The 122,586-nt window shown below is 48.7% G+C and overlaps 4 protein-coding genes and 1 pseudogene across 24 annotated transcripts; 2 read left to right on the top strand and 3 right to left on the bottom strand.

Moving 5' to 3' along the window:
• Positions 1-2,123: 2,123 nt before the first annotated feature.
• VSIG10L (V-set and immunoglobulin domain containing 10 like) lies at positions 2,124-13,360 on the top strand. Its single transcript, XM_031659233.1, has 10 exons — positions 2,124-2,876; positions 2,954-3,808; positions 4,231-4,524; positions 4,659-4,943; positions 5,945-6,199; positions 6,890-7,168; positions 7,735-8,031; positions 10,625-10,738; positions 10,964-11,118; positions 12,252-13,360. Exons 1-10 carry the CDS (start codon positions 2,645-2,647, stop codon positions 12,321-12,323), a joined length of 2,838 nt encoding a protein of 945 aa, XP_031515093.1. The 5' UTR covers positions 2,124-2,644; the 3' UTR covers positions 12,324-13,360.
• Positions 13,361-13,994: 634 nt separating this feature from the next.
• Positions 13,995-73,318, bottom strand: IGLON5 (IgLON family member 5). 9 transcript variants are annotated; one of them, XM_017952630.3, is made up of 15 exons: positions 72,842-73,318; positions 65,618-65,735; positions 65,166-65,268; positions 63,231-63,644; positions 62,327-62,590; positions 61,719-62,000; positions 61,466-61,568; positions 51,032-51,171; positions 22,398-22,476; positions 21,045-21,277; positions 19,389-19,508; positions 17,963-18,097; positions 17,662-17,782; positions 16,977-17,131; positions 13,995-16,179 (listed from the first exon to the last, which is right to left on the bottom strand). In XM_017952630.3, exons 3-15 carry the CDS (start codon positions 65,188-65,190, stop codon positions 16,091-16,093), a joined length of 2,160 nt encoding a protein of 719 aa, XP_017808119.2. In that variant the 5' UTR covers positions 65,191-65,268; positions 65,618-65,735; positions 72,842-73,318; the 3' UTR covers positions 13,995-16,090. The 9 variants fall into 9 exon arrangements, 8 of the variants coding, with proteins under 8 accessions (XP_017808119.2, XP_017808124.2, XP_017808120.2 ...); XM_017952635.3 differs by having other exon boundaries at positions 63,291-63,644; positions 72,842-73,310; XM_017952631.3 differs by lacking the exon at positions 65,618-65,735.
• Positions 73,319-75,028: 1,710 nt separating this feature from the next.
• SIGLECL1 (SIGLEC family like 1) lies at positions 75,029-89,824 on the bottom strand. Of its 6 annotated transcripts, XM_017952638.3 has the most exons (7): positions 89,324-89,824; positions 84,409-84,575; positions 80,259-80,381; positions 78,706-78,987; positions 78,473-78,578; positions 76,826-76,982; positions 75,029-75,778 (listed from the first exon to the last, which is right to left on the bottom strand). In XM_017952638.3, exons 3-7 carry the CDS (start codon positions 80,278-80,280, stop codon positions 75,761-75,763), a joined length of 585 nt encoding a protein of 194 aa, XP_017808127.1. In that variant the 5' UTR covers positions 80,281-80,381; positions 84,409-84,575; positions 89,324-89,824; the 3' UTR covers positions 75,029-75,760. The 6 variants fall into 6 exon arrangements, with proteins under 6 accessions (XP_017808127.1, XP_017808126.1, XP_017808125.1 ...); XM_017952637.3 differs by lacking the exon at positions 84,409-84,575 and having other exon boundaries at positions 80,259-80,471; XM_017952636.3 differs by lacking the exon at positions 84,409-84,575.
• Positions 89,825-102,525: 12,701 nt separating this feature from the next.
• On the bottom strand, positions 102,526-115,634 carry CD33 (CD33 molecule). Of its 8 annotated transcripts, none has more exons than XM_031659223.1 (11): positions 115,356-115,634; positions 114,983-115,186; positions 114,655-114,817; positions 112,683-113,787; positions 112,363-112,432; positions 111,920-112,300; positions 111,435-111,713; positions 111,161-111,208; positions 107,605-107,689; positions 107,182-107,263; positions 102,526-103,024 (listed from the first exon to the last, which is right to left on the bottom strand). In XM_031659223.1, the coding sequence occupies exons 4-11, from the start codon at positions 112,815-112,817 to the stop codon at positions 102,854-102,856; spliced, it is 1,251 nt and encodes a 416-aa protein (XP_031515083.1). In that variant the 5' UTR covers positions 112,818-113,787; positions 114,655-114,817; positions 114,983-115,186; positions 115,356-115,634; the 3' UTR covers positions 102,526-102,853. The 8 variants fall into 8 exon arrangements, with proteins under 8 accessions (XP_031515083.1, XP_031515084.1, XP_031515086.1 ...); XM_031659224.1 differs by lacking the exon at positions 115,356-115,634 and having other exon boundaries at positions 112,683-112,868; positions 113,558-113,787; positions 114,983-115,328; XM_031659226.1 differs by lacking the exon at positions 115,356-115,634 and having other exon boundaries at positions 107,182-107,327; positions 114,983-115,335.
• Positions 115,635-117,541: 1,907 nt separating this feature from the next.
• Positions 117,542-120,173, top strand: LOC116271624 (annotated as a pseudogene).
• The last annotated feature ends 2,413 nt before the right edge of the window (positions 120,174-122,586 follow it).

Raw genomic sequence — 122,586 nt, 5'->3', positions numbered from 1 at the left:
CGCCTGGCCTAATTTTTTGTTAAAAAAATTGTGTTCCATTCCTCTGGCTTTCTGACAGCATGTGATTTCATATGCTCACTCTCACCTTTGCCAGCTAGATCTTGGGTGAGTTCCTTCCTGTTTTTGAGTTTCAGTTGCCTCTTCTGCAGATCAAAATAGTAACGGCATCATGTAGGGGTTAAGGGCATGGATTCTGGGTCCCAGGGCCCTGGGTCAAATCCCACTGGACCCATTCCTGGCTCTAGGAGGACATCAGATAGGCAACTACTCCCTGAGCCTCAGTTTCTTTCTCTATCAGGTGGAATTAGTGATACTTATATTCTGGTTGTCTGTTCTGGCATAACAAACCACCCCAAAACTTGGTGGCTTAAAACACCACTTGTTTATTATGCTCTTTTTTTTTTTTTTTTTTTTTTTTGAGACGGAGTCTTGCTCTGTCACCCAGGCTGGAGTGCAGTGGCCAGATCTCGGCCCACTGCAAGCTCCGCCTCCCGGGTTCACGCCATTCTCCGGCCTCAGCCTCCCGAGTAGCTGGGACTACAGGCACCCGCCACCTCGCCCGGCTAGTTTTTTGTATTTTTTAGTAGAGACGGGGTTTCACCGTGTTAGCCAGGATGGTCTCGATCTCCTGACCTCGTGATCCACCCATCTCAGCCTCCCAAAGTGCTGGGATTACAGGCTTGAGCCACCGCGCCCGGCCTATTATGCTTTTAAGTCTGGAATCTGGGCAGGGCTCAGCAGGGACAGCTTGTCTCTCCTTGGTGCAGGATCAGTTCAGGTGCCTCAAATGGGGCCGGGGGTTGACTTCCAAGAAGGCTCACCCACATGGCCAGCAAGCTGGCTGGGGCTGCTGACCAGGGGCCATGATTCCCCTCCATGGGACTGCTGAGTTTCCTCCCAGTGTGGCGGCTGGGTTCTATGATACAGAAAGTGGCATATGCCGGCCTAGATGCAGACCCTGGCACAGGGTCACTTCCACGTCTTGGTCCAGCAGTCACAAAGCCTACTGAGATCCAAGGAGTGGGGAGATAGACCCCACATCTTAACAGGAGGATCCTCAAATGTGCAGCCCTCTTTAAGCTACATAATCTACTCCATGGAGCTTTGAAAGGTTAATTTATGTAGCACCCCCATAACCACACCTGCTATGCAAAAAATGCTAGATATATATTATTACCAGTGTTAGTCCGGGCACGGTGGCTCACGCCTGTAATCTCAGTACTTTGGGAAGCCAAGGTGGGTGGATCACTTGAGGTCAGGAACTCATGATAAGCCTGGCCAACATGGTGAAACCCCATCTCTACTAAAAAATAACAAAAATTAGCCGGGTGTGGTGGTGCGTGCCTGTACTCCCAGCTGCTCCAGAGGCTGAGATGGGAGAATCACTCGAACTCGGGAGATGGAGCCTGCAGTGAGCTGGGTGACAGAACGAGACTCCGTCTCAAAAAATACATATGTTACCAGTATTATTACTGGTGAGAACTGGGCCAAGGTAAGCTTAGAGGACTGGGAGCTGGGCAGAGGCCCTAAGCTCAGCATGGGATGGTGGGAAAAGCTATCAGAAGGAGTCAACGGTCTGACCATCCTGGTCCCAAGTCCAGCTTCTCCCTCTGGCTGTGCAACCTCCTGCAGGTCCCTTGACCTCTCTGAGCCTAAGTCCCCTGACCTGCAAAGTGAGTATAATGACACTCAGCTCATAGCGTGTTTAGAAGGGTTCAGCCTGATAACGCATAGGAAACATTTAGCATAGTTCCTGGCTCAAACTAAGTGGTAATTACTATGGTTCTTAATAAGGTGAGACCTGAAGGGCAAGTTGTGGTTTAGCCAGGCTGGAGGGAGGTGGAGAGTGTGAGAGCATTCCAGGTAGAGGACTGGGAGGTGAGATGGGCGGGCAGGATGTTCAAGTGCTGGAGTGGGGAGGTGTGCATGGGTTTGCTGTGAAGCTTGGATGTCTCCAGAGGGCGCTGGGGAGCCAGGGGAGGGCTGTGAGCAGGGGAAGGCAGGTTGGGCTCTGGGTGTAGAAGGACCCTGGCAGGGAGTGGAGGAGACTGGGCAGAGGAGGGAGACGGGGCAGGAAGAGAAGACAGCGCCTGGCCAGTGAGAACTAGGGTGAGGAGGGTTGGACTCAGATTGACAGTGGTGACGGGGAGGGAGGAGGTTGGGAATGTTTCCCAGCATTTGCGAAGATGGTGAAGCCATCCCGGAGGTGTGAGGAAGTTTGGGTTAGAGGAAAGATTCTGAGTTTAGCGGGACACAGGCCATGTGAGGGCCTCGGGGATGCGGAAATGCAGCTCTGGTCTCAGGATAGAGGCCCTGGCAGGAGATAGCACCTGGAGACTTGGTTCTGAGAGAGCCGTGGGAGGGTTTGGAGCAGAGGAGGAGCAGGGTGAGGTGTATCTGAGGCTGCAGGCAAGACAGAGTGGAAGGGGCCAGGAGGCTGGGGAGGAGGAAGCCTGTTCTGAAGCTGTGGCCATCAGAGGTGGGGCTCTCAGAAAGGTCACCTCACCTTCCTCCAGGAAGTCTTCCTGGCTTTGTCCCACAAACTTGCTACCACATTTTTAGCTGGGAATGTTTTCTCCATCTGCCCCCTGGGGATGGGGAGTGCAGGGATCAGGCTGGGCCTCCCTGCAGATGGGACCAGCTGATGAAGAGAGTGGGGTGGGGTGGGCAGCTCAGCCACCACATCGGGGTTGGGGATCCTGGCCCCTCCCGCTGGGTCTGGCTCCCTTCCCCTCCCAGGAAGCTAAGCTACCAGTCCTGTTGGACTCGTCTGACCCAGGAGGGATGGGTGCAGTCCTGGGTCTCTCTCCAGTGTCCTTTCAGTGAGGCCAGCACCATGGACACCCCACAGGCTCTGCCACTCTTCCTACTCCTGGGTAAGTTCCCTGCTCAGTCCCCTCCCCTCCAGTCCCCCTGAGCAGCCTCCCCCAACGCTTTCCCCTCTTCTCTGCAGCCTCCTTGGTAGGGGTCCTCACCCTCAGAGCCTCTTCTGGACTTCAGCAAACCAACTTCTCCTCTGCCTTCTCTTCGGACTCAAAGAGCTCTTCCCAGGGGCTGGGTGCAGAAGTTCCCGCCATCAAACCTCCCAGCTGGAAATTTCCAGATCAGTCCCTGGATTCAAAAGGCTCTGCTGGAATCTCTGATTCCAGCCGGTTTCCTGAGGCCCTGAGTTCCAACAACATGTCTGGGTCCTTCTGGTCAAATGTTTCTGCTGAGGGCCAACATTTGAGCCCGGTTTCCTCCTCTGAAACCCCTGGTTCTGAAGTATTTCCTGATATTTCAGAACCTCAAGTTCCTGCCAAAGACCCCAAGCCTTCCTTCTCTGTTAAGACCCCAGCTTCAAACATTTCTACTCAAGTCTCCAACACCAAACTCTCTGTTGAGGCCCCAGATTCGAAATTCTCCCCTGATGACATGGATCTTCAACTCTCTGCCCAGAGCCCTGAATCCGAATTTTCTGCAGAGACCCACTCAGCTGCAAGCTTCCCCCAGCAACTGGGGGGCCCACTGGCTGTGCTGGTGGGAACTACCATCCGGCTCCCCCTGGTCCCAGTCCCCAGCCCTGGGCCCCCCACCCCTCTGGTGGTCTGGCGCCGGGGCTCTAAGGTGCTGGCAACTGGAGGCCTGGGGCCAGGGGCACCTCTGATCAGCCTGGACCCTGCTCACCGAGACCGCCTGCGATTTGACCAGGCCCGGGGGGTTCTGGAGCTCGCCTCTGCCCAGCTGGACGATGCAGGGGTCTACACAGCTGAGGTCATCCGGGCAGGGGTCTCCCGGCAGACTCGCGAGTTCACGGTGGGTGTGTATGGTAAGTGCGCCCTGGCGGCCGGAGTGCAGGCGGCAGGGGCTGGTCTGCTCTGCCAGGCTTTGGGCAAGTCACGGTGCTGTGGGGTCCCTGGATGGCAGAAGAGGGCTTCTGGGTTAAGGAAGGGAGGAAAAGAGCTAGAGGTCAAGGCAGGGGTGTTTGAGCAACGTTGGACTTGGGATGGAGACTCCGGGGGGCCTGGACTCCCAGGTCTGAGGGAGGAGGAGGAGGCTGGGAGCCTCTTCTGTCGAACTCCTGGGTCCCGGAGAGGAGGGGTCTGGGGGCTCAAACTCATGGGTTTATGAGAGGAGAGGGGTGCGGGCCGGGACTTCAGGGGCTTAGAGGGAGCAGCGGCTGGGGCTCCCTCTAAGGGGACCAAAGATGGGTTCCAGGACTGTGTCCTGAGCCCGTTCTCCCTCTCCCAGAGCCCCTACCCCAGCTGTCGGTTCAGCCCAAGGCTCCAGAGACAGAGGAGGGGGCGGCCGAGCTCCGGCTGCGCTGCCTGGGGTGGGGACCCGGTCGCGGGGAGCTGAGCTGGAGCAGGGACGGACGCGCCCTGGAGGCGTCGGAATCCGAGGGAGCCGAGCCGCCCCGGATCCGCTCAGAGGGCGACCAGCTGCTCATCGTGCGCCCTGTGCGCAGCGACCACGCCCGATACACTTGCCGCGTCCGCAGCCCCTTCGGCCGCAGGGAGGCTGCCGCCGACGTCACCGTCTTCTGTGAGTGTGGGGGTACCTCGGGACGGGGACAGGGGGTCCTTGGGGAGAAGGGGGCTGGGGAACCAGTCTCCGGGAGTCCTAGCGGAGTCCCAGGTGACCCTGACACTCGCAGTCCCGACCCCTCCTCCCTCCAGACGGCCCGGACCCGCCGATCATCACGGTCTCCTCGGACCGCGACGCCACGCCTGCCCGCTTTGTCACCGCGGGCAGCAATGTGACCTTGCGCTGCGCTGCCGCCTCGCGGCCGCCCGCCGACATCGCGTGGAGCCTGGCGGACCCGGCCGAGGCCGCGGTGCCCGCGGGGCCGCGCCTCCTGCTGCCCGCGGTCGGGCCGGGCCACGCAGGCACCTACGCCTGCCTGGCAGCGAACCCGCGCACCAGCCGCCGCCGCCGCTCGCTGCTCAACCTCACTGTGGCGGGTGAGAGGCCGGGGCGGGAGTGGGGAAATGCCTGGGAGAGGGGCGGGGCCAGAACAGGGGCGGGACTAGATGAAAGGGCCGGGGCCAGCAAGGAGGCGCAGCATACCGGTGGGTGGGGCAGGGCCAGCGGGAGGGCGGGGTCACCAAGAAGGAGCCAGGATACCTGTGGTGGGCGGGGCCAGCGAGGTGGGGCGGAGATACCTAGGATAAGGGGCGGGGCCAGGGAGGAGGAGCACGATACCGGAGGCGGGCGGGGCCAGCGGGAAAGCTGGATCACCAAGAAGGAGCTGGTATACCCGTGGTGGGGCGGGGCCAGCGCGGAGGGGCTGGGATACCTAGGATAAGAGGAGGAGCCAGAAAGAGGACAAGGGAAGGAGCCAAATGGAGTGGCAGGGCTGACCAGGACTGACGAGCCGGCCCAGCACTGAGAAGGCGGACATTCCGGGGCATGGAACACCCTCAACAAAGTCGACAGCGGAGTTAAATGGCAAAGAGTGGGAGTTAGAAAGGGAAAGAACTAAGTTGCTTGGGCGGGTAAGTGGGATCAGCAAACGGAGAAGGTACCTGGGAAGGGGGTGGAGTCACCAGGGAAAGGGGCGAGGTCATTTGGAAAGCGGGCAGAATTATCTTAGAAAGGGGATGGGGTCCGCAAGGAAGAGCGGAGATATCTGGGAAAAGGGGAGGCTGCTCGGAGGGCAATCCAGGAGGGGGCGAAGTAACCTGGCAGAAGTGGTGGAGCTGGAAAGGAAGGGGATGAGTTACGTTTGGGAAGAGAAATATCATTGTGTGAAGATGCAGTTTTCTTAAGAAAGCTGGGCAGTCATCAGGGCTGCCGGCTACCCACTTAGCGGGGAAGTTGGGAACGGGATCTCAGGAAAAGTGGGGAGTGTGAGCGCCTATGGGGTGGGGCTAGGGAAGAAGAGAGTTACTGCGCAGAGAGGCGGGGCTGGAGAAGAAATGAGAGAGGGACTACGTCTTCATTCTCTGCCTTCTCTCCGCAGACCTGCCCCCCGGGGCCCCACAGTGCTCAGTTGAAGGGGGTCCCGGGGACCGCAGCCTCCGCTTCCACTGCTCGTGGCCCGGCGGGGTCCCTGCCGCCTCCCTGCAGTTCCAGGGTCTCCCCGAAGGCATCCGCGCGGGGCCAGTGTCCTCTGTGCTGCTGGCTGCCGTCCCCGCCCACCCCCGGCTCAGCGGCGTCCCCATCACCTGCCTTGCTCGCCACCTGGTGGCCACGCGTACCTGCATAGTCACGCCGGGTGAGACGGCGCGGGGCTTTTTTGCTGTTTCTCAGGAGGAGGGAGACTTTTTCTTTGGTCCTTCGAAAATTCTGAAGGGGTTTAGGGTACGTCCTTAGTCCAAGAAAGAGGCAGGACTTCACTGTCTTCAAACGAGAAAAGGGACAAAGATTTCCCTATACCTCATGGTGAGGGCGTGCAGGGATGGGGGTATTTTTTGGACACAGGAAGAAGGCCATCACTTTCCCACGTGTTCAGTGAGATAAAGCAGTGATGTTTTAAAGAGTAACGAGGTCGGGTGCAGTAATCGCAGCACTTTGGTAGTTGGGGACGGAAGGATTGCTTGGGCCTAGAAGTTCAAGACCAGCCTGGGCAGTGTGGCAAGACCCAGTCTTACAATTATTATTGCTACATAATAATAATAATTATTATTCTAATAAAGAAGAATGAATAGCTGAGAATAATATGAGTTTCCCAGTACAGGGCCTGCTCCTATGGTATGTGTTCAATAAGTGTTTGATGAGGAAATCAGATAATAAATGAATGAATGAATGAATGAATGAGCGAATGAGTGAGTAAACTGGCAGTTCTTTCCCAGGTGGCCAAAGCGCTGGGGCTTACCACCATCTGATTTAAAGTAGGGCATAGGACCTGTTCTTTGAATCCAAGGTAAGGTCTCGACTTTCTTAACTGGGCTTCTCCCACCTGCAGAGGCCCCCCGAGAGGTGCTGCTGCATCCGCTGGTGGCAGAGACACGGTTGGGGGAGGCAGAGGTGGCACTGGAGGCCTCTGGTTGTCCCCCACCCTCACGGGCATCCTGGGCCCGGGAAGGGCGGCCCCTGGCTCCAGGAGGCGGGAGTCGCCTGCGGCTCAGTCAAGATGGGCGGAAGCTCCACATCGGCAACTTCAGCCTGGATTGGGACCTGGGAAATTACTCCGTGCTGTGCAGTGGGGCGTTGGGAGCTGGCGGTGACCAGATCACTCTCATTGGTGAGCCACATTATTTCAGAAAGCCCGGAAGTCCAGGCCCCCAGCCCCTCCAGCCCTCAGATCCGGAAGTTCAGGCCCCAGACCTCTCCTTCCTCAGACCTAGGATCCAGGCCCCCAGCCCCTCCTCCCTGGAGTCCAGACCCCAGCCCCTCCTCCCTCAGACCCAGGAGTCCAGACCCAGCCCCTTCTGCTTCAGACCCTGGAGTCCAGGCCCCAGCCCCTCCTCCCTCAGACCCAGGAGTCCAGACCCAGCCCCTTCTGCTTCAGACCCTGGAGTCCAGGCCCCAGCCCCTCCTCCCTCAGACCCAGGAGTCCAGGTCACCAGTCCCTCCTCCCTCAGACCCAGGAGTCCAGGCCCCAGCCCCTCCTCCCTCAGACCCAAGGGTCCAGCCCCAGCCCCTCTTCCCTCAGACCCATGAGTCCAGGTCACCAGCCACTTCCACCCTCAGATCCAGGAGTCCAGGCCCCCAGCCCCCTCCTCCCTCAGACCCAGGAGCCCAGTCCCCTAGCCCCCTTCCCTCTCCCCTCTGGCACCCAAGAATCCAGCCTCTCCTACATCCCTCTAGGACCCTCCATATCCTCGTGGAGGCTTCAGAGAGCCAGAGATGCAGCCGTGCTGACTTGGGATGTGGAGCGCGGGGCCCTAATCAGCAGTTTTGAGATCCAGGCATGGCCAGATGGGCCTGATCTGGGCAGGACTTCCACCCACAAGGACTGGGTCTCCCTGCTCATCCTGGGGCCTCAGGAGCGGTCAGCTGTGGTGCCCCTTCCACCTCGGAACCCAGGGATCTGGACCTTTCGGATCCTGCCCATCCTGGGGGGCCAGCCAGGGACTCCATCACAAAGCCGGGTCTACCAGGCCGGTGAGTTGGGGCTGTCCGAGTAGACCTTCTCAGTCTGTTGTGCCAGATCCTCCCTCTCTCCCTGTTTTAGTGTCCTGGGACCTGCCCTAACAAAGTACCATGAACTGCATGGCTTGAAACAACAGGAATTTCTTCTCTCACAGATCTGGAGGTCAGAAGTCTAAAATCAAGGTGTTGAGATGGTCCTACTCCCTCTGGGACCCTGTGTAGAATCCTCCTTTGTCTCTTCCTAGCTCCTGGTGGCGGCTGTTTCATCCTTGGCATTCCTTGGCTTGCAGCTCTGTCACTCCAACCTCTGCCTCTGTGTGTCTCTGTCGTCTTCTTCTTCTTCTTCTTCTTCTTTTTTTTTTTTTTGAGATGGAGTTTCACTCTTGTTGCCCAGGCTGGAGTGCAATGGTATGATCTCAGCTCGCTACAACCTCCACCTCCCGGATTCAAGTGATTCTCCTGCCTCAGCCTCCCGGGTAGCTAGGATTACAGGCATGTGCCACGACGCCCAGCTAATTTTTGTATTATTAGTAGAGATGGGTTTCACCGCATTGGTCAGGCTGGCCTCAAACTCCCGACCTCAGGTGACCCACACACCTTGGCCTCCCAAAGTGCTAGGATTAGAGGCGTGAGCCACGGCACCTGGCTTCTGTCCTCTTCTTTTAAGGACACCAGTTATATTGGATTAGGGTTCACCCTAATGACCTCATATTGACTTGGTTACATCTTCAGAGAACTTATTCCAAAATAAAGTCATACTCACAGGAACAGGGGCTAGGACTTCAATGTATGTTTTTCTTTTGGGGTGGGCACAATTCAGTTGATAACATTCTTCCATTGGAGTGTCTCAGGATTTAGTCCTCACTCCCCAAAGTGATCATGTTCACGCTCATGGCCTTCAATAACATTAATACTCAGATGACTCCCAAATGTCCTATCCTGGACCCTGACTTCTCTCTTAAAAAGGATGCTCCCTACTTAAGATCTTCACTTTTTTTTGGCGGGGTGGGGTGGTGGGACAGAGTAGAGCACAGTGGCATGATCTCAGCTCACTGGAATCTCCACCTTCTGGGTTCAAGTGATTCTCCTACCTCAGCGTCCTGAGTAGCTGGGATTACAGGTGTCTGCCACCATGCCCAGCTAATTTTTTTTGAATTTTTAGTAGAGACAGGGTTTTGCCATGTTGGCCAGGCTGGTCTTGAGCTCCTGACCTCAAGTGATCTGCCTGCCTCAGTCTCCCAAAGTGCTGAGATTACAGCTGTGAGCCACTGAGCCCAGCCAAGATCTTCACTTTGGATGTCCAATTAGCATCCCAAATGTCATATGCCTAAAACAGATCTTTTGATGTTTTCCCTCAAAACTGCATCCCCCAACCCTCCAGTCTTCCCCATACTCATAAATGTCACTACTTATAGGCCGCATCACCCCTGACATCCTAATTGCCAGCAAGTTCGGTCCATTTTCCGTCTAAAATATTTTCCGTCTTCACCCCAAGGCTCTGGTCACACACAGCATCCTTTCTTGCCTGGACTGCAACAGCTGTTTATTTGGTATCTTTATACTCCCTCTTGCTCTCAGATAATGCATTCTCCATGTAGAAGCCAGAGTCATGCAAATCAGATCATGAGGCTGCCCTACATAAAAGCCTTCCATTAATTTCTGCGGGACCCCTTTAGGATCTGGTTCCTGGAAACCTTTTCTATTTCACCCTCCACCTCCAGCTCTCTCCCTCCATATCCTCCATCCACACTGGCCTTCGTTGAACAGAGAAAGCTCTTTCCTAGTTCTGGACCTTTGCATTTTCTGTTCCCTCCTCTTGGAATACCCTTTCCCGGGTTTAGTATGACTGCCTCTGGTCTTTATTCTTCAAGTCTCTGTTCAAATGTTACTTCCTCAGGGACCTAACTCACCACTGTTTCTAAATGTCACATCCCTTCCCATTATTCCTTTTTTGTTTTTTCTTTGTTTTCTTTTTTTGAGACAAGGCCTCACTTTGTTGCCCAGGCTGGAGTACAGTGGCACGATCTGGGCTCACTGCAGCCTCAACCTCCCCAGACTCAGGTGATCTTCTTACCTCAGTCTCCTGAGTAGCTGGGGCTACAGGCCCAGCCACCGCACCTGACTAGTTTTTCTATGTTTTGTAGAGACAGGGTCTCGCCATGTTGGCCAGGCTGGTCTCCAACTCCTGGACTCAAGTGATTGCCCACCTTGACCTCCCAAGGTGTTGGGAATCACAGGTGTGAGCCACCACACCTGACCCTCATTATCTCTATCACGTAACTTTTTCTTTCTCGGGACAATCTGTGATTATGTTATGTGTTGCTCATTTATTTCTGACTTCTCTCCTAGAATTAAGCCCACAAGGGTAGGTATCTTTCCTGTTTGGCCCACCAGCGAATCCTCACTACCTGTCCGAGAGCCAGGCACACCGTAGTAACTGTTAAATGAGTTGAGAGTGCTGGGGTCCCACATTCCTGGGTTCTGGGAGGGGAGGGACAGTGGTGGCTGGACTCCTGGGTCCCAGCACAAAGTTAGGGGGCTTAGGAAACTTGGGTCCAACCTTAGTTCCTGTTTCCCTTCTCTTTCTTCTCTTTGTCTCTTCCAGGCCCCACGTTGAGCCACGGGGCCATCGCCGGCATCGTCCTGGGCTCCCTACTGGGCCTGGCGCTGCTAGCCGTCCTTCTCCTCCTTTGCATCTGCTGCCTGTGCCGCTTTCGTGGTGAGCAAGGGGACTGGGGAAGGGGCAAACATGGCCAAGTGGGAGGGACCCTAGAAAGAAGCCAGTGGAAGACCTGACTGAGCCAATCAGCACCATCATAGGTCATCCATCCTGCCAATCAGCATAAGGCTCCGCCTCTCAGACCAGCTTCCCTTGCTATTGGCTGGGTTGGCATGTTGGGGCAACTAATCAGGTGTTCCTGCTTCTCTTCCTCCTCTCAATCAGGAAAGACTCCTGAGAAAAAGAAGCATCCTTCTACCTTGGTCCCCGTGGCCACCCCCTCAGAAAAGAAGATGCACAGTGTGACCCCAGTGGAGATTTCATGGCCTCTGGACCTCAAAGTCCCGCTGGAGGACCACAGCTCAACTAGGGCCTACCAAGTGAGTGTGGGTGCCCTCTTTTCCTCCTGGAATTGGGGCGGAACTTCTTGTATTATAGTCAGGGAGATGAGAGGGTCTCCATTATCTAACTCCAGTTTTACTTGTTAGTTTACAGTCTGTATAACTTTATCCTTTTTAAAAATGCATCAAAGTTGGACAGAGCTTCCCGCCTAACTTTGATGTATATTAAAATTAGAGTGAAAGAGTGAATTCCAGTTTCTCTTACAAAGGAGGATGAGATAGGATCTTTCTTTTTTTTTGAGACAGAGTCTCACTCTGTTGTCTAGGCTGGAGTGCAGCGGCGCCATCTCGACTCACTGCAGCCTCCGCCTCCTGGGTTCAAGAGATTTTCCTGCCTCAGCCACCTGAGTAGCTGGGATTACAGGCACAAGCCACCATGCCTGACTAATTTTTGTATTTTTAGTAGAGACAGGGTTTCACCATGTTAGGCAGGCTGGTCCCAAACTCCTGACCTCAAGTGATCCGCCCACCTCAGCCTCCCAAAGTCCTGGGATTATAGGCATGAGCCACTATGCCTGGCCCCTCCTTTTTTCTTTTCCATAAAAGTTAGGCAAGACCCATTTTTCTCTATGAAGTGGGGTGGAGTTTCCTCATTTCCCCATAAAAGAGGGGTTGTTGTGACCGGGCGTGGTAGCTCATGCCTGTAATCCCAGCACTTTGGGACATTGAGGAGAAAAAATCGCCTGAGCCCAGGAGTTCGATACCAGCTTGGGCAACATAGGGATACCCCATCTCTACAAAAAATTTTAAAATTAGTCTGGCATAGTGGCATGTGCCTGTAGTCCCAGCTACTAGGGAGGCTGAAGTGGGAGGATTGCTTGGGCCTGGGAGGTTGAGGCTTCAGTGAGCTCTAGCCTGGATGCACTCCAGCCTGCAGTCCAGCCTGGATGACAGAGCGAGACCCGGTTTAAAAAAAAAACAAAACTGGGTTGGGTTGTTGGCTGTCTTCACTCCACCGATAGCCAGACATTTTTTTTTTCCCTTCTCCAAATGGAGGGTTCCCAGATAATCTCTAAAAAGTTCAAGCAAGAGCTGGAAAAAGTTCGGTGGGTGAGTCATGTTACATCCAGGGTACTACTGAGTTCTCCCCGCACCCCACCTCTCTCTTCCAGGCCACAGACCCCAGTCCAGTCGTCTCTGTAGACGAAAGCTCAAAGACTGTTCGGACAGCCACACAGGTGTGATCAGAGCCAGTGGCCTGCCCTGCACAGGGCATTTTGGGCCAGAACTTCCTATTTCACTCCAGCAGCAGGCAGGGCCTGCTATGACTGAGGGTTGGACCCTGAAAGTGGGACTTTTTGTCTCCCTCTCTTGCTGCAGAAGAAGAGTCTTCCCGTATTTGTGCAAGTAAGGGGATGTGACTTCTTGGCTGGGAAACTCCTGCTGATAGAACTGTGTGGTTTGCACAGCCTCCAAGCCTCTGCAGCAGACAAGCAGGGCTTGCTGTGTTGCTCTGAGCTAGAGAGGGAGCCTGGCCATGCTCTCTGAAAAGGTCCCCCTACATTCACTTTGCCACCTGTAGGCCACACCCCATGCAGCTCCCAGCATCTTCATCTTCAGACAGATCAGATCATGTCCCTCTTCTCTTTAAACCCTTCTAGGGCCTGTGCATTTCCCTTCAGATATTATCCACACTCCTCGTCGTGACCTTCAAAAACCTTGTGGTCTGGCCTCTGTTGGCCTCCCTGACCTCCCCTCCCAATTGTTTCTCTGCCCCCTGACTCCAGTATCACAGGCTGTCTCTCAGCCACAATTTATTTTGCCCCTAGAGTTTGCTCTGCTTGTAGCACTTCTTTTTCCCGTATGTCATTCATTTCTCAAGTCTAAGAGTAACAATTGCCATCTTAGACAACCATTCCCCTACCCCTCCCTTAGTCTTGGGTTAAGTCCCAGAATCCTTGAATTTGCCGTTTCTGATACATAAATATGTAATTACTTGTGTGGCCTGAGACTCTCTGTCTAAACTAAGGGCTTTACGAAAGCAGAGACCACATCATTATCTCAGCACTTAACCCAGAGCCTGGCACGCAGCAGGCAATCAATAAATACTTGTTGACTGATCCGATGTTTTGGTGCCGGTGAAGAGCTGGGCTTGCCGCTGCTGTCTTCAGCATAAGTCTTGCTTTTTCAGCTGGGTTTCTAATTGAGAATTTAGAGAGTGCATTGGTGAGGATTCTTTTGACTGCAAGTAACAAAATAAAATGGTGGCAGGAAATATGAAGGTGGCTGGTTTCAGGCTGGCTTAGCAGCTCAGTGATGCCATTGAAACATGGGCCCTTTGCATCCATCTGCTCTGCCACCCTCAGTGGGTTGGCACATTGACACTAAGCATGTTGCCTCATGTAGCAAGATGGTTGCTGCAGCTCCAGTCATCGCGTCTTCATACAACTGTATCCAAAGATAAAAGGAAGGGGACAGAACTTCCTCTCTATACATCTTCCCCACCCCCTACCTCCCTCTATCACTGCCTTCTTCCCTCTCATGGGGTGGGAGGGAAGCTTTCCTGGAAACCTACAAGCAAATTTCCATTTATGTCTCTTTGGCCCAAACTGGCCACTTAGTTGCAAAGGAGGCTGAGAAACCAAATATCTAGCCTGTATCATAACAGGTAGATCTTCCAGCAAAGAAGAAAGGGGAACCAAACAAATGTGGGTAACCAGCATCTGTCTCAGGAAAGGAAAGCATGTGAGAGAACTTCTGGTTCATGATGGGGGGTAGAAAAGGCCACTGGAAAATAGAACCCCTGGATCCTTTTGGAAAGGTGAGGGTTGGGGTTCTGGGCCCTCTATGTCTTTTCTGTATCTATCAGGGTTTGCGTTCTTTTTTATTACTAGAGATAGAAAATCCAATGCAAATTGGTTTAAATATACAGGGGACTTTATTGCTTATACAAGTGAAGATGGGCATCAGTTAAGTTTTGATCCAGCTACTCAAATGATATCATCATGGACTCAGTTTCTCTAAGGTTTCCACTCTGCACTTCACAGTGTTCCTATCATTCTCAGGCTCCATATGCAGCCCTCCCCACCACTGCTATCCCCACAGACCCAAGATCTCTCCATGTGATGGAGAAAAGCAACCCTACAGATGTAGACCTCACATCACGGAGCCACAATATCCAGCAGAAAAGCATCTCTTCTTGGGAATCCATTCACTCTCTCATTAGCCTTACCAGGTCATGTGCCCATCTCCAAGCCAATCACGAAATGGGCTATGCTGAGTGGCTTAGGCCAATCACAGGGCACCTCTGTAATGAGTCCATTCCAAGTCTACCAATGAGAAAGCAGGTGGTAGGAATGATGCTGGAGAGGCACCACCAGTTGATTGCTACCCTTTGCCCTTCATTAACTCGAATTCTTAATGACATTGACACCTGCAGGCAGACTTTGGAAAAAGGCGTTTATTGGTGCGGTGGTCTCAACACTCCCCATGAATTGGAACACACGGCCCCCAGGGCCCCCCACCCCCTCCCTGGTATCCCTCCCCCGTCCCACCCCATCCCCTGGACCCTGGGAATGGAAGACAATGTGGGATGGGGCCCATGCCCCCGTCTGAGGTACAGTCACTGCGCCTTGCCCTCTCCTCTTCTCCACCAGACTCTGGGTGGTGTGGTTTGGGGTGGGTGTTTATAGAGAGGGTCTCCTGGGAGTCGGAATTGGTGACATGGCATCTTTGTCTGGGCTCAGGATGTCTGTGTGATGCCTCTCTGTCCCCCACGTTGTGTGGTGTGGTGTACCAGGGTGGAGCATTCCTGCAATCAGAGCTGAGGCTGCAGCCTCTCAGCGTCCCTTCCTGACAACAGATGCCTACCCAGGGGGAAATACAGCTAGTCACCAGCTACAGGACAGCTGCAGCCAGGGGGCTATTGCTGGTCACAGTCGCTGGTGTGTGTGTGTGTGTGTGTGTGTGTGGTGTGTCTGAGTGTGTGAGGGCGGTCAGGTAGCCTTTGGGAGGTACAGTTGGTGGAGAGGCCAGGAAGTGATAGAACAGCAAGCCTACATCTGTGGGCCAGCTGCAAAGGCCCCAAGGGCAGCTGGCTGGTGCCACAAGTGGGGAAATCAAGGCCAAGGGGAGTGGTGGCGGGGGTAGGGCAAAGCACTGAAACAGACAAGTGACTCCTGCCACCAGTCTGACAGTTGGATGGAAGCACCGATTGGCCCAGGAGGGGGCCAGAAAATCCAAGGTAGGGAGGGACAGGAAAAGTGGGAAGGTCTCAGGCCACTGAGCCAGCGATGGGGCCTCTGGCTACAGGAAGCTGGTGGTTGACGGCAGGGAAGCCCAGAGCCCAGATGGAGGTCCCCCACTTACTCACAAAGGCTGAATGACAGCTTGACAGGTGAGTGCGACACCCCTCTCCACTCCCAACCTGCCAGGAGTTGCCCTTTCGACAGGGGGAGGGGTCAGTGTGCGTGCATATATTGGGGAAGCAGGGAGCCTGGTAAGCCTCTCTTCACAGCTTCCACTGCAGAGCCTCATACCTACCTCCAGTCAGAGGTGAGAGGCAGTAGGGTTGGGGACAGTGGACATGGGGGTTTCGGGGCTGGGAGGACGGCTGAGTCCCCTCCCCCAGCCCACCCACCCACACACACAGAGACACAGACACCTACACACGCATGCAGGCTCACACTCACACACCCACACCCACACGAGCCAGTTGACAGCCTGAGCTAAGAGAGAGGGGTATGGGGTGGCGGGAGTGGGTCACAATCGGAAACGTGAACGGGTGGCGAGAATGGCTGTAGAAAGATGCATAATTTTGCGTTATCCCTCACAGTGATGGGTTCTCTAAAGATCTTTCTTCCTCTGCCTCCTCCTCTTTCTCCTCTTCTCTTCTTCCTTGGTGGCCGAGAGCTCTTCTGCCCCCACGAGACCCACGGCTCTTGCTCCCCCTTTTCTCTCACTCTTGGCCTGAGGCCCCCTGCAGGGGGAGGCGAGCTCCACTGGGTTGCGCCTACATTCTCCACCACAGCCAGCCCAGGGCGGAGAGGAGGGCCAGGGGCCCTGGGGGCCTCGGGGCTGAGTTCTCCAGGGATCCTGGGCCTGGGGGAAGAGAAGGGGTCATGAAGGGAGGGCTGAGAGTGGGGGACCCCATGTGTGTCTCTCCAGGAGCCCTGTCTCTTCTGAGCCCACCTCTTTAGGGACCTTTCTGGATCTCTCATTGGGTATGCCTGCTTGCCTGCTTTTCTGACTCTGTTTTTTTGTTTTTTTTTGTTTTTGAGATGGAGTCTCGCTGTCACCCAGGCGCAATCTCGGCTCACCGTAACCTCTGCCCCCCCAGGTTCAAGCAATCCTCTTGCCTCAGCATCCTGACCTGAATAGCTAGGACTACAGGTGCCCATCACTACGCCTGGCTAATTTTTGTATTATTATTTTTCTTTTTTTTTAGTAGAGACAGGGTTTCACCACGTTGGCCAGGCTGGTCTCGAATTCCTGACTTCAGGTGATCCGCCCGCCTCAGCCTCCCAAAGTGCTGGGATTTACAGGCGTGAGCCACCGTGCCCGGCCTCCAAAATTATTTTTTGTTTGTATGTGTTTGCTTGTTTATCTACATGTCCACTTGTTTATTGCTTTTCTACTCCTACTAGACTATAAGCTCTACGAATCCCCAAACCTTGTTTCTTTTGTGCACAGCTATGTCCGCCACGCCCAATCCTTAGCTGGCCCTCAATGAATATTGATTGCGTGGATCTGTTTCTTACTCGCAGTTTTTCAGTCTTAGCGTCCGTCTTCTAAGTTCAGGACCAGCCTGAGGGGCGGCCCCGGCGTCTCCACCTTCCTAGCCCCGCCCCTGCCCCGCCCACGTGCCCCGCCCCGCCCCGCCCCGCCCGAAGACGCACGCAGGAGCCGCATGGAGGCGCTGGACGCTCCCAGCCGGTTGGCGGCGCGACACGTGTAGTTGCCGTAATGCCGGGCGCTCACGTTGGCAAAGAGAAGCATCGAGCGGGTGCGCTCCGTCTGCACCTTCAGGCCCTCGGCCGTGCCGCTGCTCAGCCTGCCAGGGATCTGGGTAAGGGGCCGGGCCGCAGCGCCCAACCAGGCCCGCCCGCCGACTCTCAGGCGCCTCTGTTCCCCGGAGACCCGGCATTCTGCCCCCTACCCCACTGACCCATCGCCTCGGGTTCTAGCACCTCATGGACCCCGGGTCACTCCCACCGCCGCCCTTCTCCAGCCACCCTGGCCTCTCAGGGACCCTGGACTCCCCCGTGGTGCACCCCTAGTCGTTAGGGACTCCCTCTGCTGGTTCCCTAAACCTTGCCCGAGAGATCCTCAGCATTGACCCCCGACCCCTGGCCAGCTCCCTGAAAAGTCCAGGGAGACGGGGCTCCAGCATTCATCATCCTGGGGCCCAAGCTTGTTTCCGGAGGCTGGACAGATCCCATCACCCAGAAGCTGGACGCCCCAGTTCCGGGACCTAGAGCTCTGCTGCCTTCCCCCGCCCGGCTCCGTCCCCCTGCCTCACAATCCAAGGGACCAGGGACCTCCCCGTCCCGCTCCCAAGGCCCCCCTCAGTGCTGTCCTCACAGTCTGTCATCCTTGTACCACTGGAAATCCGCGGGGGGCACCGCCATGGCTTCGCAGCGCAGCAGGGCGGCTCGGCCCAGCGCGGTGCGGGCGCTGGTCACGTCCGTGATGGTCGGAGGATCTGGCGAGGGGCGAGGGTCAGCGAATTCTCCAAGCCGCGTGGGAACGAAGGGGTCCCTCCCCCAGCCCCCGCCTCCCTTAGGCCCGGAAGTCTCGCCCCCGCTTCCTCCTCCCGCAGACCCTTCCTCCCCAGGGACTCGGGGTCCGCCACCCTTTCGTGCCCAGTGCCAGGGGGGCTCACAGTTGACTGTGACCAGCACGCGGCGGCTGTCGGGCGCCGAGTTAACCCCGTTGTGAGTCACGCACTCATACTCCCCGGCCTGGCCCCGCTGGATGTCAGAGATCTCCAGGATCTCTCCCTCCGAGGTGAAGCCATCTGTGGGGGGAAGGAGGAGGAGGGGGCGGGGCCGGACACAAACACTTAACACGGGACAACACGGGCACAACACGGACACACATCAGCGGGGCGGCACGGCAAGGCCTGGAGTGCCCGGGTCAATGGGGGTGGGGTGGGAGGGGCTGCGGGGCCGGGGGTGCCTGGGATCTCTCCAGCTCAGGGTTGGGGAAGGAGTGAGGGTCTAGGACTCAGTTCCTGGAACCCAATGGGGTGGGTTAGAGAATCTAAGGGTTTGGGAGATCCCTCTAGGAATCTAACTCAGATCGTGGGGCTCCGTGCGGAGGACCCCAATGGGGAGGGGGATCCCAGGATGTTAGGTCTCAGAAGGACCTCGCAAATTCAGAGCCAGTGGGGCAGGGTCCCTCGTTCTGGGATCTGGTTCATGGGGTCTGGGGAATCAGGATCTGGTGATTGAGATCAGCAATCCAAGTATATGGGGGTCTCATAACACAGCAGCAGTCTGAGAAGACCCTTTGGGACTTAGGACACCCAGAGATCCCAGATCTCAAGACCAGGATCATGGGGCTCAGATGACCCAGTCGGGTAAGATCCAGGGATTCAGAATGGTCATGGGATCTAGTGATTGGCACCATGGGTCTTCAAAGACCCTGAGAATGAGGATCCAGGGATCTGGGATCTGGTGGTGGAGATCCACATAAAAGGGCTGGTGGGTGATGTCTAGGACCTGGACTGTCATATACGGGCACCCTGCGCTGTTTGTGGGTAGCCTTGAGCACTGGTTCTTGGGGCTTGTGGAGGGGGGAGGGAGTTTTGGATTCAGCAGGTCTTGGATGGAGCCTGGGAAAGTTCATTCCTGGCAAGTTCCCAAGGGATGCTGATGCTTCGTGTCTGGGGTCCACACCATGAGGCCCACTGGGCTAGAGTGTCCAGCAGAAGAAAGGCAGAGATGTACACAGGACTGCTGGTGCAGCCTGGCTTAGGGCATCTAGCAGCAGGGGATCTTAGCCCAGGAGAATGCTGTGAACGTGTGGGGAGACGTCCGGGACATTGGGGTTGGGGAAGTGGAGCAGGCTGGGGTTTGGCAAGTGACACAGAAGCAGTGACCCAGGCCTAGGATGGCAGGTGGAAAGCCAGTGGTGAAGCTCTTCGGTCTAGGGTCTGCGGATGAAATAACTGGAAGCAGGGTGGGAGGGGAAGCCAAGGGGCCAGAGAGAAGGGGGCTTGGGAAACTAGCTAGGGATATGGGGAAAGGAGGGGCCCAGACTGCGCAGTGGGGGACGGGGCTTTTGACCTGGGATGGGATCCTCACCTCGGAGCTGTCTCCAGGTGACCGTGGGCTCTGGCCGCCCCACGGCCAGGCAAAGCAGGTTCACATTGCCTCCCTCATTCACCGTCACAGGCGACGAGATGTTCACAATGCGGGCAGGGACTGTGGGCAGAGGGAGAGGCTGAATATGGATGCCCAGGAATCCAGGCCCCCAGGCCCTCCTCCCTCAGACCCAAGAGTCCAGACCCCTGGCTCTTCCCCACTCAGACCCAGGAGTCCAAGACCCCAGCCCCTCCTCCCTCAGGCCCAGGAGTCCAGACCCGGAGCTCCTCCTCCCTCAGGCCCAGGAGTTCAGACCCCCAGTTCCTCTTCCCTCAGACCCAAGAGTCCAGTCCCCCAGCCCCTCCTCCCTCAGACCCAGGAGTCTCTGCCCCTTTCTCCGGACCCTCTGTCTGGGCCTGGCATCTTCTTGTCTAATTGCTGGTCTTGTCTCTATTCTCTCTCCACCTTCATCCTAACTTGGTTTTCCATCTTGGGGTCTGAATTCCTCTCCCTTTCTCTATTTGTATTTATTATTATTTTAAATTAATTTATTTAACAAATACCCACATGGGACTTTCTGTGTAACAGATTCTATTCTAAGTGCTTTACCAAAATCCACTGATCAGATGCTCACTCCCAGCCTCTGGGGTGGATGTTACTGTATTTCATCAATTCTAAGACATATCTGTGCTTTCTGCCCCCCTCTCCCATTTGAACATTTCTCCAAGCAAGATGGCCCTTGAGATAGGATGCCAGGGTATCACTGGCAGTGGTTTTTTTTTTTTTCTTTTCTAGCAGGGCATAAAATAAAAGTAGCTCTTCCGATTGACGACGTCTGGGATTTATGACAGCACCATCCCCATTTTGCAAAGGAGGAGTCCCAGGCCTCTCCTCCTGCTCAGGGTCCCTGGGCTGGTGGACGGTGGCACTGAGGCTGGAACCCAGGCAGTCGGGCTCCAGAGTTGGAGCTTGCCAGGATCCCCCTGGGTTCTCTCTGTCTCCAGTTCCTGTCTCTCCAGGTGTTCCCTGCCCTCCACCATTTCGGATGGCTCAGGAGGCAGGCTCCTGACTGCTCTCCGCGTCTCTCCCTCTGCCTCCTGCCTTACTGTGGAGCTCTGCAGCCCCATCTTTCCTGCTCTGGATCTGGCACTTCCAGCCTCTTGGGACTTCCCTCTGCACACTTGGTTCATTTTCTCGCCTGGCCCTGAACACACTGTTTCTTTTCCGGTCTTAGCCCTGTGCCCAGCCAAAGGCGTCAGCTCAGACGACATGTCTGGGAAGTCCTCTCTGAGCCTCTCCTTAGAAAATCAGCTCCCAAGGTGTGGGGACAGCCTGCCTTATTCTGTAGCCCCAGTGCCTAGATCAATGCTTGCAGAGTAGGCACTCCAGGAGTGGGGCTGAGCAAATGAACATGGTCTTCCCCCAAGCACCCCCTCATCCCTGTAGCTCTCCTGCCCTAGAAGCGATCCTGCTGATGTGTCACTGTCTGTGTGAATGGCCCCCTTCTGCTGGGCTGAAATCCCCAAGGACAAGGCTGTGTCCGTCGTTCTCGCTATGTATCCCTGGGGTTGGGGAACATGTGGTATCTGTCATCATGCCTCGTCTCCCCCACGCTCTCTACTCGTCCACCCAGCCAGGCCCCGGCTGAGGGCTCACCGTGGACAATGAGGTAGACCTGAGTGGTGTACGGCTGGTGGCGGGTCTGGAAGGAGCAGGTGTAGAGGCCCTCGTCGCCGAGCCCCACTTCGGTGATGAGGATGGAGAACTCCTCGGGGGTGTTTATGAGCAGCCGCACCCGCGGGTCGCTGGTCCAGCGGTCGTTGCCGGCGTACAGGATGTTGGAGCGGTTCAGCCAGGCCACGCGGGTCACATGCTCATCGATGAAGCAGCTGCAGGGAGCAAGAGAGTGGGAAGGTTTTTCTCCACCCACCCAGCCTGAGCCTTCCCCCACGGAGGGGGTGGGTGGGAGAGGGAGTCCACCGCATCTCCAGGTCCCACCACAGCCCTGTGAGGTGGATGCTGCTGTGCCCACCATACAGCTGGGGATAAGCTGAGCCTCAGGGGGGGAAAGCTGAGCCCAAGTGCAGAACAGAGCAATAGCTCATGGTCATTGAATGATCGTGTGTGTCAGAGACACAAAAAGGGGAGAACAGAGAATCTGGGAGAGAGGAATAGAGATGCAGAAGGAAGAAGAAAGAGACCAAGAGAGAGAGGGACAGAGACCCAGAGAGAGGGACAGAGACCCAGAGACAGAGGGGGACAGAGATCTAGCGAGAGGGACAGAGACCCAGAGAGAGGGAGACAGAGACTCAGAGAGAGAAGGACAGAGACACACACACAGAGAGGGACAGAGACCCAGAGAGAGAGACAGCCCCAGAGACAGAGAGAGACAGAGACCCAGAGAGAGAGAAAGACAGAGAGAGAGACAGAAACCCAGAGAGAGACCTACAGAGACCCAGAGAGAGAGAGAGCTACAGAGACCCAGAGAGAGGGGGACAGAGACCAGAGAGGGGGACAGAGACCCAGAGAGAGAGAGAGACAGAGACCCAGAGAGAAAGAGACAGAGACCCAGAGACAGAGGGAGACAGAGACCCAGAGAGAGAGGGGGACAGAGACCCAGAGACAGAGAGACAAAGAGACGTGGAGAGAGGGGGAACAGAGACCAGAGGAGAGGTGACGACCTGGGGAAACAGTAACCCTGGCTGTCGTGTTTTAAGCAGCCGTAGTATGTCACGCTCTCTAAGCATGGTGTGTGCATCCTGAATCCTCACAATAACCCAGTGGTAGTTCACCGTCTCCCCACCCCGTTGACAGATGGGGACACCGAAGCCAAGGGGGAGCCAGCTCATAGTTGTGTCGCTCCTGAGGGGGAACGTGGAGCCCAAGTCTTCCCATCCCAGGCTGTTCCTGTAACGAGGATCCCCACCCAGGAAGGTGAAGCTCCGAAGGTGAACGGGCAGGACTGCATGGCTCCATGAGATCTGAGTCCCCACCCACCGAGGGAGGTACCTGAGGGTGGCGTTGTCACCTTCACACACCGTGTAGTTGTCGGCAAGAGAGTTGAACTCCAGGCTCTGGGAGAGCAGCCCTGTGGAAGGTGGGGGTGGCTCAGCCTTGGCAGCTCAGGCAGGGCCCGGGCATGGTAGCACCTGCACACATGTGCACACGCACGTCCTTGCGGACAAAGACATCTCCTGCACGTGCTGCCACACCCATGCGCTGATGTTTTCAGAGATACACACACAGCAGACACAATCAGAGCAGATACATGCAACACGTATCTTCCCATGAGGCCACACGGACTCACAGACTCAGATGGGTAGGCGCCCATGGACATAGAAACCTACACACCTCCAGAGATTCAGAGACAATCGCAGCACACAAACACACACATACAGATACACACAGAGGCATGTGTACACACACACATATATACACAGAAACACGTGTGCAAACACATGCAGACACTTGTACACATAAGACATACACACAGACACATATACACAGACACAGATACCTGTGTACACAGAACACATACATTCACAGATACAGAGTACAGTGACACACGTACCAATATGAGCAGATTAACAATTACATAGATACGGCTGGGCAAGGTGGCTCACACCTGTAATCTAAGCATTTTGGGAGGCTGAGGCGGGAGGATCACCTGAGACCAGGAGTTCGAGACCAGCCTGGCCAACATGGTGAAGCCCCATCTCTACTAAAAATACAAAAAATTAGCCGGGCGTGGTGGCGGGCGCCTGTAATCCCAGCTACTCGGGAGGCTGAGGCAGGAGAATCACTTGAACCTGGGAGGCAGAGGTTGCAGTGAGCCAACATCGTGCCACTGCACTCCAGCCTCAGCAACAAGAATGAAACTCGGTCTCAAAAAAAAAAACCCAACAATTATGTAGATGCATATACATATGCAGAGATGTGTACACACATCCACACATGGTCTATACCCACAGACATATGTACACAGGCACATCGACACACAGATACTTGAATACACAGAATACATATGCACAGATACATGTATACACACATACATACACACAAATACACATGTACAGGGGCACACAAACATTCACAGGTACAGCGTACAGACACACATGTACCTATGCACAGATGAGTGTATAATATATATGCATACACCCAGAAACACACATATATACATTAATACACACAAATATCTACACACAGGCCCACAAGCACACAGATGCACACATACATTAACTCAGAAACGCACCGAAGACATATGCATAAAACCACATGCACGTAGATAACTCAACACATATGCGTACACAGACATGCAGACACACAAATATGAACACGTACACACAGAGATCCACATGTGTACATGCTCAGACACACATCCGTCACAAATGCACAAATACACCCTCATGCACACGAACCTTCGCAGACACACACATCTACACAGGCACACTGTGTGCCCAAGCTCGTCAGGGCATGCTTGCAGGTGTGAGCCCATGCCCGCTCCCACACTTCAGCACAGCAGGCAGGCCCCATCACCCCCACGCAGTCATCTCTCTGTAGACCGTGGCCTGTGGGCTGGACCAGGGCCAGGGAGTGGGGGCTGGGCATGCGGAGGCGGTGGAGCTGGCACCAGGCAGAGAGGGAGGAAGGCCGGCTGGATGACCTTGGACTCCTGGAGCGGGAGGGGCCTGCGCGGGGCTGCCCTGCCCCCAGCCCAGGCGAAGAGCTAATTAATCTAATGAATTAATGGCCCGTGCTGCCCCAAGGACTCCCGGGGGCCCTCTCCTTCAGCAGCCCCACAGGATGGGGCCAGGACAGAGCCAGGTGCAGTGGGTTGGCCAGGCTCTGGGGCTTGGGGCTGGGCCCTGCAGCCCGTCACCCTGGGCTCCCTCATGCCAGAGTTACTGCTGGGATTTGAAGAGAATGGTGAGAGGGGGCTCACCCCCCCTAGGCTAAACACAGTGAACACTGCTACATACAGCCCTGGGAACAACAGGAGACAGCTCGGGGATGGATGATGGATGCACGCGCGCGTACACACACACACACACACGTACACACAGAGGCTTGGACAAGGCACAGAGACCTCTCCAGGCCTAGAAAGAGTCCCCACACTTGCTATGTCCTTACCCAGACATAGTCTGGTACACACACAGTCATACAGACACAAAACAGCTGCAGCTACACTCATACACACACACACAAACACATACAGTCACACGCATACAAACACAGGAGACAGTCCCACTCTCTCAGTCACATGCATGGCTGTGGACCCACTCAGAGGGACAGGTGCATACATACAGTGACGCTGACATGCCCAGCTCCGCACAGGCACCCAGCAACAGGTCAGCTGGAAAGGAGGATCTGTCCCAGGAGCATTCATATTGTCACATTCAGTCAAAAGGGTCGGTCCCAGGCCAAGCAACTGCTGCACCCTGAGTCACCCCATCATATACAATAGTTCCCACATGGTTCTATCGACATCAACAGCCCCACGCATGGCTGCAAAGTCCACACACAATTCCATCCCTACATACCACACACACACACACACACACACACGTGCTTACTAACCTAACTGGGTACACAGACACCACCGGCGCGAGCACCACGATTCCCCTCCCACTTTGCACTTTGGAAGGCCCTGGGTCAGACGCACACAAAGCTACAACCCGTGTAACGAGACGGTGACACTGTCACATCCCCTCAAGCACAAAGGGGCCACACTGGGCCAAGAATCAGGTCATGTTGTCACCTGTGATCAGATCACACGCGGCTGGACGCACACACACACACATGCACACGCAGGGAAAATTGCAAAGTCACCAACAAAAACCTGGACCGAACAACGGGTAGTGCCACATTCAGTGTAGCCAAAGAGTCACATGTACGCACCAAGATCCCTTCCCGGGCTGGTGGAGACAGACAGGCCCGTACCCTGCCCTATCCCCCAGACACAAACAGGATTTGCCATGCTGCTGCTGACCCACCTTCTGGGCCAGGGTTCCTCAGCCTCAGCGTGGCTAACATTTGGGGCCAGACTGTCCTGTGCAACATAGGAGGTCGGCAGCATCTCGCTTCTGATCTGGATCCATTTGATGCCAATAGCTCCCCCTACCCCGCCAAAAAATGCCTCCAGACATTGCCAGATGCCCCATAAGAGACAAAATCACACCCCAACTTCCCGTTGAGAGCCCTTGTCCTACAGGAACCAAGAAGGGGGAAGAGGGAGCTGTCCAAGGTGCCTACCCTAAGGTTCAGGGGCTCCAGGGCTTCTGAACTCAGCCGCTGATTGAAGCAGGTGCTGCCCCCATGAGTTGAGCCCACATACTAGTCCAGGCTTCTTGGGGCTTTATTTTTTATTTCTATTTTTATTTTGAGACAGAGTCTCGCTCTGTTGCCCAGACTGGAGTGCAGTGGTATGATCATGGCTCACCGCAGCCTCAACCTCCCCAGCACAAGCAATCCTCCCACCTCAGCTTCCCGAACAGCTGGGACTATAGGCGTGCACCACCACACCTGGCTACTTTTTTTTTTTTTTTTTTTTTTAAGAGATAAGGTCGGCCAGGCGCGGTGGCTCAAGCCTGTAATCCCAGCACTTTGGGAGGCCGAGACGGGTGGATCACAAGGTCAGGAGATCGAGACCATCCTGGCTAACACGGTGAAACCCCGTCTCTACTAAAAAATACAAAAAACTAGCCGGGCGAGGTGGCGGATGCCTGTAGTCCCAGCTACTCGGGAGGCTGAGGCAGGAGAATGGCGTGAACCCGGGAGGCAGAGCTTGCAGTGAGCTGAGATCCGGCCACTGCACTCCAGCCTGGGCGACAGAGCGAGACTCCGTCTCAAAAAAAAAAAAAAAAAAAGAGAGATAAGGTCTTGCCATGTTGCCCAGGCTGGTTTTGAACTCCTGGGCTCAAGCCATCCTCCCACCTCAGCCTCTCAAAATGTTGGTATTACAGGTATGAGCCAGAGTGCCTGGCCAGGGCTTTACTATCTGGTCACTGGGGTGGTAAGTGGACCCTGCAGGGAAGGCAGGACTCCGGGTGCCTCAGGACTTTACTGTTTGGTCTCTGGGGATTGTCCATTGCACTCTGATGATCGTCTGTGTCTGGCCTCCCTATCAGACTAGAAGTTTCTTGGGGGTAAAACTTGGTTCTGACTCAAGTCTGTGTCCCCAGCATCTCCCAGCACTGGGCCTGGACCACCAGAGGCTTTGGGAAACATTTGCTGAATGGATGAATATAAATGGATGCCTACAACACTCTTCAACTCTTGAACTCCTACTCATTCTTCAGGACCCCAATGCAAATGTCCCTTGCCCCAGGAGGACCTTTCTGACTGTTCAAGGCAGAGCCCCCACACCTTTTTCTGGGCACTGTTTGACTTAGCTGAGACAGAGATGAGGAGCTTTGTGAGGGCTTGAATCTTAGCTGTGTTCCCCCAGGATTGGGTCAACCTCACAACTGGGAAGTGTTTGTGGAAAGGGCATGGATGGTCCTCAAGAGACCAGATAATAAATCCCTGAGGAGCTTGAGTTGGAAGGTCAAATGTCTATCCCACCACTTCCTAGCTGGATGATCCAACCTCCTGGCCAGTGTGAGCTTCAGTTTCTCCAACTGTACAAGGTGAAAAATAGTAGTTCTTTCCTGCGAGGGTTTCTGTGAGGGATTCCGTGAGAATATGCAAGCAGAAGTGTTTAGCTCAGCTGTTGGCATTCAGAAAGAACCCAATACATGCTAGCGGTTCCTAACAGCACCTTCTTTTTTAGGAATCATCTATTGCTATCCCTGGCTTGGCAAAGGTCTCCCTAGATGCTCCGCTCAGGGGATCCTGGAAGGCAGGGCTGTATCTGGGCTGTCAATTGCTCTGAGTCATTGACTCCCAGGCAGACACCCTGGTAAGCATCTACTGATAAAACCAACCCTGCATAACCAGGGGGCCCAGGGAATGCAATGTGGCTGCCAGGCAGCTGGGTTCAAGTCCCAGCTCTGTCACTGAGCCACACAAGTTACTTCACCTCTCTGGGACTCAGTTTCCCCATCTGAAATGGAAATGATAATCATGCCTTCCTCATTGGGTTGTGGGGAGGATTACAAGAGGTAATCCAAGTAAAGGTTCCAGTACAGTGCCTGCCAGTTAAGTGCTTGCAAACAGCCGCCTGTGAGCTGGCTGTTAGGGTGATTATGTGGCAGGCACCGGCCTGTGGCAAGGGAAGTGTCTGGCGGTGATCAGAGGGCTCACTTGGTCCCTGCCCTCGTGAGATTTACAGTCCAGACTCACAGGCCTCATACATGTTTGATAAACCTTGGAATGAAGGTGGTAGACAGGTGACTTTTCTTAAGAGAGAAAGAGATCCCTAACAAGCTGAGTGACTTGGGTTGGGGGTGAGAATCTTCTGCCGCCCTGCCAAGCAACTTAGGCAAAGCTAAGACCCTGCAATGGTTGGCAGGGGTCGGGAAGGTGACACACTGATTCCACAGTCTCAGAAGACACAGGTGGGAAACCTGGGACATAGGGAGTGGCGGGGGTAGGGCATGAGACTGGGGCGGGGAGGAGGGGGTGCGGCTCTGGCTGGGAAAGGCTGTGAGAGGGGGCTGGGCCTGGTATGTCTGGCACCCAGGAGCCCCCAGGAGACTCCTCCTCCCTTTGCTGACCTCAGTGGCTGGGCATGGTGGCTCACGCCTGTAATGCAAGCACTTTGGGAGGCCAAGGAGGATGGATTGCCTGAGGTCAGGAGTTCGAGACTAGCCTGACCAATATGGTGAAAATAAAAATACTAAAAATACAAAAATTAGCCGGGCGTGGTGGCGGGCACCTGTAGTCGCAGCTACTCGGGAGGCTGAGACAGGAGAATTGCCTGAACCCAGGATGCAGAGGTTGCAGTGAGCCGAGATCGTGCCACTGCACTCCAGACTGGGTGACAGAGCGAGACTCCATCTCAAAAAAAAACAAAAACAAAAACAAAAAAACAAGAAGAAATCTGAAGGCATTAGCGTCACTGATGCCAGGAGAGTCCAGGAGTCCAGACACTGCACCAAGAATCCTGAAACTAGAGGCACCTTTCCTTTCTCTTTTTTTTTTTATGAGATAGGGTACCGCTCTCTTACCCAGGCTGGAGTGCAGTGGCACCATCTCGGCTCACGGCAACCTCCACCTCCCAGCCTCAAGTGATTCTCCTGCCTCAGCCTCCTGAGTAGCTGGGATCACAGGCACGTGCCAACATGCCTGGCTTTTTTTTTTTTTTTTTAGAGATGGGGTTTCCCCATGTTGCTCAGGCTAGTCTTGAACTCCGGAGCTCAGGTGATTTACCCGCCTTGGCCTCCTGAAGTGCTGGGATTACAGCTGTGAGCCCCTGCGCCCAGCGTGGACTCTCCTTTCTGTTGTTCCCACCTCAAGGTCTTTGCCTCTGCTGTCAACTTTGAAAGGTTGACTTCCCCTCTTCCTTCAGGTCTTAACTCCACTCTCCCCTGCTCAGAGGTGGTTTCCTCAACCACCTGAGCTTCAAAGGCCAAGTCACTTTTATCTTCTTTACATGACTCATCACTCTCTGAAATTACCTTTTATCTGTTTGTTTTTAGGTTTTGGGTTTGGCCTTTGATCTCTCTCCATCCCACTGATCTCTCTCCATCCCACTGATCTCTCTCCATCCCACTACGATCTAAGCTCCGTGAGGCCAGTGACTGCCTGGTTCACTCACCGCCATATGTATATATCCAGTGTCTAGAATAGCGGCTCTGCTATATAAACCAACCAAGCACAGCCCGTAAGATGAACCCGGAGCTCGGAGGTCCTGGGGAGAGCTAGCTAGCTGGTCAGGGGCAGGGCTGGGACTCACATCTGGGGCTCCTGCCCCCTCCTGGCCATCATCACTCTGCCAGCTGCCCCAGAAGCAAAGGAATCACCCACCTCATTTGCTGCTGCAGAAGCTGCCATTTGATTTTGTTGAACTGTTTTAAAATACCACAATGTAGCTGCTTTTGTAAATAACTTGTGTATATGTAAGGGGATGTATGTGTGTTGGCATAAAAGAGTTAGAAAAAAATTGAAGATAGATGAATATTTATGGATGCAAGGGAGGTATGGTTAAGTGGGAGAAGGCCGATTGCAGAGAAATGGGCGTATTTTGCTTCTATTTTGGGGAAAAAAAATCAACAAATCAACCAATCCATCACTTACGTTGACCTCTGTGTGTCGGGTCTGAGTCTCAGAAGTGAGAGAAAGCTATGGAAGGATGTGTTCCAGCCACACACCGGTTCTCTCAAGATAGAGGTTGTGAAAATGGTGGCGGGGCAGGAGCACAGTGGGGTTTGCCCTTATCAGAGGTGGACTGTTTTGTAGTGCATTACTCTTGCGACTTGGACAAGATCATGAATAAAAGAAGAGAGAAGATGCTAGTTTGCATATCTTACCATGAGCTTTTTTCCCAGACAGCTCAAACTGTCCATGGGTGGGTGGGCGTGTCTTTCTGGCATCTCGTTCTGTCTCAACCCCACTCCATCCCCTCTCGTCCCCAGTTCTCAAATGGGGAACCCAAGACCAGAGGTGGGAAAAGACTTGACCAGGGTCACAGGCCACCTCCTGGCTCTGCCACAGCTTCCTGCCCCAGTCTAGCCCCATAATGATTTATGGGGACTTTAAGAATGAATGTAGGGGCCAGACAGTGGCTCATGCCTGTAATCCCAGCACTTTGGGAGGCAGAGGCAGGCGGATCACCTGAGGTCAGGAGTTTGAAACCAGCCTGGACAACATGGTGAAACCCTGTATCTACTAAAAGTATAAAAATTAGCCCAGTGTGGTGGCACACACCTGTAGTCCTAGCTACTTGAGAAGCTAAGGCAGGAGAATCACTTGAACCCAGGAGGCAGAGGTTGTAGTGAGCTGAGATTATGCCGCTATACTCCAGCCTGGGCAACAGGAGCGAAACTCCATCTCAAAAAAAAAAAAAAAAAAAAAAAATAGTGAATGTGAAAAGTGGGAAGTTAGAGCGAGAGAGAGAAGGGGAGGGAGAGAGAGAAGAAACAGGAAAGTAGGGGAAAGGTCACAAAGGGTACAAGGAGCAGGGAAAGAAAAGGAGGAGGAAGAAGAAAAGACATAAGGACAAGGAGAGAAAGAAAGAAGAGGTGGCTGGTGCAGTGGCTCACGCCTGTAATCCCAGCACTTTGAGAGGCCCAGGTGGGAGGATCACTTGAGGTCAGGAATTTGAGACTAGTCTGGGCCACATAGTGAGAACCCCATCTCTACAATAATAATAATAATAATAAATTAGCCAGGTGTGGTGGCATGCATCTGTGGTCCCAGCTACTCCAGAGGCTGAGGTAACAGGATCGCTTGAGGCTGGGAAATTGAGGCTGCAGTGAGCTGTGTATGCTTGCACCACTCCACTCCAGCCTAGGTGAGAAAGTGAGACTCTGTCTCAAAAAAAAAGAAAAAGAAAGAGAGAGAGAGGGAAGGAAGGAAGGAAGGGAAGAAAGAAAAGAGAAGGAAAGAAGGAAAGAAAGAAAAGAAAGAAAGAAAAAGAAAAGAAAGAAAGAAAGAAAGAGAAAGAAAGAAAGAAAGAAAAGAAAGAAAGAAAGAAAAGAAAAGAAAGAAAAAGAAAAGGAAGGAATGGACGAAGGAAAGGGGAAAGTCAGAACAGGAAGGAAATGAGTGACAGAAGGAAATGAGAGAAGTGAATGAGGATTAAGGCACAAGTGAAGGAGCAGGCAAGAATCCAGAGACTGAATCACGCAACGGGCAACAGTCTGAAAAGCAGAGAGAGACAGATGTGGAACTGTGCTGTCAGCAGCAGGGATGGAGAGACAATGACCCAGAGACAGAGGCAGGCGAAAGTCAGCAGCGGATAACAGAGAAGGGAGCCTCCAGAAATGGCAGAGACACAAAGACCTAAAGAGATGCATGACAGAGACAGAGACAGGCAGTCAGAAAGTCAGAGGGCAATTCAGACTGGCCAGGTGGCGGGGGGAGGACCAGCAAGGGACTGAGGCTCTGGCCCACCGGGTCCCCGTGTCCTGCGTGGATGGGGCTGTGTTTGTGTGACTGGTGTCTGCAGGTGCTGCTTCCTGTGGGACGCTGTGACGGGGTTTCTGTGCGAGACTTGGTCTATGTGGGCGGCCTCCCTGAGACTCTTGGGGACTCTGTCAGGGCTCCTAGTTATCCCTGGAACTCTGTTCAGGGGAGGGCCTGGGGGAATCCTCCAGAAGGTCTGAATTAACCCAGCTCCCTGCCCCACTGAGCGCCCACCCTCCAGCCTCCTGCCTCCTGCCTCCTGCCTCCTTGCGCTCTCCTCCCTTTTCTTAGGGGGGATCTAGGAATCTCCTTGACCACTCCCTGCCTGCCAGGCCCTACTGGGGAGACTCAAGGTCCAGGTACCTAACCTCAGTGCAGAAACCTGACCCAGGCCCTCTCCCCAACTGGGAGGGCCAGGGTTCGACTCTGCATTAACCCTTCCCTTCCCTCTGTCCTTCATCCGCCCATCGCTCTTCCACTGTTTAGCCCCAGGAACCTAGACATTCAATCAGAGCTTTGGAATCCAAGACCCCAGCCCAGCACCCCAACTTCCTGTATCTCCAGCTCCCTTCTCCCCCACATAACTGCAACCCCTCAAGTACCAACACTCTCTCAACCTAGATGACCCTGCTGGGGGATTTCAGATCCTTCCCCTCTTTTCCTGACCCTGGGACGTAGGTCTCTGGACACCCTTGTCCCCTCCTCTTACTGACCCTGGGAAGACATCCATCCCCTGACCCCAGCCCCCGGCAAGGACCTCTTCAGGGACCCTCTCCACGTACAGATGAAGACCCCCGACAGGGCATTATCCCCTGCCCCCCACCCCAACTCAGTTCACAGATCCGCCCCGGGGACCCCGACTCCAGTGTCTGCCCCCTCCTCATCAGGAGCCGCAGACTCCGGCCCCCAGGCCGGGCTAGGTGTCTGCGACCCTCTTGCCTGCTGCGGGAAGCAGACCTCCGCCCCTAGGCCCGGCTCCGGCCCCGGGACGCCGACCCCTGCCCCGAGGCGCGGACCCCCACGTCCGAGGTCCCCCTGCCCAGCCAGGGGATGCAGACCCCGCCCCCGGGCCCAGACCTCGGCGTCCCGGGGCCTTCCCCCGCCGGCCCAGGGATGCAGCCCTCGACCCCCACCCCTGATCCCCCGATAACCCACCCAAGACCCTGGCGTCCCGGCCGAGCCCCCCGCTCCCGGCGCTGCGGTACCTCGGCTGATGACGGCCAAGCCGGCCAGGGCGGCGGCGGCGAGAAGCCGGAGCCGGGCCCCGGGCGCAGGGGGGGGCATCGCGGCAGAGGCGGCGCGGAGGGGGAGGGGAAAGGGGGGGCCGGTCCGGGGCGCGCGAGGCCTGGGGGGAGAGGGGGGAGGGGGAGGGGGACCCCGCCTGCGGCTGCACCGGCCCGGGGGGCGGCGGGGGCGGGGGGAGGGGGCTGGGGGGGCGCGACGAGGCGGCCGGAGCTGCTGCAGACCCGGGGAGGGGGGCGGCGCTGACGGGCAGGGAGACCGGCCAATCAGGAGAGGCGGGGGGCCGAGGAGGCGGGGTCGAGGGGGGGTTGCTTGTTGGAGGGAGAGGCCTTTGTTACTGCGGCCCGGCCCCTACCCCCTCCCGCCCCAGGCGTCCCCACGTCTTTCCACCCCGTCCGCAGAACACGGAGTCTGGGATACTTCCTAAAATCCAGCTCCCTCCTCCTTCAGGTCCCAATCTCATCCTCCCTTAGACCTAGGCGACTAGCCCCAGCCCCTCCTCTCTCAGACCCAGGAGTCCAGGCCCCCAGCCCCGCCTCCTCAGACCCAGGAGTCCAGACCCCTCCTCCTCCCTCAGACCCAGGAGTCCAGGCCCCCAGCCCCCTCCTCCCTCAGACCCGGGAGTCCAGGCCCCCAGCCCCCTCCTCCCTCAGACCCGGGAGTCCAGGACTCCAGCCCCTCCTCCCTCAGACCCAGGAGTCCAGGCCCCCGAGCCCCTCTTCCTGTGGGCCACAGTTCAGCTTTTCCATCTATTTTCATGAATAATGAAAACACTGACGTTTGGAGTGAAATTTGCTTTTTCCCTCACCCCAACCCTCATCCCCAGTGTAACAGGGCAATGGGAAGGGACTGGGGGACTTATCCTGGGGGAGCAGGTGGGGAGGAAACCACCATCCAGGGTTTAGGCGCAAAGCATCCTGGCTCCCTGTTCCTTCACTGACTTGGCTGTGTGACCTTGGACAAGCCATTTCTCTTCCCAGAACCTCAGCGTCTTCCCCTGCAAGGTGGAAAATTCCCTCTTGCTCAAGGTTATTGAGAAGAATGAGAGATCTTGGAGCAGCTCCTGGCTCCACCCAGCACCTCAACAACTTGTAGTGAGTTTCTCCCTCCCCTTTCCACTTTGCACCTGTTTACCATGTGTATGCCACCCTCCTGTTCCTGTCCCCTTGGCATAGGCAGGAGCAAAATAATCTCTGAGCCTATGTTATTTCTGTAGCAGTTCAAGGCAGGAGCTTTTGAAGTTACCCAGTAGGGGCTGTGCTGCCTCAAAAACATATCCATTCTCGGAATAGTTCCTTCCCTCTCCGCTCACATCCAATTTGTCTGCAAGAGCCGCTGGCTCTGCCTCCGAAACAAATCTCTGCTTTGTCCTTTTCTTATTCTCCCATCCTGGTCAGAGCTTTCACCACCTCTCCCTGTAGGACTCTGGCTGTAGCAGCCTATGCTCTGCTCTCTTGGCCTCTACCTTAGCCTCCACCTTCAGAACAACCACCACTAAACACCTGTACCAGCTGAGGCCACTCCCTGCCTCAATCACTCAGCCCGCTGTGACTTTCTTTCAATTCCTTAAACAAACCAAACAATTCCAGCCCCCGGGTCTTTGCACTTGCCGTTCTTTCTGCTGGAATGCTCTTCCTACCACACTGGCAGATGACTCTTTCTTATTTAAGGCTCACCTTCTCCCGTTTACGAAGCTTTCATTGATCATAGTTTCCAAATTAGCTGCTACTCCCAACACAATAACTCTATGTCATACCTCTTCATAGCACCAACAATTTTCTTTTTCCTTTTCCTTTTCTTTTCTCATTCTTTTCTTTTCTTTTTTTCCTTTTGAGGCAGAGTTTTGCTCTTGTTACCCAGGCTGAAGTGCAATGGCATAATCTCGGCTCACCACAACCTCTGCCTCCTGGCTTCAAGTGATTCTCCTCTCTCAACCTTCTGAGTAGCTGGGATTACAGGCATGCACCACCACGGTTGGCTAATTTTGTATTTTTAGTAGAGATAGGGTTTCTCCATGTTGGTCAGGCTGGTCTTGAACTCCTAACCTCAGGTGATCCGACCACCTCGGCCTCCCAAAGTGTTGGGATTACAGGCGTGAGCCACTGCGCCCGGCTGATTTTGTTCTTTCACTGTTATTTTTAGTTGCTCTCCCCCTAATCCCATTTCCAGAATGTAAGCTTCACAGGGTTTTTGTTTTGGTTTTGGTCTGCTTTTGTTCAAGGCTGCATTTCCAGAGCCCAACCTAGTGACTGCTATGTAGTATGTACTCAAATAAATACGTACTGCATGAATGAGTTGGATGGTTTAGCTCCATTTGGAGAGATGGAGGGAAGTAAGATGCAGAGGCAGGAAGAGACCTGCCCACGTTCACAAAACTGGGTGACACAAAAGTTAATGGTGTTCCGGAGGTGGCTTGCACTGGCTCAAAAGAGCTGATTATTAAATTTTCAGAAATTGTGCAAGCCAGGTGTTAAACCATTATTAGCTTGAAACTGGTCATGTTGGGAGAATTTACACCATAGCAATGGTGAACACCAAATCAGCTTACCAGCCCACCACTCTACAGAATCCACTGTGATCCTGGTGAAAGGCCATTTATCGATCCTCTTTGAATTCTGGACCGTTCAGACTTAGGATGAGAACAGGAGCTCCCTCTTCCTGAAATGACCCATCCCATGCCTGATAACAATATAAGTGCATACTCGGTGCAGGGATCTTTCTAAGCACTTTGTACATATTATCTCCCTAAGGCATCCTGACACCCTTCTGAGGCAGAACTTTATCCCTATTTCACAGGTGAGGAAAAAGAGACATAGTGAATTTTTCAAATCCCAAGAGCTATAAATGTGTGATACTGTGAAATATATATTTGGTCTTCCTAACACCCCCTCCCCCCACTTCCACTGGCAGGCCCCAGGTAGCTTCAGTATGGGGACTGGTCACAGGAAAGAACAAGTCATGATTAAAGGGTTGGGACTTTCAGCTCATCTCCCAACCTCTGTGGAGGGGAGAGGGAATGAAAGTTAAGTGGAACACCAATGGGCAATGATTTAATCAATCATGCCTATGTAATGAATGTTCCATTTAAAAACCCCAAAAGACTGGGTTTAGGGGACTTCTGGACAGTTGAACACATGGAGGTTCCTGGAAGGTGGCATGCCTGGAGAGGGCGTGGCAACTCCATTCTCCTTCCCTTACACCTCACTCTGTGTGTCTCTTCCTCTGTATCCTTTATAACATCCTTTATAATAAACTGGTAAACATAAGTGTTTTTCTAAGTTCTTTGAGCTGCTCTAAAAAATTAATTGAAGAGAAAGGGGTTATGGGAACCCCAATTTATAGCTGGTCAGTCAGAAGCACAAGTAAAGAACATGGAGCCTACAATTGTCATTGGAAGTGGGGGACAGTCTTGTGGGACCAAGCTCTCAACTTGTGGGATCTGCTGTGAAGTCCGGGTAGATAGTATGAGAATTGAATTGGAGTACACCCAATTGGTGTCCACTGCAGAACTGATTAATTAGTTGCTAGTGAGGAGAAATTCCTACACAATCCTTGGTGACACCAATCAACAGAGAAGTGTTGGTTGTTGAGTGAGAGAATAGAAAAAACACTTTAGTTGTGTTCCCTATGGTCTCAGATTTGGTGTCAGAAGTGGGAAAAGTAAAATAGAAGTTGATAGAGTTAGAAGAAAGGTTTTAATATAATCCTATTTAAGGTTGGGTGGGCCAAAGGGAGTACTTGTTGGTTCTCTAACATTAAAGGGTTCCAAAAAAGTTTGCTATATTTACCTTAGTTTGGAGAAATTTTAAAAGTCAGAAAGCAGAGATTATAATAAGACATCTGATCTGAAATTTCCTGGGGCAGTAGTCTGGCTGTTTAATCGAGATAAAGATTAACCCAACAAGCAAGAGTTCCTTTGCTCAATGCCCTGATGGGGACCTAAAGGCCTGTGTACACAAGTGGATAAAATGATCAGGGATGGTGGAAATTCTTGGGACTCCTTGATATAGGAGGTCCACTGACTATGGTACCAACATCCATTGGTGAAGTCCTGACTTGGGGTATAATTTGATTGAGAGAACATAAAAATTTAAGGGTTGATAGACTTATGAAAGTTGGAATGCTTGAACAAGTTACATGTAAAGAAGTTGTGTCTCCTTTACCTAAATGTTTAATGAGACTGCACAGCATATCTGGCTGGGGAACACTTCTCCTACCTAGTATTGTAAAACCAAAACCCATTAATAAAGTTCTAATAGAGGCTACAGTTAGGAAAGTGAGGGTTGGTTAAGATAATTAAGATAAACCTTTATAGGAGAGTTGGTATATTTGAACACACTTTCTCTGAAGTGATTTTCCCTGATTGCGTTATAGGGATAGACATTGTATCAGCCTGGGAAATGTTTCCCATACCTAGCATTATAAAACAAAAGCCATGTACATGTGCCTTTAATCAATATTAATTGGACATGCTGAATAGGAACCAGTCAGATCTCTGGAGCCCACACAATGTAGAATAGAATATGGAGTGATGCTATGAACAAATTCTCTGGGGCAGAGCCCCGTATGGAACCTAGACTGGGACCTATGGGAACAGCCTATAAGCACCTTCCAATGACAACTACTGGGACTCTGGACTAGAGAATTTCAATATGAAGAGTATAATACTACTTTCTATGGGATATTAATTCAAGCTACCCCTATGACTGAGACATGAAATGATCTTGAAGCCTGAAATACCAATAATATCTTGGATTATGTTTTAAAACACTCTAATGGAGATTAAAATGCCCAGAAGAGTCCCCTAAGAAATTAGAAATGATTTATACAGGATCATGCTACCTGGGGAATGCAAGGAGGAGATACTAATGAAAAAGGAGCCTCTTTCTCCCTCAGACTGACTCTGGAACAGTATGGGAGCAGCTGGATCCTACTGCCACTTGGACAGTGCCCTATAAACAGCTCTCAACCAACCAACAAAGAGCTGCTTGGTGTGCAGATGACAGTGCCAAGATGAAAAGACCACGTCCTATTTAGAAGGATGCCATTCTGATCAAAGAAGATAAAAACAAATCCATTCAGTGAGCTGAACTGCATGCTGAAGAATTGAACAGTGCTAAAAGCCCCTCTGTTTGAGTTTTTACTGACTCACAGGCCGTGGCCAATGATTTGGCCATATAGTCAAGCAGGTGGATAATGGAAACCTAGCCTATTAAAGGGATGCCCATATGGGACACACACAGCCCTTTGGAAATTTGAGGGGTCCTTAAAGTAGGACATGTCAATGCCCATCAGAAGAGCTCCCTTCCAGGTTTGGAAGGTGATTGAAATCGACAAGCAGATATCCCTGTATGCTCACTTAAGGTGGCCACCTGTGTCCGTGAAATGAAAGGATATGAGGGCACTGCAGCAGTGCAGAGATGGGCTGAATCTAAACATGTTTCTATTGCACCCTCTCAGGCACATAATGCCAGTAAGAACTGTTCTGTCTGCCAGCAAGAGAGACAGAAACTGCAGATGGCTATGGGGCAGATTCCCTGGTGGGAAGGTTCCAAGCACAGCTGGCAAGTGAGGCTGATGCTGGTAGCCCTGGGGGGCTACAAATGGGTCTTGACAGGAATAGACGCTGACTCTGGGCTGGCCTTTGCTTACCCAGTGGAAGATGCAAATGCTCAGAGTGCTATAAAAGAATCAGAACAGAATATATTACACACATTTGCACAGGCTGTCGTCATTTCTTCCATCCAAGGAACACACTGTCCAGCCCATAATGTCCAGCAATGGGCAGAGAGCTGTCCTCCTTTGGGTAATAATTTGATCAAGAAGTGGAATGAGCAATTAAAACATTGGTTGTCTAAAACAGAGAAGATAAAAGCATGAAGAATGTACCCATAATTTTTTAAAAATGTACCCATAAAAATTAAAAAAATTTAAAAAAAAAAAAAAAAAGGAAGATCTGGCTTACACGCCTTCCTGAGTGTGTGCTCACACTCAACCTGATGGGGCTAGAGGAGGGCACCACTAGACTTTCCTGTTTTCTGGCTGACCTGGGAACGTGGGGGTGGGGAGAATGCTGGTGTGGCTATGCAATTCTTGCCAAGTTGCTATAATGACTATGTATTTTTTCCTTTCTTCCAGATATAACCTCATTTTTTTCCCCTACCTGAGGCACTGGTACTAGTAAAACCAACCCAATTGTCCCATAGAAATGGTATTCACTGTTTTGTATTTTTGAGGCAGGGTCTGGCTCTGTCACCCAGGCTAGAGTGCAGTGGTGCAAACCTGGCTTATTTCAGCCTCCATCTCCTGGGCTCAAGTGATCCTCCTACTTTAGCTTCCTGCATATCCTACAGATGTGTGCCAGCACGCCTGGCAAGTTTTAAACTTTTTTTTGTAGAGACAGGGTCACGCCATGTTGGCCAGGCTGATCTCAAACTCCTGGCCTCAGGCAATCCTCCTGCCTTGGCCTCTGGAAGTGCTGGGACTACAGGGGTGAGTGAGCCACCTCACCCCCTGAGTTTTCGAATAAACCTAGAAAGTGACCCTTTTGGTGTTAAAACTTGAAATTTACATTTGTCTCACTTGAGTTCTTTCCTTTGGAAGCTGACCTTCAGGCAAGGGACTGAAACTCACCAGATTATACCACCCAGACAAAGAGAGACTAAATCCCTCATTTCTCATAATTGCTTCCTTACTCCTCCCTAATTCCTGTTTTACATTCCTTCACCACTATATAAACCCCCCAGTTTTAGTCAGTCACAGGTGGATTTGAGGCTGATTTCCCATTCTCCTTGGCTTCAGCACCCGATTAAAATCTTCTTCCCCAGCAACCCTTATTGTCTCAGGGGTCGGTTTTCTGTGCATCTAGCAATGGGAACTAGACTAAACCCTTGGCATGTTGGTAACACTAGGACGAGAACCAGGTCTTGAACCTCCAAGTGCTGAAAGCAGGGATGATTCCTAAGTAAAAAAAAAATGCAGCTATGTTCTTTGTTTGTTGTTATTATTTTTTACCTGACATACAATAATCATATATATTTATAGGGTATATAGTGATGTTTCGATACACACAACATATAGTGATCAAATCAGGGTAATTCGCATATCCATCATCTCAAAAATGTTTCATTTCTTTGTGTTGGGAACATTCACTATCCCCCTTCCAGCTATTTGAAGCTATATATTATTGTTAACTGGAGTCATCCTACAGTGCTACAGAACACTCGAACTCATTCCTCCTATCTAGCTGTAATTTTGTAACCTTTAACAAATCTTTCCATATCCCTTTTTTGTCAGAATTCCCTAAAGGCCTGATAGAGGCAGATTGTACCTCCATCCTATCTGGCAAAACTGGGGCTAACAGTGGATGCAGCTACATTGTCCAGTAGTGAAACCAACCCGCTAGTTCTGCACCTGTATAACCTTACCCAGTCTGAATGGAAGTGGATTAGGGGGCGGGTACTTGCTAGACTAGTATTGCTGCCTGCAGTCTAGACAAGCACCGTGTTCCTTGCAAAGGTGGAAACGTTTGGATATAAATGAAGAGAAGGAATAATGGTAGCTGAAGGTAAAGGAATGAATAAACAGGTTATGTAATGAAGGAAATCTAATATTACGTTAACAGGCTGAAAGATGCTCAGAACGTGGGATGACGTCTCTTAGCTCAATTATACCAGATGCCTGAGAGGGTGAAACTATATGTGTGCAGAGACCACTCCTGCTTTTAGAACCTGACAAGATAGAATGGAAGGCTGTAAACCTGAGTGGTCTCACTCCAGGAGACATTCTTACAATATGATGGACTGAACTAATTAGTCATGATTGAATGGGATTCTAGTAATGTGGCAGTATCTTTTGAGTTGTATATTCTTCTGGTATAAGGGAACCATGTCCAAAGACCAGGGGTGAATGGTGTGTAATAGTGTGAAATATATATTTGGTCTTCATTCCTCCAGCCCCTTTCCTGACATACAACTCCTAAATGTTTGGACCCTCCAAAGTGATGTCTTCTGTATGCCAATGAATTGACTAATGGCCGGTAACCTCAGGATAGGGTCTGGTCACAAGAAAGGTCAAGGCAGGATTATAGAGTTGGGACTTTCAGTCCACCTCCCACTTTCTCGGAAGGAGGGAGGGGCTGAAGATTAAGTTCATCACCAGTGGCCAATGGTTTAATTAGCCATGCCTCTAATTAAAATTAGCCATGCCTCTAATTAATGAAGCCTCCTTAAAAACCCAAAGGGACTGGGTTCAGAGAGTTTTTGGATAGCTGAACACATGGAGGGTGGTGCACCTGCTGAGGGCCTGGCAGCTCTACCCAGCTCTTTGGGAGGCCAAGGCGGGTGGATCACTTGAAGCCAGGAGTTCAAGACCAGCCCGGCCAATATGGTGAAATTCCAACTCTACTAAAGATACAAAAATTAGCCAGGTGTAGTGGCGCACAACTCTAATCCCAGCCACTCAGGAGTCTGAGGTGGGAGAATTGTTTGAACCCAGGAGGCCAAGGTTGCAGTGAGCTGAAAATTTTAGTTTTCTTCCTATATCCTCAGAATATGACAGAAGATATCTGCCATATGTGCACCTTATAACAAACTTATGGCCGGGCGCGGTGGCTCAAGCCTGTAATCCCAGCACTTTGGGAGGCCGAGACGGGTGGATCACGAGGTCAGAAGATCGAGACCATCCTGGCTAACACCGTGAAACCCCGTCTCTACTAAAAATACAAAAAACTAGCCGGGCACGGTGGCGGGCGCCTGTAGTCCCAGCTACTCGGAGGCTGAGGCAGGAGAATGGCGTAAACCCGGGAGGCGGAGCTTGCAGTGCGCCGAGATCGCGCCACTGCACTCCAGCCTGGGTGACACAGCGAGACTCCATCTCAAAAAAAAAAACAAAAAAAAACAAAAAAAAACTTATATCCAGAATATATAAAGAACTCTCACAAATCAACAAAAAGGAGACATCTCGATTTTTAAAATGGGCAAAATACATGAACAAGCACTTTATGAAAAAAAGGATATTCAGGCCGGGTGCAGTGGCTCACACCTGTCATTCCAGCATTTTGCAAGGCCAAGGGGGTGGATCACCTGAGGTCAGGAGTTTGAGACCAGCCAAGCCAACATGGTGAAACTCTGTCTCTACTAAAAATACAAAAATTAGCCAGGTGTAGCGGCACGTGCCTGTAGTCCCAGAAACTCAGGAGGCTGAGGCAGAAGAATTGCTTGAACCCGGGAGGCAGAGGCTGCAGTGAGTCAAGATTGTACCACTGCACTCTAGCCTGGGTGACAGAGCAAGACTCTGGACCAAAAAATAATAGTAATAATCATCACATGAAAAAGAATTCAGCATCAGTTATCAGGGAGATCAAATCAAAAGTATAAGGATATACTCTTACTCTGCGGCCAGAATGACTAAAATGAAAAGGATTGACAATAGCAAGTGTTGGTGAGGATGTGGAGCACCTGGAACTCTCTTGTATCATTGGTGGGAGGGTAAATGGGCACGATTGCTTTGGGGAATGTTTTGTCAGTGTCTACTAAAGCTGAGTATTCCTATAATCCAGCCATTTCACCCCAGGTATTTATCCGTGAGAAATGAAAACAACATGTCCACAAAGACTGGCAAATGAATGTTCACTGCAGCTTCATTTATGAAAGCCTCACACTGAAGATAACTGAATATCCAGCAACAGGTGAATGTGTAAATTAATTAATATAGACTCATACCATGGAATATGACTCATTAATAAAATAGGATGACCTGATGATACGTGCTAAAACATGGTGGAAACTCACAGGAGTAATGTGAAAAATGCCAGATACAAGAGATTACATACTGTATGATTCCATTTATATGAAGCCTAATACCCGGCAAAAATTATCCATGGCAATAGATGTGAGAATTGTAATTACTCTGGTTGGGGAGAGTCTGGGAGGAGACATGTCAAGGTAATCCAGTAGGAGGTGCACGGAAGGGAGCCTTCTGCAGTGGGCACGTTCTACTTCTTGGTCTGGATGATAGTTGAATGGACAGAGATATAGTCTATCTGCCTTATTCCCAGATTCTGTGTTTACAAATTCGCTTGTTCGCTAATATTTATTTCTAACCCTAAAATCAATACTCTCAGGGCTTTCAGGACTATTCACAGTCATCCGCAGAGGGGCTAAAATTTCAAGTTGCTGCACACAGGTTCCGAGCAGAGGTACAGACAGGCGACGCTCTGCCTTTTGTCTCAGCTCTCATACAGAGATGTGGAGAGGATGGGGATTGCAAGGGGCAGTTCAGTGCTAGAAGCTCCAGCTCTGGTGCCAGCTGGAGAAGTTTGAATCTCATCCCTGGCACCTATTAGGGGGGTAGCCTCAGACAAGCTACTTAATTAACATTTCTAGGAAATTTTTTTTGCAAAATAAATAAAATAGAGTTGCCCAAAGTGGCTCACACCTGTAATCTCAACAATTTGAGTGGCCAGTGCAGGAGGATCACTAGAAGCCAGGAGTTTGAGACCAGCCTGGGTAACATAGTGAGACTCTGTCTCTACAAATAATTTAAAAAGTAGCAGGTGGGTGCAGTGGTTCACGCATGTAATTCCAGCACTTCGAAAGGCAGAAGCTGGCGGATCACTTGAGGTCAGGAGTTCGAGACCAGCCTGGCCAACATGGCAAAACCTCATCTCTACTAAAAAAATAAAAATTAGCCAGGTAAGGGGTAGTGGTGGCACGTGTCTGTAATCCTAGTTACTCAGGGGGCTGAGGCATGAGAATCACTTGAACCCAAGAGGCAGAGGTTGCAGTGAGCCAAGATTGCACCACCACACTCCAGCCTGGGTGATGGAGTGAGACCCTGTCTGAAAAAATAAAAAAATAAAAAAAACAAAATAACTTGGCAGACTGGATGCAGGGGCTCATGCCTGTAATCTCAGCAATTTGGGAGGCCAAGGTGGCCATCCCCTGTGCCTACGAGGCTGACCTCTGCTGACCCCATCAGCAAGCTCCCTTGCCCTTCAACTTCAAGGTGGGTTTGGCCAAAGGGAGGCACAGGCAGGATACTGGAGGGGGCTGGAGGATCCTCTCCTCCCTGCCTGCTGACCACCTTGGGAGCCTCAATGCCATCAGCAGCCGCTCCTCCATGATCTCAGTTCTCACTAAGGCCTTGGTCACACTATTCCTCCCCTTGTTCCTCCAGGACTCAGCAGAATCTGGCAGGAACCCTTCCCTCCCGTTGCTGGCACCTGAGATCCTTACCCTCCCTACATCCCTAACCCTGCTCGCACCTCTGCAAATGGTACCTTTATTAGACCGTCTGTTTAAGAAATCCCACTGGAGGGGGCTGTCTCTTTCAGGCCAGGACCTCGCTGACTAGCACCATCACTGGCTTTTATCTTTATTCATTAAGAGCGTTCCATTCTGCTAGGGGGCTTTGCAGGGCATGAGTCGAATAAGTCAAGGCCTGAAGCCCACTGAACGCAATGCTTAGAAAGCTCAGGGGTGTACAAAAATTCATGCCTTATTGATGCAAAGCCTCTCCAAAATAGTTAATGCTTTTTTAAAATTTAAAATTAAAAAAAATATATAAAAAATATATATATACACACATATATATACATATTTTTTGAGATGGAGTCTCGCTCTGTTGCCCAGGCTGTAGTGCAGTGGCGTGATCTCGGCTCACTGCAAGCTCCGCCTCCTGGGTTCACGCCATTCTCCTGCCTCAGCCTCCTGAGTAGCTGGAACTACAGGTGCTGGCCACAATGCCCAGCTAATTTTTTATATTTTTAGTAGAGTCGGGGTTTCATCGTGTTAGCCAGGGTGGTCTTGATCTCCTGACCTTGTGATCCGCCCATCTCGGCCTCCCAAAGTGCTGGGATTACAGGCATCCCTGTATGTGTGTGTGTGTGTATATATATATAGATATAAAAAATATATATAAATATAAATATAAATATATATATATGTTTTTTTTTTGAGATGGAGTTTCACTCTTGTCGCCCAGGTTGGAATGCAGTCGTGTAATCTCAGCTCACTCAACCTCTGCCTCCCAGGTTCAAGCGATCCTCCTGCCTCAGCATCCTGAGTAACTGGGATTACAGGTGTGCACCACGCCAGGCTGATTTTTATATTTTTAGTAGAGATGGGGTTTCGCCATGTTGGCCAGGCTGGTCTCAAACTCCTGACCTCAGGTGATCCGCCTATCTTGGACTCCCAAAGTGCTGCTGGGATTACAGGGATGAGCCACTGTGCCTGGCTGTATGCTAATTTAAAAAACTTTTATACAGGTGGGGTGTCACTATATTCCCCAGGCTGGTTTCAAACTCCTGGGCTCAACTGATCTTCCTGCCTCAGCTTCCCAAAGTGCTGGGATTACAGGTGTGAGCCACTGTGCTTGGCCTCAAGCTATCCTCTTGTCTCAGTCTCCCAAGTAGCTGGGGCTATAGGTGTATGCCACCATGCCCAGCTATGATTATTATTATTATTATTATTTTTGTAGAGATGGGGTCTTGCTATGTTGTCCAGGTTGGTCTCAAATTCCTGGCCTCAAATAATCCTCCCACCTTGGCCTCTTCAGTAGCTGGGACTACAGGCACATACCACCATAGCCAGCCTCAGTGTATATTTATTTTTATTTATTTGTTTTGAGACAGAGTCTCACTCTGTTGCCCAGGCTGGAGTGCAGTGAGCGATCTCAGCTCACTGCAAGCTCTCCCTCCCGGGTTCACGCCATTCTCCTGCCTCAGCCTCCTGAATAGCTGGGACTACAGGCGCCCGCCACCAGGCCCAGCTAATTTTTTGTATTTTTAGTAGGGATGGGGTTTCACCATGTTAGCCAAGATGGTCTCCATCTCCTGACCTCGTGATCCGCCCGCCTTGGCTTTCCAAAGTGCTGGGATTACAGGCATGAGCCACCACGCCTGGCCCTCAGTATGTATTTAAATGGAGTCTTGCTCTGTCACCCAGGCTGGAGTACAGTGGCACGATCTCAGCTCACTGTAACCTCCGCATCCCAGGCTCAAGCAAGTCTCTGGCCTCAGCCTCCGGAGTGGCTGAGACTACAGGTGCACTCCACCATACCCAGCTAGCTAACTTTTTGTATTTTCAGTAGAGACAAGGTTTCACCATGTTGACTTCAAGTGATCTGCCTACCTCGGCCTCCCAAAGTGCTACGATTACAGGCATGAGCCACTGTGCCTGGCCCTCAGTATATTTTTGAAAGAATAAATTAGTTCCTATCCCTTTCATTGACTGAACTCTTCTCATCTTCAAAGACTTCCCTCCCTGACTCTGTTTCCTAGGACAAGGTCAGGTATGGTTACCCACTTTGAGATGTACTTTCCTTTTTTGTGCCATGTCCCTGGAGCTGTGCTTGGTGCTAATAATAGCAGCTGAAGACATTCCCTGAGCAAGGTTGGATGGGACGTGGTGCGGGAGGTGAGGAAGGGGCGTTCCGAGCCCTGGCTCAGGTGTCTCCGCCGTTTGTTCAGTCAGGGAGGCTCCTTACCCTCTCTGAGTCTCCTCATCCTTTTCTACAGGATGGGGATAATCTCAAAACCCACTCCACAGGGCCGTGGTGGGGACACAGCAGTGCGATGGTCTGTTTATGCGCCAACCTGGCTGGGCTACAGACCCCAGCTGCTCAATCAAACACCGAGACATGTCACTGAGGAAGGATTTTGTAGCTGTGACTGACGTCTCTAATCAGTTGACTGTGTTGTATATATTTAAGGTATACAACGTGATCTTTTGATAGATACATACATAGTGAGATGATTACTACCGTCAAGCATATTAACATATCCGTCACGTCTTGTAGTTACCTGTTTGTTGTTGTTGTTCTAATCAGTTGACTTTAACTGAAGGAGATTAGTCTCAATAATGTAGGTGGGTCTGATGCAATCAGTTGAAAGGCCTTAAAAGCAGAATGGGGGTTTCCCGGGAAAAGAAAGCGTTTTGCTTCAGCTGCTGCTGGAGTTTCCAGCCTGCCTCTCCCGCCTGCCTGCCCTATAGACTTCAGACCTGCTGTCTTACTCGGTGTGGACTGCTGCAACAAAATGCCACAGACTGGGTGGTTTATAAATACAAGACATTCATTTCTCACAGTCTGGGGAGCTGGGAAGTCCAAGATCCAGGCACTGGCATGTTCTGTGTCTGGTGAGGGCTGGCATCCTGGTTCATAGACGGTGCTTTATGCTATGTCCTCACACGGTAGAAGAGGAAATGTCTGACCTCTTAGGCCTTTTTGTTGTTGTTGTTTTGTTTTTGAGGCAGGGTTTGGCTGTGCTGCCCAGGTTGGAGTGCAGTGGTGCAGCCTCCACTGCCCAGGCTCAAGCGATCCTCCTGCCTCGTCCTCCGGGTAGCTGGGACCACAGGCGTGTGCCACCATGTCTGGCTAATTTTTGTAGTTTTAGAAGAGATGGGGTTTCACCATATTGCCCATGTTGGTCTCAAACTCCTGAGCTAAAGTGATCCTCCTGCCTCAACCTCCCAAAGTGCTGGGATGACAGGCATGAGCCACTGTGCCCAGCCATCTTAGGCCTCTTATAAGGGCATGAATCCCATTCATGAAGGTTCCACCTACATAACCTAATCACATCCCAAAAAGGCCTTAAGAGCAGAATGGAGTTTTCCCAGAAGAAATAAGAAGTCTTGGACTTCCCAGCTCCCCAAACTGTGAGAATTGAATTTCTTGTGTTTATAAGCTATGGTATGTTGTTGTGGTAGTCCACACCGAGGCCTCCAGATCCCATCACAGTGGGGATTAAGTTTCAACATAAAAATGTTGGGAAGACACAGACATCCAGTCCATAGCACCTGCCTAACCAGCTCTCAGAATCACATAACCCACTTCCATGCAATAAACCTTTGTATAAGGATCAGCTACTCATTCTGTTTCCCTGATGGATACAAACAAGAGGACCCATGTAATGTGCTTAGAGCATGGCCTGGCACACACACAGGCTGCCATCACTGTGCCCTTAACCCCGACCTGGTTACCGAATAAACATTAACTCATCTGTGCCTCACAGTGGTCCACGGTCTGTTATACCCCCATTTTGCAGATGAAAGTTGGGGTTAGGGAACATGGGAGTGGCCCACACTCAGGGCCAGAGCTGGGATCTAAACACAGGTGGCTCAGCTCCATTGTCCAGGGGGCCACCACAGAAGTTCATGATCCCAAGACCCCCATCCTCTGCAGTGTCCCGCGGTTGGGGTGATCCCCACCTGGGAGAGGAAGGGATGGTGGCAGCCCTATCCACAGCCATTCTCCAAACCTAGCAGGGTACAGGGCACATAGAGAGTTAACCATCTGTGCATGGAATTGAGAGAGAGGGAGAAACAGAGACAGAGAGACTAGACTTTGAGGGTCAATGGGAGGGAGATCCTAGACCTGCTCCTTGAGCCAGCAAAGCCTGGAGTGGCTGCCCCAGGCAGCCCCAGACAGTTCCCTTCCACAGTCTGCACTCTGGAATGGGGAGAAGAGAGCCTGATGTGATCCTGATGGGCCTTGCTCCTAGGAGCAGGCAGGAGAGGGCAGGAGCACCTCAGATCTGGCTTTGTCCCCAGGTTGTGAGATTCTGGAAGGACCCTCCCCTTTCTGAACTTCAACTTCTTTGTGGGTAAGGGCAGGGGGATAGCGTCTGCCTCAGAAGGTAGGACTGTAACCTTAGGCAGGCTTCTCAGCCTCTCTGGGCCTCAGTTTCCTCCTCTGTAAAATGGGCATGGTAATGGGACCAATTCCACAGGGTCTTTGGCTTAGGTGAATGAAGGCCTGTGAGGGCTCGGGCCACCCTCAGTCCTCAGTCTACCCTCAGGGGAAAGAGTTCAGCCCAATATCCACTTCTTGGGAGATGATTCCACTTTCCAATCTCACCTTTATCTGTGGAGTGGCTGGGTCCCTGCTGCGCTCACCCCTCAGGCCACCCAGAGGGATGCCACAATTTTCCTGGTCAGCCTTAGTCCCCAAAGGTGGGGCATCAGGACTGAAGTCAAACTCAGGAACATTGTCACCACTGTGCGTGTCCTTCAGAGAGGAGGGGAAGTGGACCCCCATCAGTATCAGCTCCTCCCTCACTTCTGAGGGTTAGCAAGGCCTGTTTGCAAGGAGCTTCACCCAGGCCCAGCCTGTGGTCCCTTGCCTGGCTCCGTTCTCACTGTCATCCGCCTCCTGCCCTAGAAATGCTGCTTGCTCTGCCCTTGCTGGAGTGCTCTGACCCCCAGCGCCATGCCTCCTGCCTTCAATCTTGCAGCTTTCTGTGCCTGGCGGTGCCATCACCTCTCCCTGCATGCCTGCTGGGCTCAGGTAGCAACACTCAGCTCCCCAAGCGGGGTCAAGCCCTCCCTCCCTCAATGCCAGCTCCTCCTCCCCTCCCCTCTCCCCATGCTTCTTGGGACACAGCCCTGGCCCTGCTCGAAGGGGTGTAGCAACCTGGAGGTCCTTATGGGTAGGACCTGGGTCTGACTCCTCTTTGTCCCCAGCCCAGCGCCTGGCACATGGGAGGCCTCCGGGGATTTGTGGCCACGTGAGTGAACACCTGGAATGTTTTTCTCTACCTAGAAACCCCTCCTTACTCTTCCACACCCAAGCTTCCTCCCAGAACCTGGGGATTCTGGTTGCCCTGGGCAAAGCGTCTGCGTTCTGAATAGCCCCGCCTGATGTGGGCAGGAAGTGTGTTCAGGGAGCGGAGTCCCCTCCACATCTCTGCCTCTGATCCGAGTTTGCAAATGGGAGGCCTCATCTGGGCTTTTCTTTGACCCACGGCGGCGCTGCCTTTTAAAAACATGTTCTCAATTGCTGATGTGCTGGAATCAGGACATTTCACACTGAAATCGAGATCTCTGGATTCTCCTCAAAAAACAAACAAACAAAAAAATATGAAGAGCTGTAGTCACCCCGTGTTCCTGACCTGTGGGGAGCGGGGAGGGAGGAGTTGGAGAGAGTTCCGCCACTGTGAGCCGCCGCGGTTCCGCCATGGCGAGCCGCCGCCTTCAGGATGCGCAGTTGCTTTCAAGGCAGACGAGGCCCCCATTAGGCCAACTGTGCCCCTCTTGTTCCCTGCCTGGTGGCTGTGAGCATTTGAGTTTGCAACCTCTGCACTAGAGTCTCATAAAGTCAGGAGAAAATGTCCAGGACAGGGTCAGCTGCCGCAGTAGGGGGGCAAGGGTCCCGGGTTCAGGAGTCCTGAGCAGCACGCAGCCTTGCGGTGTGGCTCGAGGTACGGTGAGCCTCAGTTTCTCTGTCTGCATGCAGATGTGCCGAGGCTGGGGCCTCATGGTTCCCAGTGCCCCTGTGGATGTGTTTTTGGGGGTTCCTCAGGGTTTCAAGCCACCTTCCCATCGTGCTGAGCATGCTTCAGTTTCTCTGAAGAAGGCTGAGGCTGGGTTGGATCCACTCTGGGCTCACAGCAGCCCCTGTGGGCGGCAGCAGCCTGTTTCCTGGTGCTGATGCCTGGCGTGTCCCTGTGTGTTTTGTTTCTGCTCCTGTCAGCCTGGCTGCTGGGGTGGCGTGTCCCTCGGGCAGGTGTCAGGTGTTAGGCGTGTTCCCTACATTGACTAACATGAGGGCTGGCGCTGGGGAGGCCTCGGGGCATGTTCCCCGAGGAAATGGGAGGAAAGGGGTGAGAGCCGGGCGTCGGCCTCCGGGTCTGGAGTCTGGGACGGAGTCGCTGCTGGCATCGGCAGGTCTGTGCAGCTCTGCCTGGGCCAGGTTTCCACGTCCCGGGCCGAGTGCCGTGATCCGTCTCGGAGTCTACACTCTTCCGTCTCTCCAGATCCCTAGACTTCGGGAGAACCAGACTCGGCTGCTCCGCTGCCTCCGGCAAGCCCAGTCCCCTCTCTGAGTACCCAACACCGGGGAATCCAAGCAGCCTCTTTAAGCCTCTGTTGAGGGCGGAAGCGTGAATCCACCCCACCCCCCATCATTCATATGTTGACATCCTAACCCCCAGGGACTCAGAATGTGACTGTATGGGAGACAGGGTCTTCACATAGGTGATTAAGGTTAAATGACATCACATGGCGGGCCTGAGTTCAATGACTGGTGCCCTTACAAGGGAAGGAAATTAGGACCCAAGCACACACAGAGGGATGACCCTGTGGGGACACAAGGAGAAGACGGCATCTGCAGGCCAAGGAGAGAGGCCTCAGAAGGAAGCTTGGCTGTTGGCACCTTGACCTGGGAGTTCCAGTCTCCAGAGGGGGAGAAAATCAATATCTGCCGTTCAAGCCAGCCAGTCTGTGGCACTTTGTTTTGGCAAATGTAGCATCTGGTGTGGGGGGTTGAGGCAGCCTGGGACTCTCTGTCCTGAACAAGTGCCTCCCGGTGGTTCTGCCAGGTGATGGGTTTGGGGACCCTGGCCGGTGGCCCTGTTGTTTGACGACCTGCCTGTGACTGTCCCAGGGACTTACCTCCAGGCCGGTCTGGTGGGATGTCAGCTTCAGGCACTCTGGCTACTTCTGGTTCCTCCAGCAGCTCTGGTTTCTTAAGGGTCAGGCCTTCTTTGGTCTTGGGACTCTGATGTTCCTCCCACCAGTTAAGCATCTTCATTCTAAGGCAGGAAGCCCCGTGGTGAATGCTGTGCTCAGTCCCTGCCCTGTCCAGTTCCCAGAAGGAGCCTTGGGCTGGGCCCAGAACACCAGCTTCCTCCGATTGCCGGTTCTGTGACCAGCGCAGCCCCACCCCACCCCATCAAGTGGGGATAAGAACCTCTATTCTCTTGGTGTGGACCCTCTCCCAAGCCTCTTTCTGGGCCTCCTGGAATTCACTCTGTCCCCCAGAGCTGCCCAGCTCCTCTCCTGCTCACAGACCTCCCATGGCTCCCCAGTTCCCCCAGGACACAGCCCAGCCCTTCAGCCTGGTGGCCCTTCATGTCTGGTCCATTCCTGCTTCTCTTGCTGCCCTGTGATGTCTCCATATACACTTTTTAGTTTTGGACAGGTCTTTTTTTTGCACCTTTCTTCCTCCTTCTAATATTTCTGGCTCATGTCTGCATGTCCGTGCCCGGCACACCGCCTTGGTCTTTCTGACAGCTGTGTTGTTCTGTTGTGTGGATGTCCCATGGATTATATAACTGGTCCCCTTCCTTTCTTGCTCTGGCAGCTTCAGGGGACGCCTGCTGGTCCCCGGCTGGCGGCTCTGTCTTTCTGCCCCACGTCCCCTGCAGAGCAGCCTGAGTGAACTTTAAAGACCAGATCTGTTCCTCCCCAGATGGAGATCCTTCCATTGTTTCTTTCTGCATTCAGACAATAAGATTCAAACGTCCATTTCCTGTCTGAAAACACTCGCTCTACAAAAACATCTGAAAATACCCATGGGGCTGAGGTTGTAAGGACGTTGGGGACAGAAGATCAGAGGCCACGCATCAACTGAGGGTTGGCTGCACACCGCTGGGTCGCTGGGAAGGGGGACTCGCTGTTATAATAATCAAGGGACTTGGTTTAAATGGTCCGGTGACAGCAGACAACAAGGCCTTGGGTCCATACTAGGTAGGGACCTGGATATGACACCCCCACATCAATGGGGCACTAGAAAAAAAAAATCTAGTCATTGGTCAAGGGAATGACAAGGAAGCATGTCTATTTCAGCCTAGGCTTTGGGTTGCAAAAAACCTTTTTTTATTTCTCTTAGAAGCTGAGGCCTCCATTTACAGAGATTTGCATCAGAGAGCAACAAAGTGAGCAATGAACACAAATAGCGCCCAGCTTGTTATGCTGTTGGGCAACTCACACAAAACTCATTTTGGAGGGACTCGCCCACCACATTGTCCACATACGATTTTCGCAGGTAAAGTACCCACTGAAGAGCAGTTCACCTTCCAGGATGACCAAGCATGAGAGGAAACAGCCCTCCACAAGGGAAGATGAAACCCAAACCTCTCACCAGAGCCCTTGAGGCTCTGCCCGCAGGTTGGCCTCTCTCAAGCTCTCCCTAAGTTCTCAGCTCATCCGGCCCTGCTGGACTCTTGGACTCCTAAACCTCTGCAATCTCAGCCTAGAACTGCGGCTCCCTCGGTCTTCGCATACTCCTTTAGGTCTCAGAGCAAGTACCTAATGGCTGCTTCCCATCCCCTCCCCTTGCCAAACTCTCTCCCAGCTCCCCGTTTTCCTCCAGGCACTTCCCAACATTTATCCCTACACATCTGTATATGTCCTCCTTTGGTGTCCACCTCCCTGAGGCCTGGTTTGCTCTACGATATTGTCAGAGGTATGTGAACCAGAGCAACTCCATCTTGAATAGCAGCTGGGTAAAACAAGGCTGAGACCTACTCGGCTGCATTCCCAGACAGTGAAGGCATTCTAAGTCACAGGATGAGACGGGAGGTCAGCACAAAATAGAGGTCATAAAGACCTTGCTAATAAAACAGGTTGCAGTAGTCAGCCAAAACCCACCCAAACCAAGATGGTGACGAGAGTGACTTCTGGTCATCCTCACTGCTACACTCCCACCAGCGCCATGGCAGGTTACAGATGTCATGGCAACAACAGGAAGTTACCGTATATGGTCTAAAAAGGGGAGGCATGAATAATCCACCCCTTGTTTAGCATGTCATCAAGAAATAACCATGAAAACGGGCAACCGGCAGGCCTCGGGGTTGCTCTGTCTATGGAGTAGCCATTCTTTTATTCCTTTACTTTCCTAATAAACTTGCTTTCACTTTATGGACTCGCCCTGAATTTCTTCTTGTGCGAGATCCAAGAACTCTCTCTTGGGGTCTGGATCCGGACCCCTTTCCTATAACAGTATGACCTGGCATGTAGAATTTGCTCAGTAAATTTCTGTTGAGTTAATGTGTGGAGAAAGGCTTTGCATCACACATCTCCGTTGCATTCGTGTGCAGCATGTGCACTGTTATAAAGGCCATTTGCATGTTTTGCATACTCTAAAAAATTATGAATGAGGCCAAAGTATACTAATCCAGACATGCAGGAAAATAGCAAAACATTGAAACAGCCTTGTGAGATGGTTTGAATTCAAGATTATTATTGCAACTTATTGTTTCTTTTCTTTTTTTGAGAGACAAGGTCCTACTGTGTCATCCAGGCTGAAGTGCAGTGGTGTGATCACAGCTCTTTGCAGCCTCTACCTCCTGGGCTCAAGCCATCTTCCCACCTCAGCCTCCTGAGCAGCTGGGACTATATGCATGCGCCACCGTGCTCAGCTAAGTTTTGTATTTTTTTGGTAGAGATGGGGTCTCATTATGTTTCCCAGGCTGGTCTCAAACTTCTGGGCTCAAGCGATCCTCCTGCCTTGGGCTCCCAAAGTGCTAGGAATACAGGCATGAGCACAAACTTGGCTTACTTCAACCTCCACCTCCCAGGTTCAAGCGATTCTCCTGTCCCAGGCTACTAAGTAGCTGGGATTACAGGCACATGCCACCACGCCTGGCTAATTTTTGTATTTTTAGTAGAGACGGGGTTTCACCATGTTGGCCAAGATGGTCTCGAACTCTTGACCTCACGATTTGCCCGCCTCGGCCTCCCAGTGTTGGGATTACAGGCGTGAGCCACCGTGTCCGGCCGCCATTTTGTTTTATTGTAGGTTTTCCTCCCATTCACAACCCGCTCCTATGCTTGTACTGGATTTGCTTGGACACACTGTGACTCTCCTCCTGCCCTCCCAAGGCCCCCAGTGTCTGCCTCCTGAGGGAACTTGGCACAGCTCAGCTCCAGAGCCACCAGCCCGCCTGCAGGGGACACCTCCACACCTGTGGCCCAATCTACTGCCCCCATGCCTTCTGCTTCGCCCTCTGGTTGGGGCACCATCACCACACTCTCCTGTCCTGGACTCTCCACCCATCTTCTGCTGTGTTTGGCCCTTCCTACCTCCTGCACCCCACTCTTCCCAGATCCCTTCCTTCTCCTTCCCCAGGACACCACCTCGGAAGCCTTCTCCCCATTGACAGTGACCCTGCCTCTGGCCTGATTCTCCAGGAGGCCTGGAGCCCACATGTGTTCTTCTGTTTTAGAACCCTCATCCTCTGAAGAAAGAGTCTCCTTCTGCTACTTTGAGCCTCTGGCTATTGGGCCAGAACATTCCCTTCCTCTCCTCATTTCTGTCACTGGCAACCCCCTAGGCCAGGCCTCTGTATTCCCAGAGGATTTTTATGCTTGACTCTTGTCTTTTTGGTCGTCACCAAATGCCTGGTTTGTGAATGAAAGCATTTTGGACTCTCCATACTAGCCCAATTCAAATGACCTCAAGTGACACCACAGGGAGCATCCAGCTGGGCCCTGCCCAAATTCCTAATCTAGGAAATCATGAAAAATACTAAAATGATTATTGTTTGAAGCCACTGTATTTTGGGGGATTGCTATGGTCTGAATGTTTATATCCTCCGCTCAAATTCACATGTTGAAATCCTAACCCTCAAGGTGACTGTATTTGGAAGTGGGGCCTTTGGGAGGTGACTAGTTCATGAGGATGGATCCCTCCTGAATGAGACAAGAGCCTTTATAAAAGAGACCTCAGCGAGACCCCCTAGTCCCTTCCACCAAGTGGGGACACCATGAGAAGATGTCCTGTATAAGGAAGAGAGCCCTCACCAGACATTGAACCTGCTGGCGCCCAGGCCTTGGACTTCCTAGCTTCCAGAACTGTGAGAAATAAATCTCTGTTGTGCACAAAATGCCCAATCTATGGCATTTTGTGGTAGCCACCCAGATAGACTAAGACAGGGGTAGAGAGACATAGCAACAGATGATCAGAACTGTTACCTTTCTCTTTGAGCTGGTTGAGTTCAGCCCTTATAACTCACAACTGGAAGAGACCTGATGAATGCAACTGTTTCCTTTAACTACCAAGGGTTCATTATCTCCCAAAAACTTTTCCACTTATGAAAATGCAAATTCCAATACTTCATCATCTGCCTAGTTCTTCTATCCATCCAGTATTTTTGTGCTCCCCTTCCAACTGTTTCCATTATATGATATCACAGGTGGAAGCTTCGATCCCAAGACACTATATTTTCTAGAGTCTATGGAGACTCTCTCAGTTTCTCTTCCTTTCCTTCCCTCCCCACCCCACTAGGCACAATGGCTCCTCAGTTAAAGTGCTCTCACCTTCCAGCCTCCTCGCTTCCCCATGTCCCACCTCCCCACTCCATCACCCTTCCTAGCATCTTGTCCATGAATACTCAAACCTAGCCCAATGCCATCATCTACTCCTTGGTTTCTGCTATAGTCTGAATGTTTGTGTTCCTCCAAAATTCTTCTGTTGAAACAACATCTCCAGTGTTTTGGTATTGGAGCTGGGGCCTTTGGGGAGTGATTAGGTCAGGAGTGTGTAGCCCTCATGAATGGGATTACAGTGCCCTTATAAAGGGACCCCAGATAACTCCCTTTCCCTGTACACCATGTGAGGACACAACCAGAAGGTGCCGTCTGTGAACCAGGAAGCAGGCCCTCACCAGACACCGAATCTTCTGGTGCCTTGATCCTGAACTTCCCAGCCTTCAGAACTGTGAGAAGTAAATTTCTTTTGTTTATAAGCCACCCAGTCTATGTATTCTGTTATAGCAGCCTGAATGGACTAAGACGTCTTCCAATGACCACTGCTGGGAGGAGATGTCACATAGCAATGATGCTTGGCACCATTAATGATTACTAATCTCCAGCAACCACTGGGCCTTTGCTACTGCTCAGTGGTTGCTCTCCTTGTCCTTATACAGATCCTGCTATTCTCCCCAGTGGCTATTCCAACCACCCTAACACATCATGCCTCTTCTCAATCCCCCACGGATCCCCCATGCTCCCACCCGTGTCATTTTCAGCAGATGGCCTTGCCATGCTTCCCTTGTTATGAAAATAAGCCACTGGGTGTGAGGGCCTTACCCCACCAACCCCAATCCTAAATGCTGCCTAAAGGTGAACAAGAGAAAGAACACCTGCCACTGGATTTTGAGAATAACGTTCAGAATAAGGGTCACTGGTTGCTTTAGACAATGTCGTTTCAGTGGCCTGGTGCTGGGGAGCAAGTGGAAGAGTGTGATGAGAATCAGGAAGTGGTGTAAGGTATTTTTCCAAAAGAATACGGGATAGTACATAGAGGAAGCCTGTGGGGCTGAGGCGGGAGAGATTTGTGCCGGCAAAGAAAGAATGATTGAAAATTTAGGAGCCAGAAGGGATGATTGATGGAGTCCAGCTCCTAAGGCAGTGGAGGAGAAGGATTCCCAAGCAGAGGAGGTGAGGTTTACCTTGGACAGGAGGAAGGAAGCCTCTTTACCTGAAAAAGGCAGGGAGTACATCACTCAACGTCAGTGGTAATGATGTCGTATGTGTCGGGGAGTTGATTTTTTTCCTCGGAAGTAGGTAAACCCTGTTGCTGAACGTGATGGGATGAGATAAGAGATTGGGGGAAAGAGGGAAACACCTGGCATACTGACAGAGTGTGAAGTCGAAGGGAGTTGATTAGAGGCAAGCTAAAGGATTTCTGGGCAGTACTGATCCAGTACCTCTGCTCCAAGGATGGAGACAGTGAAAGAGTAGGGTTCTCTTAGCATCTCCCTCATACAGACCTCTAACCTAGTACTCGTTTACTTGACTCCCTCTCTCTGGAAAATACAGGACACAGGGTAAGAGGGGAAACAGATAAAAAAGTTTGACAAACATTAGATGAAAGCCCTATAATGAAAACAAAGAGCAGAGACAATATAAACAGTGGTTAAGAATCTTCCCAGAACTGATGAAAGACACCAAAGCATAGATTGAAGAGGCCAAATAAATATCAATAACGACAAACCTAAAAAGATGATATCCACACTCAGTCACATCAAAGTAGAAGTGTTAGTGCTAATACCCAAAAGCCCAGGAGACCTACAGGAGTCCTGAAGAGACACCTGGCCCTGGAGAGAGGCCCGGGGAAGTTTTCCAGAGCGTGGGATGGAACGGCTGTAGGCTGAGTTGTAAATGATGAATAAATGTCAGCCAGGTGTGAGAGGGGAGCAGGGGTAGGAGATGAAATGCAGAGGAGAGGGAGTACTGGGCAGAAGCCAAACTGTCAGCAAAGCTGCAGGACAAGAAACGCATGTGTCAGAGACAAATAGGCAAGTTGCTGTTAGGAAAGTGTAAAGTGTGAGGCCAAACCAGAAATGTCAGCGACAAAGAGGTCTTAAAGGCCGAGACAGAGAAGGAGAGATCATTTTCAAAGGAGCAGCAGATGAGAGTCACAGCTGACTTTTCTTCTGTGATAATAGAAGCAAGATATAGTGGAACGCGGAATAGTTCAAGATACCGAAAGAAAATGCCTGCCAATACAGCATTCCAAACTTGGCAAATCTACCTTTTTTTTTTTTTTTTTTTTTTTTTTTTTGAGACAGAGTCTCACTCTGTGGCCCAGGCTGGAGGGCAGTGGCACAATCTCAGCTCACTGCAGCCTCCGCCTCCTGGGTTCAGGTGACTCTCCTGCCTCAGCCTCTTGAGTAGCTGGGATTACAGGTGGACACTACCAAAACTGGCTATTTTTGGTTTTTTGTATTTTCAGTAGACAGGGTTTCACCGTGTTGGCCTGGCTGGTCTAAAACTTCTGGCCTCAAGTGATCTGCCCACCTTGGCCTCCCAAAGTGCTGGGATTACAGACGTGAGCCACCATGTCTGGCCAAAATATTTTTCGACTATGAAGGGAGAGAGAACGAGAGAGAAAGAGAGAGAAAGGGAGAGAGGAAACCAAGGATGTTTGCTACCAGAAAACCAATTCTAAAGGGGTTTCTAGAATATATTTCAGGAAAAAAGATTCTGGATGGAAGATCTAAGAATACTAACAGAGTGTAAGGAATAAAGAATAGAGACTATGGTAAATATGTATGTAAATCAAAATGAGCAGTGAATGTACAAAATAAAACCAAACATCACGATGATATCTTTGGGGGCTCAAAAATACAGAATTGGTATTTCATTAATAATAAAATGCCACTAATACTAAGATGCATAATTTATATATCACCTAAGGGAAAAAAAATGTTGCCAGTTAAACTATTAAGAACTAATATCGTCCTGAACAGCAGCACATGAATCATCCCATGTCATGTTAATTTAAATTTTAAAAATGTCTTCTAAAGGATTAAGCAATTTCTTCTGATTTCATTTGCACTGACAGTTTACGGTAAATTACCCTTTTGCTTTTTATCTTACAACAAAAAGTAACATGGCTTCATCCACATGTGCGTATCTTTCTTTCCTAGGTTCTACAAAGCACCAGATTGTTGCTTTACAAAAAAATATGGAATATGGTCATTTCCCAAACAAATGTTACAGGTGTCCCAAGAACGAAAGGTATGCTTTCTCTTTTACTTCTGTGCCCTTCTGTATACACAATAACTTTGTCTCCGTACCAGCTAATAATGTAACACTTTTGCAAATGTTTGAAAAGGCAATAAATTAAACATGTATCAATGAACAAATAATTCAATTAAAGCGATAATATGAACAGCAATGACAGAGTTCATGCACCTGCAGGCAATGACAACTTTATCAGGACTGCCACCTGGGACTAACAGCAACTGTAAATCACCATCAATTGAAGACATACCTCTACTTCGGAGATGTTCGAATGTGAAATAACACGTATATTGGGATTGATAAAATGCCACAAAGAATGTTATGAAAATAGCATGTAAGTTGTGAGGAGGAGAGCTAGAGTTCAACTGTTCTAAGGTCTTTATATTATCTGGAGGAGGGTAAAGGTTTTATACTTTGAAATTCTCAAATATATACTTTGATAACTGAAGTACAGATGTTGTGATTTCTGGGTAACCAGTAAAGTAATATTTAAAAAACGTATAATCGCATAATTTTCAACTAGTAGAAAGAAAAGAATGGATTGATAAAAATACCCAGCCAATCCAAATGAAGACAAGTAAAGGGAAAAAATAAACATATGGAACAAGCCGCGATGGTATATTGAAATGCCATCAGTGTTTAAATGCACCGGTAATTACATCAAGTAAAGTAATTTAAATCCGATTTAAAAATTACCAGACTAAAAAAAGTCAAAATCATATGCTGATTACGAAACACATATCTAAACTTTAAGATCACAGATTGAGAGTAGATGTAAAAGAAGGAGCTGGTGGAGCTATACTAATATCTGACAGAATAGGCTTTAATACAAAGGTGAAGAAGAAAAATGGTTTCTGATATAAGGGAGATACTTGTATGAACTTTTTTTTTTTTTTAAGACAGAATCTGTCACTCTGTTACCCAGGCTGGAGTGCAGGAGCATGATCTCGGCTCACTGCAGCCTCCGCTTCTTGGGTTCAAGCCATTCTCCTGCCTCAGTCTCCCAAATAGCTGGGATTACAGGCACACGCCACCATGCTCGGTTAATTTTTTATTTTTAGTACAGATGGGGTTTCACCTGGTTGGCCAGGCTGGTCTCAAACTCCTGACCTCAAGTGATCCACCTGCCTTGGCCTCCCAAAGGGCTGGTATGAGCCACCACGCTCGGCCTTGTATGCACATTTTAAAATAGACTTGAAGCTAATGACATGGCCTCAAGATTTATAAAGCAAAAACTGACAGAATTTCAAGAAGAAACAAACAAATCCACAATCATGGTGGGAGATTTAAAAACACCTATCTCTTATCATTAGAGCAGGCAGGCAATTAAGTCGGTACAAGTAGAGAAGATTTAAACTACACGATTAATGAATTTGATTTAAAGGGTATATACGTATATGTATGTGTTTGTGTACACACAGACACACAGAGAAATATATACTGCATTCAAGAGGCACAGAATATACATTCTTTCCAAGTTCACATGGAATATTTATAAAAACTAAACAAAAAATGTGTTACAAAGAAAATAAAGAATTGAAATCATGCATAGTATATTTTCTGACCTTATTGGGTTTAAGCTAAAAATTTTAAAAGGCAGTAATGTGCCTAAGAAACTCAAGGGTCAGGCTGGGGGCGGCGGCTCACGCCTGTAATCCCAGCACTTTGGGAGGCCAAGGCAGGCGGATCACCTGAGGTCGGGAGTTCAAGACCAGCCTGACCAACATGGAGAAATCCCGTCTTTACTAAAAATACAAAAAAATTAGCCGGGCGTGCTGGCGCATGCCTGTCATCCCAGCTACTAGGTTGACTGAGGCAGGAGAATCGCGTGAACCTGGGAGGCGGAGGTTGTGGTGAGCCGAGATCATGCCATTGCACTCCAGCCTGGGCAACAAGAGCAAAACTCTTGTCTCAAAACCAAACCAAACCAAACAAAAATACAAAAACAAAAAAATCTCATGCGTCAAAAAATCATAATGGAAATTAGAAATATTGTAACCAAATGATAATGAAATCTTTATATTAAAATTTGTGAGATGCAGCTAAAGTCACGCTCAGAGTGAAATTTATGGCCCTAAATACAAATACTGAAAAAGAAGAATAACCGAAAGTTAACGACGTAAGAATCCATTTTTAAAAGGTAGACAAGGCCGGGGGCGGTGGGCCACACCTGTAATCCCAACAGCACTTTGGGAGGCTGAGGTGGGTCGATCACTTGAGCCCAGGAGTTGGAAACTTGCCTGGGCAACATGGTGAAATCATGTTTCTGCAAAAAAATACAAAAATTAGCCAGGCGTGGTGGCACACACCTGTAGTCCCAGCTACTGAGGAGGCTGAAGTGGGAGGATCATGAGCCCAGGGAAGTGGAGGCTACAGTGAGCTGTGATTGCTCCACTGCACTACAGCCTGGGTGAGAGAGGGAGACCCTGTCTCAAAAAACAAACAAACAAACAAACAAAGTAGACAAAGCAAAATAAACTGGAAGAAAGTATGAGGAAGGAAATGGAAAACATAAATAAAGGTAGTAGGCTTTGGGAAAGGCTGCTGATGAATTTGAACTTTGATACTCACAACAAGAGGACGAGGCAGAAGAAGAGCAATGAGAATGCAATGGCTCCATACACAATGCCCTGGATTAATCCTTTCACGAACATACTGGAAACTGATTTCTTATCTGGAATTGGAGGGAAGTGAGATGGACTTTTCTCCAAAGGCTTTGGAGTCGGAGCTAAAACTCTCTACCCTTTCCACTGGCCCTGTGCCCATCCACATCTGGTCCTTAGGCGTTCTTTCCAGCTCAGTCACTAGGTCCCTGGATACTCACTTGGTATCAGGAAGAAGCTGGAAGTGTGAATTCCATATTGGTTCTTCCCCTCACAGCGAAGTCTCATGACTATTTCTGGCTCCCCGATGAGGTTGATGGTGCTATTGGCCCAGGGGACACGTGTGGAAGAAGTCACCCGGAGGATGTTATCCATGCTGTTCACATCCACAGGGACACCTCCCATCCACCACTGCACGGAGGGCGTGGGGATCCCATGGAAGGAACAGCTGCACAGAACTGTCTTCTCCAAAGAACAAGAGGAATTGAACAACCTGGGAGGTGCTGTGCGGAGGAAGAATCGGGGATCATCAAGATGTCCTGATTTTGCTTGTCTACTTCCCCTAAGACCCAGCCTTCTCTCTACTCGCTATTCACAGGGAGCTTCAGAAAGACTTTCTGGCAACCCAGAGTGGGGCTGGGACTCAAAACCCTTTCATCCTCTCTCCACATCTGCCTCCGACTTGGGTTCAGCTCCTACCTCTGACCTTTCAGCCCCAAAGGTCAGGGGGAACATGTGACAGCTCCCAAGATTTCTTTCCCTCTGGGGCTCAGGTCTTTTCTTGAGCCCACTATTTCTCAGGATCCTGCCTGTGCCCACCAGCACTTACAGACCACCTGGAGCTTGACCAAGCTACTTCTGGTCACGTTGGCTAGGGAGAAGTTCAAGTGACATCCAAGGGTGTTGCCATGGTCCTCAGGCCTCAGGATGAAGTGCGGCACCGAGGAGGAGCTGCTGGAGACGGCTGGGTTCTTCCGGGAGTGAAAGAGGGCTTGGATTTCTTTGCAGGTGCCTTTGAGGGTACAGTTCAAGGTCACAGGTTTCTCAGCCAAAAGAATCTCTGCGATGTGGAGCTCTGGCTTTTGGGTTAGGTCTGGAGAAGAGAGAAGCAGACTCAAACCTTGGGGGGAAAAGGGACCCTCATGGACACTTCACTGATGCACAGCGTTTCCAGGTTACACAGTGCTCCCCGCCCATTAGCTCATTTGCAACCCCCTCACCTCCCCAACAGCCTTGTGAAACCTAGGATTGTTGGGGTTGAATGGTTTTTCACAAATAGATTTCCTTTCTCTGTGTGGAAGGGGAACAGCCCAGCGTCCAGGTGATCAAACTGAAGAGAACTACTCAAGGTGGTAGAGCTTGAACCTGAACTCTGGTCTTCAAAGACTGAGGGTGAGTAGTTTTCTGATGATCTACATTGTAGAATGAGGATTCTACATTCTGGCCCCTTACCTGAGCCCCAAACTAGATGTGCTAGTGGTAACTCCTCCTCTGCCTCCCTTTTCCAGCCCAATTCTCCCCCTAGACTCTGCCCCTTCCCAGCCCAGTCTGTGATCATTTCCTCTCTATTTTGTATTGGTTGGATGACATAGGGTGAGTTGCTTCTCTTTTTGCCATTTCTATTTGGAAAAGTAAAGTTACCTATTATACCGATCTCATTGCATCACTGGAAAACTCAAACATCTGAGGTTTTGTAAAGCCTAGTGCCCATCAAGTAAAAACCACATAATCACCAGAACCACGGTTGGATTTCCTTCTTTCCAAACCACTTATTGGATGATATTGAACATCACCTGACACAAAGAGTTTGATATTCTCCCCCAGGAAAGCACTTTTTTGTTCTCCTAGATCTGCGTAGAATAAATATGTCGCACTGTTCCCTTTGAGAATATCATGGATGAGTAGGGTACAGTCTTCTTCATCAAGATTCCCAGTCATGGAAAATCTGTCCTTGGTGTTATCACCAATGGTAGCATTGGGTTTATTTGTAGCTACAAGGGAGCTGACGTTTTTGTTGAGCCAGTAGCCCATGATCATGGAATTGCTTGGGAGTTCTTTGGGAAATTCAAATGCACAAGGGATTGTCGTGCACAGCCCCTCTTCCACTGGTATCTTCTTGATTTCCATCAAAACCTGAGAAAGTAACCCTGTAAGTAGAGATCCAAGTTGAAAAACAGACCCACCTACCATACTCCTGTATTATATCTGTGCATTATAAGAGTCACCTTACCTAAGAAAGGCTTGACACTTGTCCAGCTCCTACGAGGTGATCTCTAAACCCTTGGGATATCCTGCCTGATAGGAGTGTCTTTGTTTACCTGAGACTTTGGACTTCATCGGTTGATGCTAACACTCTGATTTATGGTGGGACCCCTGGATCCTGGGGCATCAGCTTGACCACTGGAGGGGCTGAAGACTAAGCTAAGTCAGTGACCAGACCCACAATAAAAACCCTGGACACCAAGGCTTGGGTGCACTTCTCTTCTTGGCATGTCTGTGCATGTCACCACACATTGTTGCTGAAAGAAATAAGCTCTGTTGGTGCAACACTACTGGGAGAGGCCAGCTGAAAGCTCATGCCTGCTCTCTCCTGAATCCTGCCCTAGGCACCTCTTCCCTGTACTGATTTTCATCTGTATTCTTTTGCTATAATCAACTGCAATCATGAGTAAAACAGTTCTGCTGAGTTTTGGGTCCTTCTTGTGGATCACTGAATCAGAGGCGTCTTGGGGACTCCTAAATTGCATCATCCCAATCTAGTCTGCTGGATTTTTTATTGCTCTTCTTGTTGGTATTAATTGTATCTTGTGATCTTGGCCATCTTGCATCATTTCTGAATCTCAGTTTCTCAGTCAGGGAAATGGGTACAATAATACCAACACTACAATATTGTGATAATTAAGGACAATACCTACAGAGGCACGTGGCCCCCTGCAATAACTGCAGATTGTGACTTCAGTCACATTCCACTACAGGGACCATGTCACAGTGAATAGTTAGTGAATAATTGTGCTCGCCATCCATTAGCTCATTTGGAACCCCCTCCCCTCCCCGACACCCCTGTGAAACCTAGGACTGTTGTGGTTGAATGGCTTCCACAAATAAACTTCCTTTCACTGCATAGACGGGGAACACCCCATTGTCCAGGTGAGCAAACTGAAGAGAATTACTCAAGGTGGTAGAGCTTGAACCTGAACTCTGGTCTTCAAAGACTCAGAGTTTCTTGAGGATCTATATTGTAGAATGAAGATTCTACATTTTTTTTTTTTTTAGACAGAGTCTTGCTGTCACCCAGGGTGAAGTGCAGTGGCACGATCTTGGCTCACTTCAACACCTACTCCTGGGTTCAAGCAATTCTCCCAACTCAGCCTCCCCAGTAGCTGGGATTACAGGTGTGTCCACTACCACACCTGGCTAATTGTTCTACTTTTAGTAGAGACAGGGTTTCACCATGTTGGCCAGGTTGGTCTCCAACTCCTGACCTCAGGTGATCTGCCCAACTTGGCCTCCCGAATTGCTGGGATTAGAGGCATGAGCCACTGTGCTTGGCCAAGTACCTAATTTTTTATGTTCTCACCTCTTCATCTGACTTCAGCCCTGTCTGCCTTCCACCCCTACCCACCCTCACCTCCCCAAGATACCTCCACACTGCCTCTCCTTCTACTTACCCAACCATAGCAGTGGCAGTGCCATCAGCCCCAGCGAGACCTCACGGGCAAGAGAGGACCAGGATGTATCCTGCTGCTAACTCTGACCTCAGATTGGTCTGTCCTGGAGGGCAGGATTTGGATTGGATGAGGAGAGGGGCAGCAGCAAGAGGCATGGGGTGCGGCTAGAAAGAAGTCCACAGCTTGCTAGGGGCTCTAGTCTTTTCAATCCACCCCTAAGGTCTGTTAATCTGGTGAATTAGAGGCCTGATGGGACCTGATGCTGGGGAGCTTCAAGAACAGAGGTTGGGCTGGGCACAGTGGCTCACGCCTGTAATCCCAGCATTTTGAGAGGCTGAGGTGGGAGGACTACTTGAGCCCAGGAGTTTGAGACCAGCCTGGGCAATGTAGGGAGACCCTCTCCCTATAAAAAGAAATTTTTTTAAAAATTAGTCGGGTGTAATGGTACATGCCTGTAGTTCCAGCTACTTAGGAAGCTGAGGTGGGAGGATCTCTTGTGCCTGAGAGGTTGACGCTGTAGTGAGCTGTGGTCACAACACTGTACTCCAGCTTGGGCAACACAGTGAGACCCTGCCTCAAAAACAAAAGAACAGGGGTTGTCCCCAAACTCTTTGTGAAGCCTCAACACCATGTTTGCTTTCTTCTCTCCAGTCTGCATTCCCACTCCACTTCCTCTTCAAAGATTCTCAAATGCCAGGCTGAGGAGCTCGGACTCCCTCCCATGTCAATGGGGGAGCTCAGGGAAATTATGGAACGGTTTTGAACTATGGGAGAACGGGTTTGGGTGTTCTAAAGATCCCTCTGGGTCTGCATTGAGGAGGAAACAACAGCCCAGGAGAAAGATGATGAAATCTGAGCTGGAACGGTAGCTATGGGGGACAAAGAGAAGGTGATATATTTAAGAGAGATATTCAAGAAATAAACAACATTTCAGGGGCAGACAGAGTACATTCCAAACTCCCTTGCCTTTCATTCGAGCCCTCCCTGATTTTGCCCCGCTTTTCCCTTACCTCGATATTCCCCATGCCTGCACCCTGTCATTCTTTCCATACCAAAAAAAAAAGATTTTTTTTTTTTCCCCTTTTTTGAGACAATCTTGCTCTGTCACCCAGGCTGGAGTGCAATGGCGTGATCTCAGCTCACTGCAATCTCTGCCTCCCAGGTTCAAGCAATTCTCCCGCCTCAGCCTCCCAAGTAGCTGGGACTAAAGGTGCCTGCCAGCACGCACAGCTAATTTTTGTATTTTTGGTAGAGATGGGGTTTCGCCATGGCGGCCAGGCTGGTCTCGAACTCCTGACCTCGGGTGATCTGCCCGCCTTGGCCTCCCAAAGTGCCAGGATTACAGGCAGGAGCCACTGCACCGGCCGAAATAGGGATCCTTTCCACAGATGCTCCACACATCCTTCCTCTGCCTGTTTCCTCAGGCCACTCCCCATGTCATGGCGTCCTTCTGCAGCTCTGTCCTCTGCCCACATTCAAACCCTCTCTCTCTCTCCAAGTCCAGGTCAAACGTAACCTCCTCCTGGAAGTTCTCTCCTGGATCTCACAACCAGAAAGAAGCCTCCTCTCTCCGACTCTCTTCAGCAGCCCTAGCTATCCATCTCCTCTAGGGCAATGTCTCAGGTAAACCCTGAGAGTTGCCTACCTGATATCCAACCTCTGTTTCCTCCTTACTATTTCAAATTTGTTCAGGTGACCAAGCCACCAATTTGAAAAATAATATCTCTGTTTTCTTGCCTCATCTGGGGTGGCCATATGGCAGAGTTCTGGCCAGTGAGCCAAGGAGAAGAAAAATGTTATCAAATTATTATCAGCGAATAAAAGCCTACTCAGCTTTTCTCCCCCCACCCCTCCACCGCTTTTTTTTTTTTGAGTTCTGGCCAGTGAGTCAAGGAGAAGAAAAATGTTATCAAATTATTATCAGTGAATAAAAGCCTACTCAGCTTTTCTCACCCCCCGCCCTTTTTTTTTTTTTTTCCATATAATACTAGCTAATAAAATTCCAGGACTTGGTTTTAAAAACATAAGTTTTCATAATAAAGTACATGACTCTCAGAAAGAGTTGAAGGACATGTTTCCTGCCCCTGCAGCACTGAATCAAAAGATACTGTTCTGTGTTATAAAATGGTTCAAGGAATTTGATTTGATGTTGTGCAAAACTGAGACTGTTTATAAGAATGCCATTTATGTTCTCCTCTGCAATATACAGTTTTGTATGAATATTCATGACGGTTGCTGACTTGTTCTAGTCTTTGCTAATATGAATCTGCCCTTGGAAGAACAATTTAAACAAAATGGTCTTATGAGACTCCAAAGATGTTAGAAATTATTCCATGTCTCATGAAAATGATCCCCACATAAAATGGAATTCTGACGGGTTGTCTTACCTGATGATTTCTTGCTCTGGTAATAATAACATTGTAATTGACATCTCTGTTTTCCTAAACTGTATACCAATCTGTAGGACTGTACTCTTCTCTCTCATGAACAATGCAGAAAAAATAAATAAATAAATAAATAAAACCTGGCCAGGCACGGTGGCTCATGCCTGTAATCCCAGCACTTTGGGAGGCCAAGGCAGGTGGATCATGTGAGGTCAGGAGTTTGAGATCAGCCTGGCCAACATGGTAAAACCCTGTCTCTACTAAACACACACACACACACACACACACACAAATATATATATACACATATATATACACACACACACATATACATATATATACACACACACACATATATAAATATATATAGCTGGGCATGGTGGCAGGTGCCTGTAATCCCAGCTACTGGGGAGGCTGAGGCAGGAGAATCGCTTGAACCCGGGAGGCGGAGGTTGCAGTGAGCCGAGATTGCATCATTGCGCTCCAGCCTGGGCAACAAGAGTGAAACTCCGTCTCAAAAATAAATAAATAAATAAATAATAAAAACCTTTAACTCTGCTAGATTTATTACTGAGCACGCATTTTGAGAGACTTGTCTACTTAAAATATCAAACTTAAGAGGCTATCTGCTGGGGAGTTTTGGGAGTTCTTCTTTTCTGACACCGGCACCACCATTTCCTCCTCCTCACCTTCCCCTTCTTCTTTCCTGGAAGATGAATGTGATGCTGGAGATGGTGCAGCCACCTGGCAACTATGAGACAACTGCGAGGATGAAAGCTGGAGATCTGGGGATGTCGCTGACAACAACATGGAGAGCCTGGTTTTCGGAAGACCCTGTGGAGCTGTTACAACAACCCCACACAGCCCGCCACCGTATCTCTTCTCCATTTGATTGTCGTGCTAGTTGGAAAACTGACAAAATGCCTTACCAGGGAATCTAGCCAAAAGTGAACTTCTAGGCCAGGCGCGGTGGCCTATGGCTAGAATCCCAGCATTTTGGGAGGCCGAAGAGGGCAGATTGCTGGAGCCTAGGAGTTTAAGGCCAGCCTGGGCAGCATGGAGAAACCCCATCTCTACTAAAAATACAAAAATTAGCCAGGTGTGATGGCACGTGCCTGTAGTCCCAGCTACTGGGGGGGGCTAAGGTGGAAGAACTGCTTGAACCGGGGAGGCAGAGGTGGCAGTGAGCCGAGATCGTGCCACTGCACTCCAGCCTGGGTGACAGAGCAAGACTCCGTCCCCGCCACAAAAAAAGTAAAGGTCCCATGCTTGCAGGAACCAGATGAAGGGGGCCTGTCTGTGAAGAGATAGGAGACTCCTTGGGGACTCTTAGAAAACTTTTAGAGGAAGATGACAAGGGGACTATGCAGGGGGCTCTGCAGCTGAGGAAGGACAGTAGAATTTCCATGACTCCATTGTTCCAGTGATATTTCCACCATCGCCCCTTCACATTTCCATATCCACATGACATCCTTTTAAATTATAAATCAATCACGTCAGTTCCCTGTTCGTTACCATCTGTTGGCTTCACTTCACTGTCAAAATAAACTCTAAAATTTGACAGATTATTAGCAGGCTGCTAGAAATACTACCTAACCCTACCTCCCCTCTGTTTCTCTCTCTCTCCTTGGTCAGCTTCTGCCACTTCACAGTACGCAGGGAAGTAACTCTATCTATTCTGACCAAGATGTGAGTTCCTTGAGAAAATTAGCCATATCCAAATATCTTTTGCGTGTCATGTTGGAATCACCTTTGTGTACCACTCCTGGGTGGCCTTTGTGTGTCATGCCCAAGGTACCTTTGTGTGACATAATGGAGTCTACCTTTCAAAGTCAAGTCTGAGTCACTTTTGTGTCTCTAGTACCCAACACACAATCTGGAACACAGCTGGTGCATAATAAATCTTTATCAAATGAAAGATTTGGAACCAAGAAATTTGGGGTTTTGGCCAGGCGTGGAGGCTCATACCTGTAATCCCAGCACTTTGGGAGGCCAAGGCAGGCAGATCACTTGAGGCCAGGAGTTCGAGACCAGCCTAGCCAACATGGCAAAACCCCTTCTCTACTTAAAATGCAAAAACTAGCCAGGTGTGGTGGCATGTGCCTGTAGTCCCAACTACTCGGGAGGCTGAGGTATGAGAATCACTTGAACCCCGGAGGCAGTGGCTGCAGTGAGCAGAGATCGTGCCACTGCACTCCAGCCTGGGGGGAGCGGGAAGGGGAGGGAGAGAGAGAGAGACAGAAAGAGAAAGAGAAAGAGAGAGATATATAAATAAATAAATCTGAGTTCTAACTGTGGCTCTGCAGATACCTTAATATAAATAAATAAATAAATACTGAACAGTCATGGTGGCCCATGTACTGTGCACTGGAGATTCACATGCTTCACATATTTTATTATTCTTAATCTCACAACAGCACTGTGATGTAGTTCTCAATGCATCACTTCACAGATAAAGAAACTGAGGCCCAGAACAGCAGAGGAACTGGTCAGGCTCACAGGGCCAAGAAATTGACATCCTGAAGTCATCATGTAGGTCCCTGGACTCCAAACCCAGTGTCCTTTCTGGTATGCCAGGCTGCCTTCAGAACTGCTGTGTCATCATGGTTCAAGCCTCTTCTCCTGAGTCCCATGCCTCATGTATAAAATATGATAAATCAACCTGTCCTGTCTACCTCACAAGGTTCGAGAGAGACAGTGGGAAAAGCATGTAGTTATGCACAATGTGAGTTGCAAATGTCTTCCCCCTGGACTTGTGTGGTAGGCAAAATTCTAAAGATGTCTCCCATTCCAAGATTCCTGTGCCCTGGTTATTCAATTAAACATTAATCTACGTGCTTCAGTGAAGGGACTTTGCTGATGGAGTGAAGGGACTTTGCTGATGGAGTGAAGGTGACTAATCTGCTGATCTTAAATTGAGGAGATCATCCTGGACTATCTGAGTGAATGTAATGTAATCACATGAAACTTTCAAAGCAGAAAAGTCAGAGAGATTCCGGAGGAAGAAAGGGAACAGACGAGCCAGAAGTGGAGGTCAGAGAGATGTGAAGCATAAGAAGGATTTGACTCACCATTGTTTGCTTTGAAGATGAAGGAACGAACCCACGAGCCCATGAGGGCAGCTCCTAGAAGCTGACAATGACCCCAGCAGACAGCGAGCAAGGGAATGCAGACCTCACTACTACAAAGCGTGGAACTGATTCTGAATGTGATTGGAAATGGTTCATCCAAAGGGACTCGAGAAAGCAACATACCCCTGCTGACACTGTGATTCAGGCCTTGTAAAAGCTGGAGCAGAAAACCAGAGGAACCACACTATGCTGGAACTTTTGACCTTCTGTGAGATCACACATGAGTGTTACTTCAAAAGCTGCTAAAGTTGGGCTGGGCCCAGTGGCTCATGCCTGTAATCCCAGCACTTTGGGAGGCCAAGGCAGGTGGATCACACAAGGCAGGAGTTCCAGGCCAGTCTGGGCAACATGGCAAAACCCTGTCTCTACTAAAAATATTTTTTAAAAATTAGCCAGGCGTGGTGGCACTCGGGAGGCTGAGGAATGAGAACAGCTTGAACCCAGGAGACAGAGGTTGCAGTGAGCTGAGATTGTACCACTGCACTCCAGTCTGAGTGACAGAGCGAGACTTGGTCTCAAAACAAACAACAAAAAAGCTGCTAAAGTTGTGGTTATTCTTATGAAAGCAACAGGAAACCCATACAACTTGTACTGAAGCCAGTTCAAAGGAAGGGTCCTAGATTCTTCAGTGAGTGGACGGCCAGCAGTCCAAAGGCTTGGTCTTTGCCTCCCGTTTTCTAGGTATTTCTGGGCCAGGCCCTTCCCTCACTAGGGAATTGCTTCCTCGTTTCAAAGATAGTCTAGAGTTTGCAAATTAGTGGCTTTGTGAGGCAGTTAAAATGCAAGGGGTTTTATTTAGCCTGCATTAAGAAACCTGCATACAGACTTTAATTAGTTGCAATGTTTAAAAATCAGGATCCTCACATAAAAGTCTGAACTCCCAGCTACTTTTTAATAAATTAGATCTGACAACACATGGCAGATATTAACTTTCCCCTTTAACACTGAACAATTGTTCTCCAGTCCATTCCTGGCCGTGCTCTCCCTGCTACACTCACCTGGGAGGTGCATATAACACAGTGGTTAAGACTGTGTGCTGAGTCAGCCTTCCTGAGTTTAATTTGGCCTCCACCACTTGCCAGCCGTGTGACTGTGGGCAAATTACTTCCCCTCTCCAGGTTTCCCTAGTTTCCTCACTTATAACATGTAGATTTTAACAGGATTCATCTGGCAGAATTGTTGGATTAAATGATTAAATGAATTAATGTATGTAAAACCCTCAGAACACAGCCCAGCACAAAATAAGTGCTAAGCAAGTGTTTATCATTCACATCACCTGCCTGGTTCCCTTAGCATTTAAATTGTGACCGCTCTTGACTCATCTCTCTGCTCAGTGATGTTTTGATTCAAGAATCAGCCCTCTGCTTTTCCATTCTGATTTCTGCTTCTCTTAAAAAACGACTCCCTCCTTACATCAAGATGCTACTCAGGCTTCCAGATAACAAATCCTATCTCTCCATCATAAGCCACTTTTCCTTTTTTTCCCCACTGTCAAAATCCTTCCTCCTCCTGCTTTAATTTACAACCTCAAATCAAAGGTTGGGAAGAGCTGTGGACTGGTTCCAGTTGGGGCTTTGCCAGTAACTCGTTGGATAGCTCTGGGCAAGTTCTGTTCCCTTTCTGCTTCCCCTTTTTTTCCTCCTCGGTAAAACGGGAGGGTTACTGCAAACTAGGTAAGGGTCCTTCAGACTCAAAAACTCTGATCTCTTACATCTGTAATCCCAGCACTTTGGGAGGCTGAGGTGGGAAGATCGCTTGAGCTCAGAAGTTTGAGACCAGTCTGGGCAACATAGCAACACCCTGTCTCTACAAAACAATTTTAAAAAAAGCAGCCCGGCATTGTGGGTGCAGCTACTCCAGAGGCTGAGGTGGGAGGATTGCTTGAGCCTGGGAGGTCGAGGCTGCAGTGAGTTGAGATTGTGCCACTGCACTCCAGCCTGAGTGACAGAGCAAGACACTGTCTCAAAATAAATAGATGAATAAAATAATGAAATAAAAATAAAATTCTGATCTCTTTCCAGTCTCATTTCCTTCTCCAGGCCCTGGTGTATGCATGAGTTGTCTTCACAGGCGATCTCTTTTCCCTCCCCCTAAATTATTGTTTCTTTTTCCATATTTACCTCCTAGTCTCAGGTTCCAAAGAGCTCCAGCCTGGTCTTACCTCAGCACTGTTTCCTTAAAAACCGAATGTCCTCCTGAATTTTTGCATCAAGCGGGTTTGTCTAACTTCCTATTACTGTTTTCAATGACTCCAGATGCGCCCGATGAACTGACTGACACGTGGAATAACCGTGTACACAAACACGGAGTGCCTCACGGGGAAGTGACTAAGGTGGAGGAAAGCTAACGGATTCGCTGAACTGGAAGTTCCCCGAGGCCTCGCCAACCTCCTTGCACGGGGATACCAACTCCGTGAAGTCCCGCCCCGCAAGCACACGCGAGTTTGTCCAGAGCCAATCAGGGCCTGACGCTTCTCGCGGGAGCTGCTGGGACGCGCAGCCGCATAGGAGAGCGCGCGGGTCTCCAGAGCCTGAGCTAGTCAGAAGCAACCGTCGCTACTGGGTAAGCCAGCCGTTGGGAGAATCGGTTTCCCTGGGCAGGTGGTTCCAGACCCCCACCAGTCCTCTAGACTCCAAGCCAATCAGTTGCTAGGGAACATTCCTCTCTCAACCTAGTACGTGCGGGAAGTCAAGGCACTGGCTAAGGAACAAAATGCCCAGTGCTGGACCCCCGGGGCTGGTCAGAAGTCACCCTGTGTACTCCTTGTTTCCTGTCCTGCACCCGAGGCCCCTATCACCAAGAAAACAAGACACACGATGAAGCGTAGCCTCTCTATTCCCATTCCCAAACCCATCTCTGACCTATCTCCAACCCGATCCCCATCCTCTCTCCCATTCCTCTTCTACATTTTATTCTCTTCTTTCCCAGCACTGGCACTCTCCCTCTCCCCAGCCTTATCTGCCTCTCCCTCCCAAGGAGAGGATGTATCTTTAGTAGAAGCAAACACCAAACCTGTTATATAGAGGCTTCTATCCTCAACTCAGAACCTCTGCTGCACAGGATTCTCATACACCTCCACTGAATGTGATTCTCATACAATCTGCACTTTCCAGAATTACAAAGCATAAGAGGAAATAACCCTCCACAAGTGAGGACAAAACCTAGACTTCTTACTAGAGCCCTTGAAGCCCTGAAAGTTCTGGCCCTTCAGGAGTTCATCCCTCTGTCAATTCCAGTCACAGCAGCCTGCTCTGGGCTCCTGAACTCACCAAACTGCTCTCATGTCAGGGCCTAGGCTCTACTGCTCCCTCTGTCTAGCCAGCTCCTGAGAATCCTATAGGTCTCAAGACAAGTGTCACTTTCTCTGAGAGGCCTTCTCTGACTCTGTAATCCAACCTAGCTTCCTTTCCTGTGCTTTCTCATAGTATTCTATCCTTTTTTCTTTCTAGCACTTATCAACATTTTAAGCTATACAGTTGTCTGCTTTTCTTCATTGTCTATCTGTGTAGACCATGACTCCATGGAGGCAGGGTCAGCGTCTTACTTCTTCCCCTCATTATCTGGCACATCTGATACTTCTGTGAAATGTGAACTGTCTGTGAGAGGTGCTTATACACGTGGGGGCTAACAGAAATGTCCACCCTGAGTATAAGATGACCATCTAGTTGGTGCTACAGGGTCACTGTATTTACTCACAAATATTGCCCCAGGGAAGAGATGACCCTCTTTCGACCCACTGAACACTACTAGCATCTGGCCAGGCACGGTGGCTCACACCTGTAATCCCAGCACTTTGGGCAGCCGGGGTGGGTGGATCACCTGAGGTCAGGAGTTCAAGACCAGCCTGGCCTACATGGTGAAACCCCGTCTCTACTAAAACTATAAAAAATTAGCCGGGCATGGTGGTGCACGCCTGTAATCCCAGCTACTCGGGAGGCTGAGGCAGGAGAATCACTTGAACCCTGGAGGCGGAGGTTGCAGTGAGCCGAGATTGCACCATTGCACTCCAGCTTGGGAAACAAGAGCGAAACTCTGTCTGAAAAAAAGGAAAAAAAAAAATCTACTAGAAGGGAGGTTATCATCCATTCTGAGAGGAACAATACACAGCTGTGGTTCATCCTAATGCCAGAATCCCTTTCTCATTCCTTGCATGCCTGCCTTCCAATCTGGCCAAGAACTATTGCAATAACCTCCTAACTAGCATCTTTACCTCCAGCCTTACCCATTCTAAATATATCATATATGGGGTCAGGGTAGGGGAATGATGTTTTTGTATATATCTGGTCACTCTACTTGCTTGCTACGAACCTTACAACAGCTTATAGTTAATTAAATCATTTGACAAACATTCTTGAGATCTTATTGTATTTTAGGCATCATTCTGGGTGCTGGTGATAAAAGTAGAAAACAAGGCAGAAAAAGTCCCTGTTCTCTTGGAACTTACATTCTAAGGGAGTCAGGATAAGGTCCTACAAGATAAAGCTCCAATGAATCTTGGCCTTCAGGGCCCATCGTCATGTTTTTTCTCATCTGCATCTCTGAACAGTACTTTTCACCCGCTCTCCACCCAGGTATGGGTCATGTGATGTTTAAAGGTTGGGGAATGAAAGATTTTGTCCAAAGATACACAGCTACCAAGCACTGAAGTTGGGATTGCATCCAGATATGAAGGCTTGAAAGCCTGGTGCTCTTGTAGGTGTATCTCAGGTACTGGCACACAGTAGGCGCTCAAAAGCAACTTGCTGATGGACTTGATTCATATTGTCACATATATCTTTCCTTCTTTTGACACCTTCCCAGGGTGGCACAGATTTCTTCTGGTTTAGTCAAACAACCAATTGCAAAGTTTGTCTTCAGAGGCTCTAAGACTAGGTCTGAGAGTAAACCCCTATTCAATGGAGAATGAGTGTAAGGGATGTGTGGGAACTGAGAGGGTTTTGTGAGCTCAGGAGAGTCCGGGGGCTCCAGATTTATTACAGCCTCCAGGGTTTCTGTGGGCTCTATAAATTTTGCAGACTTTTCTAATTCCAGGGATAATGGTGACTCCAGGTATGATGCACGTTCCACAGGCTTAGCTGGCTCATTTATCTTGCTTTTCCTGAAAGCGAGGTGCAAAATAGCACAAAGAAAGAAGAATGTTGGAACAGGTCTAGAGTTGAGGTATCCAAATCTTAAAATGACACCTCTTTGTGCACAGAATTAAAGCAACATGGAGTGAGCACTGGCTTAGCCCTTCCTCACAACCCCATGGTTTGAGCCTGCAACTCGGTCTTCTCCCTCTGGCCCGTCTCTGCACATCCTCAGTGCCAATAACACTGACTGTTCCTCAGACTCTTCAGGGAATCTTGCCTGACTTCCTCAGGTAGGTTTGGTCCCTCCCTCTTCTGCACCACCGCAACTCCCTGGCTCAGCATCCCCTACTGTGAAGGTGCCTTCTCCACCAGTCTAGCTGCTCTTGGAGGACAAGGCCTAGGTTTGGCCCCTTTCTGAGACCCCAGTATTGCCCAGCACAAAGATTGGGGGATATTGCAGGAAATATTGGTGGAATTAACAGATGGTTTATCCACTAAAGGACACTAACTATTCATGCAGGGTGTCAGGAAGGCAGCAGGGCAATTCTGATTCTGGAGAATCATAAATGGTAAATAACAGTGAGACCCAGCAACTTCAGACACTGTATCTTCCAAGCCCTGCTGAGGATGTGGGGTACAGGGTGAATGAAGGAGTAACCTGGGCTTGGCCTAATCTCTAACCACTTCAGGCTGACTTGGCCTGTGGCATCTACACCAAGCTGACTCCTGCCAGCCATACACTCAGAGACCAAATCCTTTGGTTTCCACTCTGATGCTACAACTGCTATTAGGATTTTCCCCAACTGCCTTTTCAGTGGGGATTCAGTGTACTGGTGTGTGTGTGTGTGTAAATTGATTTTAATTGTTCTTTAAATTGTTTCTCTTAACTTTCATCCTTCTCCTCTCTGGGCCTTAGCTTCCTATTTATAAAATGACCTGAAAGCACACTCTGGTGGTACGTATCCTGCAAGACTGAAGATGATAACACCTTCAAAACACTGTGTGCTCCCTTCCCTATGGGTCTTATTATCAGTATTCCGATAGACCAGATTCCAGACACAATAGGTACATACCAATATGTGGCTCTCAGAAAATGTGGTGACTATGGGTTTTCCTGGTTCCTCAGGCTTCAGAGACATCTTGAGTTCTTGGCTTGCTCTGACTTTCGAGCTCTTTTTTGCTCTGATTGCTGCAGCTTTCTTCGCCTGCTTCTTTCTGATATGTTTCACTCTAAGGAAATAAGCTTTGGATTGGTTCTGGCTCTCCATCTCCCTGAATCCCGACACGGGCTCTACCTTGACCAGAACTTCTGATTTAAAGCCTCAACAACAGTACCAGCTTGCTGTATGACCTAGGGCAAGCCACACATCCTCTCTGGGAATTAGTTTCACACCCTGAATAATGGGGATACCCTGCTTATTAGGCTGTGGGGCTCAGATGAGGTCAGCTATGAAAGAGCCTTGCAACGGGCAGAGAGCTTGTTACTGGTCTTCAAGTCCAGTTGATTATACTTTGAAAATAGCTCCTCAGTTTGCCCTGCCACCTCACTCCTCATCTTTGTCTCCCCATAGCCGGCCATGCCCAAGTCCCACCTCTCTGGCTGCCCCTCATCATGTGCCCCAGGTCAGGCCTTCTATTTCCTGCTTAATCCACTGTACCAGCTTCCTGCCTGGCCTCTGACCTTCTGTCTCTCACTCTCTAATCTGTGTCCCACCCCAAGCTCAAGCTTTCCTTCACAGCTTAGCACTCTTCCTAACAGTGCTCCGAACTGAGGATTCAGTCCAAGCTGTCTGGACAGGCTCCCCCGCCTGACTCTCTGACCTGACTTTCTGCAACTCAGCCCTTCCCACTCCATGCTTCTAGCTAATACGTGCAGCTAAGTTTTAACACCCTGTGAACCAACACCAAGGACGTCTTTCAACCTCATTTTTAGCCATTACCTGGCACTCTCAATGCACCTGACATTACACAAAGACACTGGAAATGCCTCAAACATGCCCCCGGGCATCTGCATACAAAGGTTAGGTATCCCTTATCTGAAATGCTTGGGACCAGAAGTGTTTCAGATTTCAATTTTTTTTTTTTTTTTAGATTTTGGAATATTTGTTTATACATAATGACATATCTTGGGGATAGGAGCCAAGTATAAAAACAAAAGTCAGTTATGTTTCATATACACCTTATACACATGGCCTGAAGGTAATTTTATATAATACTTAAAATTATTTTGTGCATGAAATAAAGTTTGTGTACATTGAACTATCACATGAGGTCAGGGGTGGAATTTTCTACTTGTGGCATTATGTTGGTGCCTCGAGAACTTTTGGATTTTGGAGCATTTCGGATCTTGGATTTTTGGATTAGATATTCAACGTGTACTATTAATACTTTCCACCAAGCTAATGAGTACTTAGCTCTGCAGGCCCACCACAGCCAGCACCCCGGGCACTCGCTGCTGCCTTCTTCAGGGCTGCCAAGCCCCTTCTCGGCTTTCTCCTTTATAAAATGTGTTGAAAGTGTCTGTTTTATGATGCAGTTTTACGGCTCTGTAGAGTCCTCATGGCCCTGGATTGTGGTGACCATGTTTGGTACCTCTTTCCCTCTTTAGACCCTAAGCTCCTTGAGGGGAGGGGTCCTGTCTTTGCCCTCTCTGTGCCAGGGCTGCAGCCAGGACCTGCCGGGTAGTAGGCTTGCGGGTGAATTTTAACCCTAGTACTCACATGAGAGGGAGGAGGCAGAGGAAGAGCAGCACAATTACAATTCCCGCATAGATAGCACCCTGGATCAGCCCTTTCACGAAGGCCTGGGAAGCCAAAGAACTCTTTCCTGGAAGCAGAGAGCATGTGAGAAGTTTGGCATTGGAGCCAAAACTCTGCTCCATTCTCTAGCCCCAGTGACTGTCCCCATCCCACTTATTGTCCTCACCCAGTCACCCAGCCCCCTCCACCCTCACTTGACATCAGTAGGATGCTCAAAGCGTGGGTTCCGTTTTGGTTCTTCCCCTCACAGAGAAGTCTCATGCCCATTTCTGGCTCTTCGGTTAGGTTGATGGTGCTGTTAGCCCAGGGGCCAAGCACGGTGGAGGTCACTTGGAGGCTGCCATCCATGCCATCCACACCCACGGGGACTCCTCCCATCCACCACTGCACAGAGGGTGTGGGAATCCCATGGAAGGAACAGCTGCACTGCAGTGTCTTCTCCAAGGAGCAAGAAGAGTTGAGCAGCTTAGCAGGTGCTGTGGGGAGGAAGGGTCAGGAGTCAGCAAGGCATCCTGACTTCCCTCTTCCAGTTTCTCCAGGATGCAGCCTTCTCTTTATTTGCTATTCACAAGGAGTTTCCGAAGGACTTTCTGGAAGCCCACAGGATTCAGGCCTCACAGACTAGTTCCCCTCTATCTTCTCCCCTCATCTGGCCTGAACCTGATCGCTAGACCTTCTTGAGGGGTGGCCAGTAAATTTTCTGAGGCTCTACATTGTCTGTGATCCCTCACCTACCCCACAAGGCTAGATGTCCAAGCCAGAGCTCCTACTCTGCTTCTCTTCTTCCCACCCGCAATGTTCCTCTTAGGGTCTGTGATCAGTTCTCCCTCCATCACTTACCGTCTGGATGCTGCTGGGCAAGTCACTCTTATCATTGCTGTTTCCTAGCCTGAAAAATTGGGATATTTGCTGAACCTATCTCATATTATCATTGTTATAAGAATGAATACCCCAAGATTTGTAGTGCACCCAGCTCAGTGCGTAGTGAAGTGTTACCCATTCAATAAATAGAACACCTTTCTCAATTTCCTTCTTCCCGGTCCCAAGTGGCCTTTGGTGGAATATTCACTGGAAGCCAAGAGTACTATGGTATCTTCTGTGTAAGAATGTTGGAGACTGCCTCGCTTTACTTAGAATAGGTAGGACATGGTGGCCATTTGATGAATATCATGGATTAGGAAGGAACGGTCACATCCATCAAGGTCTCCAATAATGAGGAATCTGTCTTCAGCGTTGACACACACTTTTTCATTGAAGTTTTTTGAGGTTACTAGAAGAAAGGGGTAATTTTCCCCTAACCAGTAGCTCCTGATCTTGGTCTCTTCACGTGAGTCACTTGCGGGGTACTGTTGAGGAATTTGTGGGGGACTCTCATGCACGGCCCCCTCTATGGCTGTCCTCTGAATTGTCTTTTCCATCTGGCAAAGTGTGCCCATGGAAACGCCGAAAAACTTAACTTCAGGGCTTCCAGTAATGTCTGAAACAGCTCTTAGTGCTCTCATGCCTTCATAGCACCCGTACCCTCAATCCCTCTCCCTTGCCCAATTTGCTGTTTGCTTCAGACACCCCAGTCCTGTCAAAATCTGACACACAGAAGATGTCTAATTCACATTGATTATTTGGTACTTATGCCCTTATGTCCTCTTTCTCTGTGCATCCATAGTCCATCCTCTGCCCCCGCCAACACCCAGGCCCTGGAGTCTTGGCTTCCAAACACCCCTCCAGTGCTGCTTCTCACCTTACTTACCCAGCTGTAGCAGTGGAAGCATCACTTGCAGCAGCAACAGTTCTCAGGAATAGCAGAAGCTCTTTCCTACGCTGGTTCTGACATCAGAACCATATGGTTCAGAAGGAGTGAGGTGATGGGTAACTGAAAGAGGATGTGGGGATAGGGAGAGCAGAAAGTATCTTTAGCCAAGTCAGGGGCTTCTGTCTCTGGTCAATATGAAGGCCTGTTCACCTGGAGAAGCAGGAATTATATGGGATGAGATGCTCATGAGCATGTAGGGACAGGGAGGCAACTAAGATAGTCTGTGAAGCCTCAGTGTCATGTCTCCTTAATTATTTGTTTTATTTATTTATTTATTTATTTATTTATTTATTTATTTGACAGAGTCTCACTGTGTCGTCCAGGCTGGAGTGCAGTGGTGTGATCTCAGCTCACTGCAAGCTCCGCCTTCCGGGTTCACGCCATTCTCCTGCCTGAGCCTCCCGAGTAGCTGGGACTACAGGCGCCCGCCACCACGCCTGGCTAATTTTTTGTATTTTTAGTAGAGATGGGGTTTCACCATGTTACCCAGAATGGTCTCAATCTCCTGACCTCGTGATCCACCCGCCTTGGCCTCCCAAAGTGCTGGGATTACAGGCGTGAGCCACCGCGCCCAGTCTATTCTTTGTTTTATTTTTGTTTTTTGAGACAGAATCTTACTCTGTCGCCTAGGCTGGAGTGCATTGGCTCGATCTTGGCTCACTGCAACCTCCGTCTCCCATGTTCAAGCGACTCTTCTGCCTTAGCCTCCCGAGTAGCTGGAATTACAGGTATTCACCACCATGGCCAGTTAATTTCTGTATTTTTAGTAGAGATGAGATTTCGCCATGTTGGCCAGGCTGGTCTCAAACACCTGACCCACCTTGGCCTCCCAAAGTGCTGAGATTACAGGCATAAGCCACCATGCCCCGCTTGTTTTTGTTTTTGAGACAGGGTCTTTCTGTCTCTCTGTCACCCAGTGTGGAGTGCAGTGGTGTGATCACTTAAGATAGAAAAGTGTTGACATTCTCTCAGGAAAAATATGATAATGTTTAGTTTGGTGAGAAGTGTAAAACAACATCTCCCCACCACAGTATAATTGTTTTCCCATAAAATTTGAAATGAATGGTGTAAGTAATGTTATATAGCATGGCACAATGTTCCTGTTTATATCCCATGTAGATATTTATTTAATAAATTTGTTCTCAGTAAATTTCTATTAAAAAAAGAGACAGCACAGGACCCTGTCTCAAAAAAAATGGCCAATTCCAATTCCTACTGGATATCATGACTTAAAAATCCATAGTAATTCCAGCCTGGGCAACATGGTAAAACCCCGTTTCTACAAAAAATACAAAAATTATCTGGGTGTGGTGGTATGCACCTGTAGTCCAAGCTACTTGAGAGGTTAAGGTGGGAGGATCACCTGAGGTGGGGAGGTCAAGGCTGCAGTCAGCCGTGATCACGCCACTGTACTGTAGCTTGGGCAACAGAGTAAGACTCTATCTCAAAATAAGTAAGTAAGTAAATAAAATACATACATACATAGTAATTCAGAGTGTATGGTATTGACACAAGGATAAATAAAAATATCAGTGGGACAAGCTATATGGTTGAGAAAAATACCTATACATACATGATCACTTGGTTTAGGATAAATACGGCACTGCACAGAAGTTGTTGAAGGACTCTCTTTGGAATAAATTGTGTCAGAATAACTGGATAGCCATACAGCGAAAGGAAATAAGACCTCTACCTCATGTCATACATAAAAATAACTTCTAGGGACATTGGGACACTGTTCTAGAACTGTGCTGTACGAAGAAATATAATGTGAGCTATAAATGTGGACTACATGTATAATTTTAAATTTTCTAGTAGCCACATTAAAAAAGAAGAAATGGTTAAAAATAATTTTAAGATGTTTCATTTAACCTAGTGAAAGAAACCTAGGTTATTCACTAGGTTATTCATATTGAACCTAACCCAATATTTCTACATGCAATCAACACAAAATTGTAAGATTTGGTACATTCTTTATACACTCTTCAAAGCCTTGTATATATTTTACACTTACAGCACACTTCAATTCAGACTAGCCACAATATAAGGGCTCAATAGCCATATGTAGTTAGTAGCTACCGTATTGGTCAGCGGAATTCTTGAATACAACATAGGAGAGTATCTTGGTAAGTTTTAGGTAAGCAAAGATTTCTTTAAAAGGGCCACAAAGCACTAGCTATGAGGAAATATGGATAAAATAGACTATATCAGAATTAATTTCTGCATCAAAAGATACCATTAAGAGAGGAGAAATGCAAGTTACAGGGCTGGAGAAGACACTTGCAACACATACAACATGCTTGCATCCAGATTATAGCAAGGATAAAGAGGGTAATGAATGGTGTAGTACATGAGTGGAGTGTTTGGGGTGAGGATTAATGTTCTATTTCTTGACCTCAGTGATGGTTACACTGGCCTGCTCCCTTTGTGATAATCTGATTGTATGCTTACTATCTGTAGTAATACTTCTCTGTATAAAATTGTACTTTGATTTAAAAGCTTGTTTGAAAATAAAGACAGAGAAACAAACAGAAAGGATACAAAAGGGAATACAGAACAGTTGGGACAAGTAGAGATCATGTACCTAGATGTTAGATTTAAATTCCAATGCATCAATGATTTAACTAAATATAAATGGCTTAAATTATCCAGTTATGAATCTAAGATCACCATATTGGAAAAAAGAACCAAAGCCAAACTCTATGCTGTTTACAAAAGACACAACCAAAGCATAAATGTAAAGGACAGTTAAAAACCAAAGAATGAAAACATATACCAAGCAAATACCAACCAGAAAACCAGGTAATGTAGACATACCTACATTAACATCCCACAAAGCAGAATTTAAGCAAGAGGCATTACCAAAGATAGAATGGCACATCTCCTAATGATAAGAGGACATTAACAGGAATAAAGTATATATTTAACATTTGTGTTTGCCTACTAACATAGTCCAAAAATATATAAAGCAAAAAAATCTACAAAAATAAAAAGAGAAACAGATATCCACAATACTAGTGTGGCATTTTAATCACTTTTCTCTCAGAAACTGATAGAACAAATAGACTATTGGAATATATAAGGATTTCAACAACTTCATCAGCAAATTTGACCAAAAATATATAGAGAATACTGCATTCAATAACTGCAGAATACAATTTCTTTGTAAGCACACAGAGAACATTTACAGAAATTGACCATAGCTGGATCATAAGACAAACCTTAACAAAATTTCCATGAAAATATTTAAAATCTCATTAATAACCAGCAAAATGTCTGTTAAAACCATGAGATACCAGTACATATCTAGCTGGATATTTTAAAAGACTGACAGTATATCAAGTCTTGGTGAGAATGTGGTACTCAACTTTCACACACTATTGATGGAAATATAAATCAGGGCAACAAAGTTATCAAAGTAGAAGACACACATACTCTATGACCCCCAAATTCCACTCCCAGATATATAGTTTATAGAAATGTTTGTGCATATGTATGCCAAAAAATCATGCAAAAATGTTTACAGTGGTATTATTTAAAAATAGCTAAAACGTTAAACAATCCAAAGGCCAGTAAACACAGAATTTTAAAAAATGAGATACTACACAGTATCAAAAACCTATGAGCTAATGCTAGATGCAACAACATGGCCCATCCTTACAAATAAAATATTGAATTAACAAAGCCAGACACAAATGAGTAACAGTGTATGGCAGCATTTCTCTAAAATTTTAAAAAAACTGGGCAAAATCAAGTGTTTAAGAACGCAGGCACAAGTCGTAAAAATCCTTTAAAAGTTGCCAAGAAATGTCCAGCATAAAAGGTAGGATATTAATTGCCTTTGTGGGAGGAAGGAGGTCTGTTTCTCTTTTTACTTTATTATTTGTAGGGGGTATGAACAGGTCTTTTGAGATACTGGCTATAGTGAATTCCATAAGGCTGTACCCTATATAGGCGTCCTTTTAATAGTACAGTTTTCCATTGCCCATCTGCCTAACCATATGGCCAGGCCATTGGCCACTGCCCATGAATTGGTAAAAACCCAAACATAGAGGCAATTCAGCCCACTGAAGTGACTTGTTTTTACCTTCCTCAATACGAGTGTCAGTCTTCCAAACAGGATGCTGTTAATTCACTTTGGAATTGCCATCCATAAATCAAACAGCTCTTAGTTGGTCAGTGGAGACCTATTAATAGACATCATCCAAGTAATAATAGGATCTAGCAGCTCTTCAGTAGGGAAAAAGAGGCCACCTGTTCATAAACATAACGAGCACCTCCTTGCATTTCTCTGGTAGCATGTTCCTGTATCAACAATTTCCATTTTATTATGAGACTCTTTTGGGCATGGCCTTTCTTATCACAGTGTTTTTCCAACATTACAAACACATCATGAGTATTTCAGGTGTCAGGATTATTATGTCCTTCCATGACAGGGCAGACTCAAAGCCCAATAGGCTAGTTGTCTGTCAAACGGAAATTTTCTGGCCCCAAATCCCAGCATTCACCACTGGGTGGTGCTCACTGGCCTTAGCTCCAGTCTGCCTAAATAAACCAAACATTAAGCTTCTAAATGTTTTGTCCACCAGATACCCTGTACTGTTTCAAATGAACAATTAGTGTGGGCTTAGGCAATCTTATTGGTTCCTATTTAGCATATTCAATCAATATTGGTTGAAGGGAAGATTTACATGCCTTCTGTTTTATAATAGTATGTAGGGGAGCTCTTCCCTAGTTGGACACAATATCCTTCCTCAATATACATTTACGTAAATACATTCACATAATACATTCACACAGTCTGTCCGAACATTCCAATTTTCATCCAAAGTTTCACCTGAATCTCGTCCACTTTTGCAATCCTATGTCTTCGCAATCTAACCATAGATGCTATTAGAATTTCACCAACCTTTTTGGAATCACAGTGTATAAGGCTCCCACATGAGTCCCAGAAATATCTCTTATCCACCCCCTGACTATTTTACCGCTAATGTGCCTATGACTTTGGGTCCTCAGTTAGGGGTCAGGCCAAGCAACCCAGGCCCTTTTGTCATTTATCTTGATTAGATCACATGTTCATCCCCTCAGGAGATCTGAGGTCAGATTTCTCATTGTCATGTTTGCCTTCTGGCTTTTAAAATTCCTCCAAACTAGGGTAAATATAGCAGACTTGATGGGGGCCCTTCGACACTGGAGGGCCAGTCTGGGTTCTCACTGCTCCACCTATTTTCTAAGAGTGCTCCATTGAGACCTTTGTTTTAACTCCCTCAATGTCTGCTTAACTCATCTCATTTCTTAATAACTGTTTCAAGATTTCCACCCTCTTGGAAATGTTCATCTTTTCTCACTCTCTGGTGAATCACTCTAATTTTCTTTGCCATCTGTCATTTCAGCCTAACTTTGCCCTTTAGCAGTAGCCCCGAGGCTAGCAGCTGTAGCTCAATTGGGCCAGCATCAGGATCCGCCTCAGCCACTTTCATTTTAACCATTACAGATAAAAATAGCCAAGGGATTGTCTATTTGGTTTGTTTCCTTATGCATCCAGTGGGTCAGTTTCTTAGGGGTTGGATGCATTGTCTTGAAAAAGCAGTGGTAACTTTTAACTCCTGTAACTGTTTGCAGAACAGCTGCATTTCTATATGCACGGTAACTGCAGGACAGTCCAGGAATCAAAGGCTCATCATCTTGACTTCACATCCTTCCTCTTCTCAAACCATATGTGTCAGTGAGTCAGGGCTGTTCTGGTGAATCCCATTTCTGATACAACTGAAAAGTTAGGGAATGGTCCACAAGATCCCCTCATTTCTGACACCAACTGAAGATATCAAGGATCCCTGATTACCCTCATTTCTCAAATCATTTGCAGGTTTTTGGAGCCCCAAGACTATCCTTAGGTTTGGTAATTCACTAGAAGTACTCACAGAATTCACTGAAAGTTGTTATACTTATGATTACTGTTTACTACAACTAAAGGAAAGAGATTAAAATCAGCCAAGGGAAGACACACAGGGCAGAGTCCAGAAGTTCCCCACACAAAGCTTCTAGTTTTCCTCTCCCTGTGGAGTCATGGACAGCGTAACTTAATTTGCCTATTCTGGCAAAATTATCTTTTCGTTTTTATCATTGAATAATATTCCATTGTATGGATATACCACATTTTGTTTATCCATTCATCAGTTGATGGCATTTGGGTTGTTTCTACTATTTGGCTACTGTGAATCAATCCTTTTTTTTTTTTTAAAGAGATGGAGTCTCAACCCTGTCACCCTGGCACCCTGGCTGGTGTGCAGTGGTACAATCACAGCTCCCTACAGCCTCGAACTCCTGGGTTCAAGTAGTCCTCCCACATCAGTCTCTTGAGTAGCTGGGACTTTAAGGGCTCACCACTAGATCCAGTTAATTTAAAAAATTATTTTCTGTAGAGAGAGAGTCGAGTCTTGCTATATTGCCCAGGCTGGTTCTGAACTCCTGGGCTCAAGCAATTCTCCCACCTCAGCCTCCCAAAGTGCTAGGATTACAGGCATGAGCCACTATGCCCTGCTGTCAATCAATTCTGATTGACTGAGTCATGCTATGACTACTAACTACTTTTTTGGTTAACATCTAATTAGAAACTATGGTTACCATTTACAACTCTAGAGACATAGAAATTTTATCTAAACTTTTATATTAGTCTCAAGAACGCGGTGAGATACATCTCATTATCGACACGTCAAAAAGGAAGGCAGAGCTCCACAAAAGCACTATGACTGCCCCCAAGATATGCAGCCATTCGGCTGATAGATTTCAGACTCCACCTTTGACTACCAATGTGGTGTCTTTTTCATGATTCTATTTTGCCTTAAAAACTGCTGTATAAGCATGGTGAAGTTCATTCTCCTCTCCAAGTCCATTTCCTCATGAATAAAATATAAGAATAAATCAGCTAGCCCTGATGTGACACACAGTATACTTAGATTTTTCCTGGAAGTGGACCAAAAGTCAGAAGACCTAATCTTTGCCGCTACTTTCTGGATGATTCTGGGTAAGTCACTTCCCTCACTGTCAGCCTGCTTCAGAGACTAAAAACACTCGTAAATGAGTTTTGTTTGGCCCACAAATGTTTACTTTTTAAAATTAACTTTTAAAATGGGATAACATTTAATAAGCAGGGCACTTCACAAAAAATTCAACCAACCGGCTTCTCTCTCTCTCTTCTTTTAAATTCAAGTCAAATTGCCTAGATACAAAGGTTAGCTGTTTTATAGTGTGCAAGTGGCTTCACCTCTCTCTAGGCCTATTTGCTCATTTTAAAAACATGGATAATAATATCACTCATGTTAGAGTTGTTGTTAAGATTAAATGAGTCAGTAGAACAGAACCTCACATTTGGTAAGCACTCAAAATATGTTATTTACTATGTATTAGGTTCCCTGCTTGGCTCCTATCAGCATTTGACTTGGAACCACTTTTTCATTTTTTTAAAATACAGGGTCTGGAGTACAGTGGCACTAACACGGCTCCCTGCAGCCTCAACTTTCCAGGCTCAAGTGATCCTCCCACTTCAGCCTCCAGAGTAGCTGGGACTATAGGCACAAACCACCATGTTCAGCTAATTAAAATTTTTTTTTGTAGAGACAGAGTCTCACTATGTTACCTAGGCTGGTCTTACAAACTCCTGGGCTCAAGCAATCTTCTCACCTCAGCCTCCCAAAGTGCTGGGAGTACAGCCATGAGCCAACACACTCAGCCTGGGACCACTCTTGACCACCCCAATCCCTTCCCAGAGTTCTGGAACCAGCCCTCTCCTTTCCTATTCCATATTTCTACATGTTTTACAGGACCTCTCTGAGTGGTCTGTGCTCCCAACCCTTAGCTTCCAGACTGATTGCCCTTTTTCCTTCTCACGTAAAAAAGATGTTGCCCAGGTTTCCAGGTCATTAAATGCCTCTCTCCTTCACGCCACATATCCACTTTCTTTCTGCATTGTCAATTTTTTTTCCTTCTCCTTTCTCCCATTTAAAAGCCTGCATTAGATGGTTGGAATGAGCCTTGCCTAGGTCCTGGCTCAGGATTTGCCAGTAAAGCACTGAATAACTGTGGTCAAGTATTTTACCCTCCTCTTATTTCCTCACGTGTAACATGAATGGGTTTTACTGCTGGAGATGTAATGATCCATTTAACTACAAAATTCTGATTTCTTCTTTCTTCTCTCCATCAGCTTTAGAGCATACATGTGATGACTCTTCATGCACCCATTATATTTTCCTTTCCTTTCTTTTTTTTTTTTTTTTTTTGAGACAGAGTCTCGCTGTGTTGCCCAGGCTGGAGTGCAGTGGCATGATCTTGGCTCACTGCAACCTCTGCCTCCAGGGTTCAAGTGATTCTCTTGCTTCAGCCTCCCGAGTAGCTGGGACTACAGGCATGGGCCGCCACACCCGTCTAATTTTTGTATTTTTAGAAGAAACGGGGTTTCACCATGTTGGCCAGGCTGATCTCCAACTCCTGACCTCAAGTGATCCCCCGGCCTCGGCCTCCCATAGTGCTAGGATTACAGATGTGAGCCACTGCGCCCAGCCTATTTTCTTTGACCATCGCGTCTCTCAATTTTCCTTCTGTCTCTTGTTCCAAAGGGCTCCAGGATATTCTCTGTTCTCAGCACACTTCCATCTGTGTATTTCCTTAGCAGGGTGTGAGTGATGCAAAGGTGTTCGGCTTTCTAAGGGAAGGGCTGACTTACTAATGACTGACCTATTTATGGTGAGGGAAACGATTTTCTAGGGAAACCAGGATGATTACCAACGAAACCGATAGACACACACGGGATAACTGTGTGATTAATGACTGGGTGCCTTGCAGGGGTGTAACTTACCAAGAGACCGACTTAACAGGAATCTGATTAAACAATGAACAGGGCAGGCTCTGAAGGGAGTGGATTTTCTCATGAACTGATTTTCAAAGGGACTAACCGTCGACTCATAACGGCACTGACCTGATTGTGAACCCACGGGCCACTTGCTTACCTTCTTGGTAGATGGATGGCGCCCCAGCTGCCCTCGGGCTGACCAGGTGACTGACGTGGTGGAGGCTGAGGAACGCCGTCACTGGCTCCTGGCGAACTTCCTGACTATGCTTAATCGCACCGCCTGACTGATCCAGATTTGGCCTCTGTCTGTTCAAAGGGCTCGCAGGGGCCTCACTGGCACGAGAGCCGCCCTGGTGGCCTAACCGACCTGCGGCTGCCCCACGGCCCAAGGATCCGCTGACTGATGCTGACTGGAAGCCCAGTTAGTGCAGGTTCAATGAAGGAACCCAACAACCGCCAACAACTGCCAGGGACCCAACACCCGCCAGAACCCAACAACCGCCAGGGACGCCAACAGGCCAGGCATGGCCTTGTGCGACTAGGGATCCTCAGAGATAGCGGCGTGAGGGGCGTGATAGTCGGCTGCACAGAGAGAGCGGCCTGAGACGCTGCATAGCAGCCACAGGACTTTATAGCTCGCATCCTTCGGTGAGTGCATCCACCTCGCAGCCAATCAGTGGCTGCATGGGCTCACTTTACAGCCAATCAGAGGCTGCATGAGCTTATTTTACAGCCAATCAATGAGGCAGAAGAAGCATTGCCTCCACAGGCTTGTGCCCCTGGGAGCTGATGCACAGCTGCCAGAGTCAATCAGGAACTGCAACTGCAACTCCCGCCTCCAACCTTTGTGCCCAGTTGGATCTTGAGGGCTTGAGCCAATCCGCAGCCGGGGGCAGTGCCAGGGTAGTTGTGGGTGCCAATTTTCTTCTCAGCAAGGCCTTTCCAGCCCATGCTGATGAAACCACGCTCCTCTCCAACCCTGAGGACTCCGTTCCTGTTGTTTAACCCTATTTATTTTTTCTCACACTTTATCCGTCACGCACTTTTTTACCCATTACACTTTCAAAATGACAGGCGCATTTGAGGTAGAGCAACTCCATCTTGAATAGGAGCTGGGTAAAATGAGGCTGAGACCTACTGGGCTGCATTCCCAGAGGGCTAAGGCCTTCTAAGTTACGGGATGATATAGGCGATCAGCACAAGATACAGGTCATAAAGACCTTGCTGATAAAACAGGTTGCAGTAAAGAAGCCAGCCAAGGCTGGGTGCGGTGACTCACGCCTGTAATCCCAACACTTTGGGAGGCCAACGCGGGCAGATCACCTGAGGTCAGGGGTTTGAGAACAGCCTGCTAACACGGCGAAACCCTGTCTATTAAAAATACAAAAATTAGCTGGGCGTGGTGACAGGCACCTGTAACCCCAGCTACTTGGGAGGCTGAGGCAGGAAAATCACTTGACCCCGTGAGGTGGAGGTTGCAGTGAGCCGAGATCGCACCACTGCACTCCAGTCTGGGCAACAGAGTGTGACTCTGTTTCAAAAGGAAAAAAAAAAAAGAAGCCAGCCAAACACCACCAAAACCAAAATGACAACAAGAGTGACCTCTGGTCATCCTCACTGCTACACTCCTACCAACACCCAGACGTTTCACAAATGCCATGGCAACCTCAGGAAGTTACCTTATATGGTCTAAAAAGGGGAGGCATGAATAATTCATCCCTTATTTAGCATGTCATCAAGAAATAACCATAAAAATGGGCAACTGGCAGCCCTCTGGGCTGCTCTGTCTATGGAGTAATCATTCTTTTATTCTTTTACTTTCTTAATAAACTTGCTTTCACGTTACTCTGTGAAATAGCCCTGAATTCTTTCTTGCGTGAGCTCCAAGAACCCTCTCTTGGGGTCTGGATCAGAACCCCTTTCTGTAACAAAAACACTCTTTACTAAATATCATTTGCTAATGATACTTTGGTTTATGGTTTTGTAGCAGGACGAGCCGCAGACAAAACTCCTCAGACACCGAAATAAAGAAGGAAGGGGTTTATTCAGGCGGGGGCATCGGCAAGACTTCTGTCTCAAGAGCTGAGCCCCCCGAGTGAGCAATTCCTGTCCCTTTTAAGGGCTCACAACTCTAGGGGGGTGCATGTGAGAGAGTCATGATTGATTGAGCAAGCATGGGGTACGTGACTGGGGGCTGCATGCACTGGTAATTAGATCGGAACAAAACAAGACAGGGATTTTCACAGTGCATTTCCATACAATGTCTGTAATCTATAGATAACATAACTGATTAGGTCAGGGGTCGATCTTTAACTACGAGGCCCAGGGTGTGGTGCCAGGCTGTCTGCTTGTGAATTTCATTTCTGCCTTTTAGTTTTTACTTCTTCTTTCTTTGGAGGCAGAAACTGGGCATAAGATGATATGAGGGGTGGTCTCCTCCCTTAGTTTGACTGTGCCACTAGAATAGAAGCTCACTTTTTGGTTTTATTTTGTGGTACATAGGAGACCTCCACTGCCTATTACAACAGTCACCACCTCCCTGTTGCAGTAGTTCCCCTTCCACTCCTGCAAAGGTTCTTCTCCCTTTATTGGAAAAATTGTTTTTGGATAAAATCTTGCTTTATTTATGTGCTTTTTTTTTTTTTTATGTGACAGACTGAAGGATGATGTTCACCCTCCAGGCCCTTACCGCATGGTCCTTGCAGAGCAGGCCCCAGATAGACTTCCCGAGAGGGGACCTGACTTTGTTCCCTTTACCGTAGCTGTGGTGAAACTAGGCCTCATAAAACTTAAAAAATTAGCACCAGGTGGCCCCTGGTGGGATTACCCCTGCCTGATAGGGTCCCCACCTGATAGGGTCCCACCCTGCCAATTCTGGGAAACAGCCTCATGGGGTCCCACCCTGCCAGTCGGGGGTCCCACCCTGCCTCGAAGTTCCCAGAATCCAACAGCCAGGAAAAGAACCTCATAAAGTCCTGCTCAGCAATTTAGAGACAAGACACCTTGCTCAGGCCATAGCTAAGACCAATTATTTCATGCCTTAAGCTTTTGTTGTGTTTGAATTTTGGCATGCATGGCTGTGTTTTGAACTTATTGTTTGCCTATATAAACAGCCTGTAACAAACGATCCAGGGTCCCAGGGCCAACTTAGAGCTTGGGACCCTAGCAGCTAGTAATAAAAACTCTCTGCTGTGAACTCGTTAGCCGGTGATCCTTGGCGTGACCCTGCCAGGAGGAATCGAGTTCGGTTCCAACAGTGGCAGACTGACCTGCTATCACCCAAACATCTGCCAGGCCCTCTTCTACCTCGCTTGCTGTAGCTGAAATTATCAATACTTAAGCTATGATACCCCAGACGTTGTTCCCCAAAGACATAGAGTCCAGAGTCAAAGCCAAGCGGCAAGGATCTTTTACCTGCAAGGATTCGAACTTGGTCCCTCCATTCCACAGCATACAAGAGGGCCCCGAACAATGCGAGTGCTTGCTTTTTATAGCCCGATGTAAATAGGATACGTAAAGTTACAGAGGAATAAGGGAATTCTTTTGGTTACAGCATTACAATTGGTTTACATTTTAAGTTATACATTTAGTAGTTTTTCTATTGGTTCCCGCGCTTTCAGTAAAACCTCAAACGCTGTGTCCTTATCGGGGATTTTCCAGGTGGTGTTTGTCAGGAAATTGAGAGATATATGGTGGGATGTGTTTGTACTGGGCTCAGGAAGTTGAGAGATATATGGTGTTTGTACTGGGCTCAGGAAGTTGAGAGATATATGGTGTTTGTACTGGGCTCAGGAAGTTGAGAGATATATGGTGGGATGTGTTTGTACTGGGCCTGTTTGTGTTGAGCCCGGGGCTGAAGAATGTGCCTGATTTCTTTCAAAACTGCTTTCCTTCTCTTCTCTGCTTGGCCAGCTCTTGCTTTCCCTTCAAGGTGCAGTTAGAAAGGAGCTTCCTCTGAGAAGCCTTTTCTAACTTCTTTCCCATCCTGGAAAGCTCTTGCCCTTGGGTCCCCAGACCCTAGGCCATAATTATCCTCATAATTTATATCCCTTGCCATCTTTATAGGAACCTTATCATACTGTGTTTTAGTAAGTTACCTATTTCTGTCCCTTTCCCAAACCTTAGCCCATGAACTTGAGCTCTCCCAATTATCAAAATAACTAATTGGGAAGCCATTAGGTTGAGATGGCTCCAAGACCTTGGTTTCCAAGTAAGCAAATTGGAACCTAACTCAAAGTGAATGGTCGTATCCTAGAAAAATGAAACTTAGGCTTAACCAATCGAAACTGCCTACTAACCTCTGAGTAGATACTTTACCAATCAGAAACCGCCAGTTGACCTCTAATTACAAACTTTAAGGCTACTGTTCTCCTTCAACCAGGTGAAACTATTTTCTTTGTTTTGATTTCAGGAACACCTTATAAAAGTTTTCCTTGTGTGCCCACTAGGCGGTCTGGCACTTCTGGATTAATGAATGTCAGCTCCAATAAGCTCTTTAAAATTTTAATATGCCCGAGTTTATCTTCTCATATGAGCCAGGGACTGTATCTTCTTCCTTTTGGTATTCCTGGGGGCACTGAAGCAGTTAGGTTGCCTGGGGTATAAACCTGGGGTTCCTTTGGCACATGCCAGGGAAATTTAGGACACGAAACACATGAGGATTTTAGGAGTGGAGGTTTAATAGGTAGAAGAGAAAAGAAACTGCTTCCTCTATAGAGGAAGGGGTCTTGGAACGGAAAAAAAGACCACCTGGTGGTGAACGCTGTGAATTTTATAGTCCGGTTTGAGGAGGTGGCCTCTAATTCACATAAGGCTCATAGATTGGTTTGATCAGGTATAATGTTTACATAGCCCACAAGGAAGGATGGTATCCCCACCCTAATTTTCTTATGCAAATGGACTTTCCAGTTGATTGGTGCCATTTTGTCTGCTCCTTACAGCACACGTGTCTAACAGACAAGGGAAGATGGAGTGGCCATCTTGAAAATGTCTAGTTCTTAGTTCCTGCCCTCATTCACTCATGTAAGCTCCCAGCTTGCAGGTTGCTCTTTGTTAGAAACTGATTTGGGGCTGTGATCTGTGGCTCACACCTATAATCCCAACACTTTGGGAGGCGTAGGCGGGTGGATCACCTGAGGTCAGGAGTTCGAGACCAGCCTGATCAACAAGGTGAAACCCCGTCTCTACTAAAAATACAAAAATTAGCCGGGCGTGGTGGCAGGTGCCTGCAGTCCCAGCTACTTGGGAGGCTGAGACAGGAGAATTGCTTGAACCCAGGAGGCAGAGATTGCAGTGAGCCAAGATCATGCCAGTGCATTCCAGCCTGGGCTATGGAGCCAGATTCCATCTCAAAAAAAAAAAGAAGAAGAAGAAGAAGAAATTGGCAGTTTCTTTTCTTGAAAAGACCTTGAAAAGAAGAACTAGAGAAAGTTCATTTTGTTCAAGTATCTACGTGAATACAGAGGAGGAGGGCTGTAATTCAGTGTTTCTCAATTGGGTGCTTTTTTGTGCCCTGATAGACACCTGAAAATGTCTGGAGTCCTTTTTGGTTGTCAAAACTGGGCTAGGGGAGCTACTGACATCTTGTGTGTACAACCTACAACCCAGAGATGCTGCTCAACATCTCACAATGCACTCTTGTTCCCAGACCAAACCAAGGGTCAGGGAACAAGAGTTCTCTTAGCCCAATGACAAGATACAGGTGAACTGGGAGAGAAGGGAGTTTATTTCTGTAACTGGGTACAGGGAGAAGACCTGGAAAATATTGCCAGACCAACTCAAAATTACAAAGTTTTCCAGAGCTCCTATACCTTGTAAGCTATTTGTCTACAGGTAAGTGTGCATTCATCTAAAGACGTAAGCGATTAACTTATTCCAATCCATAACTAAGATCTCAGTCCTGAAGATCTTCCTCTGGAGCCTCAGTAAATTTACTTAATCTAAATGTAGCAGGACGAAACCTCTCAGACGCCGAGTGGTAGAAGGAAGGCTTTATTCAGCTGGGAGCATCGGCAAGCTACTGCCTTAAAATCTGAGCTCTCCGAGTGCACAATTTCTGTCCCTTTTAAGGGCTCACAACACTGAAGATTTTACATGAAAGGTCATGATTGATTTGAACAAGCAGGGGGTATGTGACAGGGGCTGCATGCACGGGTGGTCAGAGTGAAACAGAACAGGGCAGGGCAGGGAGTTTCACAGTGTTCTTCCATACAATGTCAGGAACATCGGTTTCTAAGTCATGAGTTGATTTTTAACTACTGGGTTTAGGCCAGGCAGACCTGGGCCTGGTTTTGGGCCTGGCACTGGGCTGCCTGTCTTTGGTTTTACTTCATTGTTTTTTCTTAAAACAGGTACTGAGTATAAAACAATATGAAACAATATAAGAGGGTCTCTGTCTTTCCTCATAAATGGGTCCAGGTGCTGGGGTGATTACCCTTATCTTGTCTCCTGCTAAATTATGGAGGTTTGGGGAGTTCCTTCAGACCCCCCAATAAACTCATTTGTGGAGGCTTGAGGAGTTTCTTCAGACCTCCAATAAAACTTGTTTAATCCTAAACAGGTCCTGTCAAGAATTCCTTCATTATCTTGTCATGCTCAAGGCCCAGAAAAGGCCTGGGCAAAACTCTTCGTGGGCTTTTGTTACATTCCAGCCTTTGTATGAGGGCACTGGCTCTGTCAGCTTTTAATATTTAACTTAACCACTCAATCAGTGCTGAGACAGTTGTTATGGAGGCCTGCCTGTTCAGCCATTAGGGAGACGTGGCCTGCCACACCCTCCCCTAACCACCACCACCAAAGAATTATTCAGCCCCAAATGCCAGATTATGAATAGCGTTGAGGTTGTGAGGCAGGGTAAGTAAGGTTAGGAGGCCATACTGACTTGTCTTCTTATGCGAAGCCCCGTGGATCCCTTTCCAAGCAGGTTCCTTTGACTTGCACCCTAGTGAGTCGGCACTTAACTCTTTTGCAAGATAAACAGTCCTACAGGATACCAGCAGACCACCAGATGGTTGCAAGTTCCTGTTACTCAATATGGCCTGGGAAAGAGAACAAAAGCTACTTATTCACGATGTAGTTTCCCCAATCTCCAGCCAATCAACACCAAAACCCAAGAAGCTGAGAGCTGCAAATTCCTGCCGTGGGGGAGCTGGGAACTTCTCCAGGGTCCTGCATGTGCAGCTAGGCTCAAGGTTTAGCTTATAGTGACCTTTTCCTCATTTTAATAGTAGAAAACGCACCCCTACATGGAGATTTTATATGCTAATAACACATGCAGTGCGTGTTAGAGCGCATAGATGCTGAGTGCTTACTTTTCATGCTTGACTCGCCAATGTTTTATGAATGTGTATGTATAGCTCCCATAAAAGGAACTACCTTGAGATGCCAGAGGCTGTCTCTACCTCCCTCTGCCTCTCAGGGTGTACTTTCGCTTTGCAATAAACTTCTTTGCCTACTCTTACTTTGGATTCCCTCTCAAATTCTTTTGTGCCACAAAGTCTAGAACCTGAACTGACGTACCAATAACAGTTGATAAACTCTGCTCTAATCCAAGCTGTGGGAAAGTATAGGGGCTGGGAGAGGGGAGAGGGTAGGCAATGCAGCTTACCTGAGGAGGTGATGTTTGAACCAGCTCTCAAAGGATGAGTGTGTGCTGTAAAGGAGGAGGGCAGAGGACAATATTGCAATGAGGCAGAACCACATGTATGAAGCATGGAGAGGCACAGAGGGACACGCGATCTCTAGGCTGAGATGTGTGAGGGATGGTGGCTGAGGGTGAGATTGTAAAAAGTTTTTTTTTTTTGAGAAAGAGTCTTGCTCTGTCGCCCAGGCTGGAGTGCAGTGGTGTGATCTCAGCTCACTGCAACCCCTGCTTCCCAAGTTCAAGCGATTCTCCTGCCTCAGCCTCCCAAGTAGCTGGGACGACAGGTGCAAGCCACCATGCCTGGCTAATTTTTGTATTTTTAGTAGAGACAGGGTTTCACCATGTTGGCCAGAGTGGTCTCAAACTCTTGACCTTATGATCTGCCTGCCTCAGCCTCCCAAAGTGCTGGGATTACAGGTGTAAGCCACGGCACCCAGCCTTTTTTTTTTTTTTTTTTGACAAGGTCTCACTCTATTACCTAGGCTGGAGTGCAGTGGCATGATCTAGCTCACTATAACCTTGAACCCCTGGGCTCAGGGGATCCTCCCACGTCAGCCTCCCAAGTAGCTGGGACTATAAGCGCATGCCACCACACCTAATTGTTCTTTGCTTTTGTAGAAACAGGGTCTCTCTATGTTGTCCAGGTTGGTGTTAACTCCTGGCCTCAAGCAATCCTCCTGCCTCAGCCTCCCAAAGTGCTGGGATTACAGGCATGAGCCACTGTTCCTGGCCTGAGAAAAGTCTTGAATAACTCTCACTTAGAGTCAGAACGTCATCTTGAGGCAAAGGGGCAGGTGTGGGAGGATATTTAGAAAGAGAGATACAGGGTTAGAGGTGAGTATCAGAAAGCTCCCATTGCTGATGGTTTTGGTGATGGACTGGGTGGGGTGAGACTGGAGCCCAGAGGCTGGGGAAGAGGCTTTTGTTATGTTCTGGGGAAGAGAGGTCAAGATGGGACCTGGATCTGAGAGTAAGGGGAAGCGTACAGGCCAGGAACTTGGTGACTTACAGGAATGGGTGAAGAGGGAAAGGGAGAAGTGAAACAAAACTCTGGCCATGGAGACTTAAAATAGGCTTTATATGGCTGGGCAAGGTGGCTCACGCCTGTAGTCCTAGCACTTTGAGAGGCCAGAGTGGGCGGATCGTCCAAGGTCAGGAGTTCAAGACCAGCCTGGCCAACATAGTGAAACCCCGTCTCTACTAAAAATACAAAAAATTAGCTGAGTGTGGTGGCAGGCGCCTGTAATCCCAGCTACTTGGGAGGCTGAGGCAGGAGAATTGCTTGAATCCGGGAGGCGGAGGTTGCAGTGAGCTGAGATCACGCCATTGCAGGCCAGCCTGGGCAACTAGAGTGAAAAACTCTATCTCAAAAAAAAAAAAAAAAAAAAAAATAGACTTTATGCTTATCTTTTGCTATCTTGCACATCACTTTTCCCCGTGACCAGAGGGTCACCCATGTAATCAGGGCGCAAGTAGGAAGCCTGGTGCCACAAGGATATAGCTGGAAACCTGTAGGTCGTTTAGTGAATCAAATCATTACCTTGAAGAATTTGGCCGGGGGCTGAGTTCACTTTGACCAGCCCCCAAGAGCTGGGGACTTGGCATGCATCAGCCACTCTGTCAAGCATTGATTCATTGAATTCTCAGGATGAACCAATGAACTAAGTGGTGCTATTATCCCCATTGAACAGATAAGCAAATGGAAGTAGCAGGAGGTTCAGTGGTGAGGCAGGTGTTCAAATCCTGGAGGTCTGCCTTGAAAGCTTAAATTATTATTATTATTTTTTATTGAAGTAAAATTTGTATTACATACAATGAACCATATTAAAGTGAACAACTCAGTGGCATTTAGTACACGCACAATGTTGTGTAACCACAACCTCTGTTTGGTTCTAAACATTTTCATTGCTCCAAAAGGAAAGCGTGTACTCACTAAGCAGTCACTGCCCTCCTCGAAGCCCCTGGCAACCACCAATCTACTTTCTGCCTCCAGAAATATACTTCCTATTCTAGACATTTCATATCAATGGAATCATATGATACGTGATCTTTAATGTCTGACTTCTTTCACTTGGGTGATGTTTTCGAAGTTCATACACGTTGTAGCATGTATCCGTACTTCGGTCCTTTTTTTAGTGACTGAATGATATTGCATTGCGGGAATATACCAGATTTTGTTTATTCCTTCATTAGTTGATGGACATTTGGGTTGCTTCTAATTTTTGGCCACTGTGAAGGAAGTGAAAATTTTAATTGCTGCCTTCGTTAAGACAGTTTTAACAGATTCTAGATCCTGGGATATAGCTGTGGTCGAGAGATGAATGGGAACCTGTGGGATCCCGGAGGAGGGAGTTTCAGATTTGTCCCAGGGTAGTGCAAAGTTGAAGGATGTTTCATATTGGAGAAGACCTTGTATTTGGGCCTTGAGGTATTTCATACTGTGGCCAGTGGAGCTCACAGTCCCCAGAGGAGAAGGAGCCGGGAGAAAGGAGGAGGAGGACAAGGTATAAACTCATCAGATTCAGGAAGTGGTTCAAACAGTGATCTCTTAGAGGAACAGGCAGAGAGGAACCTAAATTGGGATCTGAGAGATTGGAGAAGGGCAGGAGGCCTGTTTCACAAGAAACCATGAGTGTAGGCCAGAAACTGTGTCTTTAGACAGGTTAGAACCAGGCACAGGGGTGTGATGCTGTCCTTGCTCAATGAGATAGACTGAATGCTTATGTCCCCCCATATTCATATGTTGAAGCCTAATCGCCAGTGTGATGGTATTTGAAGGTGGGACCTTTGGTAGGTGATTAGGTCATGAGGGTGGAGCCCCCATGAATGAGATTAGTGCCCTTATAAAAGTGACCTCAGAGAGCTCCCTTCCCTGCCTTTCCGCCATGTGAGAACACAGCGAGAAGGCATTGTCTGTGAATCAGAAAATGAGCCCTCATCAGACATGGAATCTGCTGGCCCCTTGATCTTGGACTTTCTAGCCTCTAGAACTGTGAGAAATAAATTTCTATTGTTTATAAGCCACCCAGTTTATGGTAGTTGGCTACAGTAACCCAAACAAGCTAAGACACCCAGGCATTGAGTACCAAGTGCCATGACTGTAGATGGGAGTCCTCACCTCATCAGAGTTGAACTCACCTCATCAGAGTCCAACCTTGTGGTTCCCACCTGGATTGAGTTCAGGTCATTTCAAAGTTCCCCCTCTGGATGGGGAACCTGGAAGACAACCACACTTAAGGAAAGATGAGTCCAGTTTGGGGTGCATTGAAAGCATGGAGTCTGTAGGTCATTCGGGGAGAGATGTGCAGGAGAATATAGGAGATTAGAGCTTAGGAGAGAGGCCTGGGCTGGAAATGTAACTTTTGAGGCCTCATCAGAGTCCAACCTTGTGGTTCCCACCTGGATGGAGTTCAGGTCATGTCAAAGATTTACTGGAGTACACTTCATGTGCTGTGTTCCAAGGCTGGGCTCTAAAAATACAGGGCTGGACATGGTACAGTTCTTGACCTGGGGAAGCTGACGGTTTGGAGATCAGAACTAGATACTAATAAGGATAATCTTATAAAAATATAAATGTAAATTTGATTGACGAGTAACATTCATGTAGAAAAGGGAACACATCACAAGTGTTTTACTAAAAAAATTTTCACGGAGTGATGACATCTGGGCAATTAGTAGCCAGATCAAAAACAAAAAGATCCTGGGCTGGGTGCAGTGGCTCACACCTATAGTTCCAGCACTCTGGGAGGCTGAGGCAGGAGAATTGCTTGAGCCCAGGAGTTCAAAACCAGCCTGGCCAACATGGAGAACCATGTCTCTACACAAAATTGAAAAAATTAGTTAGGCGTGATGGTGCACACCTGTAGTCCCAGCTACTCTGGAGGCTGCCGTGGAAGGATGGCTTGAACCAGGGAGGTCAAGGCTGCAGTGAGTCATGATGGCACCACTGCACTCCAGGCTGGGTGACAGAGAGATTCTGTCTCAAAAACAAACAAACAAGAACCCCCCAAAGAACAGATTCTTACCAGAATCTCCCAGAACTCCCTAATGCCCCCTTCTAGTCGTTACTAACAACGAGCCCCTGACCTCCGCCCCTCTGGTCACCAGTATCTAGACTTTGAACACCAAAGATTAGTTATGAGTGTTTCTAAACCTTATATCAAGTACATCACATAGTATGTACTTTTTGTATCTGGGTTCCTTCACTCAACATTATATTTCTAAGATTCATACGTGTTGTATGCAGTCATTATTTGCTTCTTCCATTGCAGAAATAATCCTTAATTTATTTATCTGTGTTACTGTTGATTGGTATTGGGTAGGTATTATTTTCAGCCGTTACAATTAGTACTGCTATGAACATTCTTGTGTATATTTGAAGAACATTTGTATGTATTTCTGTTGGGTATGCACCTAGGAGGGGTTTGTAACCAGAGGAAACCTGTGCTGCTCCAGCCCCACCTCTGACATCTGCAGGGCTGTCCCCTCCCCAACACACTCACCCTCCCTCCCCAGGATGGGTCAGGTCCCTCAGCCAGCAGTGCCCTCACTGCCCCTACACCCTGGGCAGTTGCCTCCCATCTATGGGGCGGAGCCGCCTGGGGGTCTGGGCTGGGTGAGGTGGACCCTGGAGGGGCACCCGCCACTCCCATGCGCAGGGGAGGCAGAGGCGGGCACAGCCTAGCGGGGTCGGGGCTTGGCCTCCCAAAGTGTTGAGATTGCAGGTGTTAGCCACCGTGCCTGACCCACGCATTTTTTTTTAAAGCAACACTAGAATCTTCCATTTGTTTATCTAAAGGGCATTATGAGCTTATGGCATAATGCTTTCACCCCCTGTCGTGGTTTGGGTGCTGCTGATGAATTTGGGGCTGGTTTTCTTAAACTGATTTTTATCATTTTAACTGGGCTTTTTAGGAGGATGATTGTGAGCTTCTTCTTTCTGCCGTCTCAATTTGGACATCTACCTCTGAGGTCATTTGGAAGGATAAAAATATGGTAGCCTGATGATGACATGGTGACAGCCCTTCTTGGAGAGGGCATGTGGATTCAAACAGACAAGGAGGAGTGCATCAGAATGGCGTCCATAGAGTGTAGGGTGTGGCAATGGAAGAGTAGACTGAGCGGGATTCAGAACAACATAGAATAGAGGTCAGCACACCACAGCCCATGGGCTGCCTGTTTTGATAAATAGCATTTTGTTGGAACATGGCCATATCATTCATTTTCAGATTGTCTGTGGCTGCTTTGGTGCTACAATGGCAGAATTAAATAGTTGCAATTGAGACCATATTGCTTGCAAAACTGAACATGTTTACTATCTGGCCCTTTGCTAGTACTGGTTGACCATCTCTGACTTAGAATGTCACATTGAGAAGCTTCAAATTATTCTTGTGGGTTGGGGATCTAGGGAACTATTTTGACTATGGTCAGCTCTGAGTTTTAGAAAATTCCCCAAATGCTAATATGTGATTTTCCCTGTAGCAGGACATAAAGAAAGCAGAAATCTTAGTAGGGGACAGGTGGGATGGAAAGGGAAGATTCAGGAGTAGAGAGAGATGATGTTGGAGGGCAAGTCAGTGAAGAAATAGATGGTGGGGATTTGAGCAGCAAGTGAGATAGACATGTTGCTGATATAGTTCCAGGGATCAAATATCACTAATGGCTTCTGTTCAAGGGGGAAGGAACCAGTATGCACCAAACTCTCACTGCACAAGGACTGGCGTTTTCCACGTGTACCTTTATTTAATGCTCACAGCATCCCTGTGAGATAGGACTTCTTGTACCTATTTCACAGAGAAGTAAATGGAGACGTGGAAGGTTAAGGAGCTTGTGTGACATCATACACTTAGCAAATGAAAGAGCACAGATTTGATTCCATGACTCTCTGCTTACAAAGTCTAAGATGATATCAATATAGCAGGAAACTCACATAATGTCTATAAACCCATTGCCTGTGGGGTGTTAAATCTCCAAGAATCCGCCTTTGGTCCCCGACCTGTAGAGGATGTGAATCTTCTACCTGAGCCCGATGCTTTTGTGGGTTCCTCACTGGGTCCTGACCTCTGAGTATTCGGTGGAGGTGTCCTCAGAAGGATTCATCCCATGAAAGTTGAGGGAAGCGTAGTGCAGCTCCTCGTCCATCTCCACAGTAAGGGTGGTACCTGAACAGCCTGAGGTTTCAGTGGGGCCATGTAACTTGGACTTCTTCTGGTGTTTCTTATGGAGAGGAAAGAAGGGGGTTAGAGCAGGGCAGTGAGGAGGGGGACCGGGAGAAGGCAAGGAGGGTCAATGAAGTAAAATGAACATTTATTCACTCTTTCATTCTTTCATCAAATGTTTATTAATTAAGGCTTTACTTATTCGTTACCTAACACATGTAGCATGTATTGATTGATTCCCAATTCTCTTCAATATTCACAGAGACTAATGTGGAAAAATTATGGCCAGCTACACTGACATCATCTTTGGCATCTATTATTTTGTCCATTTTACAGACCAGGAAACTAGCTCTCAGAGAGCTTAGGTAATTTCCAAAGTCACACATCTGTTGACCCTGAACTCAGTCCCAGGTCTCTGGGACCTCCTCTGTGCTGGGAACTGGATCCTCAGGAGGGAGCAAAGCAGAGCAGGAGCCCTGTGATTTCCAATACAGCAGGGGATGAAGACAGAAACAGACTGGTAATTGCAAATTGTGACAGCGTGCAGCTCAACAGGAGAGAGTAGAATGATAGAGGTCTGATAAAACTCAGCCTTTTCCTTGTGGAGCTCACGGTGTGGTAGGTGGAGCTATGGGAATGTAGTTAGTTCAAGTGGTGCAAAGCTCTATACAAACAGGGAACATGGTATCCCGAGCGACACAGGAGCAGATGCTGGAGAAATGGCAAGTCTACAGGGTACAACCATTTTCTGGTGCAGGCCCATTGCTTGTTTCTAGATTTGGTGCAGTGTTTCTCAAAAGAGTCCTTCAACTCACAGATTCTGCCTCCTCTCTTCCCATTCTCTCTTGAACTCTCTCTAGTCAAGGGATTTTTCTCCAGTAGAAGATCAGATCTGCTTTGCTGTCATATCGCTTAGCTACATTCAAATAGCCATTTCTCAGATTGTATCTTACCAGACTTACCAGCGTTTGAAACAAATGACCAACCTCTCCTCCATGAAGCCCCATCTTCCTTTGGCCACCAACACTAGAGTCTGCAATTTCCTGGTCATTGGCTCCTACTCATTCTCAGCTTTCTCACCATTTACACCTCATCTCCCTAACATTCGATGCTGGAGGGTTCCAGGGCTGTGTCTGTGGACCTCTTCTCTTCTTTGTAGATTCATCCATTATTGGATGTTGATATGGAAGCCCCCAACCTCTGTGTCTCCCACATGGATCCCTCTTCTGAGTTCCAGACACTTGCCTGCTACTTGTCATCTCCACATGGATGTCTCAGAGGCACCTCAAACTTACAGTAACCAAAATAATGTTTGACATACACTTGAAAATATACTTCTCTTTCAAGGTTGGTGATTTTCATCATTGGCAGTTTGATTCTTTAAGTTTGAATTCTGAGTAAGCCACGTGAACATCATCATTGGCATCTATAGACATCTATGACATCCATGGGGTCTTCTTGGACATCCATGACATCTATGATATCTGTGGAGCCACCTATGACATCTGAGACCCTTACCGAGCAGAGCCCATGAGCTATCTTTGCTCCTGCCTTGCATGCACTCCATCACTGCATTTGCAAATACTGTTGACTCCACCTTCAAGACGTATCCGGAACCCAATTTCTCCACACCAGATTCATCATTCTTACTTGGGACTAAGTCTGAGTCAGTCATCTCTTGGCTTGATCATCCGTGTATCCTCTATTCTGGTATCTTCTCTTCTATGCTACGTACTAGAGTTCCTCACAGAGCAGCCAGAGTCACTCCCACCAAAATGAGTGTCAGTTCATGTCACTCTTCTGCTCTAAATGCATCGATAACTATGATGAACTTAGGACCCGGCAATATTTGCAGCTTCTGTGTCTCTTCAGCTTCATTTCCTACCTGCCATTGTTCAGTCCACACCCCACCCCCGACACTGCCTTATCCACACTCTCCTACTTTGTTTCTCTAAAACGTCAGATGTGCTGCAGCCTCAGAGCCATGGTACTCGCTGCTTCCTTGATGATTCTCTACTGCTCACACTGTACTCATTTTCTTCCTGCAGCTGTTTGCCCAAAGGCCACTCTTTGGCCCCCAGGACTGTCCAATCCATTCTCCCATTTCATTTTCTGCCATAGCACTTATTTCATGCCTATTTCATGTATATTTGCACTACTTATTTGTTCATTATTTTCATCCCTTTTCCCAATAGATGTTAAGCCCCTGATAGGAGGAATACTTTATATTTGTAAAATACATGTTTATAAAAATACAGAATGGCACAAGGGCCTAGAACAACTGGCAAATGGGATTATATAGATATTTGCAGAATGAATGAGTGCTTATTGACCCTGTGTTAAAAAACTTTACTGTGGTGTTCTCTTTAGTCAGAGTTAAATAAATTAAAGAAAAAAATCAGAGCTGAAGGATGCACTGGAGTTGGGCAGGTAGCTACTAGGCATATGAGGAGGAAGGAACAGCTCAGCAATGATTCTGAGATGAAAAAGCTTGCTCTGCTTGAGGTGATTGAGTGGCTAATGTTGGGGGAGCGTAGCACTGAAGGGGACTCTGGTTTTCCTGCTCCAAATGCCAGACCCAGTTGTTGGAACGCCAACCTTTCAGGAGTGTGGAGAAGCAGTACATTTCAAACTTGGGAATGAGGGGACGATGATCTTTTAGGGAGGTAATGTTCTGGAGAGGAGAAATGGGAGGTGAGGCTGCAGCAGAATAAGGAGTAACAGGGGATCTCAGCTCAGAAGGAGTGATTGTGTTAAGCTGTGTTCAGAGGAAGCTCAGACATGCATCGTAGCATACTGGCACAGGAAGAAGAGACGGAGGACTGGGGCAGGAGGGGGCCATGTCTCTGGTTGGGTAATGGGGACAAGAGTGCCATTAGTGAGACAGAGAACCAATCAGGAGAAGTATATTTAGGGGTGTGTCAACCAAGTGTTCCTGATGTTCTGACATCTGGGGCATTGCTGAGCCTTGAGAGACTACCTCTCCCAGGGATAGTAGATTTCTAGAGCTAATAAAGGGCTTGCATACAAGTGCACCTTTCGTGTGCAAACCAGTCAATCTAAAGCCCACACTACCAGCTGGATCCTTTATTGAGCTCTTACACTCCAGGCCACAATCCCCCTTAATAAACCCAGAGCCACGTACCAGACAACTAGACACAACTCCTATACCCCAGAGTCTGCTGAAATTGTTCAAAGTAGCCAATCCTAAACCTGCCTAGCTTGCTTACCCTGTCTTGCCCATTATTTTCGTTGAAAGCCACAGTAAAGGCTCTTGTCCCATTTTCCCCTTGCTCCCTCTGCTTCCTGACTGACCCTGGTGCTTTTCTGTATGGCCTTGCATGGTGTGGTGCAACCTCTCCTCTTGGGAACATTGAATAAGAAACTATCTTTTTTTTTTTTTTCTTTGAGAGAGAGTCTTGCTCTGTTGCCCACGCTGGAGTGCAGTGGCACGATCTCGGCTCACTGCAAGCTCCACCTCCCAGGTTCACACCATTCTCCTGCCTCAGCCTCCAAAGTAGCTGGGACTACAGGCGCCCACCACCATGCCTGGCTAATTATTTTGTATTTTTAGTAGAGATGGGATTTCACCGTGTTAGCCAGGATGGCCTCAATCTCCTGACCTCATGATCCATCCAACTCAGCCTCTCAAAGTGCTGGGATTACAGGCATGAGCCACTGCGCCCGGCCAAGAAACTGTCTTTTCAATGGCCATAATCTCCTGATCTGTTGGCCTCAACATACCTGAATAACATTAAAACCTACACTGTTGGGGCCAGGCATGGTGGCTCATGCCTGTAATCCCAGCACTTTGGGAGGCCGAGGTGGGCGGATCATGAGGTCAGGAGATCGAGACCATCCTGGCTAACACGATGAAACCCTGTCTCTACTAAAAATACAAAAAATTAGCTGGGCATGGTGGTGGGTGCCTGTAGTCCCAGCTACTCGGGAGGCTGAGGCAGGATAGTGGCTTGAACCTGGTAGGCGGAGCTTGCAGTGAGCCGAGGTTGTGCTACTGCACTTCAGCCTGGGTGACAGAGCGGGACTCTGTCTCAAAAGAACAAAAACAAAACAAAACAAAAAAACCTACACTGTTAAACAGGAGGAAAGACAATAAGCTCAGTTCTGGAAATGCTGAATGGGGCATGACTGTGGGCCATGTTGGGAGGAGGTGTCTGCAGGGCATCCTGGATGCCAGCATGCCCCATCACTCACCGAGGATGCTGGCCCTGTGGCAGGGTGGGTGTCGATCCTGCCCACTGCTGTCCTGGCTGCTTTCCTCCTGTGAGTCTTCACTCTGATGGGAGACACCAGGGTCTTTGAGCCTGGTTTTCTCAGGCTGTGGGGCCATTGTTATGAGCCTGGAATGAGGGACTTTGGCAGGTAAGGGGTGGAATTAATCCAGGAGCCTTCAAACAAAACTTAGAAACAAGGTCTTCCTCTACCTCCCACTCCTTGGACATCTGAGACCAGGGCCCTAGCATAGACCCATGCCTAGCCCAGTGGCTACAGGCTAGATTCTGTAGATCACCACACCCCCTGCCCTTTCTCCAGCCCTCACAGCCCCTCCAGGACCCTTCTACACGAGGTCTATCCTCTTCACCTCTGGTCCACGCCTGACCCAGAGAAAATGCTCACGTGAAGAAGATGAGGCAGAGACAAAGAGCAAGCAGGACTGTAACACCAGCTCCCCCGATGGCCCCCTGAACCACTCCTTGTTTCCCTGCAGACAAAAAAGACATGGGGTGAACTCTAATCTGGATAAACAGGTATGTGTATCCTCCTCTCCAGCATGTAGAGAGGGGTGACTTCACCTCCAAAATGGGGTTTAGCTCCTAGATCTTCGCATCCATCATAGACATGAATATTGACCATGACCGTGAGACAAAGTACACAGTACACCTGACACCTCTTGTCCCACCCTCTCTCTCCAGTGCACAAAACACCATCTCTCCTAGGACCCAGGTTCCTCTCCACCCTCAGTCTCTCTGAAATGAACCTCAGAAATAGCCACTGAAGGACTGTGAAGCTCTGAGCCTCTTGGATGACAGAGAGAGAGAGAGAGAGAGAAAGCACTGGAATGCTGATAAGCCTTGTCTCTTCTTTCTTCCCACTGGCCCCATCACTCAGGGTCAAAGGTGGTCCTTTTGGCCTTAAAAAGTACCTGGAATCAGGGTGGGGCAGGGAGGTGGTTCTCAGACCTTCTTAGACCCAGACAGTTGTCCTGGACCTGCCTGGCTGTACCTTCTCGATCCCAACACTCAGAGTCAGGGGCGTTTCTCTGAGCATCATCTGTCAACAGTTTGATGACAACTACTGAGGGAACTATTCCTGCCCTCACTGGGCTCACTGTCCACCGAGGGACCAGATGCCATTATTAATTGGAATAAGGCAGTGGAGAGAGCACTGGTCTTTGGACAGAGGTCAGGGGTAAGGGTTGAGGTATGGACAATAGAAAAAAAAATCCCCTGAAGAGATTTTTGGGGAAGTGTGACTATTCTATATGATACTCTCATGGTGGATTCATGTCATTATACATTTTTTAGAAACCTGTAAAATATACAACACTAACTGAACTTTAATGTAAACTATGGACTTCAGGTGACAATGATATGTCAATGTAGGTTTATTGATTGTAACAAATGTACCATTTTGATGGGGGATGCTGATGACCAGGGAAACTATGTGTAAGGGTAGAGGGCATAAGGGAAGTCTTTGTACCTTCTGTTCAATGTTTTCATGAAAAATAAAGTTCATTTATAAATGCTCCCAAGATGTTCAGCGACTAGAAGATTCCACTCAATTTTACTGTGAAAGGAACACTACTCTGAAAAATAAAACCTATTTAAAAATGCCCCCATTGGAGCAAAATGGCTGACCAGAGGTGCCTGGAGCTCATCCTCCCCCATCCCCCCAGGCAGGAAAGGACCAAGGCAATGAATAAACAGTAAAGATTTGAGTGGAGTGTCGAAGGCAGAGTACTGTAGTGCAGCAGGGGAGTGGAGAGTTACCTGTGGTAATTGGAAGCCCAGGAGGGCAGCATGGAGGCACCCAGACTTTGCAGCTCCCTCTCCCCAGCCCAGATTGGTTTGTCCCAGAGACAGGAAGGATTTCCCCTTGTAGGGAAATGAGAAGCAGAAGAATACAACCAACCCCCAGTGCCCACTGCAGATACCTACATTCCTTACTACAGGTTAATCCTGCAGTCCTCACAAGCTCTGAGCACAGTTGGAAGAGCTGCCAGGAATTCATGCAGCTGCATGGTTCTGGATTAGGAGCACACGGTGTGCACTCCCAACTCCCTAACCAGCCCCTGTGGGCAAGCTGCTGCGACACAGCACCATCTCGAGACCACAGCCGTCTCTGGAGTGCACCCTCCTCTGGGGGCCAGTGGCCACGCACCTCTTCATCACTGTAACTCCATCTTTGTTCCCCTAAGCCTGCAGTAATGGCTGAATACCACAATTAGAGCTGCATGGAGCCTGGGCCCAGGATTGGCTGGAACTCTGGTCCTGAACAGCAGAGAAACCAACCCCTGCTGCCTGTACTTCCAGCTGGAGGAAGAGTCTTATGGTCCCACTCAGTCTCTTCAATAAATGATGCTGGAAAAATTGGTGCCATATGCAGAAGAATGAAACTAGACTCACACCTCTCATCCTATGCAAAAATCAATTCAAAATGGATTGAAGACCTTAATGTAAGACACAAAAATATAAACATACTAGAAGAAAACATAGGGGAAATGCTGTAGGACATTGGTCTGGAAAAATATTCTATGAGTAAGACCTCGCTAGCACAAGTAACAAAAGCAAAAGCAAATAAACAAGATAATGTCAAGCTAAAAAGCTTCTATGCAGCAAAGGAAACAACAGAGTGAAAAGGCAACCTACAGAATAGGAGAAAATATTTGTCAGCTATTCATCTGACAAATGATTCATATACAGAATATACAAGGAACTCATGCATCTCAATGGCAAAGACACCCAATCTGATTTAAAAATGGGCAAATTATCTGAGTAGACATTTCTCTAGAGAAGATATACAGATGGCCAACAAATATATGAAAAATGCTCAGCATCACCAATCACCAGGGAAATGCAAATCAAAACCACAATGAAGTAACGTCACCCCAGTTGGGAGGACTATGATAAAAAAAAAGATGAAAATTAACAAATGATGGTGAGGATGTAGAGAAGAGGGAATTCTTAAATGCTTTTGACCAGAATGTAAACTAGTATAACCACTACTAGTATATGTAGTTTTTTTTCCTCAAAAATATACAAATAGAACTACCATATGATCCAGCAATCCCACTACTGGGCATTTATATAATGGAAAGGAAATCAGTATATTGAAGAAACGTCTGCACCTCTGTGTTTATTGCAGCACTAACCACAATAGGAAGATATGAAAATAACCTAAGTGTCCAACAACAGATGAATAAATAAAGGAAATGTGGCATATATACACAATGGATTATCATTCAGCCATAAAAAATAATGAAATTTTGTTATTCACTATAACATAGATTGAACTAGAAGACATTATGTTAAATGAAATAAGCCAGGAACACAAAGTTAAATACCACAAGTTCTTACTCATAAGTGGAAGCTAAAAAAAGTTGATTTCATGGAAGTAAAAAGTAGAACAGAGAATAATAAGAGCTGGGAAGGTTAGGGGAACAATGATAAGGAGAGAGATTTGTTAAAAGATACAAGATCACACTTGGAAAGGAAGAGTAAGTTCTGGTATTCTATACCACTGTAGGATGACTGTGGTTAAAAATAATAGATAGTTTCAAATAGCTAGAGAGGGGATATTGAATGTTTCCAACACAGTGAAATGATAAATGTTCAAAATGACGGATATGCTATTACCCTGATCTGATTACTATACGTTATTAGTATTGAAACATCACTATGCCATCCATAAATATGTACTATTATTATGTATCAATTAAAAATAAAATACCCCAAAACATTCAGTGACAGGAGGGAGACAAAGAGCATTATTTGGATGGGCAAGGAAGAAGTTGCTAGTCATCCCCAAATATCCTTATCCAAGGTGCCCGATGTCTACCTGTGTCTAACTGCAGGCCTTGCCTCTGAACATTTGACTCTGAAAGTCCAGATCTGACCAAACGTGACACAGACTCAACCCAGTAACAGCCTCAGGCAGGGAGGCACCTTCCTACCTGAGCCATCTCCTAGAAAGATATCAGTTCTTGGGTTCTGTGAAGCATCTAAGAGAGGAAGAGAGGATTTCCTTCAGTTGGGAGTAGAGATGCGATAAGGGTAGGCATTTCCCCTCACTCCTGCCAAAGCCACAGAAATGCAGAAGGGACAGGGCTCATGTCCTTCTAACTGCCGAACTCAGCCAGGTCCCCAGGACACGAAATGTCCCCAGCACCAGCCCATCCTGTCTCCCCTACACACTCAGGGACCCGAGCATCCTGGCCCAGCACTTACAGGTGACATTGAGCTGGATGGTTCTCTCCGTGGTCACGCCAGCTCCAGGGAACTTCACCTGACAGGTGAGGTTGGTGCCGTGGTCCTGGGGCCGGGGGGTGATTATGAGCACCGAGGAGTGAGTGGTCCTGAGGCCCAGGGAGGTGGGCGCAGCTGACATCCAGGAGAAGATTGGAGGTGTTCCCTGCTCACAGGCCCAGGGCACAGAGCAGGTCAGGTTTTTGGAGTGGTCAGGGTCTAGGGCTCCAGGGATGAGGATTTGGGGCCTGTGGGTCAAGTCTAGTGAGAAGAAGCGGGGGGGATGCAGAATCAAGAGGGAGCGTCCAGGTGAGGGCCTGAGAGAAGATCAACCTCTGGTCAAGCTCCCCTGCTAAGCATGACAGGCTTTACCCCTAAACCCCTCCCAGTACCAGGGTCCCATCCCAGCCCTGCCCTGTAGTACCCATGACCTTCCCTTGTGACCACTTCTGGAGCCTGTGCCTCACCTGTCACATGCACAGAGAGCTGGGTAGATTTGTAACTGTATTTGGTACTTCCTTTCTCCATCCGAAAGAAGTATGAACCATTATCCCTCCTCCTGGCATCTGCGATGCTCAGGGAGCAGTTGTTCCTACTGGGATCCCCAAGGAGGCGGAATCGGCCCTGGGTCTCCTCCTGTACTTCTTGATCTAGCTTGTTTGTGGCCACTGGAGAGTCCAAGGATACAATGGCTCCTTCCCGGAACCAGTAACCATGAACTGGGGAATTCCTGGTGTGGTAGGGTACGGGATGGAAGAAAGTGCAGGGCACAAGGACGCACAAACCCTCCTGTACTGTCACTGACTCCTGCACTTCCAGCCTGACTCTTGGATCCATAGCCAGGGCCCCTGTGGGGAAATGAGGGTCAGCTTGGCCCAGCCCGACAACCCCCCTCCCAGCAGTCACTCACCTGCCCACAGCAGCGGCAGCAGCAGCAGCAGCAGCAGCGGCATGTCTGAGGCTGAGGCTTCCTGGGCTTCCTGTGTGAGCAGAGAACAGGAAAGGAGTGGAGGAGAAGGGCTAGGGGGCCGGATAGGAAGCTGGGGAGGAGCAGGAGACCGCAGCCCTGCATGGAAGAGGAACCTCAGACCCACACGTGCTCAGAGCTTGTCCCTTCCACACAGATTGACCCTCATGGGCCAGAGATGCCAGACACCCGCCCAGAGAGCGGAGGAGATGGAGCAGAATCTGAGTCTTGCCTCCCAGGAGCACCGGAGCCTGGACCAGTACCTCCGGGGCCATCTGAGACATGCGAACCCCATGTCTAAAATCCTTCCACTCTGAGGTACTTTTCTGTGCACAACTGTTTACATGGGGGCTGGTCACTGCTGGCCTGGCCCGAGTCACAGGCTCCTCTAGATCCATGGGGTGATTTGTCCAGCAGGATATAGGATTCTATAGGGTCTGTGTGAATGGCTGGGGCAGAGAAACAAAGAAGAGTCCTAGGTAAAGTGAAAGTGGCAGCCATTCATTTCTTCATTCATTCACTAAAGACATAGTGACAGAGCAGGACCACTGTCATCTCGGACAAACACCGCCACTTTAAGTTCTAACTCCCTTTCTAGCCTCATGCATTTCAAGGAAATCACTTCTCTGCTAACTACAAGCAGCCAGAAAGAGCAGACCGGTGAAACACGGATAAGACAGCTCAGGCACAGAGGGAGGTGGGGGGAAAGTCTCTTGAGTTATTGCCAAACTTCACCCTCATCCAATGGGCCCTAGTAAAACAGTGGGCCTTAATAAGCACATTCCTTTGCCTTCAGGTGCACTAAGTTGGAAAGCTAAATGCAGACTCGTTGGGTATGCCTGCAGCTGCAAAAAGATGTATGGGAACAGATACACAACTCTCCCTCCCAGATAAGCACAACAAAGAGACACAGAAGCAGTCCAAGCCTCTGATAAACCCTCCCACCCTAAATCCTTAAAAACTCTTAGTCTGTAAGAGAGTGTGCCTCTACCTAACTCAGCCAGAAACTCCTCTCAGGTTTGTTTTCTCTAAAACCTGTCTTGACTGGCGAGCCACCATACATGTTTCTTTCTTCTTTCTTTAATTCTTACATTGAGCCTTTGTGTGTAGGTGGGGCTTGAGAAGAGATGCCACTGACCTGATTCCTGCCCTTGAGATGTTCCCCATCCATAGCCTCATGTCCTCACCACACACACACATATACTGTCTGGATTTAGAGCTGTGAAAAATTGGGAATTTGCCATGTGTCATGGGAGCATATTGGAAAATTTGAAAGAAATTTGACTATAGAATTTTCCCCTGGCAGCTAGTACACTGCTTTGCACAGTGTCGATGACATCTCCAAAATAAGAACTATGCAGCATCTTCCTGTAAAACAAAAGGGAGAACACATGTTCGTTCTATGAACCAGTGCAGAAAAAAACTTTTTTCTGTTCATGCTGCTATTTGGTTCAGTATGGGCAGAAGCAAGTTTTTTTAGAGGCTCATGATATGGATCAACATTTTCATGTAAAAATCTGCTTCTCACAGTTAAATATGGCCCAAAGACATAATATGTCCAGACAACATGAGTGGACTGTACAGAGAAAATTAAACTTTAGGTCCAGCTACGTGGTTGTCCATATCACTCTGTGTAGTATGCATCCAGCAACCCTTGATCCCTGGGACATATTAGTACTTGCCACCTTACCTTTGTCAAATCTCTACATACAATAGTATCTAGATAACTCTTAATTCGTCCTTACTAATAGAGAGGTAGCATCCTCGTTTGATATACAACAAATTAAGTCTCCAGTAAATAATATCTGTTGTAAGTTATTTAGCATGTGGCACATAATGGAAAATTCAGTACATTTAGTGCTTTTTTTTTTTTTTTAAGACAGGGTCTTGCTCTGTTGCCCAGGCTGGAGTGCACTGGCATGATCACAGCTCACTGCAGCCTTGACCTCCCAGGCTCAAGTGACTCTCCCAGCTCATCCTCCCTAGTAGCTGGGACCACAGGCTCATACTACCAGGCTGGAGTAATTTTTTGTTTTTATTTTTAGGCGGGATGGGGTCTTGCTATGTTCCCCAGGCTGGTCTTGAACTGCTGGGTTCAAACAATCCTCCCACCTTGGCCTCCAAAGTGCTTTGACTATGGGCGTGAGGCACTGTGCCCAGTCACATTTAGTTTTAACAATAAAGTCATACTATGTTCATGGACCAGAAGATCAAATATGAATATGTGAGTCTTACTGTGTTTCTTTAATGAATTTAATGAAGGCCCGAGAACCAAGAGCAGATGGATTTTCCAGCTCCAGAAGAAGGAGCAAGCTCATGCTTCCCTCTAGCTCTTTCCTTCTACGATTCTGTCATCTGATCCTTGGCCCCAGCAGAGTCCCCCCTCCCTGGCTGGAGCCTGAAAGAGAGAGAGAGAGAGAGGATGGGGAGGAGGGACCTCTCCTGGGCCCTGTCTCCAACATCCTCCATCCCCACATAACAGCACATCTAAGAATAAAGCGCATGCTCAGTGCAGGTCTACACGAATGAATGCTTTAATAAATGGTGGGGGCTGTTTCCCTACCTTCTTCCTAATTCACACTGCAAAGCTGCCCCTGATGAGGCGTCCCTCGTCCGTCTTTTTCTTACGGATGCGTCTGCTTCCTGCGGCAACCCCTGCCGAGGCTCCCACGTACGTCTGTTTCTCTCACTTTTCAGGAGCTCTGAGCGGCCTGTACGTGTGCATCCGTGCTGCCTCATACCAGGCAGAGCCGCAGTCTATCCTCTTCTGCAGATGGAAGAGCAACGTGTGTTTGATTTGAATGCAGGAAGTAGGTTTGCTCCCATGTGCTGAAAGATTTTGTTGTAAAACTTCCCTGTGGTGTGGCGCCAAGGGAAGCCCTCTTCTCTCTCTGCAGCAGTTCGTGGGATGACTTTTTTTTTTTTTTTTTACCAACCTCCCATCCAATACGGAGCAAGCCACGGGAGAACCTCCTGTGATCCTCAACACACGAGAAGTGAATGAGCGAGTATGTCCTCCACCGTCGGGACCAACTTCTACGGGGATTTGTAGAGGCTGTAATTCACAGTATGGCCACCAGAGGGCAGTCATAACCCTTCACTTTCCGGTCCTTTCACACCAAAGACACATCAGGTCAAACGTCATGTGAGACTTGTGCAAACGTCATGTGAGACTTGTGCAAACAGCTGGAAATAGTTTTTTTTAATTGGAGAACGCTGTTAGTGAGCCTTTAGTATTAATTAATTATTAATTTATTATTAAATGTTCTAAATCCTTTGCCTACAATAGATCTTTTGAACCTTATGAGAATATGAGAGACAAAAAACACATCACCCCAAAATATGGCCGTAGGAGACCAAAATACGCCACCCCAAGATGTGCCTTTTTGGCATAAAGATTATTTCAAGAGCCTGCAGACACAGGAGACGCTCTGAGAAACAGGGAAGAAGTTCCCTTTTTTAAAGGGAAAACCACATCTACAAAGGAATCTCCAACAGCGAAGGGGTCTCCCTCTGTACCTGGCAGAGAAGACGACTCACTCACGAAACTCTTATCAAGGGAAGAGGCACCCATGTGATCTGCAAAACAAGCCTCGCTGTTGTTTCCTGGTGTGTTTCCCTGTTGCCTTCCGATAACTGGCCTGCCCACACCCTTCTTTCTTTGTTTCCGTGGAAGATGCTGTTTAAGCCTGAAGTCAAAGCCACCTCTTTGAAATTTACTCTTTTTCCCTGGGTGTCTCCCATGTGCACATGAGGTATACAGGTTGCTAACCTGTTTTTCTTTTAATAAACTTTTGTTACTTGGGTTCTTCCCAACGGAGGACTTTGAAGTTCTGTCACTCATAGTTTCGAAAGGTTTTCTTCTTATTTCGAAGGGAAACTTAAACTCCCCACCATCCTAAAAAGAAGTACATGATCTTTTTCTTCCCCCCGCAAATGGCCTGGTTAGCAGGGGAACATATCCAAGTCCTGTAGCAGATGGTATTGGGAAGCTGCTGATCGCCAGTTTCAGGTGTTTTCTATCTATTGGGAGATGGCCGTTCTCTGGCACCAGCTGCGACCAATGATTATTTTAGAGAAACAGTGTAACAACCACCTGACTGTCAGCAGATGGCCACCTGACATTGCGGGTAGTGGAGGAGGCAGCCCTCTCCTGCCCTGCTTGTGCTGACTAGCTACCTCCTGTAAGAGCCTTAGTAAATGTAATCCACATAACATACAACCGACCCATGTAAAGTGTACAATTCACGGGTTTTTTAGTATCATCACAGGATGGTGCCTCATACCAGGCAGAGTCGCAGTCCATTCTCTTCTGCAGAAGGAAGAACGACGTGCGTTTGATTTGATTGCAGGAAGTACGTTTGCCCGACATCACTACAAACATTTTAAAAACTTTTTCATGACCTCAAAAAGAAACCCAGTGCTGATTAGTAGTCACACCCCAATCACCTGTTCCCTCCCAGCCCTGGGCCACTGGACTTTCTGTCTCTATAGATTTGCCTATTCAGGACACTCCGTATAAGAGGAATCGTGCAATTTGTGGTCTTTTATGTCTGTGTGTCTGGCTTCTTTCACGTAGATGATGCATCCAAGCCTCATCCATGTTGTAGCGTGTGACGGTGCTTCGCTCCTTCCTATGGCTGGATACCTATGTAACAAACCTGCACGTTTAGCACATGTATCCCAGAACTTAAAGTAAAACAAAATAAAATAGTATGTGTTATTATAAAAGCGAAAGAAAAATATATTTCCAAGTACTGCTTGTGATACCCTGTGAATTGAACATTTCTGAGTGGCTCTTTCTGCCTTTCTCCTTCTCTATCTCTGTTTCTCTCTCTTTTATTTCTCAGTCTGCAACACATCATCACATCCCTGCACACCTCGACTCCCCCTCCACGAGCTCCTGTCTGCACAAGTCTGCCCCTGTGCTTCTAACCCGCAGCGTTATTCCTCTAAACAAATGTGAACCTGAATGAGCCTCTCCTTCAAGACGGATCCTGAGTGGCTGACTGGGCCTAAGTTTAAAATAGAGGCAAGCGGCCAATTACTGGCTACAGGTCACCCACCTACTCTGACTTCCCTAAAAACCCACACCTTTTTCATCTTCGGGACTTTCAGAGATCACCTGAACCAACCAATCAGAGCTCAGCTGTGTCCACCAATGAGAATTCAGTAAGTTTCAATCCTTCATTTGCATAAACAGACCTGATTGGGAGCCTGGGCAGGACACTAAACCTGACCCTTCCCTTGGCTTGATGGAACACACCCTTCGTTTTACACTGGAGTCTCTCTGCTTTGCAAACTGTTAACTGGAATAAAGTCTCTTTCCTGCAAAATCCTTTTCAGAGAACTTTAGTTTATAGTCCTAATAGTGAATTTAGGAATAACCTAAAACTCCAACAAGGACACTGGTTATACGAACTTGGGTTTAGGATTTTACCAGCATGCCCTGCAGCCATCGAAAATGGACTTGCTGAGGAATATTTAATGGTACAAGGGAAGAGTACCCTGTTGAGGGGAAAAGCAGCCGGTCTTAAAACAGGACCAATAATTTAAAAATTGGGTGAGACTTTCGGGGGCCGCTCTGGGCTCCAGCGTCTGCTTGGTGGCCGCCTCCCTCTAACTGGCCAGTGGCATGGAAGGGACAGAGCCGAGCCCCCGGCCCACTCTGGCCCATCCAGGAGTGCAGCTGCATGATGCATCCCAGTCTTGGCAACTGCAGCAGGCAGGGAGGAGCTGCAGCGCCCGCCGACGCCTCCTGGGCCTCAGATCCTGTCACACAGGACAGCATGCACCTTAGATCCTGAAGAAAAGGCACAAAGTGTTCAAGTGATGTTTAGAAATCATTTGCGAGTGGATCTTACAGATTTGGTGCTAAAGCACCCAAGCGTTATGCATTAGATCCCGATGTGCATTCCTGGGAATTCTTGCACGGCCAGGATCAGGTGTCTGTGGGTGCCCATCGAGCATCCTCCTCTCTTGACTGAAAATGACAATAACGACTCTTCATCATCCTCCTCTTTCTCTGAGGCTGATGTGGCAAATGGGGTCTGGGTCATTGCAACTGCTGTGGCATGATCTGCGCTGTCATGACGTGGCTGCAGGTCTGCTGTGCAGACTTTGTGGTGACGCTTGTCATGCTGCTGCCTTCCAAAGACTTCCGGTACTCTGTGGTCAGTGGCGGTGCTTGCCTGTTGTCCTAGCTGGGAACCACGCTCACCGACCCCAGGGCGGTACCCAAAGGAAAGGCTACAAAAGAATACACGGAGAGTGTGCAGCTGCAGCCCCGAGAAGCGATCTACACCTGCTCCAAGTGCTGCTGTATCAAGCAGAGATAGGTTAGACAGGCGGGTCACAGCCTCCGTTAAAGGGAAACAAACTTGCTAAATAGACGGAGAGAACAAACCGCCCGACATCGCACAAACCGCATCCTGGGCTCGTGGTCAAAACATCCTGCAGCAAGGAGGTAGAAGGGCAGAAGGGAAAGTCCCCAAATTCGTGCAAGTGCGGAAACCCATGCTGAGTTAGTGTCCTTGGGCTGATCTATGCTTATTATAATAGTGAAAACACACCCCCACGTGGAGACTTAAGGTTCTAATGAGACAGCGAGGTATGCACTAGCGTGTACAGCCACTGCGCATGCGGGCCTACGAGACCACCCGGAACATGCTTAAGAGCAACACCGTCCCACCCCTGCATGAGTAATCACGGAAGATTCCCCTAAAGGGAGTTTCCCCAGCGTCAGTCAGTGCCGTCTCACGTTTGAGCAGCCGCTCTGACCTGCTGTCAGAGTGCACTTTCACTTTGCCATTAACTCTCTTGCTTACTTTTACGTTGGACTCACTCTCAAATTCTTTTGCCTAGCGAAGTCAAGAACCTGAACTGGCCCACCAGCCTACAAAGCCAGAGCGTGCCCACCACTGCTGTTCTTGCAAGAGATGTGTTTGCAAAACGGGTCACCACAGCCTGAGGGTGAGCAGTGGTGTAGGAGATAAGAATCTGAGTTTTCCGTGCTCTTTCCTATGTGGACAGCTCCGTCTTCAGCCCACGATCTGATTCTCTGTGGATTTCAGTTTATCTCCTGTGTCCGGGGACAGCGGACTGAATGCAGTGAATTCTTACCTCCAATAATTGTCATCCTGCCGACCTTCATGTGCCTTGAGGGTTGTCTGTTTTCACTTTCACTGCAGTTGTTTGGCTACTGAATCCACTCCATATGCAACAGACAAGACAGAGATCGAGAGATGGAAAAGTGAGAAGTCCACGTGGGAGCAGAGGCTGCCATGGGAAAGGGTGAAGGCTGTTTTTAGGGGTCCCCTTATTCCTTTGGATGAATCTCTTCTTCAGCTACCGATTTAGGCGACTGCCGATGATACCTGGAAAGGAGGCCTGGAGTTCTCTTTGGGAGGCCCCTCTCATCAGGCCGGAAATTGCTAACAGACTTTCACTTATTTACTTGGGGTCTGAAGGGAATAAACAGCTCACCTGGGACCAACAGGGCAAATGGAACCTACACAAACCAATTGCTTACAGCAGGCAGAGTGTGATGTATTTACAGTCACAGACTGAAGATTTTCCAGTTCTCACCTGTACAGCTAAGGAAAGGTGCACGGCCGCCTGTTGAAGCCAAACGTCATTAACATTCCTGCAGAGTTAGGATTTTTTTTTTTTTTTTTTTTTGAGACGGAGTCTCGCTCTGTCACCCAGGCTGGAGTGCAGTGGCCAGATCTCGGCTCACTGCAGGCTCCGCCTCCCGGGTTCACGCCATTCTCCTGCCTCAGCCTCCCGAGTAGCTGGGACTACAGGCACCCGCCACCTCACCCAGCTAGTTTTTTGTAATTTTTAGTAGAGACGGGGTTTCACCGTGTTAGCCAGGATGGTCTCGATCTCCTGACCTCGTGATCTGCCCGTCTCGGCCTCCCAAAGTGCTGGGATTACAGGCTTGAGCCACCGCGCCCGGCCAGAGTTAGGATTTTTAAGAATACTTTGCTGTTTTTTTTTGAGACAGAGCTTGCTCTTTCACCCAGGCTGGAGAGTACAATGGCGTGATCTCAGCTCACTGCAAACTCTGCCCCCCGGTTCAAGCGATTCTCCTGCCTCAGCCTCCTGAGTAACTGGGATTACAGGCATGCATCACCACACCCAGCTAATTTTTGTACTTTTAGTACAGATGGGTTTTCAGTATGTTGGCCAGGATAGTCTCAGTCTCTTGACCTTGTGATCTGCCCGCCTCAGCCTCCCAAAGTGCTGGGATTACAGGTGTGAGCCACTGCTCCCAGCCTTTTAATTTATTTATTTATTTATGTATTTATTTATTTATTCATTCATTTATTTAAGACGGAGTCTCACTCTGTCGCCTGGCTGGAGTGCAGTGGCACGATCTTGGTGCACTGCAACCTCCACCTTCCGGGTTCAAGCGATTCTCCTGCCTCAGCCTCCTGAGTGGCTGGGATTACAGGCACATGCCACCACACCCAGCTATTTTTGTATTTTTAGTAGAGACGGGGTTTCACCGTATTGGCCAGGCTGGTCTCAAACTCCTTACCTCGTGATCCTTCCACCTCGGCCTCCCAAAGTGCTGGGATTACAGACATGAGCCACCGCGCCTGGCCAAACAAGCTACTTTTTAAGAAACCGGTTCAGGGAAGAGGGAGAACTGCTCCAGGGTCCTCCCCGTGGGTTACTGTGAATAGACTGCAGAACATCTTGATCCAATGAACAGCCGTTCCTGTGTGGTCCTTTGTGCCTCTCCTGTTTTAATTTTGTTTCAAAAATCTTGAGTGTGTGAGGGCCTTGGAACTGATTGTTGTTGTTGTTCCAGTGAAATTAGCACTGTAAACATAGCACCTGCGTGAGAGAAGAGCAGCGTCTCGGTGGCCTGGTATTAATACTTTGGGCAGCTCAATGCTGATGGTGGTGTGGGGGACCAGGGGGCTGCCAACCTACCCCTTGGGCACCCTGGGAAGGCGCAGGGACCACAAGGCGGCCAGCTCCTGGCAGGGGAGACTGTGTGGGCCGTGGTGCAGGCAACACTCATGCCGGGAATGGTCAGGATGGCACCAGCTTGTTGGATTTTTTGGTTGGCATTTGTGTTTGTTTCTCTACTCAACACCCAAGTGATAAAATAGGATCCTTGGTGGGGAACTTAAATTATCCCAGAAAGCCAACAGTTCCCCGCCTTGGGGACTTGTCTTAAACTCGCCTGGTTTGTACGTTTCTGGCGGGACGCATGAAGAAGCATCTGTGACAAGTCTGAGGGTCTTCCTTTCAGCCTGCCTCCCACGCTAAGAAAAGTCGGTGCTTCCCTCCTGGCAATTGTTGTAAATTTCTCTTTATCTGGGAACTGTTTTGGTTTTGTTTTTAGTTGCTCTGTGCTCCCTCTGAATCAAAGCTTCTAGCACTGCCGGTGAAAACCACAAAGGGTCCTGCTTGAGGCGCCATCCTGGCCAAGAGAGCAAACCTGCAGGAGGTTTGGAAATGGACTCGGTCTCTGCAGAAGCGTGTGCACTATTAGGGGATGAACCGTGTCACAGCCAGAGGCACGAAGCTCATATTGTAGGTGATCCAGGAGACGTGAGTTCCCAGAGCTTGTTTGGCGCATTCACGTGCACACTGTTGTCGGGGTTGGACTTGTGTTTCAGGCTTCAATGTGAGGCTTGTGATATGCATTTCCTGTTTATCAATAAAAAAATTATCGAAATGGTTGAATCCTGTGAGTTGGCAAATGTGTACTAATCCAGTGCACTTGACTCTTCAACCCCTTCTTTCAATATCATTTTTATAAGAAATAGGTAACCTACATGACAACTCTAAAAATAAAATAAATTGGGCGAGGTCCTAAGTAGGAAAACCAAACCAAACGGAAACAGGACACCTGGAAATCTGAGGCTTTGCTGTGCTTTTCCATATTTCCCAATTGTCCCAACAGTGAGCTGTCTTTTTTGTTTGTTTGTTTGCTTTCTTGCTCGTTTGATAGCCAGGTCAAAATAAGGTAAACAAATATGAAAATAAGTAAATAAATAAACTAAAGGCAACATAAAGCCATAAAGATAAGGTTGGGCTCACAAGTGCCATCCTCCCCAGGCCCCACCCGTGCTGGTCGGAGTTCACCCTGGAGAGGAAAGGCTGCCCCGAGGGCTGGGAGATGAGACCCGCAGCCTCTGTGCC

The sequence above is a fragment of the Papio anubis genome, chromosome 20 (genome assembly GCF_008728515.1).
Source record: "Papio anubis isolate 15944 chromosome 20, Panubis1.0, whole genome shotgun sequence".
Taxonomy (NCBI): domain Eukaryota; kingdom Metazoa; phylum Chordata; class Mammalia; order Primates; family Cercopithecidae; genus Papio; species Papio anubis.
Note: the sequence above shows the minus strand (reverse complement) of the source record. Positions and strands in the feature narration are given on the sequence as shown.

Bases quoted from the DNA above. Each gene is read 5' to 3' on its own strand.
- VSIG10L (XM_031659233.1), top strand. From the start codon at position 2,645: ATGAAGAGAGTGGGGTGGGGTGGGCAGCTCAGCCACCACATCGGGGTT. The intron at 2,877-2,953 runs GTAAGTTCCCTG...TCTTCTCTGCAG, and splicing joins GCCACTCTTCCTACTCCTGG to CCTCCTTGGTAGGGGTCCTC. The intron at 3,809-4,230 runs GTAAGTGCGCCC...TCCCTCTCCCAG, and splicing joins GTTCACGGTGGGTGTGTATG to AGCCCCTACCCCAGCTGTCG.
- IGLON5 (XM_017952630.3), bottom strand. From the start codon at position 65,190: ATGGCACTGCCACTGCTATGGTTGG. The intron at 61,569-61,718 runs GTGAGTATCCAG...CTCCAATTCCAG, and splicing joins CAGCTTCTTCCTGATACCAA to ATAAGAAATCAGTTTCCAGT. The intron at 16,180-16,976 runs GTGCGTCTTCGG...CTCTTCCCCCAG, and splicing joins CGCCTCCATGCGGCTCCTGC to GCCCAGGATCCCTGGAGAAC.
- SIGLECL1 (XM_017952638.3), bottom strand. From the start codon at position 80,280: ATGCTTCCACTGCTACAGCTGG. The intron at 78,988-80,258 runs GTAAGTAAGGTG...TCCTCCCCACAG, and splicing joins GCTTCCACTGCTACAGCTGG to CACCTGCTAAGCTGCTCAAC. The intron at 78,579-78,705 runs GTGAGGGTGGAG...CTCTGCTTCCAG, and splicing joins GAGCATCCTACTGATGTCAA to GAAAGAGTTCTTTGGCTTCC.
- CD33 (XM_031659223.1), bottom strand. From the start codon at position 112,817: ATGGATCTAGAGGAGCCTGTGACTCGGGCCAGGCCAGCAGTGACCAGC. The intron at 107,690-111,160 runs GTAGGAAGGTGC...TTTTGTCTGCAG, and splicing joins CTTTCTAGGAGATGGCTCAG to GGAAACAAGGAGTGGTTCAG. The intron at 107,264-107,604 runs GTGAGCATTTTC...GTCTCCCATCAG, and splicing joins CTCTGCCTCATCTTCTTCAC to AGTGAAGACTCACAGGAGGA.